Source organism: Lemur catta, chromosome 8 (assembly GCF_020740605.2).
Source record: "Lemur catta isolate mLemCat1 chromosome 8, mLemCat1.pri, whole genome shotgun sequence".
NCBI classification, from domain to species: domain Eukaryota; kingdom Metazoa; phylum Chordata; class Mammalia; order Primates; family Lemuridae; genus Lemur; species Lemur catta.
The window spans coordinates 49,941,621-50,085,799 of NC_059135.1; the positions used below are offsets into that span (position 1 = coordinate 49,941,621).

A 144,179-nucleotide genomic window follows, 5' to 3' on the forward strand; every position below is an offset into this window, starting at 1 on the left:
GGAAGGGCTAGTGAAAATCCACATGCTAGGATTTTTTTTTTTCAGTTCACTATGCCCACCCCAACTGCTCAATTAAATAAGGTTAGAATTAGGATTTATAGGAACTTATAAAGGTGAGGACACACTACCACCCACTGAATTTTGGGTCACAAAGTTTTGATGATAAAGAATGTACTCCATTATTAAGTAACCAAATTCATGTATTAGAAGAGAACATTTATTCTTTCCTCTTCATTTATTAGTTGTAGTCAGGCCAGCAAAAAATTGTCACAAATCAGAAATTTGCCTTCGTCTCCATTATTCTGAAAAAGTAAGTGCACTTTACCCTGAAGTTTTCCCTTTCTTAGGTTTTCAATAATTTCTTTGAATTCTAGCATTTAGGGACTGGAAAGAGATTTGATGGAAAAAAGCAACAAACAACATTTAAAAATCTCCCTTTACATGAACCTGCCAGGAAGTGTGTTCATTTATTGGATTATTTATTGATCTGCTTTTGTGCTAGGCTGGGGATAGAACTGTGAGACAGTTATGGCCTCTGTCCCCTTAGAATATATAGACTTGTACTTTTATTTACTTTAATAAATGGTGAAATTTCACACATTAGTAAGGAAGATATTTTGGGGGAGAAAAAAATTTTTTGTCATTTGTTTTTGAATGGATGGGGAACTTCTACCTTTCTTAAATCCCCCTCAAATCCTACCAAAGTAACAGGCACCTTTGCCCATGAAAAATTTCAAGAAACAGTGGAAGAGTGAGTTATCCTTATACCCACTCTGCACTCCCAGCATATTTTGAGACTTTTACTAAATCAACTTAATGGAGTGATTTAACACTCCCTCCTCCGCCAGCTCAAATAAATCTGAGTCTTTAGAGAAGTGGATTTGATGTTTCCACGTTTTCTTTTGCTCAGGTTTTGGTTAAAATTACATTTTCAGATTATTCACATAAAAAGATGTGCCTTTTCATGTTAATGTATTTATGCAACCTCCGGCTTTATGGAAACATTAAAATTCCATTTTTGCTGTTTCCATTACCAAGGCAAAACTATAGACTTTGCTCATAAAAATAAGACTTTAAGCATTTCTAAATCACTCCTCAAACCAGTTTTTAGTAAAAAGTTATCTTTAAGGGAATAATCTACATCCTGGATCCGGAGAATGTGGATTCAAAAACAAAGCAACCATTCTGGAGACTTGGGAGTCCCATCTTCTTAGTTTTAGCAAGCTAAGAACCATTTGTTTCCAGAGACTTCCTTATAGCCTGAGCCTGGAAAATAAGAGGCTTCCACTGGGTTAATAATCTTCACATAGACATTCATTTATAAATATGCTGATGACTCAATGAATTGACTCTGTCCACACAGGCAGCCATCCCTGTAGGCATTTATTTGCTGTAGGAAATCTATTTGTTAGCTACTTTGGAAAAAAGAGTTTAGAATATTTGACCCAAATTCATCATTAATTTTGATGCATTTTGATGGATTTTTATGAAGTGGACAAAATCTAGTTTATTATATTTCAGGGTGGATTTGATAATGCCTTTGATTGACCTAATAGCTACTCAGCACACAAAGGCACTTAAAACAAATACACACACCTTAGCCACTAGGCTAAACTCCAGTAAAAGTTTTGCATTATAATCAAATGAGAAAATTTTATTTAGGTAAGAATGGGAAAATTAGGCCTGTTGGTGAAATGAGTTAGGCAGTGAATTAAAACAAAATATAAGGTTGTATGTTTTTAGCTAATAGGAAATTAAAATATACTGTTGGTAACCCCTCAGGACTTTGAATCCATGTACAATTACATTGCTTGGAATTTTTCCCCAATACCATCTAATCCAAAGTCATTGCAAATAAAATGCAAATTAAACCATGCCAAAAATGTTTCATCTTAAATCCTTATTTTATAAGTAAGTCTAAAAATTTTAGAAGTCTGCAAAAATGTACTATTTTAGTAAGTCATTCTTTGTAGAGCTCTCAATGGTATGATGATGCTTAACAGACTGGATCAATTGCAAAAATGTGATAGTTTTGCAAATGTTGGTGTAAGAATAAATAACTAATATATGTAAAAAAGCAAATAGACCTTTTTGGTGACAATTGATTATATTGATGCCATTTTAAGTTTCAGAGAATGTCAACTTAAATCCTTAGTGAAATACATTAATTTTTCAAATGATCAGAACTCAGCAAAATATATGTGAATGTGAGATGAAGGGTGCCAAGATTTTCCCCACTCCTCTATTTTTTTTTAAAACAGCTATGTTAAAGAATTAGTACTCTTTGAGGATAAGGATATTATTTTCTTTTTCAAGGGAAACATTGTACTCTGTAGTATGACTTGTACTGTCTTTTGTGCCATTATTAATACATTTCCTGTTTAAGGAAATGACTTTTTTTTTAACATGATAGTTTAAACTTCAAAATAAGTGCTATTGACTTTTAAAATGTCTTATCTTACCAATGTCATTCTGGGCATGAAGAATAAAGTGTGGAAAATGCTTGTCATAATAATCCTATTGTCATCAGAGTCTCATTTTTGAATAAAGTAACTCAAGTTTGGTGTTTCTTTTTTGGGAATTGGGGGAAAGTAAATTTTATAGATAAAACAAACAGATCCTTCACTTTTTGATTAGTGAAGGATAATGTGATTTTTTAAAAATATAAATATATACTATATCTGTAATATAAATTAAAGATCAGACATATTTTCCAAAGATCTTGCCCTCATATTTACAAAGGTCATACAAACATCCTCATATAGTTCTATTGAATCAATTCTGTTTTCCTTTATTTCTATTTTTCTGTTCTTTTGCATTCTTCAAAACCTCCATTTAAAATTTAACAATATTTGAATTGAAATATTAAACACAGAAAATAAGAAAACCAAAAGTTAAGTTTTTGTGATATTGGATTATTCATGTTATCTATTTAAAGCATGTTTTACCAATGAATAACACATGATTAGTGTGCGTTTAATAAAAGATGTAGATTGCACCGTGAAAATGCTAGCATTTACTCAGTGAAATCTGTATTTTTATTTAATTTCTAGTTTAGATATTTTTCAATTATGAAATAAGCAAGATGGTTATACTCCATATATATTTTATATTATATATGCATATATGACATATATGCATATATAAAATAGACATATATAAACTATAAGCGTATGTTTTGGGGTTTTTTCCCTTTGGGAAAAAATATGTACCTGTATATAGTTATTGAGACCTTACTTTTAAAACCAAGGTGACCTTTAGTTTTGAAAAGCACAGAACACTACAATGAAGGATTAAAATATTACAGTCTGCAAAGTAACTGTCTTAATTGTGCATTAATAATAATAGATAATATTTATTGCATACTTATTTATGCTAGGCAATATGCTAAGTGCTTTATGTACATTAGTTCTTTTAAACTCACAAGAAAAACATTGGTTAGGTATTTTTACCCTCATTTTACTGGTAAGAAAACTGAAACGTGGGGTTGAGCAACTTAGTCAAAGTTTTATGGCTAGTAAGTGGTAGAGTTAAGATTTGAATCCACAATTGTCCAATTACACATATAGCATATTGAACAAGATCAGATAGATTTAATTTACCTGTAACGTTTTTGATGAGTTATATATGGTGTGGAAAAATGTAATAATTATGACAAGACCAAGAAATGTTAGAAGACATGGTTTAAGAGGCAAGGATACAATATACAACTCATTTCCCCTGTAGAAGATGTGGGAAAAGAAGTTACTGTAGAGGAGATGGCAGTGCTAGTTCTGTAAAACTGTGAAATGGGCATCAATTATTTGCCCTATTCATGAATTCACTAAACTAGGTTTTTTTGGCCACTGTGTTGGGTGGTGGTGTACAAAGGTGAGTAAGAAACGTGCCTGCCTTTAAGGAATTTGTGGTCTTTTGAGTATTGTAGACCATCTATGGACAAATAATGCAGTGGATCATGAATGATCATAGATTGTACTGATTACAAAGGAGGGTATGCAATCTAGAATGGAGTGGGTGGTGTGTGGGAAGGAGACTTGTCCTGAGTTTTAAAGTTTTATAAGTGTGGCAGTCAATATGGCAAAGGGTTCCAGGCAGAGAGAGCAGATAGTAAAAAGGCAAGAAGGTCTCAACGAGGGCAGGTGGGTTAGCATAGCAATAGATAAGCCTGAAGACTGACTTACAGACCAGATCTTCCAGGGCTACAGAGAATAGTGGTTCATATAAAGGCTCTGGGGAAGTGGCATTGTGAGATCTACCCGTCAGTACAAACACTCTGGCTACAGTGTGGGGAGAGGGCTGGGGAGGTGCCGAACTAGAGAAGACCAGTTAGGAAGCTGTTGCAGGACAGGAGGAAAATGACAAGGGCCTGATCACGGGTAGTGGTGGGAGTTTTAGTGAGAAGGAGACAGCTCAGAGTATGAAAGAAAACAAGAGAAGAAGAGTTTCAGTGAGGAAGAAATAGTCAACAGGATCCGATGATGTAGAAAAAAGACGTTCATTGGGTTTAATAACAAGAAGTTTCCTGGTGACTGTTGCCATAGATGCAAGAGTGAGTTTTCTCCTTTTCTCCGTGTTAATTTCCTCCTCTACTTCTAACCTCAGGGAAAAGGAAAAAAAGAAAAACTCTCTTTGGGCAGTTAAAGAAAAGTAGTACATGGTATAAATCTCAAAATGACCTCATGATGTAGGGCCTACTGTGATCTTCATTCTGTAGGTGAGGAGTGGAGGGTTTGAGAATTTTACACACCAGCCCAAGGTCCACAGTTGGTAAATGGCAGAGTTCTAGTTCAAATCTAGGTCTGTCTGATTCCCGAGCTCACAGTCTAGCCACTACCGTCTTCTGGAATTTACAGACTTCCCTCCTACTCTTTTTTCCTATCCTCCCAAGACTGCTTGCAATCATGGGGCCAATAAATTTATTTTCACCAAGCTTATTATGTTCTTTTTCCAGATACATTTTTGAAAAGACCATTGGATATGCTTCTTTAGCATTTTTATTGTGAAATATGACATATGAAGGAAAGTGAACACAGCCTGAGGGTCCAATTTGATGAAGTATCACCAGTACTCCGGAAATTACCTGTATTCCTTCTCTGCCCCATTCTCCCTCCTCTCAGAGGCAGCCACTAGCCTGCCTTTTGTGGCATCATTTTCTTACATTTCTATGTAGTTTTCCCATCTGAGTTATGCATCCCTGAACAATAGAGTTTAGTTTTGCCAGTTTTGGCACTTTATGTAAGTAGAATTATGTGTCTCTGTGTCTTGCTTCTTTTGCTCAAAATTATATTTTGAAATTCATCCATTTTGAGTGTGGCATTTTTGAATTCATTTTTAATGCTGAATAATATTTCATTGTATGACTCTACCATGTTATTTATCCATTTTGTTGTTTAGGGACTTGTGGGTTATATCTAATGTCGGGTACTTATGACCAATACTGGTCAGAAAATATTGGTCGTACAAATGACCAATACTTTTTTTTTGAAAAGTCCCCTTTTCCATTCAAGAAGCTCAAAGAATGCAATTTTAAACATCTTTAGATATTTTAGGGGCCCAGGAGCCCTTTCCAGTTCTCTTGAAATGAAACCCCACAGGTGGTTCCTGTGGGGTCCCTGATTGCTTACTCATGAGGCCAAGCTTGAGGAGCATGAGGAACATGTCTAAATTAAAATGTTTAAAGAGGTCAGGTGAACTGAAAAAACAAAGAAACAGTTATTACCAGATCTCCCATTTCCCCTAGCTCTTCCACTCCATTGTTGCAATCTTAGCCAAATGCAGTCAGCTTGCATATTTTCCTACATCAGTCCTTTGATCAGTAAAGTAATTTCTTTTCCTTCCTCTGTACAAATCTTTTGATTATAGTAAGCTCATTCTTTGAAGAACAAACATGGTAAAAAATATTAACTTGAATAATTTTACCAACCATCTAAAATAACTGATTTTGCAGGGGATAAAATTATAACTACTTTATTTTTATAAATTGAATCATCAAAATATAATACAACCAGTAATAAGATCATAATGTAGCATAGATTTAATAACAACCTATAAGTTATATATGGTATTGTATAGGGGTTCAAAGTGTAGGCTCTGGAATCAGAAAGACTGGGTTCAGATTCCAGCTCTACCTCTTATGTCTTCATCTACTGGGTGACTTTCTTAACTTTCCAGACTCAGCTTTCTTCAACTATAAAATAAGGATACTAGCAGTACTTATTCAATAGGGCTGTTGTGTGCATCCAATAAGAAAGTGTACATACTTAATATAGGGCCTGCTTTAGTAAAGCTCAATAAATGTTAGTTATTGTTGATATATTTAGCCCATCAAAAGGGCAGAATAACTAGAATATTTATTAACAGATCTTGAAACAGTCATCTACTTATGTCATACTATTTTATTCAACATTTAATAGGCTCCTCTTCTGAGCTAGAGTTTGTGAATCAAAGGTAATATTTGTGGAGACAAGACAATTAGGAAGTCATAATCAAGTGGCAATGTTAAAGTATGTTTGGAAACATAAAGTAGGAAGTGATTGCAGATCAGTCAGAGGCATAACTTTCTAGGAGTTGTATTTTGAATTTGATCTTAAACTGAGTAATAGACACAACTTTGTAAAGAAGAAAATTAAAGTTCTTTCTTCCATAACATGTGTGTATGTGCAAAGAATAGAGAAGGAAATGAGTAAGACCTCTTTTGGGATGATAGGAATGGAAAATGTTGGGGTTAAGAAGGGAAAAATAGTTGGTGGAATATTTTATTTTATTGAGACAGAGTCTTGCTCTGTTGCCCAGGCTAGAGTGCTGTGGTGTCAGCCTAGCTCACAGCAACCTCAAGCTCCTGGGCTCAAGCAATCCTTCTGCCTCAGCCTCCCGAGTAGCTGGGACTACAGGCATGCACCACCATGCCCAGCTAATTTTTTTCTATATATATTTTCAGTTGTCCAGATAATTTCTTTGTATTTTTAGTAGAGACTGGGTCTTGCTCTTGCTCAGGCTGGTCTTGAATTCCTAAGCTCAAGCGATCCTCCCGCCTCGGCCTCCCAGAGGCTAGGATTACAGGCTTGAGCCACCACGCCTGACCTGTAATATTTTATAAGCAGTGTCTTTGAGGCTCATGTATTTGTTAGATGGTAAGAGAAATAAGAATTCAATTCCATTTGGATTGGCTTACTGAATTATAAACCTATTAAAGCAAAATGTACACAGTATCCAAACTGGCAGATTATAGGAAAATGATAATATTTTGGTAAAATAAACTTTCCATATTTCCCTTTTCTTAATAAAGATATAAATAATAAAGCACTTTGACTTTAAATCAAAGATTTTTAATATTTATATTGTAAACCAGTCTTGAAATTCCTGTAAGAGTCATTTAAGTCATTTGCTTCTTTTATCATTTTCTCCCCCCCCCTTTTTTAATAGGTAAGACTGTTTCCCTATTACTTCTACTGTAATTTGAAGAAAATTTTATTTTATAGATTGGTTGTAGAGAGTGGTCCCAGAATCTTATATAACCCCAATGCCTTGACGACTCCCCCAAGGTCAATAGAATCCACTAGATGGCGCCCAGATCTACTGCCGCGTTTCGCCTCTTCTGGGCGCAGATCTAGGAACAGCTGTGGGTTTTCCAAGCGTGGGCTGGAGAGTTCAATATGCTCCATGTGGAGCAGCTTCCCTAAGCTCTGCTTCGAAATGCGGTAAGCCTGGTGTTCCTTCAAACTGTTACTGTAATGAAATCCCCAAATATGGACAATAATGGTGTGGTTTTCAGTGCGAGAAAGCCTGCAATTTTGCTCTATGAGACTTAGCGACGAGCAGGCAGTTACCCGGCTGCAGTTCACAGCCTATACACCGGGCAAGTAGAAGGCTGGCGACTTAGAAGCTCCCTAGAAGCTACTTCTTAATGCCAAAATATTAATTTAGGCAGTGACACTGCTATTTATGGGAAAAGAAAAAAGAAACAAGAGGAAGGCATCAAAAAGAGGGAGATTATTTTAATATTAGCTTTAATGCAGGCATAATTTTCTCTCATTTCTGCCAGACAATTGAGCACCCTGCTTGATATGCAAAATCGTGGATACATTCTGATGTAGATTGCAGATAGTAGGAAATGAGAATAGTTTTTATTTTAAATAGCATTAGGCAATGTTCTTTATATCTTATGTGAAACGCCGAAGGCTTTGTACAATTATTTTATACGTTATTACTATTCTTTTAAAAAGGGACAGGTCTCTTCTTTCCAATTCAAAGTAGTGGATAATGACTTTGGCAGCATTTTCCTGCCTTTTTCAAGTTTATGGAAGCCCATTTCTCATCATTAGGCTGAAGATTCAGATAAGAAAGGATGACCCTTATTCTGGAGCTTGTCACATCAATGGTGCTTCTTAGGTGATTAAAAAGAAGCAGCGAAGATCTTGGAGAAAACGTCTGACAAAAGGTAATGGAAAACCCAGTAACAGATGAAAATTCGTGATAGATTAGGCAAACTGGCCTGGAAAACCCTCTCTCCTAAGTGCATGTGTGCATTTCAGCCCAGGAACCAAAATAAGACCCTGTTCTACTGAGGCTCTTAAAAACCCTGACCTGTGCTGGCCCCACAAACTAAGGTTTATTTTGAGGCTCCCGAAGGTGATTAGATCAGGGAGGAGGCATTTTTCTGTGGGTTAGTTTAAGAACTCAGAGTCAGCCAAATGCTTAATGCAGCTGCTTGTTGGCAGGTTCAAAGGTATGGAACTTCTTTAATTAAAAATCGGCAGGCTCATTTTGATTTTGGTCAAAATAGATTTTGTTATTTTTAAACTTCCTGTGGAATAAAAACGTTTTCTTATTCCTTTTCTTTTGTTCAGTATTCTTATTCCCATTTCTATCCCCTGCTATCATAATAATGGGAGAGTTCAGTATAGAATTCTTAAAATCTTCCCAGGGTTATAATTTTGGTTCAGGGATATGCAGTAGTTCAACATAAACATTTTTAGCAAAAATATAATTTGGGGTGTATGGAAATTGTAGTCACAGAGCTATTTCTTAAAAATGTATTTCCTGATAATTTTGTTAGGCTAGAAGTAGATGAGTGGACATGATATTTGATTATGGAAGGTACTTTGCCTGGTGTTCTGTGGTTTATTGTTTTGAAAGAGAGAAATTTACCTGCAGTTAAATAAAGAAGTAAACTACTTTTTCTAAAATAAAAAATATTTTTATTTATTAAAATATGATATTTCAATATGCAACCAAGAAAAAATGATTTATGGTACGTTACTAGAGAAAAATCTGGAAGTGACCAAAAAAATGGCTGAAAAACAGATTACGGTTGACAATATAAATCTCTAGAAGTAATATACTTTTCACCTCTGGGTGCCACTGTTCAACTGCTTCTTGTTTTTATGACTGTTGGAAAGCCAGATGCTTCTTGTAGACGTATTCTTAAAAGAATTTGTTAAAGAGACATTTCCTTTATCTCTAGTTATCTGCTAAATAACTTTCTGGCACCTGGATGTGAATTCAGCATGGTTGTGATTTGCCATTTTAATTACCAAATGATGACCAAATAATATTGAAGATTGTTTATATGGGCACTTGGCAGGGTTAAAAGCCTGATTTCATCTCTTATGGAAATGAATCTTATATTTACCTTTTTGGTAGGTATTTAACCAGAAAACAACCATTAAAACACAGGGAGTTTTAGTTTAAATTTGTTGTCATTTACAGATATCATTTTAATTCTGCACAAATATTTCAATAGAAATGAATTTTATTAAAGAAGTCATGGATAGACTTTGGGAAGAATTAATTAAAATATAATTTTACAACTCTAATATTGCTAATTGAGATATTATTGTTCACTTAATTTTAAAGCTTAACTCCTTTAGTTTTTCCATTAAAGAAACCTTACAGGAATTTGTCTATATAGTTTTTGAATTCTTAATTCTCAGATATGATTATTTTAATGAAGAAAATAACACTATTTGTAATTTTGCAAAATGTATGTGATCTTTTCTTTTTTACAAAATAGGCGGTGAGTTAGTATTCTGTATCAAGAAAGAAATGCACATGTTTGGTTGGTTTTCTTAACCTCTAGTTATTTATGTTAAACTTGGGGTTCATCAGAAATGCCAGAGGAAGGAGTTTTAATGCAAAAGTTAATTTTGTTTTGTCATATACAAAGTAGTTAATCTAAAAATTATTGATTGACATTTTCCTTCTTTTAACTCTTTTAGGACTCAATATTTAAAGCAAAACTAATTTATCTAGGTGTTCTACAGCACAAAATTAATTCTCCTGGGACCGGTCCAGGCCAAGTCTCATTATGGAATGGTTCCTCTTGCTGAACTAGCCTAAGCCTGATTCTTACTGGGATACTTTTCAAAATTACTCACAGCAAAGAATTTAACCCTTGAGATACAACAGAATTGACCTTCAGTATTATACTTATTAGTCCATTTTATGGGATCAGGGAAACATTTAAATTAGAGTATGTCTTACCTTTGTGGGTACTTCCTGGAACTTTGAAGTTAGGCAATTTATTTGCATATACTGGAGGGATTTTAGCTTTGTGATTCATATACCAGAGTTGAAGTGTTGATTTAAAAAAATGTTCCCCCTTCCCTAACCTGTGTCACCATAAGTATATTACTGACCCTGTCTTTTTTCATTTATACGTAAGTGGTGAATTTACCTCTTTGCCAGGGTGGCCAAATAGTTGTTTAGATTACACAGCAAGTTTGACTGACTTTCTTTGCTTAAGTGTCTGACTGAATCAATTGGTTACTTGGTGTTTTTATTCATACGTAGAGCCCAAGAGTTTAAGTGTTAAACATTAGTTATTTGTTACAGCAATAAAAGTAGTTCAGCATCATTTACATTTCTCTTTTCTCTGTGCATGTGGTTTTATTTTAATATGTTTAAAAAATATTATTGGGGAATGGATTTTTTAGATGTCAATTTTTTTGTGTTGACTTTTTGCCTGTTGTGCAGCCCTTCATAAAGATTATCTCATTTTCCACTGGAAAATCTCTTGCATTTTAAGGTTCTTTGCTTATTGTGGGCATCTCACCAAATTTTTTCATTGAAGCTGTCTTCTTCATTCAAAATGACTTATTTTCCATTAGAATGTTACTGATTTGGCACATTATATTTTCTTTTTGTGACTGGTAAGAAATGTTTACTTGGTGGTAGTGAGAAGGTGCAGTGTACCAGTGAGATCTTTCACAGAGAACAAGATGGTGGTCTGCTTGAGGGTGGTAAGGTGTCTTTGTTATAGAAAGCGGTGGTTTAGTCTTTAGTAGCCTGCTTGATCTACAGGATAACAAACAAACACCTTTCCTGACACCCTCCTCCCCGACAGATTTCCATTAAATTAGTAATAGATTGACTGTTGTCTCAATGTCACGTAGCTGTACCACCAGAAGGTGTTGTAATTATGCTGTGAAACCTAATTCATAGATTTAAACTCATTTGATCTGAAATGCAGTGACAATTGCTGAGTTTTCCTAATGTAAAAATAGCCTTAATCAATTATTCTAGGCTATCTTTAAACCACACTAAATAATAGGAGTAGTAAGTGAACATTTAGGTAGTTCAGATAAGGAAATCCCATTGGCTTACATAAAATTAAATTTTAAAAAATTACCTATATATAGGCTAGTTGCTGTGGTTTGCACCTGTAGTCCCAGCTACTCAGGAGACTGAGGTGGGAGAATCACTTGAGTCCAGGAGTTCGAGGCGCATTGAGCTATGACTGCACCACTGCATTCCAGTCTGTTAGATAGTGAGACCTCATCTCTTAAAAAAAAATAAAGAAATAAAATGTTAAATCTAAAAAAATTACCTATATAAGTCCTATTGTTTTAAAGAAAGCAAAAGTAGGTTTAAAAAAAGCTTTATAAAAATATAGACTAGCCAGTGAATTTAATTTCTCTACAAATAATAGTTTTACTAAAAACTGCTGCCTTGTGAAACTGAATTCTCAATCTTTAATGTGGTGTGTGCTTCTGCTTTAAATCCATCATAATGGGTATTTAAATTTCATAGATTTTTTCCCCCTGTATTCTTGTCAGCCTAGATGCACTAAGAAAGAGTGAAACTCTGTATCTTGTGCACATTTAATAAACATTAATTTCTTAACAATTTAAATATAATCTCCAAAATAGATGCAGATTTCTATTAGTTTAAATCCGTTTACAATAAATAACAGGGTAGGGGGTACAGAAAACTTTAGGAAGGTTTGTAGTTCTCCATAAGCAAATGTGCTTAGAGCTTAGAGAGGAACATTTTACAATTTTTTAAAAAAGCATCTGCATCTTTCTTCTGCAGATACCAATACAATCAATCGACAGTGAAGGAATAACTAAAAGAAAAGAATGCCCCCTCCCCAGTCTTCAATTTATTTTTTATTTCAGTTGGAAAATCCCCACTGAATGAATTAAAAAAAAAATTAAACGTATCCTGGGAACATGCTGTTCAGGATTTTGGAATGGGAACTTCAAACGAAGTTGGTAAGGGAGGCAAATGCGTAAGTGGAAACTTTGAGGAAACTGGCAACGAGAGACTGGAAATCAGGCAGTCATTTACGTTTTACTCCACCACCCTCTGCTTGTGTGAGTACAAAGCAGGGAGCTGGCACGGCTGTGAGTCAGAATTCTCCTCTCAGGAACTGAGTGGAGAGAGATTCCCAGCATCTGTTTCCTCAACTATCACCCAGAGGATACTGGTGGTAAATCACAAGGAATAAAAATAGCTTCAGAAGTCTAGTTCCAAACAAATAAGACATGGTGGATATTCTATAGTGGTTTGGAGTCTCAAAATTCTTCATTAGCTAATTAATAAATATATTATTTTTACACTAATGACTTCTATTTCTTACATTGTTCACCTAAATGTTGAGCAAAATCTTGACATTTTTATTGACCTGAGTTGAACTGTTACCTAAATTGCATTGTGTTTGATATTAAAATCTGAACCATTTAGTGTATAAAGCTAGTCTATGATCAATTATCACAAAATGTTAAAGCTTTACTTCAGACACAATAAAACATGTATTTCTAAGATATTCAAAAACCCTGCAAGCTTCTTCCCATAATGTCAATTGCCAATAGGCTGATAATATCTTTCTGCATTTTGGTTGCAGGAAATTTTATGGCTAGAATCTTACAATTTAACACAACTTAGGATCCTTTAAGGTTATATTTCACATGTAGAGAAGTATTTTTTTAGGTCTGCCTAGAATTGTTTTAATTTGATATTAACTTATAGCTTCAGATTTTCAACAAAAACAGCAGCTGTAATAGATGAGATTAGCAAGTGGTGAAAAGTTCAAAGCATTTAATGGAATTGATCTACTAAATTAGCATTGACAATTTTTAGTGGCTATCTTAAATATACATTATTATCATGAAAGAATTAGTCCAATTAAGCCTTTACATTTGGAAGATGCCCAGTCTGACCTTGTTCTACTCAATGTGAAAAGTGAGAGGGTCTCTGGGTTTATTTAAATTTGGTACTAAATCAATAGGTTTGGGGAACCCTTTTTCTCCTTTTTGGAAAGGAAGAGAAACTCAAATACTCTTTATGGTGACAAATGGGTTATTAGAATGGTTATATATTGCAAATGAAAAAACAATGGTTAGAGACTAGAACAATATAATATTCAATAAATGTTAATTGATCAGACAAGTCAATTAGAGTTGAGTTTTTTCACAATTTCTTACTACAACCATACTTACTGTGTATACTGAATGTATTTTAGAACTGAAAGAATTATATTGAATTTAATATTAGGTTTTATTTAGAACAATCTGAATTAAGAAATAATGAGCTAATTTCTTAAAAATAGAAATCTATGCATAGAAGAAACAAGTATGAGACTTTCCAGAAATCTACTTCCTAAACATCCATAGTGTATTTTTATATTCTATTGATATAGACTTCTCTGATCCCTTGAACATAAATGTCATGAAAATAAAATTGAGGTTTGTATTTTCAGCTTAATTGTGCAAAATTTCAGATGATGGCTGATTACTAATATCACGAAATTGTGGAATCTTGGCTCTGGAAGGGGTTTGATTGAGAGGCCAGATCCTTATATTAATAATTCATATGTAAGCCTTCATCATTGGAGCTGAGGAGCTAGCTTTTTTGTGAAAGCGTTCAGTAAAATATATTTTAGGGTTTTTTTTTGTTGTTGTTGTTGCTGTTATTAACCATTACAATATTTAGTGGTCCCGAATCTGAGCTTCTAACCTAGACTTTTTTTTTTTTTGAGACAGAGTCTCCTCCACAGCCATTATGACTAGAACTAGTGAAAAAAAAGAAAAAAAGAAAAGAGACAGAGTCTCACTCTATCACTCAGCATAGAGTACAGTGGCATCATCATAGCTCATTGCAACCTCAAACTCCTGGGCTCAAGCAATCCTCATGCTTCAGCCTCCTGAGTAGCTGGGACTACAGTCGTGTGCCATGATGCCCAGCTAATTTTTCTATTTTTAGTAGGGACTGGGTCTCCCTCTTGCTGGTCTCGAACTCCTGAGCTCAAGCATTCCTTCCACCTCAGCCTCCCAGAGTGCTAGGATTACAGCTTGAGCCACCTTGCCTGGCCAGACATTTTTGGATATTTCTAATAGAAAAAGATATATCCTTTGTGTAAAATCTCTTCAGAAAGAACATTGTAACTAATATACCCCTAGCTTTCTCTTCTATAAACTGAGTAGTCCAATCTGTAAACTGAATAATTTCATTCTCATTTATCAACTCATCATCTTTTCTAGGTTCTCCTCTGAATACATAGCAAATTATTCATATCCATCTTTAAATATAGTGCTTTGAGGGGAGCTTAGCACTTTAGGGGGGTATCTGAGGAAGATGGGAAATGATCTCATTTATCCTTAAGGTTGTATTGAATACCGTCTCTCCACCAGACTGCTGGGTGCTAGGAATACAGCAAGGTACACAAACAAACAAACAAACCAAGAAACCGTAGGGAGAGAAAGACTTGCCAACAAATAATGGCAATACATTGTGGCAAGTGCTAATATGGGTGTGGACAACGTGCTTTTGTATGGCGTAGTCTTAATTCTGTATCCATTTTAAGAACAGTATTTTAAAGTGCTACCACAATGCCTACTGATAGTCAGATTTTTATCCAAATAATTTCTAATTCTTTATCTCCTACAATTAGGTATACTTGGAGCACATTTTTCATTCTAAGTTTAAATCTTCATTTTGTTTTTTGTTATTTGTACAGTTTCCTCTTAAATTGTTATTTTACCTTCTGAACACCTTTTTTGGCACTTCTGTCTGTTGTTCAGTCTTAATATCACAAAACACTGTTTGTGGCCTCCTAAATTTGGATGTTTTGGTTATAATTCCCCAGCCAGTCTGTAGTTAGCAAATAAACAGTTGTCTGCTCCTGGTCATATTTTCCCAGCATGCTTTATAGAACAGGATCAAAAACCTTCTTAAAGTCAAGCTAGGTTTTACCAAGTAATTTCCTGTGACCTACCAGACCTCTTTCTCTGCTATGTAAGATGACTGTATATTAGTATCATAGAACAAATTCTTTGTGAAGCCATACTGGTTATTAATGATTATATAATTAGCTATACTCTCAAGAGGTCTGGTTATTTTGGTCTTTTTTTGAGTCTTCAGACATGTACTCAGTTTTTGAAAATTACACAAAGGTATAGATAATAATTTCGTACTACTCATTCAGTGTTGTCAAATGGAAAAAAATCAAAGCTGGGGCTATCAGAAAAGAAGTAAGCAAGTCCTACATCCTGATCATAATTTACCACTGGCCAACATTAACTCTTTCATGGTGCAGCAGTAATCATGGCATGATGCAAGCTTTTATTTGGTCACCATGGGCAAGTTTCCCCTTTTTATTGCTTTGTAATACACGATTCAGGTTCATTGCAGAAACTGGGACATGATAGATAGCAAAATGATAAAAGCTACCCGTAATTCCCCTATCTAGTGACTAGAATTGTTGCCAGTTTGGTATATATGTGCATGTTGGCATATGTGTGTGTATGTGTGTAAAACATGTATGATAGATGTGCATATTGTTTTGCAACTTGCTTTTTTCACTCAGTACTACATAGAGTTCATTTTTCTAAGGTAATGCACATCATATAACCGTGCAAATTCAACTTTTTTACTTTGAGTCTCAACTGTGTTTTTTTTTATTGTTCAATAATCCTTCCTTAATTCCCTGAGTAAAAAGAAACCTCTCCTTCAAACATGCTTCACTTGTAGCATTATCTTTTTTTTACTTCAAGTAGTTTCCTTACTGTCTTAGTAACTATAGTCTCTGAGAATTGGATCTGTGCATGATTTATCCTTATGTTCCTTAAATTTTAGCCATGTAACAAATATTTATTGAATAAATGAAAAAATAAACTTCAGTAATGGGAATTGAAATTCTGGATCTTTGTGTTTTGATTTTAGTTCTGTCTCTGATTTTGCTTGGTATCTCAGCTTACCCAGGGAGGGAAGGGAAATAAAGCAATTTCTCACTTACCTGGGATCACTAAGGTATAGAAGTATGCTACGGAAGCTAATGTACCACACAGCTGAAAATAGTTTGTTAATATTAACCATTTTGAATATTGCTCTTTCTGATGCACTACATACTTTATTACTTTTTTAGTAAATGAAACGTATTAATGTAAAACATTTAGAAAATACAAACAAAAAAGCAAATCATAATTCTACCCTAGAAATGAACATTATTATTTTGATGTGTGTCTTTCCAAACTTTCTTTTCTATGTCTACCTATATATGTGAAATATAATTTTCACTGTAGATTTTTATCAAATTGGAGTCTTAAGAAATACTGCTTATAACTACTTTTTCTCATTAATATAAACATCTTTAAATGACAATAAATTTGGGCCTAATAATTAATGATGATTATATAGTATTTCATTATGGGAATATGCCATTAATTTATTCAATCTATCCTCCCCTTATTATTTTGGTTTTTATCTTCATCATACATTATACATTACAGAAAACATTGTAATAAGTACCCTGGTTCACACATCTTTGGGCATTCAAGGAAAAGTTTTAAATATCATCTGTTAAACTATCAAGGTTAGGTAAGCTTAAAGTCCCTTTTTCTTCCATCCCAAGATTAAAAAAATATAGCTTATTTTAATTTCTTCAATGTATGAGATGGCCTAAGATTTAAAAAATTATTAAATAAGGGCATGCTACCCTGATTGATGATAATGGAATTACTTTTTGTCTAAAATTGATTCTAGAATACTTGTTTGGCCTCATTTGGTCTTTTGTGGCATGAAAAATGGACTTCTTTATTAGATTTAGCCATATAACAGAAGAAATAAGATTCTAAATATTCACGTTTCCTGGAAGAAGTTGATACCTAGCTATATCTTTGTATAGTTTCATAAAACTATAGGTTGGGAGGGAGACTGGTTTCTGTGATTAACTCTGTTCCCCAGTTTCCATTTTGTAAATGAGATTGAACAAATCACTCCAAATATCTAGATATCTGCCTTTGTAAACTTTTAAATCCAGAATGCTTTACATTCTGTCCCCCCAGTTTGTGGTTGTATTGCTGCAAATCTGTTTTGACACTAATTAAGCAAGCACTCTGAAAAGAAGGATTGCAGTGTTTACCCATAGCATCTACTATGTTCTACTCTGCTACTGTCTTGAAAGTGCTTTGGGTATCTCTCATTTGGCATAGAGGAAGCACTGAAGTAACATTATGCATTTCGGGAACTGATGAAAAAGGAAAAAATTGCCACTATTTTTGCATAACATAAACCACTGTTAATTGGAAATTATGGAATTTTGCAATTGGAACTAGAGAATAAAGAGAGATCATTATTTTTATTTTAAATAAATCGATGCTATGCTGTTAACTGAGATCTGGTCCTATTCAAAAGCGAGGGAAATTGGAGATTATCACTTAATTTTATCAGGTAACACCAAATAATATTAATTAAATTTGGTTGATTAGAAAGTTTTCCCCCAAATAACTTATTAAAGAGGAAGTGGCCCATCTTGTGAAGTTTTAGAATTAAAAACAGTAAAGGAACTAACAAGATTTCATCATGGTTTTTGTTACTTTTAAAAATTATGTGTTAGCAGAAATAAATCTACAAACACATCTTAAATGGTCATATAGTAATTTGAAATATTAAAGTGAAAGTAGTGCATCTTTTTGCCCAGGAATTATATAGTCCAGCAGTCAACCAATTGTGTAGTTGTTGGTGTTATCTGTCCCAGTGCACCACGGAAGAATGATCTGCAAAGCAAATGCCAGAGGAGGAAGAGGTGGGAGGTAAAGAGGGAAGGGAAGAACCACGGTTAACCAATGCAGTCTGATGAGAAAGGTGAAAGACATCTGAGCCTTTGGCCGAAGAGTTGAGGTAGACTCAGCTCTGGCAAAAAGGCATTGTGGGATCGTAGGGCCCTGCAGAGCCGACAGGGCCTCTGCTTTATAGGTCTCATTGGGAAGACGTTCATGCAGTAAGTGATACTGGGCTTGAATTTATCTACCTTAGGAGGAAGAGGATATGTTAAGCTTGTTTGAGTCAATGAACTGATGGCTCCAGAGCGCCAGTGCATAGGAGGATGAATTATGGTGTAGAGGAAGAACCACAGGATGGGAAGTGGGTTGGCTGGAGTCCTAATGCCAGTGCTGCTGCTTGCTGGCTCTGTGGCCTCAGCAAGTTCCTTAGCCAATCGTGCTCACTTTCCTCTTACCTAAAGCAAGGAGCTTGGTATTGGACCCTGAAACAATGATCTTTGATGTCATTCCCAAATTTTGGACATCCTGGTCTCAGGCAGCCTGGCTCCATAGGGCTGAGGTTTTTGTTTGCCCTGAGTGACTGAAGCTATGGTGGTTAAGAGAGAAGTGTTGTCCTCTTTATGCCTGCTTTATGCCACTGGAGCACCCAAGGGGGTGCCTATTGACATTAATGATGAGATTTTTTTAAAGCTTATTTTGATATGTTGGTACATTTTATTCCTTCTTAAATTCTTAAACTATTCTTGTGTATGTACTAGCAGCCTGTATTCCCTGTGAACCTATTTATCTTTTGGAATTTCAGTAGAAATAAATGCTATCAGTCACTATTTGAGGTTGATAATCATTCTGATAAAAAGGAGTTACTTTTGTTCTTGATCCGATTCTTGAGTAACCAAGAAACAAGATTTCATAACATAATCATCAGGAAACTACCTAAAAATGAACTTTTTGATATTTGGTTTTATGATATGTGATTCTTAGCCAACTTTGTCCTCTACCTTTTCACCATTAGAATTAAGGTATTTACAACACCCAGAAAACAGTACCTTTCTATAACAGAATGATAAATTATTTAGTAAAACAAACCATGCTAGTGTAATATCTAACAATTCTATTAAAGAAATGCCTCTTTGAGAAATTTGGAAAACAGTGTTTATTTACTTATGCAAAAATTATCGAGTAATCATCTATTTTTGAGCTTGTATAGATCCAGAAATGCTTCTTATGAGAAATTCTAGCTTTGCCTGCCAGTTCTCCTTGATCCAACTTTGCATATAGAGGAATGGCCAGAATCTTGTTCAGACTCCTTGATGTTTCACCAAAGGTATCAATTTTACCATCACTTCATTTGGTCACTGATGCCTGTGAATACATTTCAACCACCAGTCAGGCATATTTGTGTTTCAGGTCACTGCCTAGAAGTACCTGTTGCTCAATTCTTAAAAATTTGTATCAGTTTAAAACAGGGGTTGACAAACCTTTTCTGTAAAGGGCCAGATGGTAAATATTTTGGGTTTTCCTAGTCATATGGTCTCTGTTGCAACTATTCAACTCTGCTATTGTGTAGTGCAAAAGCAGTCATAGACAATATGTAAATGAATGAGTGTGGCCGTGTTTCCATACAGTTTTGTTTATGGAGACTGAAATTTGAATTTCATATAATCTTCATGTGTCACAAAAAATTCTTCTTCTTCTATTTTTTCAATCATTAAAAGATGGAAAAACCTCATGGGCTATATGAAAACACGTGGTGAGGTAGATTTGGCCTGAAGGCCATAGTTTGCAAGACCCTGATTTAGAAAATGGAGGTTATGATGAAATGTTTGAAAGGTACAACTGATACTTTATGGCTGAGCATTAAACATTCATCTGTTTTTCATTTTTCTGGGCAAGTGATTTTCAACTATGTGCCCAGACTCCCGGATAGTTAGGACTGGCCATATGACTATGTTCTAGCGGTGGGACATGAACAGAAGCGATGTGTTGTTGGTTCCAGGCCCGGTGTAGGAAAACTTCCCATGCGTGGGTCTCTGTGTTATTTTCCTTTGTGTAGAATATGGCGGGACCTCAAGATGGAAGGAGCTTGCTTCTCATTTTGCTTTTATATGAGTGAGAAATAAGCTTTGATTTTGTGAAGCCACTGATATTTTCAGAGTTTTCTGTTAACAGCAGCTAGATTTATCTTAATTAATATGTCATTAATTGATTCTTATACTAAATTTGGCTCTCAAAGATTGCATACTTGGATGGACTTGTTTTTCTCCTCCTCTCCTCTTCGTTTCTTCCTTCTCACACTTAACTGGCAGATGATACACTGGGTTGCTTTCTGTGTTCTAACCTATATAGTTTAGTGGCCATTAGCTTTCATGGAGAAATGTTATAACAAACAAGAAACATTGTTTTTACCATAGAGATGTTGATGAGGAAACTGTCCCCCGTATGAAACCCACCTGAGAAATTCTTTTGAAACTCAGGGCCAGGAAAAGCTTATCTTTCCCTGAGAAACTTGTTATGTTTTCTTATCAACAAAAAGAATATGGTTGAATGTACCTGATTGTATTCCCTTTTCCCTTTTCCCCCTGGTTGCCAAGAAGCTCAGAGCCAAATTTTTGGCTCAACATTAATAACTTCGTAGGACCCTATGTCCTACATATCTGCCTTCTTAGTTTCCTCCTGATCTTGACCTTCTATTCTGCTGTGTTTTTTCCTTGTTCCTGATTTTAAAAATTTTATATATTTTAATTTTATTGCTTCTTTTCTGGTAAGTTTCCTCGGATCCTTTGTGGAACAAGGTGGAATAAATTAAAAATGGCTTCAGCTTATTAATAGAATACACCAAAAGCAGTCCTTAATCATCAATTTAGTGGTCTAGGAATTTGAACTTTGAATTTATTTCTCAGGCTCTCTCCTTAGTCATGTGTCTCCTAATTTGGTGAAGGGGTGGTTTTGCAATTATGAGAGCTGAAGGCCTTCACATTTTTCCAGTCCACTTTAAAGGAAAACGAATGTCATTTTACCATAAAGTCCATATTATTTGCCATAGAAAATGTAGAAAGTTCATAGAAAAACTTGATAGATGATAGATTGGGATAAGATATTTGCAATGTTTAAAAGCAACAGTGAATTAATATAAAGAATATACAAATTTATCTTTTCCTTGAAAATCAAGGAAAAAATAAGAAACCCAACAAAGAAATAGTTAAAAGACATGAATAGGCTATTTTCACAAGGGTATACTAGAAAATCTAACAAATATATATGAACAGATGCTAAAACTTAGCAGTAATCAGAGGACAGTAGATTCAAACAAGTTATCACTTCATGCTCATCCCATTGGCAAAAATTAAAAGGTGATAACAAGTATGGGCAGGATATGAACAATGGGGACCCCTGTGTGCTGTTGGTGAGTGTCTAGACTGGTATGGCACTTCTGGAAAACAATCTTTCAGTATTTAAAGTATATAAATATCTCATGACCCCACCGAGGTATAGATTCTAGATATATTCTTCCCTAAGTCCAGTAGGGGGTACACACAAAAGTTCATCACAGTCTTGTTTGTGGTAGCAAGGTGTCTGAGGTATTGTAGGTGTCCATCCCAAGAGGGGTGGATGAATAAAATGTAGTGGATGCATATTTTGCAGTAGTTAGAAGCAATATGGATTTACAGTAACATTTTATGATTTAAAAATGTATGAATGATACATTTAGCATAATACTATTTACAAAATTTAAAACAGCCCCAAAGAAAATAATACAACATGATTTAAAAGGATTCAGACAAATTGAGTTAATGTATCAATCTCATTGAAGTATCTATGTATAGAGTGGAGAGGAGCAGGAGGGACAGATACATGGTCATTTACCATGAACTCAACTATCTGTACTGAAGTGAAAAAAGAAGTGTATGTCATCCTGAAAGGAAGTGGCATTGTAGTGTTGCTTTTACAAGTCCTAGGGTATCCAAGTCTAGTATGAGAATTTACTGGTGGTGGCAATACAGGATATGAGGGTGCATTCAAACTCACCTGGCTTACATCTCAGCAACAACTTTGAATTTACCAATGTTTTGCAGCATTTTAAATATGAGAATTTGTAATTCTAGCCACTTGGGAGGCTGAGGCAGGAGAATCATTTCAGCTCAGGAGTTTGATACCAGACTGGACAATGTAGCAAGACCTTGTCTTAAAAAAAAAAAGTAAGAACTTTATAAAAATCTCTATCTCATTAAGAATTACCTCTGACTTTACTTATTCATGTGGAACATAGCATGGTGGCTGAGAGCATGAACTCTGGAGCTAACTCCTGGCTCTGCCGTTACTTACTGTTGTGACCCTGGGCAAATTACTTCCTCTGGCATGCCTCAGTTTCCTCATCTGAAAAATGGGAATAAGAATGGTTTTAACTTCGTAGGGTTATTGTAAGGATTAAGCAAATTAATATTTTAAAGCACTTAGAATGCTTTAAATATATAGTAAGTATTATATAAGTATTCATTAAATAAATAAAGCCAACTAACAAATATCTGAGTACCCAGCACGAGCAAGCACCATGCTAGGTTCTGGGAATACATCTCAGAAAAGAGGATCTTTACTACGGCTCTCATCCTGCCCTAGACCTGGTTCCAGGACAGGAGTCCTTGCTTCAGTGCTTATGTCCACGCTCTATCTGTTGCTATATCTGGGTCCTTTTCTCTTTTCCTATGCTTGAGTCTGTCTTTATTCTCTGAAAGATATCCTAATCACTGAAAGGTTGGGGACCTAAGGAGGTGCACTAGTGCTTGAGGCCCCATCCCAGGCTGCTAGAGCCTCCTAATGTTAAATGCAAACCTAGATGTCTGCTCTTGCTAGGCTCTTGGCTCCTCTAATATTCTAGTTGGTGGTTCCACTTGCCTCTTGCCCCTCGTATCGCTGGATGGTTGCCAGAACATGTCAGCAGGTCTGTCCAAAGATTCTGTCCTTTGCTAGTTGTTCCCATTACAGCAAGCGGCCCTTTTCAGAGGTTCAAGCCAGAAACGTAGGAGTCATCTTGATTTTTCCCTCGTCCTCCCACCTAATCTAACCCATCAGCAAATCCTGTTAATTCTACCTCCAAAAAAATCTCTTGAATCTGACAAGTTCTGTTGATCGCTGCTGTTATCACCCAAGTCCAGCTTCGCACCGTCTTGTGCCTGGACCCCTGCAGTAACTTCCTGACTGGTTTCCCTGCTTTCACTTTTGCCCCCTGCATTTTATTTGCTACACAGCAACCAGAAAGGTCTTTTAAAAGTGCAAATTGGATTATGTCTGATCTCTGTTCAAACCCTTCAATGACCTCCCATGACACTTAGAATTAGTGCTACTAAACTATAATTTAATTTATAAGAGGAAGTTTTAAAATCAGTGTTTTCTAACTCTCAGGTCAACCCCAGAGCATTTTGCTATGAAATTTTCAAAATTAAAGAGCACAATCACAACACTTAATTTTAATTTTCTTCCCTGGTGCTAGATATTTTGCTGCTGTAATTAGTTGAAGTGGGGAGGGGAAGATTGGGGTGTAACTACAAGGAGCTTCAACTCTGAGAAGCTGGTTCTACAGTCTTCCAGAAGGTGGATCCCTCCCATCCCTCTGCGTCTTTTGTTTTGAGGGGAAGGGTTTTTATTCTTTCTTCCTCAGGACCATGGCCCTGAGAAAGTCTCTTCTAGTTCTGACCAGGACCAAGATCAAGGACCAGTCCTGGGCCAAAAACACAGGATCTGGGTGAACAAGCAGGGGGCAGTGAGAAGTCAAGGTGGAGTCACCAGACTGTGCCTGGACCAAGGATGGCTGCAGCTGGGGGTGAAGCAGACAGAGGTGCAGTAAAGGCGAATGTACCAGGCTAGGGTCAAAGCATTTTGGTCAAGATTTAAGGAGAGGGGCAGTAAGGACTAGAGTAGAAACCACAGGTACAGACATGGAGAAGGTAAGGCATCACAGCGTGGGGGAGAACAGTGGAGGTTTTAGACACATGACAGATCTTAGTGGAACTCTTTCCTCTACCCCTAGATTAGCTTCTTTTTACTGATTCAATTTCTTTTCTTGATGAGGCTAGTCACCAAGAAGACCTTGTCAGAATTTAATGCTCTCTTTAAGCTGGTGGATCTCAATCTCATTAGAATCACCTGGAAAACTTTGTAAAAAAAAAAAAATAGGATGCTTAGGTTCCACCAACTCCAGTCAACAGAAGAGAATCTCTAGGGACTGGGGGAGAAGATGAGGGTGGTGTAGGCTTGATGAAACTGGGCCCAGCCATATGTGATTTCTTTAAAGGTTTACCACATGATTCTGATGTACAGTTAAGGGTTAAGAACCACTGCCTTAATGAGTGAACAGGATCATTCACACCTTTTGAAAATATTTTAAATCATGGAATGTTGCAACTAGACAATACTTTTTTTTGTAGATACAGGGTCTCACTGTCCTCAAGCAATCCTCCCACTTCTGTCTCCCAAAGTGCTGGGATTACAGGCATGAGTCACTGTGCCCAGCCAACTAGGCAGTACTTTACAGCAGTGTTTCTCAAACTTTAATGTGCATGTGAGTCACCTGGGGATCTTGTTAAAAAGCAGAATCTGGTTTAGGTGGCTGGAAGTGGGGCCCACGATGTGGCATTCCTCACACCTGTCCAGGTGATGTGGGAGCTGCTGAACTGAGGGTTGCCTTGAGCGCCACAAAGTTTTAGCTCTAACACTCACTGATGCTGCCTCTGCCAGGCCCTGTGCTTAGTGCTTTACATTCATGGAATTCTCACAAGTCAATTTACAGATGAGAAAACTGAGGCCTAAATAGGTTAAGCGTCTTGCCCAGGATCATAATGCTGGTAAGTAGTAGAGCCAGAATCTGAATCTAGGCGGTCTGCTTCCAGAAGTCGTGAGCTGAACCACAATGTAATACGACTTCAGTGGCAGGATGGGGCTCAGGGGACGGTCTGCAGTTGGAAGGGATGTTCAGGGACTTGTCTTGAAACTGGATTTGTATAACAAGTACGTTATTTTTACAAGGTTGTGTATTTATTGGAGATGGCTCCTGGAAGAGGGGAATAAAAATGGATATCACAGAGCAGCTAAGGCTCTCTAAGCCAGTCCTTGGCCTGTCCCTGTAGGCCATGCCTTCATGTTGCTGGGCAGGAAAAGGGGATCTAAATAGGGCAAGGGGTTCATCGAAAGGTATGTAGCAATTCATGGCAATATACCTCAAGTGTTGCTGTATATCTCATATTACATACAGCCAATTGGCTTCTTTCTTTCTTTAGACAGAGTCTTGCTCTGTTGCCCAGGCTAGAGTGCCATGACGTCAGCCTAGCTCACAGCAACCTCAAGCTCCTGGGCTCAAGCAATCCTCCTGCCTCAGCCTCCTGAGTAGCTGGGACTATAGGCATGTGCCACCATGCCCGGCTAACTTTTTTCTATATATATTTTTAGTTGTCCACCTAATTTCTTTGTATTTTTAGTAGAGATGGGGTCTTGCTCTTGCTCAGGCTGGTCTCAAACTCCTGAGCTCAAGCGATCCTCCTGCCTCAGCCTCCCAGAGTGCTAGGATTACAGGCGTGAGCCACCATGCCCTGCCAGCCAATTAGCTTTTGATCTTGTGTGACTTTGTGGCCAGACTTGAGGCCCCTAGGACTGTCATGACTTGGCCTCTGCCTGTCCTTCCCCCTCCTCTTCCCCAACTTACCTGATGGCAGGCTTGACACATTAACTGCTTTCAGTCTCCTGAAGGCCTCACATTCATATACTTCATGAATGTTCTCTTCCCTATTGAATGTCTTTGTTATCCTTTCCTTGCCAGGTTGAATGCTATCTTGCTTAAGATCCTAGACAATGTGTCTCCTCCTGAAAGAATTTTCTAACCCTCCCTCCCTGGATTAAGTAATTCCTCCTCCTTTGGTCTATCATGGTCCCCTGTTTCTTTCCATCATAGCACTTGAGTAATTTATTTTTCTCTTTAATCGGACTTTGAGCCTCTCTAGGGCTGTGTTTTATTTATCTTTGCATTCCAGGGCTTAGTATAGTGTCCAGTACATAGTGAGGTGGGTTAAAAATGTGTGAACTGCATGGATGAATGAGCCTCTTACTCCCAATCCAATATTCTTTCCAATTGATCATTTGACTCAACTAACAGTTTTCAATCCTGATTTTTAAAATTCTACATGTACTTTTAAATACTTCTGATTTAAGAAATCCTATAGGTATTTTTATTTGATTTTATTTATTTATTTTTGAGACAGAGTCTTGCTCTGTCGTCCTGGCTGTAATGCCGTGACATCAGCCTCACTCACAGCAACCTCAAACTCCTGGGCTCAAGTGATCCTCCTGCCTCAGCCTTCCGAGTAGCTGGGACTATAGGCACACACCACTGTGCAGGGCTAATTTTTTCTACTTTTAGTAGAGATGAGGTTTTGAACTCTTGACCTCAAGTGATCCTCCCACCTCGGCCTCCCAGAGTGCTAGGATTACAGGTGTGAGCCACCTCGCCCCGCCCCTACAGGTATTTTTAAATACCTGGATTTTTAAAATACCTGGACCACACCGCAAGTCAATTAAATCAGAATCTCTTGGGGGTGAGGCCCAGATATCTGTGTTTTAGCAAAATTCCCCAAGTCACTGTAATGTGCAGACGGGTTGAGAACCAATGAATTAACCTTTCAGTCACTGCTGCTGTGGTTGGAGCCTAATAGGAGAAGATAACATGGAGGAAATGTTGTCTTTTGTCTTCGAAGAGGACAAGGAGAAATAGAAGGAAATATGTGACTAAAGTAATGACTTAACTAGATTTTTTTGAAAGTTTATATGTGAAATAACTATATTTTAGGGCTGGGATGAGGGAACATCATAGAATCCAATCATTGATTGAAAAGTGTGACACTTCTAAAAAAGTTGGGAATCATTTTTCCAAATTGATATTTTAATTACTGTCAACAGCACATCTCCCCAATCTGTGCTATTTTAGCGAAAATACATCATTTGCCTTGAGTGATGGTGAACAATCTTTAAAGGCTTTCAACAAATGATTTATCTTTTTCTTACTTTAATATAGAATACTAACTGGCAGCCATCCTAGGAGTTTTAAATATGGCAACAATAATACAAAGTTAATTGTAAAGAAAGGGAGTTGGTTCTTTGTGACTATAGATCATGCCAGGTATGAACAAATCTGTAAATACATCTGTCTATTTATTTTAGTAATTATCTACTCTCAGATAATGCACTACATATTGGGGGAATAAAGGTGAGTAATGCAAGACTCTGCCTGCCAGAATTTTACTCTCATGTATGAGCAATCTACAGTCCACCATGTTGTGCAATAGTGGTCCTCTCAAATGAGCACAGCAGGGAAGAAGTGTTGGGAAAGGAAGCTTAGCTATGTGCACATAACACAGAACAATGGTGTCAGAGGGTGAGGATAGCATTTAAAATGGTACTGAAAGGACAGCTCCAGGCACTTGGGGCTATGATGTGTTTGTATATGATGAAATCTGTGGCACATCACCATGCAGTTTTATTGGAGACCCGCTTTCAGGAAAAGCTCTAAAAGAAGTAAGTAATGGCATTTCAAAAGGTGTCTAAGTGACAAACACATGGAAAAATCTGGTTTCATATCTGAAAGTAACAGTAACTATTTCTTACGCCAGCAGAGAAAGTCTATGTTGGTTATGGGTTGGCACACTAGTCAGAATAGGCTAGTTATTATGCTTGTCATAAAAATTAGCCCATATATCAGTGCCTAAAACAAGAAAGGTTTATTTCTTGCTTAGCCTTCATGTCCAAAGTGGGCTGGTTTGTAGGTGAGTGGGGAATTCTGCTCCATGTGGTCATCTTTTATAGAGATGGAAGTTTTACCATCTTAAGATAGCAACCTGCCCCTGCAATCTTGCAGAGCTCATCAAAACAGGGGAAAGGAAGAATGGAGTCAAGAACTGCCAACGGGCCCAGCACTGTGGCTGATGGCTGTAATTCCAGCGCTTTGGGAGGCTGAGGCAGGAGGATCGCTTGAGGCCAGGAGTTTGAGACCAGCAAGATTCCCCAACCCCCAATATCTACAAAAAATAAAAACATTAGCTGGGCACAGATACTCAGGAGTCTGAGGCGGGAGGATCACTTGAGCTCAGGAGTTCAAGGTTACAGCGAGCTATGATCACACCACTGCACTTCAGCCTGAGCAACAGAGTGAGATTCTGTCTTAAGAAAAAAAAAAAAAAAAAAAGAATAAAAAAAAAACCCCCTGCCAATTAATGCTTTTGCCTGTAAGCAATGTACTTCACGTCCTTTTCTCATTCATTGGTCAGAAATGATTACATGGCTATGTCTAAATTCAAGGGGATGGAGGAATTATAATCTTCATGGATCCTGAAGTGGAGAACAGCTGCATATTGGGGAATGTTACTAATGTCTGCTACAGCCAGTCTCGTCAGCTTCACCCATGTGTGCTGAAAACAAAAGGGTGTGTTTTTCAGACATGAAGAAAAAAATGACTTCATTACTATTGGTTATTATTCTTACTGTATTTTAACATATGTGGGATTGTTGCCAAGCAAATTTTTATTTAAAAGGAGATCAGTCTTCATCAATATTAAAAATATTTTAAAGCTGTGGCTGGGCAAGGTGGCTCATGTCTGTAATCTTAGTATTCTGGGAGGCTGAGGTGGGAGGATTGCTTGTGCTCAGGAGTTCGAGACCAGCCTGAGCAAGAGTGAGACTCTGTCTCTACCAAAAAGAAAGAAAGGAAAAAAAAAAAAGTCCAGCTGGATGTTTCAGCTCACACCTGTAGTTCCACCTACTCAGGAGGCTGAGGCAGAAGGATCACTTAGAGCCCAGGAGTTGGATGTTGCTGTGAGCTACAATGACGCCACTGCACTCTATCAGGGTGGTGGAGCAAGACTCTGTCTCAACAAAAACAAGGCAACTGAACACCCCTCCTCACAAGCCTCCACACCTTCATAAACAAACAAAAAAAGTGTAAAAAACTAAAAAAAAAAAAGAAAATTATAAAAATATTTTAAGGCTTTGAAATTAAATCACCAAGGCTATTACTTAAGGCAGCATAAATATGAATTCCAAATACCAACCAGTATGATGATTGGATGACAAAAATAATTTTAATTGAATAAATGTGCCCATGCTAAAACCCTAGGGATTATAAGAGCAACTTTCATTTGGACGTTACCCCATTGAACTGGTTTTCTGTGTGAACCAGCAATATCACCGCATTTTCAAGATACATGGATTTTTTTTTTAATTGCCTTTAGCATCTCTCACACATTACCACTCCCTTCCCCCTTTGTGCTCAGGAAAGAGGAAAGATTTGAGGAAGAGAAAGGATGGAATCCATTGGGGTAGATTTGGGACTAAAGGCGACTGCCCTATTTCTTCTCTTCTTTCCTTCTTGGCTGACACTTGAAGTGGCAAGGGGACTTATTCCCCTCCTTAGCCACTCTGTCCAAAAGACCCTTCTATGTCTGCACTATTGAGTGTGGTGGCCACTAGGCACAGATGGCTATTGAGCACTTGCAGTACAGCTGAGGAACCTCATGAGTTATTAATTTCTTTGAATTTAATAGATTTAAATAATAGTGTGAATCCAGGTGATAAGAGAGGGAGGTTGTTCTTATTCTTGTCTCCTTGGTGTAAGTTTTTCTGCACATCACAACTATTTTATCCCCCACACAAGGAGTTGTTAAAGATGAGTTAGGCCAGTTGGAGGGAGGGGTTGGGGTGGACCTAGGCAGAGCCTGCTGCAGTGCCTCCTCCCATACAGCCCAGGCTCCCATCATCAACAGTGGGGGCCAGGGCAGCAAATGATGCCCGACGACTTTGCAGACATAAAAATGGGGACTCCTGCATGGATTTCAGACCTGGTCCTTTTTTAAGGAAAGGCAATGCCTTTGAGTATGAGAAAAAAAGAAAGAGGCAAATGAACCTAGTGTAGTAACCTTTTGATGTAGCATCAGCATCTATTTCTTTGTAATATATTCGAATATAAAATCTTTATTGTGCTCAAAATTCTTATTAAAAATGCAGTGAACTTTAATTTGCCCACAAGCAGCCTTTCATTCCTCAAATCATTCTTTCATAAGAAACGATTTCTTTGATGGTCATTGTTTAATGAAAGACACAGGCAGTTATTGAAAGAAAACAAATGTCTGGTGGCTACAACCCCAGCTAAATAAAAAAGAAAGAAAGAAAGAAAACCAATGTCATCAAACATTTATCTGGTGACTCTGATGTGCTGGAGCTGTGCTAACACTTTGCAACCTATTTTTTAGCAAAATAGTGAAGTTCCTCATGGGCGTGTATCCTAGAAGCCTATATTCTTTTCTACGTTTGTCTACTGTGTATTTGGGAAAATATGTACTTTTAGTACAAGGTAGTAAAAATTAGTGCTCATATTAAATAATTTAATGAACTGAAGTGCCTTAGATCTCTCATAGTCTGACCGGCCTCACCAAGATCCTTATGTGGAGGTCAATATAGAGTGCTTTGGTGAGATGCTTGGATTTTAGTCTTGGGACTTAACGTGAAAGCAAGAGGGTGAAGAGAGGTAGGAAAGCAAGTATGATTCCAGGATAATTTGATTTAAAAAAAGATAGAAAATTTCACTCTCTGAATTAATATTATAATTCACCTTAAATTATCTTAACACAAAGGAAGTCCTATTCCAAACATAATATCCAATGATATCAACTTTTTTCTTTCTACCAGAGCATACCTATAAACAGGAAAAATATTTTTCAGTGGAAGGTTAATTGTTGACACCACCATATTTACACTTAAATACAAGACCATTCCTAGTTTCAGCAACTCCCCCTACATTCCAGAGCCCACCTTTATTTTACCCTGACAGTGTATCAGTATAGGATTCCAATATGCTAATTACTTCTGCAGATCATACCATAGTTCTGATGTTAAAAGACAAGTGTTAAAGGTCTAGTTTTTGAGTTCAGAATAATTGGTAATTGGCGTCATCCTGTGACAAGTTTCCCCTCTTCCTGAGGTCTTTTGACTAATGGTCCTATTGTTATTGTCGGAGTGGCTCATGCCCCATAGTGTTATGACGCAAAACTTGATCTTTGGTAAAAATGCCTTACACATTTATTCCTTCCAGGAAACCAAAGGGCAAGAAAGCAACATTCCAGGTTGAGAACCTGGCTTTTTGCACCATGACCTAACCTGTTCCAGGTGAAAAATATTAGGTCCAAAATAGTTTTATGAGAAAATGTTTACTTGGGTTCCTGCAGTGGTTCTCAGTCCTAGCTGCACATCAGTTAACTAATTAATGGGGAACTTAAAACAACCATCATCCGGGCCCCGCCTGAAACTTGCTAAAAAGGCTGACTACCGGAGGCCCCATTACATACCGATGAAATTTAGACTCTGCATTGGAGGGCCCTGGGTATCTCTCTTTTAAATAAAACTCCCAGATGGTCAGAGAAATTTGATCAACCCGATTTAGGGTATTGATCCTGAGAAAGAGCACTTCATATCACATTTTTGAAATAAATTTAGTGTCTTGTCTTCTTTTACTTACTTACATGTGAACATTACTAAAGAAGAAATATTTAAGAGAGGAGGTTTACCATTTTTATTTCCAACCAAACCAAGTCTCTGATCTCAGGGGATGATTTTATGTATTAAAAATAAAATTTGCATTTTTAAATGGCACTTTTAGCAGTAGCAGATAGTCGGTATGTGGCAGCTCAGAGCCCAGCAGAGGAGCCCTTCCCCCTGCCTATTTTAAAAGAGAGCTTAATACTAATGGAGGAGCCTCTTGGGTTCTTATGCTTTGAGACCAATTTGTCATTCCATCTCCAAATGAAATGGCAAAGCATTCACTAGTTCATCCATTCTTCTATCCAACAGATATTGTTTGAATGTTTACCATATGTCAGACTCTGTGTTAGGTGCCAGGGATGCCAGATAAAATAAATTGGGGTTCTTCTCCTCAAAGAACTGGTAGGTTAGAACAGATGTCCTTAAAGTATGATCTAGGGCCAGCAGCACTGGCATTCCTGGGAACTTGTTAGAATCGCAAATTATCTTGCCCTGCCCCAGACCTACTATTTCTGATTCACCATAAAGTTTGAGAACCACTGGCCTCTAGGAGGAGTGTTCGATTCAGTAGAAAATTACAGTACACTGTTATAGGTACAACGGAAATGGGGATGGGACTGGGGCATTAGAAATGTTTCTGGGAGAAAGATGTTTGAACTCTCTAAAATTTTAATAGTTGTTGCAGAGTTGGGGGAGGTGTTCCTAGAGAGATCAGCAGAATCCACATAAAAAGGTTTGCATTTTACTCTGAATTCAGTGTGGAACCTTTCTGACCCCCACAGTCGGTTATAATCAGTATTTTGGCCAGACTTTCAGCTGAGTGGTGCTGGGCTTGAGCTCTGGGCTTTAGGTACTCCCTCAGAGATGGCGTGTTAGAGAAATATAGGTATAAAAAATTCCTCTTGCATTAAAATCTAATACAGTAGGTGTTAAATATTTGGTGAATGAATAAACACAAATAAATGAAAGAATGGACAAAGCTAGGACTTGGGAAGGTGAGGAAAATGTGTAATGGGAACATAGCAAAGTAGGCATTGGTTTCTGAACTAATTGAAAATGCCATGACATTAAAAAGATTACAAAAGCCATCAGTGGCTTAACTAAAGAAAATAAGTATATTTCCCATTCCTCAGAGGAGCCAGAGTTCAAAGCTCTGTCCACGTGGGAGGGAGTGGGAAGAGAAGCAGTGAGTACTCTGCCAGTTCTTCCAGATTGTCTTCACGTCCTCCTGCATATTCGCCCAATACAGCTAATGAGCACTGACTGTGTTCCAGGGACTCTACACATGTTATTTTTAATGTGTTCAATAATGCTGAAAAGTAGATGTTGTGCTCCTGAGTTTTGAAAGGATCTAAAAATCACAGGGCTTGAGAGTCCAAGGAATGAAATGATTTATCCATAAATTACTGAAAGAAACATTGCTATTCACTCACAGTCAACCTGAGTTGAGGAAATCGGGGCATAGGAAGGTTAAGTGACTTGCTCAAAGCCAACATGCTGGTAACTGGGAACAGCTGGGACTCAAAGCTAGGTCTGTGTAAGAGCACGTACACTGCTCTACGTGACCAGAGGAAGTCTGAGTGTCCCACCCCAAGGAATGGCCGGGTAAATGTGCAGGCCTTTCACGATGCCTTGTTCATTCTTCAGTTGACTCCACAAGGCACTTTCCTTTCTTGGCAAAGTCAACTGTCACAAAAACCTGCCCCACTATCACACGTATATCTAAACTCATGTGAAAGACACAAACTGCTTGTTCTCAGGTACCATGAACATTTGAATTTAACCTTTTACTGTATTGTAGCTAACCTAGTGATTTATGGAACTTGTTTTCACTTTCTCTGTCCAAACAGTAAATGATTGTTTTGTATTTATAGCAACATAGGTGCAATCTTCACAGATCTCAATAGCCAAAGTTTTCATTTTATTGAAATGAAATGAAAGTATTTTGTGGTTCTTTATCTGTTCAAATGACAATGAGGTCTAGGCACAAAATGGCCTGACTTCTCATGGCTAAGCATTTTATAAATTGAATTTAATTGTCGGCTTTAACTGAGTGCATAAATGTTGAAAAAAATACATATGTATATATGTATGTATACCAAAAATCTATTTTATAGCACATTCTAACATGGATTATACACCATATATTATAGGTTTTTATAGAAACTAACAGAGAAGGGTAATAAATCACATTTACTTTAAGAAAGCCAACTCACCCATTTAATTCTGTGTTTTTTCTTCTTATACTTACAATAAACAATAAAAGAGAAAAACTTTGATTAAAAAATGAAGCTTTCTGCAGTTTTATGTCAAAGAAGTCTTGTAAAAGACATGTTTCCTAACTTCCCACTTCTGTGTTCTGGTTTATTAAAAAACATGACACAATAAAAGCTTAATAATTATTAGTCACTTTCTATATTTTCAGTTGGATTATAAGGTTTTTTTTTTCTTCTGACAATTATAAATATGTCTGTTTTTCTATATTCTTCTACTATAGGAAGTTGTGGAGAAAATGTAATGGCAAACTCAGAAGGAGGGGGAAACCAGAAAAAAATAATACCTCTTTCAAATATAGGGACAGCTGCTTCTTGGATGTATGATCGGGTGTCCTGAGAATCAAGCAGATCTGAGAAGGTCTGTGCCTGTCTCTTGTCACATGGCTCTTGTCATGATGGATACACTAAGAATGAACTCAGCACAGCTCAAGAGAAGAGTTTCCTCTTCTTTTCTTATCCTCCTTACCTTCTCTGGTTAAATTCAGCAGATAGTAACACAGATTAAAACCTACTATCTAGATATAAACAACAGTGCTGATTAAATGGATCACTTTGCCAAGGGAGATGCAGCTGGAGTGCCCATTTTTCATTCAAATGTTCCAGCCTCGTAGAAGTAGCTTCCAGCTCTAAATATATTGAATCACCATTAACCTACTGGAGAAAATAGGAACACAAACATACACTTTCTTATTAGATGAACATGGCAGGTTGTCTGATAATGCAAACAATTAAATGGAAGAATTTATTTATAGCTCTCAAAGGGTCTTGACAAAGTCCCTTCTGCCAGAGAAACACAATTCCTCTCCTTTAGAGCAGCCTAACTGTAATCTCTGGGTGAGAATCCTTCAGAGTTCAGGGGTGTGTGCCTATTTGTATTGGACATTGGTCAGGGTGCTCTATAAGGAGTAAATGTTTTAGGTCCTTGTAATCTAAAGAATGATGCAGGACCAGCGGCATCCAGCATCATGAAGGAGTTTGATAAAATTGCAGAATCTTGCGTCCCACCCCTCACCTATTGAATTAGAATCTGAATTTTAGAAGATCCCCAGGTAATTTGTATGGGCATTAAAGTTTGATGAGCATTGTTCTAGGAGTGGTTCTCAAATGTTAACATGGATCAGAATCTCTCTCTCAGAGGGCTTGTTAAAATGCAGATTGTGGGGACCTAACCCTAGAGATTCTGATTCATTAAGTCTGGGGTGGGGCCTCAGAATTTGCATTTCTCACATGTTCCAGGTGATACTGATGTTGCTAGTCCAGAGACCACACTGCGAACCGCTGCTCTAGGGCAATGCTGTCCGATGGAATCAGGATGGCAGCCACATACGCAATTAAAAATTTTCTTGTCACATTTTAAAAGTAAAAGGTGATACTATTTTAACATCTTTTATTAACCCTGTATATCCAAAATGTTATAATTTCAACATCTAATCAATATAAAAATATTAATGAATCCTTTATAAATCTGTGTATCTTATACGTACAGCACATCTCTATTTGGACTAGTCATATTTGAGGCACTCGGCAGCCACATGCGGTTGGTTAGGGCTGCTTATTCAATAACATTTCTAGATGTTAGTTGTAGGACTTGTTACTGTTTGTGAAATTTTCACTGACGGGGGAGAAGTAAGAGAAATAAAGCTAAATTTATTCAATTTAAATGATTCTCTTGTATTCTGAGATTACCTCCTCTCTTCATTTTTGCTGCTGAGATGGCCTCTCTTTAATGCAGTGATTTTCACAGTGCTACCCAGACCAGCAGCGTCAGCATCACGTGGAATTTGTTGGAAATGCAAATTCTTGGGCTGTAACTGAGACCTACTGAATCAGAAGCTCGTAGGTGGGGCCCAGCCATCTGTGGCCTAACAAACCCTCCAGGTGATTCTGATGCGTGCTAAAATTTGAGAACCACTGCTTGAATGAAATGATGGTGATAAAATAAGTGATAGACTTTAATTATTTTTTTATAACTATAATTGGCAAAATAGGAAATTGGCAACTTTATGCTAGTACCTCAGTTAAAACATTTATTTTTTTATTGGTTATGAAATCTGAAAGCCAGAAAACCAATGTACTAGAGGTTAGTTAAATAATACTTTGTGCTGCTGTGGATAAAATACAGTTTAAAAAATGGGGAAAGACCAGGAAAATGAGTGTGTGTATAAGCATACAAATGAGTCCCGGGAAGTCAATGTTTGGTTCTCATTAGTAGCACCTTTATGCAATTACTACTGGAAAATGAATACACTTACTAAGAAAATTCAGGTTTCCTATGCAAAATAATGAAAATGAGTCAGAAAAAAAATTCCATAAATATTGATGATCTCATTCTCCAGCTTCTTATAATTAGTCAGTATTTGGCTTTTGTTGCTACAACAGTTGTTCTACAGTAATTATAATATCTGGTCTTTAAAAAATAAGGAAACAAAACCTTTTGGCAATTGTGTATCTCCTTTTAGAAACTTATTAATAAGACATTAAGTCAGCATATTAAATTTGGCTCCTGCAGACAACTAACTAAGGGATGGGACAATATTGAAATGAATTTAACCATACATGATTGGACAAGTGGAACCAAAAGAAAATCTAATTCATTAAAGAAATGTGTGTGTGCTTAGGGGAGCCATGGGACTCAGAATCCCAGCTCCTGGTTCAGTTTCTGTTTCATATGTGATACTAGCCGTTCTAGTCTAAGGCTCAGTTTTTCTAAATACACATAAATTGAAATGGCCGACTATGTCAAGACTGTTGTAAAGCTGTTTAATCATGGACCAGTAGTCTTAAAATTTTTTAGATTCCTGAGGAAAATGGGCTTAAGAAGTCCAAAGCATTATTATTTCCTTTTACAAGAAGTTCCTGTTAGGCCTAATTCAGAGGAAATTCAGGGATATAAAGAGAAAAGATGCGATAAAAACGACTAGTTCTATTGTTCTGTGTGAATAAGATACCTACCTCTACTTACTGCTAAAATTAGAAATCTTCTCCTTTGTAGTTTGGAAGCCTAACAGGGCTCAGGGTTTGGTGGGTGGTTCTCTCCTTCTCATTTCTACAGCTGAAGCCCAGTGAGTCACTATTAACCTGCAGACCATAAAGCTGTGCTGGGCAGTATGGTAGTCACCAGCCACTTGTGGCTGTTGAGAACTTGAAATGTGGCTAGTCTGATCCAGATGCGCTGTAAGTGTAAAATACACACTAGATTTTGAAAATTTAGTATGAAAAAGAATGTAAAATATTGATAATTTTAAAAATATTGATCAGATGTTGAAATATGGCTACTAGAAAGTATAAAATTATATATTTGGCTTATGATATATTTCTATTGGACAGCACTGCTATCGAGTGATATTTCTTGAATCTTATGAATGCCATTAAGAATAAAAGATATAATTTTCCACTATGCTTTCAGTGACTATGAAAACCTACACTGCTTAATTAAAACCTATTGCTGGCCGGGCACGGTGGCTCACGCCTGTAATCCTAGCACTCTGGGAGGCCGAGGTGGGCGGATTGCTCGAGGTCAGGACCAGCCTGAGCAAGAGCGAGATCCCTGTCTCTACTAAAAATAGAAAGAAATTAGCTGGACAATTAAAAATATATATAGAAAAAATTAGCCGGGCATGGTGGCACATGCCTGAAATCCCAGCTACTCGGGAGCCTGAGGCAGTAGGATTGCTTGAGCCCAGGAGTCTGAGGTTGCTGTGAGCTAGGCTGACACCACAGCACTCTAGCCTGGGCAACAGAGTGAGACTCTGTCTCAAAAAAAAAAAAAAACCTATTGCTAACCTAGGGATTGTGCATAAAAATACTTCTTTAAGTTTTGTCATAGAGAGAACCCCAAGTTCTGTGACTCCTTTTTACAAGTCCTAGAAGAGGAAACTGAAAAATGATTATTTTTGTAATTCAGGAAAAAAATTCAGACAAGACAAATATTAAAAGTTTTAAATCTTATTTTTGTTATAAAATATAGCAGGTATACAAAAGAATGTATAAAAATATATGCATTCAGTCTAAAGAAAAATTAAATGGATTCCTTTGTACCTAGCACTCTGGGCTGAGAAATAGAACATTACAGGGACTGTACTCCAGAAGTCCCTATGTGTTTCTCTCCTCCCCTGAAAGGAGAAGAGGGTTCTCCATGATTTTGAACTTTTTAAATCCTTTCTTTGCTTTTCTTTATGGTCATTACTACCTGTTTATGCCCCTTAATGTTGTATTATTTAGTTTGGATTGTTTTAAACTTCACATCAATGAAAACATACTGTACATATTCTTCTTGACATGTTACTTTTAATTTAACATTTTATTTTTAAGATCCATCCATGTTAATGTTTGTAGATTTGGTTCATTAATTTTTATTGCTTGATGGTATTTCATTATGAAAATATACCACAACTTATTGATCTCGTCTGTTGAATGCATTTAGGTTGTTTTTCAGTTTTCTCTATTATAAACAATGCTGTTATACATAGTCTTCTACATGTCTCCTGGTACACATATACAATATTTCTCTAGGATATATACTTAGAAGTGGGAACATTGAATTACCGAGTACCTGTATATGTACGTTTAATTTCACCAGGTAATGTCATGCTGTTTTCCAAACGTGTTATACCAATTTACATTCTCCCCAGGAGAGTATGAGCATTCTCATTGCTCCTCACCCTCCTAAACAGTTGGTTTCATCACACTTAAGTCTGGAATTTTTGCAATAATCTTTCCGTTTTAATTTCTCTGATTTGCCATGACTTTGAACATGTTTTCTTGTGTTTATGGGCTATTTGTGCTTCAATTTTCTATTTGGTTGTTTGTCATTCCTACTTATTTGCAAAAGTTTTAAATTAGAGTTTGCATTTTGATATTTCGTTACTGCGTTGCAATCATCTTCTCTCAGTTTGCGCTTGTCTTTTCACTTTTCATAATGCTTTTTGATCAACAGAAGACATTAATTTTAAGGCAGCTAATATTTTTCTTTATAACTTGAACTTTTTATGACTGGTTTAGGAATTCCTTCCTCAGTTTGAAATCACAAAGATGTTCTACTACATTGTCTTCTAAAGTTTTATATTCTTTCCTTTCACATTTAGGTCTTTAATTTACCTGGAACTGATTTTTATTTTTTGTGTGAAGTAGGAGTAAATTTAATTTTTTTCATATTGAAACAAATTGTTCCAGCAGTATTTATTGAAAAAAAAATCCATCCTTTTCCTACTGATCTGCAATGGCACCTCTCTCATATGTTAAATGGCAAATTATGTGTGGGTTTGTTTCTAGACACCCTATGGTGTTCCATTGGTCTAAGGTTCCATACCTTAGTCCCTTAAAAAAAAATTTATCATATTGTATATCTCTTCATTAATTAAAGTCTTATTTAATATCTTTAAATAAAGTTTTGTACTTTTCTCCTTAAAGTCTTGCATATCATTTGTTAGATTTATTCCTAAGCACATCATATTTTTGATGCTATAATAAATGTCTTTTAAATTTTTTATGCTTATTGCTGATACATAGAAATACAATAGATTTTGCATAATGATTTTATATCAGCATATTTATTTTTATTTTAATAATTTATCTTTGTAGAAATTCATATCAATTTTGAATAATGGCAGGTTGTTCTTTCTTTCTGAATAGACCTTTTATTTATTTTTCTCTTGATTTCTTGTACTGTATTAGGCCTCCAGTTTAATTTTGCATAGAAGTAGGAATAGCAGCTAAGCTTATTTCTGATCTTTAAATGGAATGCTTTCAAAATTTCAACATTGGATATGATATTTGCTGTAATTTTGGGGGTAGTTATTGGGTATCAGAGTAAGGAAGTTCATTTTAATTCATATTTACTAAACATTTTTATTATGCAGGAATGTTGAATTTTATCAAATGCTTTTTATGCATTTATTGAGATAGTCATATGATTTTCTTTCAATATTTACTGTAGTCAATTATATTACTTATCTTTCTTTCTTTAATTCATTTTTATTTCTGAATAAACTCACTTTGCCATAATGTGTGTGTGTGTGTGTGTGTGTGTGTGTGTGTGTGTGTGTATTTTCAATACCTTGAGGGATTCACTTTGTTAGTATCTTATCTGGGATTTTTGTTTTGTTTTGTTTTTGTTTTTTTTAATGTTTTGATTTCAGCATATTACCGGGGTACAGATGTTTAGGTTATGTATATTGCCTTTGCCCCACCCGAGTCAGAGTTTCAAGCGTGTCCATCTCCCATTGTCTGGGATTTTTGCATTTATGTTCATGAGTAAGATTGGTCTGTAAATTCCTCCTTTTGAATTACATTGTTGAATTTTGGTATCAGTGTTATATTAGCATAGAAAATGGTTGAGTAGTGTTTTTTGTTAGTTTTGCTATAATCTCATATAGTTCCTGTAAAGTTGAAATTGTTTCTTGAATGGTGGTTGTCTACCAGTAACCCCCACCTGGGCCTGATGTTTCCTTTGGGAAGATTTTAAACTAATGAATAGATTTTTTTCCTTTATAAAATTCTTTTAGAGACAGAATCCTGTTCTGTTGTGCAGGCTTGAGTGAAGTGGTATAACTCATTGTGACTTCAAACTCCTGGGCTCAAGCGATCCTCCAGCCGTGGCCTTCCAAAGTGCAGTGACTATTGGCATGAGCCACCCCACTAACCTAAATTTCTTTAGTGGTTTTAGGACCATTCAGTTTTGGCTTTCTTCTTGAGCCAGTTTAAATAATTTCTGTTTTATAGGAATAGTTTCAGCTAAATTTTGAAGTTTATTGGCATAATGCTTATACATCTCCTAATTATTTAATGTCTGCAGCATCTGAATTTATGTGCCCCTTTTATTTCATATATTTATGTAATATTTTCATTTCATTTTTTTATTTTGAAGTTATCTCATTTCTTGTCTCTAATATTGTAAGAGGTTTGTAAATTTTCCTAGCTTTTTCAGAGAACCAACTTTTTATTATTAAATCCTTCATTTTCTACTTCATTAATTTTTGCTCCTAACTTTATTATTCCCTTCCTTCTCTTTTCTTTAGGTTTATTCTGCCTTTCCCATACTAACTTCTTAAGATGGATGTAGTTTTCACTATTTTTTAGCTTTTCTTATTTTCTAAAGTCAGCATTTAAAACTATGTATTTTTCTCTAAGTTTTCTTTAGTTTCAAAATGTAAGTTGTAATATGTAATATTTTGTTCGTTATTCAAGTCTGAATAACATGATTTATTCCTTGATCTTTAAGTAATTTAGAAGAGTGATTTTTAATTTCCAAACATATAGGGATTTTTCTCATTATGTTTGTTTTTGGTTGCAAATCCATTGTAGTCAGAGAACTTGATTGGTACGCTATCATTTTTTAAAAAATTTGTTAAAACTGCTTTATAGTTCAGCATTTGATTAAAATGTTCTGTGAATCCTTGGAGAGAATGTTCGTTTTGAGCCACTGAGTGTAATGTTTCATATATGACAATTAAGTTAAATTTATTCATTGCATTGTTTACATCTTTTATAAAACTATTGATATTTATGTCTGTTTCAGCAGTCACTTGCTGAGAAAGTATGTTGAAATCTTTCAATATAATGGAGGATTTGTCAACTTCTCCATGTAGTTCTGTCAGTTTTGCTTTATATATTTTGGGGCTGTAATTAGGCATAATTACATATATGATATGTAATTTATATCTTCCAAATGAATTGAATTTTTAATCATTATGTAATGATTGTCTCTGTGTTTAATAATATTTATTTGTCTATAAATTTATTTGTCTGTTTGAACTGGCTACACCAGGTTTCTTTTGTTTAGTAAATTGCCTAATATATTCTTCTCTACCTTTTTATTTTTATACCCTCAATCTTCCTGTATTCATAAGCTTTAGACATGTCTCTTATAAACAGCAAAAAGCAAGATTTAAAAAAACTCAGCTCTATGTCTTTGTCTTTTAACTGAAGCAGTTAGTTTGCTTATATTTATTGTAATTGCATACATATTTAGATTTATTTTTACTGTCTTGTATGTTTTATATTTCCCCACTTTTTCTATATTACTTATTTCTTCTTCCTTGCCCTCTTCTGGGTTGATTATATTTTTTCATATTCAGTTTTTTTCCTCTACTAATTTGGAAGTTATAACTTCTTTTTTCTGTATTTCAGTGATTATTTTAGAAATTTTTTCTCTTTTTTAATTTATTTGTTTAAAATTTTAATTTGCGTGTCATCCTTGCACAGGGGCCATGCTAATCTTCTCTGTATCGTTCCAATTTTAGTATATGTGCTGCCGAAGTGAGCAGCACTACTTTAGAAATTTTTAACTTGCACATTTAACTCATTAGTAGCTTTATGGTCTTCTGGATAATATAAGAGACTTAGAACACTTTAATTTCAATTACCCCTTATGTGCTATTGATGTTATATATTTTTGTTCTATCTTTTTTAACCCCACATAATTTTTTTCTTGAGACAGAATCTCTCTCCATTGCCCTGAATAGAGTGTCTTGGCATCAGCCTAGTCCACAGCAACCTCAAACTCCCGGACTCAAGGGATCCTCCTGCCTTAGGCTCCTGAGTATCTGGGACTACAGGTACACACCATGACACCCAGCTAATTTTTATATTTTTGGTAGAGACAGGATCTCGCTTTTGCTCAGGCTGGTCTTGAACTCCAGAGCTCAAGCAATCCTCCCACCTGGGCCTCCCAGAGTGCTAGGATTACAGGTGTGAGCTACTGTGCCCAGCCAATATTTTTGTTTTACATAGTCAACATTTTAAAATATTTACTGCTTTTTTGCTCTTTATCCTTTTGAAAATCTGAGTTGTCATAGGATCGTCCTCTTTCTCCCTGAAGTACATATTTTAGAAACACCTTTAGTGAGGGTGGCAGACATTGTCAGTTTTTATTTGTCTGAAAAACATCTTAATTTGTATTCATTCTTAAAAAATAAAATTTCCTCTGTATATATTTCTAAGTTAATAATTATTTAAAAAATTATTTTTTCCTCAGTATATTTTATTCTACTATCTTCTTGATTACATTGCTATTGTTGAAGTCAGCTGTCAGTCTAATTGTCTCTCTTTAAGGTAATCTATCTTTTTTCTCTGGCTGCTTTTAATATCTCTTTGTCTTCATGTTCCGTAATTTCACTATGATGTGCCTACGTGTGAATTTATTTTTATTTTTTCTATTTGGGGTTTGCAGGATACTTGAATCAATGGATTGTTGTCTTTTGTTAGTTGTGGAAAATTCTTAGTTATTATCTCTTCAAATATTGCTGCTACTTCATTCCCACTCCTTTCTTTCTTTTTGGTACTCTGTTTAGACATATGTTAGATTGTCTTACTCTAATATCACAGTCCTTTAACTGTATTTAAAACCTGCGTTTTCCAGCTTTCCTTACAGCTTAGTGTGGTCATGTGTATGACCATTTGCAGGCCACAGCTTTTAGGAAGTAGATTTGTCTCCTGATGTTCTTTCCCTTTATTTGAGCTGAATACAGATAATAAGGAGGCTCCAGGCTCAGGGGATGGCAGAGCCATCAGTTGGAGGGAGCTGCAGTCCCTGAATCACTGCAGCCAGAGGAGTACTCATGGACTAGGAACACCCAGCCTGGACTGTTATGTGAGAGAGACATAAACTTCTATTTTGTTTGAGGCATTTCATACTTTGGGTCTATTTGTTCCAGCAAGCTAGTTTACTGCCTTAATGGACACAAACTTTCTTTCAATTTTTAGCAAACATTTATTGAAGTATAAATCACATACCATACAATTTACCCATTTCAAGTATACAATTTAATATTTTTGATTACATTGTGGTAATTTCTAGGAATTATTTTAAAGTATATGTAACATAAAATTTTCCATTTTAACCATTTTAAGTGTACACTTCAGTGGCATTAATTATATTCACAATGTTGAGCAACTATCACCACGATTTCTAAAACTTTTCCCCAAACAGAGCTCTGAAACCATTATGCAATAACTTCCCATTCTCAACTCCTTCCAGCCCCCTAGTAACCTCTAATCTACTTTCTGTCTCTATAAATTTGCCTATTCTAGATATTTCATGTAAGTGGAATCATGCAATATTTGTCCTTTTGTGCCTGGCTTACTTCGCTTAGTATGTTTTCAAGGTTTATTCATTTTGCAGCATGTATTAGAAATTCATTCCTTTTTATGGTTGAATAATGTTTCTCTTTCTCTCTCTGTTTTGTTTCTGTCTCTCTCTCTCTCTCTCTCTCTATATATATATATATGAATATATGAATGTTTCAATTTTCTCTTTCTTATGTCCTTTAATGCACAAAAGTTTTTTAATTTTGATAAAGTCCAATTTATCTATTCTTCTTTCAATGTTTAAACTCTTGTCTCTTTTACCTTCATTCTTTTTTTTTTTTTCTTTTGAGACAGAGTCTCACTTTGTCACCCGGGCTAGAGTGAGTGCCGTGGCATCAGCCTAGCTCACAGCAACCTCAAACTCCTGGGCTTAAGCGATCCTCCTGCCTCAGCCTCCAGAGTAGCTGGGATTACAGGCATGTGCCACCATGCCCAGCTAATTTTTTCTATATATTTTTAGTTGTCCAGCTAATTTCTTTCTATTTTTAGTAGAGACGGGGTCTCGCTCTTGTTCAGGCTGGTCTCAAACTCCTGAGCTCAAACCATCTGCCCGCCTCGGCCTCCCAGATTGCTAGGATTACAGGCATGAGCCACCGCGCCTGGCCTTACCTCCATTCTTAATAATTTCTTTTGTTTATCTTCTAGTGACTAATTCTCTCAATTACACTATGTCTTATTTGTTGTTAAATCTGTCAATTGAGTGTTCAATTTGAACTGCTACTTTTTTTAGTTTCTAGAATTAAACATGTTAAACATGCTTTTTAATATTCTCCATCTGATAATTTGAGTATTTGGAATTTTTTGGGTCTGCTTGTGCTGTCTTTTGTTTCTGCTGGCTCTTACTTATGGCCTTGACTCCTTGTGTGTTTATTAATTTTGACCCTTGAGTTGTTTAGTTTTTCTTGAAAATTTATCCATGGAGATTCTTTGTGTCCGAAATGAAAGAGGTGTTTCCTACAAAGGATTTGTATTTGCTTTTATTGGGTACCTGAGACATTACCATTCTGGGACCAGTTTACATAATATTGACTTCAGGTTTTTTTTTTTTTTAAGACTGCTTCAAGAGTGTTGTGCATTTGTGTGCAAACTTGTGTGAGGGTCAGATTGTGGTTACAAATTCTCAGGTATAATATTCCCCCATTCTACTCACTGCCAAGTTTTGAGACTGTTAGTTTTCCAGGCAATTTCCAGGGGAGTGAAAGTGGATAGTTTATTTTAGTCCCTTCTTTCATTGAGTGTATGCTTTTGGGCCCCTGTTTTATGAGGGTTCTAATGTAGGACACTCTAACGTGGGTGGTCCCCGGGCTTTGTTTTCTGTCTCCAGAGCATGAAACTCTATGTCCAACTTCACTGGGTTCAGCCTGAGAGTAAAGCTGATTCAGTGCTGCTTTCCTAGGTATTCCTTACTCTTTTGCTCACATATGGATGCATTCTCAAGGATGTTTTTAAGTATATATATGTTTTAAAGTATATATATATTTTTATGATGTTTTTATGTTTTGTCCAGCATTTTTAGTTATTACCAGGGAGGGTTGGTCCTGATACTTAGTCTGCTATGTTGCCAGAAACTGGACTACCTTTCTTGAACTTGAATTATCCTGATAAAGCCTCACTTTCAATAAAGACTTACCTATCAATTGTAGGTTTGTGGAGGTTCCTGATGTTAGACAGAGTATACATAATCATTGACTCTCTCCAGTCGTTTAAACTCCAGGTATAGCTGGCAAGGGCAGGAAAAGCAAAGGCAATCCAGGAAGAGATGATAAGTAATTCCATGGGCTTTAAAAGCAAAGTGTGGAGAAAAAGTAAACTGTATATTAGCCCTTTGCTTAATAAATATTAAATCATCATGCTAGTACTTCACCTTTGTTATCTTATTACAATACTCCTATAAAGCAGACATAATTACAGATTATTTTTACAGATGATATAACAGCTAATATTAATATTTACTGCATGTCAGGTAATTGCCAAGTAAATTACAAATGTTTTTTCAATTAGCATCATTTTATAGATGAAGAGACAGAGGTTTAGAGAGTTCCTTGCTCAATGTTACTTGATAGCCACTGATCACATACTCAGAGAGTGCTTTAGATTTAGGGTAAGGTAATGGCATTTGGTGTCCTATTTAAAATCATGCTTGACTCCTTACATCCTCAGCAGAATAGTTTTAACTTCTTTACAGGTATTACTCATTTGATCCTAACAACAACCCTATCAGGGAGATTCTGTTATTATCATCATCCCCATTCTAACAATAAGGAAATTGGAGTTTAGAGAATTTATTAAGTGGCCCAAGGTCACACAGCTGGCAAGTGGGGAGGCTCGGATTGGAGCCTGGGTGATCCATTTCCATCAGCTTGACTGTCATGTGGTACTGCCTGTCAAAACATGAACCAACACTTTGAGACTGGAAAGAGAGGCGATTCTGCTTTCTGACGGAATCAAGATTTCTTACTAATGAGTAGCCCAAACATATTTACCAGGATCAGGGAGTGTTGAAACAAGTGAGGGGATAAAGAAAGGATTAGTATCATGTTTCAGAACGCTTGATCTTAAAATAAATTATGGAATATGTATTAGTCCATCTTATGTGGCTATAACAAAATACCCGAGACTGGGTAATTTATAAAGAACAGAGATTTATTTCTTCCAGTTCTGGAGGCTGGAAAGTCAAAGATGCCAGGAGCTGGCTTCCTGTGAGAGCCTTCTTGCTGTGCCATCCCATGGTGCAAGATGGAAGGGCAAGAGGTTTTGAGAGAGCAAAGAGGGCAGAACTCTCTTTTCTAAAAACTCACTCTTGAGATAACTAACCCACTCCCTCGATAACTACCATTAATCTATTTATGAGGGCAGAGCCCTCATGACCTAATCATCTCTTATTAGTCCCCCCCACCTCCCACCTCTTAGCATTGGGGATTAAATTTCCAACACATGAACTTTGGGGGACACAGTCACACCATAGCAGAATTGAAAGGGTACCTGCCATTGCCAAGATTGATAACCAGTTAGAAAACTGTTGTGTGTCAGGGAATAAGTGTATAGAAATAAAGAACTCAGCAGAGAAAAACAGCTCTCCTGAGACGCGCTATCAATTTCTTCCTGTGTTTGCATTTAGCCAGGTGAAAATTATCATGCGAAACACAGAGTTACTGGAACTCTTGTGTATGTCATTGATCTTAGAAAAAGTATTTCTAAGCTACTCTCCCATCCCTTATGGGTAAGGGCCTCAAAGGTTACCCATGAGTAAAAACATTTTGCAAATCATTTATGACATCATTAAATATAAGTGGTTCTGTTTGCCTGGTTTTAAATACTCATTTACTCCGTGAGAATAAACAAATGGGAATTTTAGGGTTTCATACTTTAAATTGTTTTGGTGAAATTTTATACCATCTGAAGAAATATAATGACTTGCTATAATCAAAAAAATTCTCTCTCAAAATAATAAACCCAGAATTCTAACCAAAGAGACTTTCTCTAGAGGAAACTACTATTTGTTGAATATGTGTGGGTACATCCAACAGATGCAGGGGACAACACCTAAAGGAAAATATTTGTAAAGGGAACTGAAGAGCATCCAAAGATACTGAAGAAAGGAAGAGCCAGGTACCACTGACCCAGTAATAGAGGTCTGTTTACTGTGGGGAGCAAGTGGCCTATAAAAATCAAACCACAAACAAAATCTAAAATTCCATGTGACACAGTCATCCAAACATCACTATTTTGGAACCTTAGAATGGGTTGTAATGCCAATGTTAGTCACCATTAGGCAGATGTCAGGCTATCCCCTTCCTACTGCACGTCTTTGGCACTTCTGGTGGCAGAAAGCATGCAGGTGACACAGCAGCAGTGTCTGGTGACATGGATGCTGGAGAGAGCCATAGCAGATGCCATGCAAAAGTGTGATTATTCACGAGCATATCTGAATTCTAGAAGCATCTGACTTCAGAGAGCACCTGGACTTCCAGAAGCACTTGAAAAACCTTTTTAAATAAAGTGCTGAGGCTGTGTTAGGTGGAAATAAGAGCCAGTAAAATTTGAGTTCTAATTATTAGGGTGATTCTGTTTCTATTCACAGGTTGGAGAGACCTGGGAAAATGCAGCTTACAGTCATATTTGTACAAGAAGATTTTCAGTACAACTAGAGGCCACCAAGTGCATATACACGATGCTGAACATACAGATGTCTTAGAATTTGGTATTTTTAAAGAGCTTTTTAAACATGTATTAATTGGCACATCACTGTTTTGAAGTTTAGTAGTATTGTATATATTGTTAGGTTTTGTATTTGAAAATAGAATTCATATGAGTAAATTAAAAACTTTATGTTAATCTTTTAGTTTTTAGGTGTTATTACTTTTATCTCTTATTGAGTGGAGAAGGCTTTGAGGAAGAATGTCTCATGGCTAAGAGTCAGAAAACTAATCAGTGGTTTTTAAATTTCTACTGATGAAATAATTTCAACACCTATTTATTTCATAGTGCATTTCAGAGAGTAATTGGTTAATAAATATTTGCTAAATTATAGTTTTCTGATAAGGTCAATGGGCCACAGGAAGTTTAATTTACCAGTTTCAGGTCACCTAGCAATGCAGAGGTTTAAGAACAAATTAGGAGGACTATGCTTTCTAGTGTGAGATTAAAAAAAAAAAGTAAACATATCAAAGACTGCAAAAATACCATGTGAAATTTGTTAATCTCTTTCCATATTCTTGTTATGCATCCTTTGCTAATACAGAAGCCAATACCCTATAGATTGTGGTGTAAACTTTTCTTAGTTATTGCTTTTATTACTTATTAATGAAAGTAGAACATGTCTGATTTACATTTAATTTTATTTGATACTCTATTGATTGAGCTTTGCATAATTATCCAGGGAAATTTTTGTTAGAGTTGACAGGAAGCTCTGGGTGGTCCAAAGGTGTCCATTTCTCCTGGTGAAATTTGGGACAGGGAAGAAGGGTTCCATCATTTCTGCATGATGACTGGGGGTAGCCAGGATTAGGTTATTTCTCGAAACATCAGGCACTATAAATTGTCATTTCATTACTGCTTGGATTAAAGATTGAAATAATAGAAATAGAAGTTTTATGGCAAAATGGAATTTACCTGTTGACTATTTTGACTGCAAATGGAGAATAGACTGATAATTTAGAAGACTCCATCTTAATTGTTATAAATCATTATAGTGACTTTATACTCCTATTAGCATTTATGCTATCGTGCTAAGATCTATAGAATGATGACTGAGAACTTGTGTAAGAAAAGGATGGATCTGGTCTCATTGTCTTTCGAAAGTGTCACAGCAATATTGTGTAATTTTCCTTTTTATTTGTGCTTTGCTTGTTTTGGACTAGTGATCGAAATTTTGAAATGTTCCTGTGTTGTATTACCATACCAGCAGTATCAATTGAAAGCCAATTTAGACATTTTGGGAGAAGATTTGGTAGAGAGAATGAACTATTTCACTTTTAAAAAATTTTGACTCATAAAGTAAACATTTTTGGGAAAAGCCTAAGAAAGTTACCTATTTGGGTCTCTTTCTTTCTTTTTTTGAGACAGGGTCTTGCTCTGTCACTCAGGTTGGGGTGCAGTGGCCTAGTTATAGCTTACTGCAAACTCTAACTACTAGGCTCAACTGATCCTCCCACCTCAACCTCCTGAGTGCTGGGACTACAGGTGCATGCCACTGCACCTGGCTATTTTTCTTATTTTTTGTAGAGATGGGGGTCTCACCATGTTGCTCAGGCTAGCCTTAAACTCCTGGCCTCAAGTGATCCTCCTGCCTCAGCCTCTCAAAGTGCTGGGATTATAGGCATGAGCCACCTTGCCCAACCTACTTAGGTTTCTTTTGTCTATATTTCTCTTTATTTGGAAAGTCTACGAAGTATATATACACGTAAACTATATTTTATCAAGCCTTTATATCTTTTCTGGTTTCTCTGTTCTGGCACTTCACAGTCTTAAGCACTTGCTCCTTTATTTAAACAAACAAATAAACCCAATTAAACAAACAATTCCCTAATTATCAAAGTGATATATACTTATTAGTGCAACGCTGAAACAAATTACCCATAGTGCAATTTCCCAGGGATAACCACTGCTACTACTTTGATTTCTTTCTTTCCAGATGGGTGTGAATGTATAATTTTTGGTTTTGCTTTTAAACATTGGCATTGTAGGTGGTCCATGATCTGGCGTTACTCCTCATTGGTTCAGTGTTATCACATCAGAAATGGGTCTTACGTTTTCATTGGCTTATTGGTTCCTAACACCTACTCAGAGAAGTAGAGTTCAATTATTATTAATTCACCTCCTTTGTTATGCTTAGGGAGATAAACCTGCACTGAATAATGGAATCAAAATATTCCTTTGGCCAAGTCATGCTGACACATGAAAGTTTTCTCTAATTTATTTACTCAAAGCAGAGCGTTATAAACTAAAACATGTTCATTATGACTAATGGTCTTTTCCTAAGGCAAGATAAACACAACAGTGTCCTTAGAAAATTCTCCATATAATTGAGGTCAAACTCATATAGAGTTTTGTGTCAGTGTTTCCACTAAACATTGCATTACCAGCGTTTTCCATGTCAATAAATATTTTTCAACAACATTACTTCTAATGGCTTCAAATACTATCATTTACTTAATGGCCTTTCTGGTTTTGGATATTTTGGTTGTTTTATGTTTTAAAAAACTTGTTTTTGCTTCTATAACGCTGTGGTAAAAATACTTGTATATAAACCTCTGACCTTATTTAAGATTGTTTCCTTGAGAATGTATGCCTTAAGCATCCAATAACCTCTTAATTGGCCTCTATTACTTCAGAGTTTATCTCCTGCCTATTGCTGCCAGTTGAAACTTCCTAAAACATCAATTACTTCATACCATCTCATGTTCGACAGCCCTCAACAACTCCTTATTGCCTATGGGAAAAATCTCCACATTCTTTGGCTTGGGGATTGAAGCATTTGACAGTTTTATTCCTTCCAGTTTCTATAATCTATTTTACCAGCAGTACCTGGGCTCTTTGGATGGCTCTGCTCTCATCCAGCACCCATCTTGAGGACTCTCACTGTTGTTTTTAATCCTGCCTCCCTTCCTTCCTGTCCCAAACCAAACACATAACACAACTCCAACTCCAGTGTTGATGAGTGAGTTACAATGCCTGTCACAAAAGAAAATATTTTAATTCATCATCAAACATCTCAGTTCTTTCCCCCCAGTTTCTTTCCTTCCCCTGATGCCATATCTATTTCTAATCAATCTCTCCTCCCACCTGCCAGGACTCTGTGTGTGTGTGCGTGTGTGTGTGTGTGTGTAAATGCGTTGTAAAAGGTCTGAAAGTATATGCACCAAACTTCACGTATAGAGAAGGGACCTAGGATGGAATTCACAGAGAGCATTAAGGGAAACTTTCACTTTTTACTGCATGTACTTCTGTATTGTTTGAACCTTTTACAAGTATTCATTTATTTTTAACTTAAAAACAATAAAATTATATATATTTGTTTTTAAAAAGAGCTTATAGGGTTGTAGGATATAATGGAGGTAGGGTTTTGAAACTGCTTTCTAAAATTTTAAAGGTCAAAGAAAATGCTAATTGTGGTTTCATCCATAACTTTGCTCTAAGCATCTAAAAAGCACTCTACTTTTCTAGTTCAAATGCTACCATCTTTCAAAGTTCAGTTCAATTTCTATAGCTTACAAGAGCCTACGTTGATTACTGAAACACACAGTTATCTCTACCAACTCAAAGTCATATGAAATTGACTTCCTTGGTCTTTTGCGGCATATGATGATGGATAAAGAAAAGTTCATTTGATTGATAAAGAAAGGCCCATTTAGTAGCAAGCTAAACCATTTAAAATAGTTCAGAGTAATTATTTATGTAAATCTCTTGTGCTATTTTTTGGGTATTTAATAGATATGATGTGGATTTTTTTTCTTTTTGTGTTTAGTGAGGGGCATTGATCCCACTCTCTATGTGATCTTGGGAATGTCATAAACCTTTTGGGATTTCATCATCCAGAATACGAAGGGGTTGAACTAGGCATATCTTCTTTTTTATTTTTTAATTTTTTTAAATAGATATGGGGTCTCACTATGTTGCCCAGGCTGGTCTCAAACTCCCGGCCTGAAGTGATCTCTCACCTTGGCCTTTCAATGTAGTGGGATTACAGGTGTGAGCCATATCTTCTAATGCACCTTTTGGTTCAAAAAGTTTGCGATTCTGTTAGATGCTATGATTTTGCCTGATAACTGGCTTAATTTGAAAATAGTTACTTTCTCTTTTGAAAAAAAGTTACCGGGTCTCCTCTTCCTTGTCAGCTCTGGTCTCCTCTTTGTCTGGTCTGGTCTGGTCTCATCTCCTCTTCCTCATCCAGTCTTGTCTCCTCTCCTCTTCCAGTCTGTTCTCCTCTTCCTTGTAGGGTCTGGTCTGGTCTGGTCTCATCTCCTCGTCCAGTCTAGTCTCCTCTTCCTCATCCAGTCTGGTCTCCTCTTCCTTGTCCGGTCTCCTATAGATTTGTACAGGACCAATTTTTCCTCTGCTTCCTTATTCCCCTGTGATAGTCTACTTAAGAAAAGCACCATACACAGATTACTTTCTTCTGGGCATTCTCATTTCCGTATTATTAAAGAACTATTTGTTGTTAGGGAATGGTTATTTCACTTGTTCGGAGCATTCTATCAATGTGTAAGGTTCACCCAGCAAGTTTCCTGGCCACAGACTTTATTTCAGAAATGCTATGTGAGTAATGGAGAGGGATTGATTGGATTTCATCCTCCCTCAGGGTGAGCCCATAGCACCAGTGCCACATTGTCACAGATGGAGGGGAGAACTGCCCTGCAAAGGCTTTGAGATGCCCTATTCGGTCCCAGGCAGGATTGGCTCACCATGCACAACCAGAAAAACACAAAAAATGGTAGATCAATTATTTCAAACAGCTTCTCATAATGGCAGAAAGTGCCCAAGGTGTAGCTTCAAATGGGAGAGCAGGAAACTGAAGAGCTAAGAAGACTTATAATTGAATTTTTGAAGTAAGGAGTTTCTTTATTTAAAATAACTGACACTTTTTACTCCTAGGAATTGACTGGAAAGGAGTGAGATTTATGTAAGAAACATTAAATTTAGCCTGTGATTAATCAATACTCAGTTTTGAGGTTTTATTGGGAGGACCTCACTTGGTTCAAATGCTACGATCCTTAAGAACTTGAAGCAGAGAAATGGGTGGTTAAATTACATGCCAGAGACGCTGCTTATTTCTGTTGTAAACTGAATAACTTGATTTGGAGCCACACTCATCTTCCAAGCTGACAAATCCATCTCTGAGGAATCTGCTGAGGTTCTTAATTGGCCATGCCAGCAGCATTGGGGAAGAAGTGAGAAATCAAAACCAACAACCTAAGGAGGAAAAAAGGGAGGGAGGAGGAGGAGGAGGAAGAGGATGGAGACATGAGGAGGAGGATCTGCATGAGAAGAAGGCAGGATGGCAGTCATGTGGGAAGATGGGCAGCTGTGCAGTGGCCTTGAGAAGAAAAGGAAAAGCAACACTAAAACCAAGGTCTCAAAATTGAAGTTAAGAAGGGAAATAAATTACTAACAACAACAACAAAAAAGTTACTCCAAATCTTTTTATCTAAAAATACTAAACAGGACAGCTCTATATAATGAATCTATTTGATGTAGTAGAAAGGGCATTGATTTTGAAGTCAAAAGGACCTGAATTTGAATTCTAGCTCTGCCATTACTGAATTATGTTATCTTAAACACGTTATTTAACCTCTTTTAGTATCAGTTTCCTTATGTATAAAAATGGGGGTCATAATCTTTGTTTCCTCGGACTACACACATGAAGGCACCCAAGACAGTGCCTGATGCATAGTATGCTCTCAGTAAATGTTGATTTCCTTTCTTCCTTTATCCCTAACTTTAATTTGTTAAAGACACACTTTAAAAAGCAGCAAATGGGCAGGGCGTGGGTGGCTCATGTCTGTAATCCTAGCACTCTGGGAGGCCGAGGTGGGAGGATTGCTTGAGCTCAGGAGTTTGAGACCAGCTTGAGCAAGAGTGAGACCCTGTCTCTACTAAAAATAGAAAAATTAGCCTGATGTCGTGGCTTATGCCTGTAGTCCCAGCTACTCCGGAGCCTAAGGCAATGGGATCACTTGAGCCTTGTCTCAAGCAAACAAACAAAAAAAGCAGCAAATGCTATTTTATATATCTATACATCTAAAAATGAGATTCAGAGAGAATAAAGTGATTTTTAAAAGCAGAGATGTGGTAAGTATGGATATGTGCAAAGTGTTTGTGTAATTCTTGCTCCAATCTTATGCAGAAATCCAGAGCCATGATAGGTCTTATGTTATTTTATTTCTTATAGGGCCTTAGGTTGTAGCTAGTAAAGAAGGTTATAAAAGTCAAATCCATTTTTGATGCCTTATAATTAGTTGGTTAAGGTGTCAGTAACTAGGAACCTTAGACTGGGGTCTGTGACAACCTGGGCTTATATCAAATACTATGTAGTACCTCAGATGCTTTCAGGGCTGACATTCATTAGGCATAGTAGACATAGTGTCTTGGACACAATACTTTCAGGACCCATGAAATTGTTTTACTTTATTTTAAAATCAGAATAAAAAATGAACTTTTAGGTTAAAGAAAATGTTATAATGTATATATTAATATATTCATCTTTATATCAATACAGTTGTATAATTTTATTTTATTTTGTTTTTTTATGTAGGAAGGGGCCCAAGAAAGTCATAATGTAGTCATGGATGCTTTAATGAAAGTTTAGACTTTGCTTCCAGGAAACACATCTAGTGGGTCAGGCTAAGCAGTGTTTATGTAAACTAATTACCTCCTTTTCCTGAGAGGCACCAGGGAAGGAGGCTCACCGGCGTGGTCAGCGTCCCAACCCACCGCATGACTTTCTATTTTTATTCCTGGCTCCATGAGAAGGTAGGAGATAAGCCAGACATGAAAGCAAAACAATAAAACAGGTATTTATAGCAAGACTTAGCATCTCCTAGCATAAGACTAGAATCTTGGGAGCAGAGTGTTCCCTCTTATCCCATACTTATGTAAACTTAATATATAAACTGCCTCATGCATATTAATGAATCTGTAAAGGAAGGTTTGGGAAAAAAATTCAACAACAGCCAAAAAAAAAAAAATTAGTAATCTAATTTGGGCTGAATAAAAGAGATTTTTGAATTGTTTAAAAATAGGAAATGTAGAGTAGAGGGACTTTCTAAGATGTGAAAACAGATACTGTAAGAAGGAAGGTCTGCATCATAATGTCCAGCGTAGAGGATCCTCTGTAAAGTAGGGCATTTGGTCAGTAAATGAACTGACCTAAGCTCTGCCTTTTAAGAATCTGGTGGCCGTTAAGTAATTTCTCATCCCTTAGTGTTGTCTTCAAGCTCTGAGATTCTTTCTTCTGCCTGGGCTAGTCTATTCTTAAAACTTTCCACTGTGTTTTGTATCTCCTTGAATGAATTTTTCATTTACAAAAGTTCTATTTGATTTTTGTTTAGTAATTTGATTTCTTTAGAGAGTTTTTCATTCATTTCCTATATTGCTTTTGTGGTTTCTTTGTGTTGCTTTTCAATTTCTCTTGTATTTTGTTGAGCTTCCTTATAATCCAAATTTGGAATTCTTTATCTGTCATTTTGATATTTTCATTTTGGTAGGTATCCATTGGTAAAGACTTGTTGTTTCCTTTTGGGGGTGTCCTTTTGCTCTGATTTTTCACATTTCCAGAGTTCTTTTGCTGATTCCTTCTCATCTGGCCTCTTGATTGAGTTCTGGAGGTAGTGGGTTTGCCTTGTGGGCCTGTACCCGGGACCCCAAAGATCAATCCCTGACTGTACGAGGGAGAAGAGTGCTGGTCCTGAGTTGCCCATGGGATGTTCAAGCAGGTTTGATGATCCTCTCAGTTTGCCTCTGTCCTGCTGTCTTCACCTGTTCCCAGCAGTGTGAATTGCACTGGGTCCCCCAGCTTAGTCTCTGATATGGCAGGTGGTACTTATGAGTACGAATCAGCCATGTCCTGTTTGCTTGAGTTGGAAGATGCTATGATGTGATATATAGTTGTTCTCCCTGTCATTGGTTGATGTTTGTGTGAAAGAGACAGCTGCTGAGGTGTTCTTGTGTGCACATGGTAGACTCTGGTATCCCAGATGGAGTATTTGAGTGCCGCAAGCTTTAGGAGGACCCTGTAGCTACCAGGGGGTTGCTTGATCTCTACCACCATTGAGATGGGGAGAGGAGCAAGGCAGTTTGTGGTTAGGTTACAGGAGCCGGAAAGGCTTTGCAAAGCCTCAGTGGGCCTTCAAAGTTGCTTTTCTGGCCACTAGGGGGAGCCGCTGGTATAAGGGTCAGGATGAGCTCTCCAAACCAGGAAGGCTGTTCATGGGGGAGGGGCCTAAATGCTTGAGTGCTAAGGGCCTCCGCTGGGATCTTTCCGCCCTTACCCAGTAGCACAGCTTTTCTGTGGGAAGGGGTGGGCATTCCCCCAAAGTGCTACTCCTTGGACCCCTACAACACACTCCCATCAGTTCAGCCCACATGTGCTCCCTCACCACCTGAGTCCGACTCTCAAACCTCTCCCTAGTCTGTGTGTCTGACCCACTAGTGTGCATCTCCACGAAATGCCAGCAGGCAGGGAATTCAAATATTGTGCACCCCTGTTTCAGTACAAGCCCTCAAAAGAAGAGGTGTGGGCTCCTGTATTGTGCAGATCTCAGCCAGGAGCACACACCCAGGGGAGAGAAAAGACCACTTGAGAACTTCTCAGCTCAAACAGTTCTCCCTGTTGTAATGAATGGGGGGAGGGGCTGCAGCACCCAGCCAGCCAGGGCATGTGAATGCAGGGTGTTTGGTTGCCATGGAACCAGGAGCTAGACTATGCCTTTAGGAATGCCGCCCCATTATCCAATATGGCGGTTCTCTTGGGGTGGGCATGGGCATGCTCCCAGGTCCCCGTTCCCCAGCTCCTCACCACACTCGCCAGTCGGATATGTCCGTGTGGGCTTCCTTGCCACCGGAGTCCAGCTCCCGGGCTTGTCCCTGTGTCCTCCTGCACCCCTCTCATGTCTGGGGGGCACTGGGACTGGCTTGATCATCTGAGCCACCTGCGTCCGACCCCACAAAACACCAGTGGGCAGGAAGTTCCCAAATTATACACCCCTGTTACACCACAAGTCCATAAGGGAAGAGCGGTGGGCCCCACTCTCTGTAGGGACCTCACCCTGGGATGCGTGGAGAGACACGGCCATTTGGGAACTTCTGGGCTCGGCCTATGCTCAGGATTGTGACGGGTGGGGGAGGGGCCACAGCTCCCCGTCAGCCCAAGCTCAAACTGCTTTCTTGGTTGCAATGGACAGAAGTGCAGGGGCGGAAGGATCTGGTGGAAGAAAGCTGGCACTCTGGCCTCTTGTGGCACTCTTCTGGTGCCCCTCACAGACTGCCCAAACTCCTGGGACTCTCTAGTTCACCCCACTGGTCCTTATTTGCTGCCTGGGTTGGGGAGGGTGGAAAAGCCTTCAGTAAACTTAGTGCCCCGTTGCTCACTGAATGCATGTAGGAGGGGGAGGGGAATCCACGCTTACCCTTTCACTGGCTTCCGAGCCTCTCTGGGTTTGATCCTTGCCGATATCCTCTCCTCTTTATCTTCTTCCTACTCAGCTTTGCAATTTTTCTCCATGTGGTCTCCAGCTGTCTCTGTTGTCTCTCTGTGATCCACACCTGAGCTGGGACTCTTCTCTCTCCTCCACCCGATGTCCTGCCTTCCTGCCGGGATGGTCTGACAAGCAGTCTCTAGTCCCTCGGGTTCGATTTTCAAGTGAACTTTGTTTAGGACAATCAGAGTTCTATAAATGTTTAGTAAATTGAACTGAATAAGAAAATAAGATCTAGTGGGGGCTTTTGTTTAATCATTTTTATTTTTCTGTGTTTCAGAAGAACTTGATCCGTTCCTCCTGACGTGTCATCTTGCAGCTGCCTCTGGATTGGGAAGTGTGGTGCCTATAAAGAAATAATCAACAAAGCATTGCCAGTTTCATTGATAGTAAGTGTTGTATCAGATGAAGAGAAGTCACATTACCAAAAGGCTGATTTAATAAGGGAAGGGGAATGGTGAATTATTCTGGGTGAGAAGAGAACAGTCCCTGTTGTGGGCCTGAAGCTCATTTTTCCTCAGAGACATAGGTCACTTCTAGATAAGTCACAGCCATCTTCTCTAGGTACCTCCGCAGTTAGGAAAAACTGCTACATAAATTCTGGCCTTCATTCTTCCTTGAGAAGCAAATTAAAGTATTTCTCTAATGTCTATCCAATTTCAATGGATTTGTGATGTGTATATGAGACTTGAAAGACTGAAAATGTGAGGCTGCTTTGTGAAAAGGACACAAAAGGAGAGAAGGCAATTTTAATTTATTTTTTTTTACCACTCTCTTGCCTTTAGTAGCTGAGAATTGTTAGAAACTTACATAGTAAGTAAAGGAAAATTGGCTAAGACATTAAGGATGTTAAAAAATGATACATAGCATCTGTTGTATATTTTAGTGCATGCCTGTACAAAGGGCCAAGACCTTTGTGCTCTTGGGAAGGCAGGCAGGCATTATTACTATTTTTATTGTCATCACTGTTATTAATAATAAAGAAGATGGCTACAAAAATGAAAGTACAGAGGCACCAGCTATGCCGACCTGTACGAAATCTTTTGCAATTCAATGAAAAAGACAAAAAGAGACAACATTTAGAGTATGACCTATTTTTTTGTGTGTATATGAAATTGGGTCAAGTAACTGACTATATTTGCAGGTAACTTTTAAAGAGAATTATATGTCAATTATACTGATAGTAAATGAGGAAAATTATAAATTTGTTTAATCTGAAAACTGAAAAGTATGAAAAGTGAAGCCTTGGTAGGGAGCTTTAAGTGAAAAAATAAAAACCTGAAATGTCTGCTTTTATCAAGATACATGTGGGAGAGATTTATTATAAATCAACTGATCCGATGTATGACTCATTTCAGGGACGTTACTGGAACTGGCTATTTGGATCTTACCATCACTGGAGGTAATGCTTGATCTTTTCACTGACCATAAAGATGTTTCAAAATCAGTGACATAAGCTGCACTCTGCAGTAGAGTTCACAGAGGCCAACTGCAGCGACAAACGTACTTAAGTATTTAGTCTAGCAAAGACACAATGTTCATCTGGCTTTTCCTTTTGCTATAAGGGCAGAAATGAAGAAATATTCATTTTGGCTAACACCAAGTCATTACAAATGAGGCAAGAGAGCTGTGGAACATAAAGAACAAGTTGTCAATCCATATTATTCGGAAAATTAAGAAATGGTGTTGTGCTTCATGCTGATGGAGGTGGAATGAGCAGGATCCACATGTCCATTCATTGTGGTCATTTCTAGAATGTCTGCCGGGAATCCTAGACTGACACGGCTGATCCGGGCAGGGGTGGCACCCTCAGGTTGCATCAGTGTGTTAAGCCCTAAGTGCCATATGCGGGAGAAGAAGTGTGAGTAGTAGGCAAGATTAGTAGGCTTCAGGTTTGGGTAGAGGAGAAAGAAAGAAGAGGAATAAACAATAATAGCATATAATCCAACCTAGACTTCCCCTTGGTAAAGAAATCACTTTTATTGTGTCTTGGAAAAAGTACAATCAGTAGTTTAGCCCAGGGGGACCCTAATGTCCATCTGTGGATTGGCTGCATTAGAATCTCCTAGGGAGCATTAGAATTACACCTCGCAGAGGTCCTGATTCAGTAGGTTTGAAGTGGGACCTAAGGTTCTATATATACAAAAAAATCTCTCCAGTCATGTCTGGGAATCTGATCTAAACTCTACTTAAATACCAGCAGTAACACTGAGCTCATTATCATTTGGTTGCTGGTTAGCTGAAGTGGTTATAAGGTTCCATATTATTTTAAACCAAAAATCTGTGTCTTGAGAACATTCACCCATTCTTTGGTTCTCTTTAGGCCTTTTGGAGTAATTTAAAGGTCTTAGATCAAGTTGGATGATTTGAAGTTTTGGAGACAAGTTATTATAGTTTTATAATCTTATCTGGCAGCAGGGTAGTCTGGGAGAGAGAATGGGAATGATGGAATGATGCAGAGTTGGGGATTGAAATGATGGAAGATCAATAAATTGAAGGACTATAGGATGCTAGAGAGGGTAATGTTGAAATGACCATCCATCGCTGGGGAGACGGTTGAGGCCTTCAGAGCAGGTGTGGACTATGTATGGGGCAATACTAAGTGGTCAGGGCTGTGGGCTGGGCTGAGGTGGCAAGTTCAGTGTGGCCTGGGTCGGTGTCTAGCTGGTCTTCCATCTCTTTCTCTTAGGCCCTGGTGCAGTAGGTTTTCAATTGGTATTTTTTGACTGATTATGGCAAAAGGCAGATTGAATAGACACATGGGGGTCAGAGAAGAAAGTATGGAGATTGTATCAGAAAGAAAGAACTGGCTAGACATTTTAGAGGTGAGCAGTTCCTAGTGATGAGAAAATCCAAGTAGTGGCTAACATGTAACGGAGTTGAAGGTGAGATCTGTTGAAAGATTTTGTGGTCATCAGCATGCATGATGCTGCTATTTTGTATGATGGTTAAAAGTAGGAGAGAAGAGGAACTGTGACTCAGATGCCGAAGTGTTTGAGCACAGTGTTTGGAGGTGGGATGGACACGAAATAGAAATGATAAGAGGATGTAGACAGCATAGAGTGCCTGGTCCTGGCTCTGTCTTGTGGGTGAGTTTGGGCAAGTCCCGTCTCCACTGGGGACCTCTGTATTCTTTTGAGTTAATGACATTCTCTCCATCTCCTATCCAGAGTTGTTGGAAGCTCATGTGAGATACAGTAATCAGGTATGTAAAAGCCACTTTGAAAAGATAGATAACTGATAAAGGCTGTCCTAGTTTTGAGATCACGTAATACAACTATTCTAGTTATGACATACCAATGTTACAAGATGTCATAAAAATGTATGTATGGTAAAGCTACAATTTTGCTTGAAAGAAAAATATCCAAAACTAGTGCTCTATAGCAGAAGCAGCCAAACAACCATTAAACTAAATGACTTTTATCTCTGGAATTAATAGGTCATGTTTGGGGAAGATGATTCTAATATTTCTTTTTCTTTCATCTAGCATATGTTGGTACCTTTGGAAAGATCCAGAAATCCACATGTTGAACATGAATGTGAGGCTGTTGTTGCTGCACATATACTTTCCACAACTTGATTTTCTGTGTATCAATTACTCAGGTAAAAATATGATGCCACTAAGTGGTCCTTTGATTTTGACATTTCATTTGCAAACTTTTCAGAGTTAAGTTATAATTCTGTGACTCTGACTTGTAAGTTCTAGCGACTAGACATCTTTCTGTACTGTTTCTTTACATGTCTTTTGAACCATGGCTCCTCCTCTGACTTTGGAATATGTGAAACTCAGCACCCAGTCTAAGAGGAAGATACGGTTACAAAGATTAACCTAAGCATTTCTTACATTGGCTTTACTTTGCACGTTATTGCTTCTGCTATGGAGTACAGCCTCAAAACCTTACATAAATCCAAAGTTGGATTCGAATATGGTTTATATTAATTAGTCTCTTGTCTCTCATTTCTAGTATGGTAAGTGCCACCTAGTCTTTCGGGAGGTTCAAAAGCTGAAAACATGAACTTTTGGTAAAGGGAAAAGACATTCCAAGATTCATAGTGTTCTTCCTTGAATTGTACTTGAGAGTAACCGAAAGTCTATTTCCAGGAGGCTGGTCCTTGGCAGAGGCAATATTTATGGCATAGAAACAACATAAATACTGTAGACTCTTTATTTAAACTCTTCCTGAATGGCGTTGCTTCTAAGAAGCTAAAAGCCAGAGGTGAAGAGAGGAAAAATATTCTTCTGAGAAAGATGAGATCAGTTTTCCAACATTTGGAAAATTTTTTATCAATTTATAACTCACTTATGTCTAATGATAATAACCATGTACAGCTATTTCTCTCAGCAAAGTAAGATACAGAGGAGTTGGCTGCAAGTTATTCCAAACCCTCTAGTTAAAGAAGTAACAAACAGAAAACTTAGGGGAATCTTGTACCTAACAGAAGAATCTACTTGGGAGCTAGATTTCCTAGACCAGATCTGGGGAAAAAAGTTATTAACTTGTTTCCTGTGCTTTAAATTACAGAGATTCAAAGTGACATGATATTATAATAATGGTAGCTTGCAGAAAAGGAGACTAAAAAACAGAAAGATATTAATAGTTTTGGAAGACAAGAAAGGGAATGTTTTGTGTTACTTTGGTATTTTTCCTGGGCCTGAATTGCTGTAATGTGACTGTGCCACTTCCTTGCTCTGTTCAGCTCAAAGAGTTTCGCATATTAAGTATTAGGGGTTGAATTGTACCCCCCAGAAAGATATGTTGAAGTCCTTAACTCCCAGGATCTCAGAATGTGATCTTACAGAATTTATAAAAAGTGTATTTACAGAGGCAACTGGGTTAAATCATTAGCGTGGGCCTACTCTAGTATGACTGGTAACCTTATATAAAAAGGGAATTTGTACACAGAAACAGACATGCACAGAGGGAAGATGATGTAAACACACACAGGGAGAACATAGGCATGTGAAAATGGAGACAGAGATTAGAGTTATGCTGCCATAAGGCAAGGAACGTCTGGAGCCACCAGAAGCTAGGAGAGGCGTGTGGAACAGATTCTCTTTCATAGTCCTTACAAGGAACCGACCCCGCCAACACCTTGATTTTGGACTTCTAGCCTCCAGAACTGTGACAATAAATCTTTGTGGTTTAAGCCACATGGTGTGTTATGTTATGGTAGCCCTAGGAAATTAATAGACCGTACTTAAATCAAACCTAGGAGCTTTCACTGTTTCCTCCAATCCTTCACTGCCTATTGAGAAACAAATTTTCAGTGCTTCTGAAATGCCCTTACCCCTATTCTCCACCCTGTTTCCTCTACACGGCTGTGAATGAATAGCATGTAAATATAGTCCCTGTTGGGAAAGTTCTCACTGTTGAGAAAGGTTGAACTGTGTAAGTGAAGTGAATTGCGTGGGGATTGTGATGTAGATTACTTCACGTCAGGACCAGTAAAACCTTAGACCTTAAGAATCTCCCAGATGAAGGAATATTGACAGATCTTAAATATGGGGAGTGTGTTGTGATAATAACCAATTCAAAGCAGAATATTGCTTTTCTCCAAAGAAGATTCAAAGAGGGAGTCAATAGCATTAACCTTCACATCAGCTAGTCCAAGATGAAATACTATCTTGGGCATCGACTAATCAAGATTGTCTTGTCCCTTGTGTTCTTGTGTTGGGAAATAACTTAGTTCAGTATCTTTAAGATTTATTCACCTTGTATTTGCACTGATCACATTCATTGAACTGCGGACTGGAGCCAAGAACTATATTTTTGAAGCTGAGCTGGTGATAGGCAGACTGTCTCTCAGTCCTTGGAGTCAATCCAGCCATCTTAAATATTGAAGTGTTTCTTTATGATGCTCTAGAGACATTTTCATCATGTTGTATTCTTTGTGATCAGCTGAACCTAACGATTACATTTGAATGCTTTTCTAAGAAGGGTAGATTCTTTTATAAAAATTATTTGAAATGCTGGTATGAATGACTGACAGAACGTGTCTATGTGGACATTTAAGAAATAGAAATAAAATATACCTGGTGAAAAGGGAAAATGTAAATATTTCAACTAGACATATATGTATGTATATGTGTATATCTGTATGCATACCTACATTTTTACTTAAGTCTACTTTATACAACTATGGAGAGAGTACTAGAGCTATAAAAATCCATTTGCATCTTTATCAGTACTTTACTTTATGCCATCATAGTCCTTTATTAGTTAGATATTGTCAACCACTATCACTACTACTAGCAATGCTACTACTACTATTGTTACCACTTAAGTAGGTATTTACTAAGTACCAGGCAATGTGATAATTGCTTTATCTACACAATCCCCTTTAATCCTATTGACAGCTGTATGAGGTATATATCTTTATCTCTATTTTGCAGACTACGACATTAAAGTTTAGAAATACTAAGCAGCTTGGACAACATCACACAGTAAAGGGTAGAGCTGTAAGTAGAAATGCAGATCTTTCTGATCCCAAAGCTCATATTCTTATCCACTTTGCAATTTAGGCTCAAGTATACTGTTGGGAGAAAAAACATTCTATTAGGAGAGGTAAAGACTCTACTCTGAGAGCTCAATTTTAAGTTGGCAGAGATCAGTGCAGAGCTGAGACGCTTACATACAAGGAAGCAGCAGAATGCCTCGGGGACTGAGGCAATGCGAAAGCAGCACTAGTGGAGAGAGAAGCCATTCTTGGCACTAAAGGACCAGCAACAGCACCTTTAAACAAAATTAATAGGGACTCAGTGTCTTAGTGTATATCTCATGCAGCCATAGGAGAAGACTGAGAAGCTTGTGTAATTAGGTCTAGTCTGCTGGAAAAGGAATGGGTGGTAAAAGTGGAGACTCAAACATTGGGCTAGACTTTTGTGGTCTCTAGCTTTAGTTCTGCAACTGATAACACTGTCAGAACTTGGGCAAGTCTTGCAACCTTGGTAATATCTGCCCTACCTACCACATAGGGAAGGAAACGTGGTCTTGAGGAAACATGAGTTAGTATGTGTGGAAGCAATTTTAATTTTTAAACTATGAAGCACTACATAAATGTATTACTTCTCTATTCATTCATAGAGTTGCATTTATACTGCTGCTTAGCACTTATCACATTGTATTTTAATTAGACTAATACAGTAATCTCTGCCCTACTCCTTATACCTATAATAGTGCAAAACTCATAGTAGGTACTTAATAAATATTTGTTAAAAAATAGCTTCTTAGAATTAACACTAGATAAGGAAGACAAGAAAATTTAGTTGGAGATTAGTGAAGAATTTTGAAAATAATGTTTGAAGTATAAAAGATGTTAGAGTAAATCCATTCTCATCCACCTTAATTTTCTAATGCTAATAGAATACCACTTATTTGACTGTGACAAATACTAGTAAAAATCCAGATGGGATATGTCATCCAGTGGTTGTAGTGGGTACAGTACTTACCAGTTCTGCTTTAAAATGGCAAGGAGCTTGGTAGGAAGGAAGGATGAAGGAGTGAGATGAACATGTGCCTCATTTCAATGATTAATGAAGACAGCATTGTCCAGAAAGTTTATGGCTTGGAAAATCAACTTGCTAGAAACATTGAGTGTCCTCTACTGGCTGAGAAATGCCTTGGATGCTCTGAAGAGTTACAGAGGAAGTCCAGGGGCCAGCGCTGTCTTAGTTCAACAAAACAATCACTGTGAACCTCTTCTGTGGAGGATAGGCATGTCAAAGACGCGATCCCTTCCCTTGGGGAGTTTACAGTCTAGTGGGAGGACACTGCCATGGAGTTGTTTGCAAACTTAGTTTGTGAAACTGTTTCTGATGTTCTCCTTTCTTTGCTCAATGCTTGCTTCCTTCTAGGATTTGAGAAATCTACTTGTAACAACCAAAAGCTATTGTGAAGTTATACAGATGGGGAGATTTCTACACATTCCATTTTCTTCATCTTTTTTTCCCCACTCAATTCTTTTTCTATAAAGTAGGGATACTAGTTTCTTTACTGTTTTGGGAGTAATTAAAAAAAATTCCAGAGTGCTTCTAGAACACTGCTTGGAATGACAGTTGGGCGATAAATATCCTTCCTCAGTCTCCCCTTTTTCTTCAAAAGTATAGAGGGGTTCTGTTTGTCCACACATCCTATAACTCTTGCATACTTCACAAGGGTGATGGATTATCTCTGTCGTTGGCCCAGCCGCTTACCTCTCTGCAGAAGTGGGGTGGTGGGTGTAGAGAACAGTCACTTGTATAGCAAGTTGGAAGGGGTGTCTAAAGAATCCATATCCCCAAAGAGGTCTACTTCTGATGATCCCTGAAATTCTATTAGAAATCTATTTCTTGGAAGTACTTGGTTTTTAGAAACTCGCTATTAAAATGCAAGATTTCTCCATGCCAGAAGGAGGCAGTGTAGTGTAGTGTAGTGGAAATGGGAATAAAAGATATAAGCCATGGAGACTTGAGTTTAAACCCCAAATCTTTCACTTTGTTGCCCTGGACAAGTTGTTTAACCTCTTTGAGCTTTAGTCTTTTCATTTGTAAAATGCTTGGGTGGATTGTTATAAAGTATAAAAAAAATTTATGTAAAGTGGTAGATGTTCAAGGAATGGTGTTTTTTTTTTTTTTTGAGACAGAGTCTCGCTCTGTTGCCCGGGCTAGTCAGCCTAGCTCACAGCAACTGGGCTTAAGCGATCCTACTGCCTCAGCCTCCCGAGTAGCTGGGACTACAGGCATGCACCACCATGCCTGGCTAATTTTTTCTATATATATTTTAGTTGGCCAGATAATTTCTTTCTATTTTTAGTAGAGATGGGGTCTTGCTGTTGCTCAGGCTGGTCTCGAACTCCTGACCTTGAGCGATCCATCCGCCTCGGCCTCCCAGAGTGCTAGGATTACAGGCGTGAGCCACCGCGCTGGGCCGGAATGATGATTTTTATTCATGAGCCATCATGTCAACTGACTGAGCCTACTGCAGGGTAGGTGCCTTGGGAAGGAAGAGCAAACCAGAAGAGGACAAAAAAAAGGGGGGGGGCAAAGGGAACGTGGGAAGGCCTTCAAAATATTGCCAGCACCACATTTGTCCAGAGCCAGGGATCCATGAACTTGGATGGGGAAAAGACTTAAATCTTTTTTTCACCAAACTCTAACTGAAATTTAGCATTTCTTTTATTATATATATAAGCAACAAGCCCCAGTAATATCAGCAGTATCTGTGAATTTATCATCAAATCATAGATATTTTCATATCACGTAACAGTGGTTGCAGATATTTCAAAGTATCATTTATACTAATCACTACTTTAAAATTATAGTAGTTATTCCTGCCACTGACACTTGCTATTTAATGTTAATGGAAAAGCACATACACCTGTGTCCATGACTGGATACTTTCCAGATAGCCCTCGTATATTACTATGCACAAAATTGCTTTTAAAATTATTTTGATATCAATATTTCAAGAGAATTAGCTCCTTTTGCAATCCTATTCATTTGTTTTATGTATTCTGAGAAGGAGTCCATTGACTTCACCAGACTACCAAAGGGGCCATGCACAAAAATATTTAAAACACTTTTGTCTAGAGCAAGAAGCAGTTGGGCAATGTAGCTACCAAGAGTCACTGAGGAGTTTATCTTTTTTTCTGAGGGTTGTTGGTAACGATAGACATGGTTACCACTCTGGCCTTCTATAACTCAAACAAAGGGAAGTGGACATATCTATATATCGATATCTATATCTATGTATTTTTCCCTTCTCATTTTTACGTGTAGGAGTGGTAATTTTGGACAAAAAAGTGAATTGTATTAATGGAACATAATACAAAGAGAAAGTTAAAAAGAAAGGGTGCTATTCTGTCTGATTTTTAATAATATATCTATTTCTTATGTGTGGGAAGGAAATATTAAATTGATCCACTGAGGGAACTGGGAACAAAACCAGTTTATAATTTTTTCTGAAACAGTTGAAATGTTCAGTCTGTTTGTTCTAGTCCCCTCCTCTGTAAGATAGTCAAGATGTTTGGGAGGTGGTTTGGGGACTTTATGCCTGATGTCCACAGCTTCTCCCTCTACATCTTTGGGTCTTTCGGCTGAGTTTTATTTGGGGGAGCGTAGAGTGATGTACTGGGAACAATGGCTCTTCTCCATGTGCTAGGACTGAGAAAGCAGTTGGGCAAAATTAGCAGGGCATAGGGCTGGATGCAGAGAGAGGCAGAAAGAAAAGAGAAATTTCCCAGGCAGTTTGACCTGACAAGAATTAACTAGACTAGGGACTTCAGACTTCTTTGCTCATGTATTCCATAAAAGAATTTTGAAAAACTCTTTTCAAGTTGACATCTAAAATTTATCATACATTTAAATAGTTGCAAAGTATATATTAGATGATGTACTAAATATCATTTCCATGATTAAAATATATTTTCATCTAAACTTTGGAGCTGCTGATTTAGCTCATTAAATTTATGGAGAGTGTCCATCATATAAATTAATTGGCAAAGTTAGTCCTTATTGTCAAGCCATTCTGCCAATTTGGACTTACTTTCTGTCAGAAAAAAAATCCTATTTCATTTTTTAATTCAAATAAATGTGTTAGTATGTGACCCTTCAGAACCTTCTTGCTTCTGAATTCTAATTCTAGGAAATGAAGGAAGGAAATAAGGGAGATGGGGAAGGAAGAAGGAAAGAGAGTTGGCACAGAAGGTTGCCATGAGTTTGTCACTTCCCTTCAATATTTCCTTCTGCAGTGCTCTTGCTTTTTTCTCCAAGGCTCTCCCTCTGGAGGAAGCCATGGAGGTTTTCACATTCCAGGAAAATGCACCGAATAAGACTGTGGTGAGTGAAGACTAGAGATTGGGGTGAGAATGTCTTTTTTTTTTGCAAAGTAGGAAAAGGACTACTGGGGAGAAAAAAGAATATTTGTGGCATGATCTTAGGCAGATTAATTTCAGGAAAGAGTATATGCTAAAATTGAAGACTGGCAATTGATTCTGCCCAGGTACTACTTGGAAAGTCTTTGTGCACCAGGGTACATGTACCTCTGCCCTAGTTTGAAGACCCCTGAACTAGTTCAACTCCATCATGTTTATTTCAATTTGCCCCAATTGATCTTGATTTGAGTGTCAGAGACCAGAACAATCTCTTGGTCCTGAACTCTTTCCACCACTACATCCACCACTGCCCCCAGGGAGCCACCGGCCATCAGATTGAGGTGGATGCAATGAAGCACTGTGATCACCTGGAATCAACCAAGTCCAGGGGGCCATTATTATCATTTTTCTTTGTAACCCCTACATTGTTAACTGCCCTTTTTTGTTTCACAAAACATGAATATCCCAGCTTTTGTTTTCTTTCTGCAAAAACACTGCCTTTGTTCTCGTAGTCCCACTGGGAAGGAGGGGAGCACAACTTCTCATTTCCATGCAGTCCTTGCCATTGAGCTGCAGTGTGGAGCAAACACTTTGGAAACATATGAGTCATTTGTGTTTGACGTGCTCAGAGGGAGAAAAGCTGAACAAATACATAGATCTCTTCAAGCCTTGTTTCCACACCCCACCGGAGTGGGAAGGGGGTGCCCCATCAGTACGAGATCGTTGGGCCAACTGCATGTTTCCCCACAGGCACGAATTTACATGGAAATTGCTGCTCTATGTTGTCAGGACTCTTCTAAACATTTCACCCAAAGAATTATACCCAACTTGGGAGTTTGCCCTCTGGGCTGTATCTCTATTGGACCAGGACAGTGAAATTCCTCCAAGAGAAAGGACTTGCTTGAGTCTTCAGATAAAGAAATTGTCAGCATAACACACCAGTAGATTTTATCTGTCTCCAGAGTTGTCTGTGTGAATACTGTGAACGCTGAGATGGTGGGGAAGATGGGTTAGGGTTTGATCTTGTCTTAGTGACTAGAGGAAGTATTAAAGTACTTCCCCAAATTCTCACTCTCCCACACTGCTGGGCACAGATACTGACTGCACTAGGGCAAAATAGTGTATAACTGCCTAGATTCCATCTGAGATGCCTTCTCCATGGGGTCTCCCACCTGCTTCGGGGGCCCTGTGTCTTTTTTTTCTTCTGCATTCAACCTTGCTTTCAGGAAAATGCCTGGCATCAGTCATCACTGCTCAGTATGGACTGAAGTGCACTGAAGCTTTTCCTGGGGCACAGAGTCCTGCATCTTTGTGGTGGAATGAGAAATGTGGCCTGAGTTTTCAGCCACAGTGAACAGGTGGGGATGTTTTTAGTTTTTTTCTTATTGTACTTTTTTCGGAACCTCTGAATATAGAGGCAAATGCCTACTCTCTCTAGATGTAAGATTGGCCATATTTTTGATACTAGTCCTGTGAAATGACCCCAAATTGTGATGAACCCAGGAAATGAGGGCTGCAAATGCCACAGTGCAGGTGGAGAGTTGGGTTTCTGAGGTGCTGGATAAATAGCTACAGAATTCCCTCAGAGAGCTCCCGTCACAGCAGGGTCTTTCCTCGGACAGGGGTAGAACAGCCTGGAGGCGAGGGGGCTGCAGGCACCACCGTCAGCTGACTTAGAAGAAAGGTGTGAAATGTTTCCAGTTTTAGTTTGAAGAAGGTTGTGTGGCTGAACAGGGGAAGCTGACAGGGCTCTTCACGTCAACAACTTGAAGAGAAAAGATAGTGCATGTAAATAGTGATATCAAATAGGAATAAAAAGTAAATTCAATTAAAACATGAGCTTTTGAAATATTAATACTTAAAAAGTGCCCACAGGGACAGAAGACTCTACTAGGTGCTTTTCATGCAGGGCTTGAAAGTTTTACTCATTTTGATTTTTCATAAATTCCTTTGATTTTGGGGGGGTTGGATCTTTTTACATAATAATTAGAATGGAGTTTTGACAAGAGGACAGCATTAGAGGAGGGGGTGAGGGTTTGGACTGAAGGAATTAGGAGGGTGTGAGTCAGAACAGAAGAGGAGAAGGCAGAGGATAAGCCAAGGGGGAGGGGCGGAGGCAGAGGGAAGGCACAATGGAAAGGAGTCCCTCTGGGGACAGGAAGGAAGATGCTGATGTCAACCTTACGGCTGCAGGCAGGGGTGGCACACTGGCAGTCCCTAGCGCCTATCTGCAGATCCATAGTCAAGGGCGTGTCTTACCTGACTCACACAATTTAAAAATATATTAAAATCATCCATTACATTGAAAAACTCAGAGACTTCATACAAAAATTTGGGTTTTTGAGTTCTTTGGGAAAATCAGAGAAGCGGCCACAATCGTACGTGGTAATGACTGGATTAAGCTGAGAGGTGGCTGGCCCCTCTGTTAGGGCAGTCGCTCTTCAGTTTGCACATGCATTCGGGATGGCTTGACATCCAGCCACCCCACTTGTGTACATTAGCTGCTCTGCCTGTGTGGACGCTTAGTTTGTAAGCTTTGGACTCAGCCTGTCTTGGCCTAGGGAAGGGAGGCTGGCCCATTGCCTGGCATCCCAGTCTATGCTGATGTTCTGGTTGACTCCTCAGAGTAACCCTCTGATGGCTGATGGAGCCCAGAACATGCTACCCCCAAAATGTAGCACCTTGGCATTTGAGAAAACAGCAGAAACAGGAAGCCTATTCTCACCTTCTCTTTGCCCTTTTCCCCTGAAGCAGCTCATAAAACCTTCATTCCAGATGTACCCTCCTTATATCTAGAGGGAAGGAACACCCTTATCTTCAAGGACACAGAGAAGAATCTGAACAAATGGGCCTTGTTAAGTTTCCCCCCAGTTTATTACCACTAGATCATACCCCTTTGTCTAATCATACTTCTCCACAACTATCCACTCTTCATCAAACCTAAGCATGAAAACACACAGGTTTACCTATCTCTTTGGGTCTTCATTTCCTTTTGAAGGCTCCTGTGTCACACAAAACTTATTAAATAAATAAAGTTATGTGCTTTTCTCTTGTTAATCTGTCTTTTATTTATTTATTTATTTATTTTTGAAACAGAGTCTCACTCTGTTGCCCAGGCTATAGTGCCATGGCATCAGCCTAGCTCACAGCAACTTCAAACTCCTGGGCTCAAGCGATCCTCCTGCCTTAGCCTCCCCAGTAGCCGGGACTACAGGCATGCACCACCATGCCCGGCTAATTTTTTCTATGTATATTTTTAGTTGTCCATATAATTTCTTTCTATTTTTAATAGAGACGGGGTCTCACTCTTGCTCAGGCTGGTCTCAAACTCCTGAGCTAAAACCATCCACCCACCTTGGCCTCCCAGAGGGCTAGGATTACAGGCATGAGCCACCATGCCCGGCCTGTTAATCTGTTTTGTGCTATGGATACCTCAGTCATGAGCCTAGTGATGGGGGACGAAAGAAATCTTTCCTGTCCTATGAGTACATGTCACAGTGGGATGTAAGGAAAATTAGAAAAATGTGTTGTGGCATCAGAGAGGGCCCATGTAGATGACAGTAACAGGCTCGGATGAACATGCTCAAGATCAGACATTGGAAATGGTGCTTAAGGGAAAAGAGTCTGCCAACCTTAAACACAAACCACTGAAACAGTGATTTTTTAAAATAATTAAATGTATTAAAGCTGTGGGAAGAGTAATTGTCCTGTAGTTGAAATAGTTCCAGAAGTGCTAGAAAAATAAATATGTCAATTAAGCAGTATTCTAGGAAAACAGTCCATCTAAGAAATGCATCTAAGAATACACAGATGTGATGAGGTGAAAACTCAGACCCACATGTCTTGTTTACTGAGATATTTTATTCTCGTGTCCATGGTGCTTTGAATTCCATGTTTTGGCATTGTTATTGCTTTAATTGGACGTATTCCTATACCTCTGCATAACAAGGTGATTTAGTCTCACCTTATGGCAGAGTCAAGGAAGGCATGTTTTCCTCTAGGATAGTAGGCATTGTGGGCACTAAGATTAGCCTGTCTGGGATCTGAATTCAAATCCTGTCTTTGCAATTTACTAGCTATTAATCTTGGTTATGTTACCTAAATTCTCTAAGCTAATTCTAAAATAAAGATAATAATATACAATGCATTGGGTTGCTGTGGGGATTAAAAGATAAATGTATAAGGCACACAATTTAAGGTACAGGACCTAGTTAGTCTCAATAAACGGTAGCTTTTATTATAATAGTGATGATTTGTATTGCTCTTCCTGAAACCACTTTGGAAGGCCCCAGATTATCTGGGTCAAACTAATTATGAACCTATCAAACTGTGTAGCACCCGGATAAACTGTGGGCAAAATACACAAGTACATGGTTGCTATCACCATTTCATTCTTTCAAACCATCTCAGCTTTGTAAAACATCCACAAAACTTGTGTTTACTGAGGCATCCCAGTGGGTAAAAATAGTGAAGGGAAAGGGGAGAATAGATGGTTAGCACTATGTCTGAAATAAAAAAAAGGGAAAGAGGCCGGGCGCAGTGGCTCACGCCTGTAATCCTAGCTCTGGGAGGCCGAGGCGGGTGGATCGCTCGAGGTCAGGAGTTCGAGACCAGCCTGAGCAAGAGTGAGACCCCGTCTCTACTAAAAATAGAAAGAAATTATCTGGCCAACTAAAAATATATATACAAAAAAATTAGCCGGGCATGGTGGCTCATGCCTGTAGTCCCAGCTACACGGGAGGCTGAGGCAGTAGGATCGCTTAAGCCCAGGAGTCTGAGGTTGCTGTGAGCTAGGCTGATGCCACGGCACTCACTCTAGCCCGGGCAACAAAGTGAGACTCTGTCTCAAAAAAAAAAAAAAAAAAAAAAGGGAAAGGCTCTTTACTATCTTCAGGGAGTACCTGGTGGAGAAGGAATTTACCTCTGGGCAGGAGAGAGTTGAGATGCTTAGATTTCATGCTAGCCGGTTGTCCTAGGGGAAGGGGGGCTTGAATGCCTTACTGTGTTTGACCTTCTGCCGCAGCCTAGAGCCTAAAGGAACTTAATTACACAAACAAGCAGGCAAGCAAACAACACTCCAACCTGGGAAGGGCACTGACTGGTTTGGGAGCTTTAGAAAGTTGGGGTGAGGGAGCTGCTTAGTGACCAGGGACATAGCATTGGCCTTGGCCTTGGCCTTGGCCAGCAGTGGCTGTTCGTAGGTTCTTCAGCATCAGCAGTGACTGGGAAAGAGCAGCAAGGGGGCGGCACACTCTAAGCCAGTGACACCTGGTGGAGTCAGCAGCCTTGCCCCTGTGACGGCAGCTCTGGTGTGGAGTGTGGCAGGTGGGCTCTGTGCTGGCGAAGAGAGCCTTTCTTGGGCTCCTTGAAACTCTGAACAGAAATTTCTTTTACTGTAGTTAATTTTCTTTTAATAAAACATCTTTGTAATTCATGTACCCAATATGCTTGCAAGTGAGGGAGTTGGTTCCAACTTACTGGGCTGTCTAAATTTCCTCTGGTTTCTGAATGGGACTAAAACATTAAAATGCTGACCTGACCTGCTAGAAGGTGCCCCGAGAACCCAGTGCAAGCATTCGAGGAGACATGCTTCTGAGATCTGTATACATGCAGGGATGACTCCTGCCTGAGAGTTCAGATGAGCTCCAGTGCCTGGGCCAAACTGAAAGAAAAGAATATAAACTAGTATGTTAAGAACCTCCTCCCACGTCCCGGTCTTAGAAGCAACTAAACTAAACTATTTTTTATTCATTTGTAGAAATGAATAAAAAATATGTAGTAAATATGAATTTATAAATATGTGTATATAAAAATTCATGATAGTAGATAATGTGTACATTTTCTCCTTATTCCAAGTGTGATTGTGCACTCGGCCAATGACAGCTAAGGGGACAGACTGTACTATACCCTCTCAGCTGAGGAGCATTAGCTCACCATGCTGTAAATACAGTTAGCAACTCCTCTTCCCTGAGTGGAGTGTGTTCTGCAATATGTGTTTACTTTCTGTCATTTAATCTAAAGGATGCTTTTCATATCCTGACATAGAACTGACATAAAGCCCCTAAGGGATGGTTCTGGAGTTGCTACAAAGAAATACAAGAAAAATAGTACCCTGTGTGTTTGTGATTGGAGGAAATTTCAAGGACGTGGTAGGAGAAAGAGTGGGTAGAGAAGAACAGTCAATTAGGGATGGATAGGAGAACTTTGACATCTTGAAGAGCCTCACAAACTTCCCTGCAGCTTGGGAGAGTTGTAGAAAATGGTAGGCATGGTAGCTGGAAGAAACAAGCCAGGAGACCTGTCATGATTTGAGAGGAGTTGAAGAGGACCAAGGAGGGTCTCTCTGTAGATAATGGCCTTGGTGCTAACGTGGGGATGTCATGGGTCTGCAAAGAGGCTATAAACACCCAGTTCAGCGGCTTGCCCATTTTCAGCACTGTACCCAACCTCTGCGCTAAAAGGCTCCAGGAGCCATTTCTTTTCTCCATAGCAGTTACCCTGAATATGCCATGATAAACAAAACAAAGGGAATAAACAGAATTTCTATCCAAAGCTTTCATAACAATGCTGGCTATAGCTTTGCAAAAGAGGCCAAAATAAGCAGCTGTCATGCGTTCATCACATTCAGGACTCTCCCAAGTATTAAATCAATCCCTTCAAAGCAGTTTTATCGCTGATGGATAAGTGGATTGAAGGAGGTGCATAGCTTTAAAAAGGATTGCCATTTGGAGTAGAAAACATGCTGTGAGGCCCAGTGGCTTGGTGTCATTCTTTCAGGAGCCAACAGTATTTACTGGGCAGGTTCCAGTTCTGTTGCTCTTGGGCTTACTTTGTTGAATTGTGCTATTTTAAGAGTATTCTACTTTCCATGAACTTAAGATCAGATTCAGAATATATCCATGATGCTGGTGGATTGTAAAGAGACAGCCATTCACTCAAAATCATTATTCAGTCCAGGGTTTGCCCCTAGCTTGGTCTTTTGGTGACTAGCAGAAGGAATAGTATCTGGGTCTGATTTTATTATAATAAATTATCTTATTGATTCTCTAATTAGCAATTTGTCTCTTTAAACATGGTGACACATTGGACTTCCATCTTTGTCCATTATGGAGATGTTTCTTAAATTAGTTCTGAAGCTGCTCAAAGAAGCCAAAATATCTAACTCCATACACGTTAACCACAGTAGCATATATTACTCAGATTTGAGAATACTAGAAGGTACTTACTTGACCACTTGCTGAAGATAGCTAGAAGTAACTGAGTTTAAATGGAAATAGACAAGACAGAGGGTTTTCTTATTGGGGAAATTAGTAGGCACTAAAATCAGCTACTTTGGAAAACTATGGTCTCTCCTTCTAAAGATCTTTAAAAATAAGAATAGACCCCCATTGTTCTGCAGAGTATTTCATATGCAGGCATAAAGGAATGGACTAGGGCAGGACTTTTCAATGTGTGCCCAGTGAGGGGCTTCTCTGGGTGGGGTGGAAGAGGGCCAGGTGCAGGGAGGAGTGATCTGGTGGCACAGTGTTGGCTCTAGGGTGTGTGCTGCTAAACCTAGAGAAGAGATACAACCCTCATCCATTTACTTAGTTCCAAATTTTAAGTGCAGATGAAATGATCAGGAAGCAAACATTAATGGCTGAAAAAGATTGAAAAATTCCCTTTGAAATTAGAGCATTGCCTCTTTAGATATTGTGCCTAAGAGAACTCTCATTCAATTTTAGTATATGTATGTTAGAGGTCTCATATAAAAAGGCTACTATATGTGGCTCATAGTAGGTACAAAATAAATAGTTGTTGAATGAATGGGTTTAGAGGGGGGTAGTTATAGCAAAACACAGTTGGCTTACTTATATTATCAATGTCACAACTAATTGAACTCTGTCATTGTATCATGAAGGCAGCCATAGATAATACTTAAGTGATTGGATGTGGTGGTGTTCCAATAAAACTTTATTTACAAAAATAGGCAGTCTGCTGGATTTGGCCCCAGGGTCATAGTTTGTTGACCACTGGTGTAGAGCACAGGTGTGGTCAAGCCTCTCAACTTCAAGGTATACAGAAATTAACCAATAAGAATATTAGATGGAGAATCATCACTTAATAGTGACTTATTGTTGGATCAAAATTTTGTGTAGCAGGTTCTACACTTTTATTTCAGAATAGCTGAATAGAAAGGAACTGTATGTATGTGCTGGCATATACATGTTCATTTCACTTTGCTGTCATTTCAGCAAACTCTTCTACTCTTTAAATTCCTGTAAGGTATTTTACATAATAAAATATTGGAAGAATATAATTTCTCTTTCAGAATGAGAAGTCATTTGTGAAAATCTTTCTGTGTCATGGATGCAGGATTTTTAATCCATAGAATTAATTCTCTCTTCTTAACGCATATATAGTCTCCTTTTTTAGGAAACAGCCAGCAATGATGGAACCAGATGAAGTCAGTGTGTTAACACTAGGCAATCCACTATGACCAAATTCAGGATATTGAACACATTTCTGGCAGAAGCCAAAATGACTGACTCATAAATCAGCAAGGATTTTGTAAATGTCTCATGTACTACAAAGCTACTCTTTTATATTTACATTATTTATTCTCATTCTGTCTCTGTCTCTATCTCTGTCACTGTCTCTCTCTTTCACTCTCTCTCTCTCTCACACACACATACACACACTTACATGCATACATACAGAGTTCTGAATAATTACTGGTGCATTTTTTTTAATTTAGCTTACATTTTGTTTTATTATTATGGCATCCCAATTCTTCTATTGACTGTGATAACTGCATTAGTTCAAACCCTTCCAAATTTGATCTACTTTCTAACAAAATTAGAACATTAATTGTTTTTAAATTGGAACAGCAAAAGGCAACAATCCTTATCTGAGTGAATTTACAATATAAAATTATTTCATTAACCTTACCTATAGAACCATTAGCATGGTCAAAAAAAAAAAATCCTGGGGAGTATAGCATTTCAGTGTGTAATATCTTTTAAAGCAATATATAGCTAACCGGAACAAATTTCACTTATGCAAATTCCTTTTTTAAAAAGCTTCTGATAAGTAGCAAGTAGCTAATTATTACAAACTTTCATTATTGTATCTAAAAAGTGCCTAGAAAGTTTGCAAATTTGGTCTCGGGATTTTATTTTGTCCTAAAGCAAGTATTTTAGTTTTTATCTCAGTTTTTCCATTTGCAATATAGGGTATCATTTTTAGAATCACAAATTTAAGATAATAAAAAATGGCAAGAAATCAACTTATCTGAGCATATGCCTTTGTTTTTATTTTGTTATTTTATTTTTTCCAACAAAGTACCTGAAACTCAGATAAAATGACTAGTCCATGGTCTGACAGCCCATTGGAGCTTTGGGGGGTTCTTTCTCTATATCAGCCTGGCCTCAGCTTTCACAAGAACACAGATCCCTTGGGAGAGGTAGGTATTCTGGGCAGGAGTACTGGGATTGAGTAGTCAGTTGGTCTCGTCAGCCGTCCAGTGGTTCCACTGTCCCGGCTGTGCTTTCTAACTTTAGCCCTCTCCTGGCAGAGCTATAGTGACAGTGGGGAGGTTCTGTCATGGCTTGTACATTGGGGGCTGGTACCCTGAATTTCCTTGGTAGTCCTTCTCACCATCTCAGTCACCTCAATAAAACAGAAGCCATTTCTAGCTTATGTTTTGTAAAACAAGATGATTGTAAATAGGACATTCTGGGTAACTGAAAATTCTGAGATTCTAGTATGTGCTAGGCACTGTGCTAGTCCTCTGTTTATGTTTGCATTACACACTTTTGAATGGTTAGACAAGAGTACAGCAAAGTATATTTTTCTCTAAGATAACATGCTATATAATTTTTCTTCAATGATGTTGCTGTGGTTTGAATGTTTGTGTCCCCTTCAAAATTCATTTTGAAACTTAATCTCCAATGATCCATGTTAAGAGGTGAGCCTTCAAGAGGGATTAGGCCATGAGAGCTCCACCCTCGTGAATGGATTAGTGTCTTATATAAGGGCTTAAGGAGGCAAGTGTACCCCTTTCATCGTGGAGACATAATGTTTGTTTCTTCTGGAGGATGCACCAACAAGGCGCCATCTTGGAAGCCAAAAGCAGCCCTCACTAGACACTGACCTGCTGGTTTCTTGATCCTGGACCTTCTGGCCTCCAGAACTGTGAGAAATAAATTTCTATTATTTATAAATTACCCAGTCTCAGGTATTTAGTTGTAGCAGCACAAACAGACTGAGACAGATGTAAAAGACCTTTTGGATCTTACAGTGTCTAAAGGGACACTAACATACAGCAATGTAGAGATAGACGATGGAGATGTAGAACACTGAACAATATCTATACTGACTTGAACCTCGAGGACATAGACACTAATCATCTCTAGAACTAAGGCTGGAAGTAGGTTTTAACTTGCTTACCAGTTGCTTTTGATTGGTAAGGGCTGCTGGGAGTATGGTGCTGAGAGAGATTCTTAAGTCCTGCCCAAGGTCAGAAGGAAAGAGCTTGTGAGCAATTTTCATCTGCCACAGGCACAAGAGGAGGGTGGTGACAACTAGTTGTGTGTTGGCTATCATTGATTTGGAAGAATCTTTCAAATCTGCTCTTCATTTAATACAATTAAAAGTGTAGCAAAAGTAGTAATATAGCAGATATTGTAGAAAGTACAGGGATGAAATTTGGTTTGAAGACAAATTTATTTTATCAGTGTCTTTCCTTGTCATTTATGTCTTGTAATGATAGTGTGTAAACAAAACTTTTTATGGGTTGTGATTTTAGTTGTTTGAATTCTTTATAAATGTATATTAGTATTTCTGAGCCTTGTGAGATATTTATCAGATCAAGTTGGCTGAGAAATATATTCCAGAGTTAAGTTATTCCAAGTAGATCTCTCGTCACTGTTTGCTATTAATTTATTTTTTTTTAGTAACTCTGTTAAGATACCTCTGGAGAAATAATTCATGGTATGAGAGATGGCCATGGTCCCACTTTCTATAAGTAAACCCATCAGATTTGTGGTCTCAATCCTGGTTCTTCTATTACTAGATCTGCCATTATTTGTAGCCTTGGGCTGGTCACATGGCCTCTGTGAACCTCACCTATAAGCAGGGATACTCCTGTCCACATTAAGGGTATTGTGAAAACAAAATAGTGAATCCCAGATCTACTGTTTCCTAGTGGTATGGGACCTGGGGAAAGTTACTTAATCTCACAGTGCCTCAGTTTTCTCATCTATAAAATGAGAATAATGAAATAGTACATACCTTATAGGGTTGTTGTGAAGGATGAGTTAATACATATCAAACAGAGCAATACCTGGCACATAGCAAGAATTAAATACATGTTAGCTATTTATTCTTCTTCTTAATATTACTATTATTATCATCATACAAAACTTTTGAAAGGAAGGAGTATATTAAAGCAAAGAATTATTTGTTAGTACCTAAATTACACATTATTAGTAGAATTGGGTTTAAACACATTTCTAACAGTGTAGGAATCATTAATACTTGGTAGAAAGGACTTGTTCCAAATATTCTACCCTCTCTGTTTTCCTTTTTCCCCTTTCTTTTTATTAAAGTTTTCCTCCTTTTCCTTATCTTCTATTTCTCATCCATTCCTGGAAAATGAAAAGTGATTGTGAAGTGGAAAAGGTTATATTCCTTCAATTCCTCAAAAAGAAGAGGCTATAAAACTGCAATATAATAATGCTGACAATAAAAATAATAAGTTGTCAAATCTGAAAGCTATAAAAACAAATTTGGCTCAGCTGTTTTTGGCGTGGCCAGTGGAAGCCTACGAGTTTTTCAGTGATTTGCAGGATGCAGAGGGCAATTCAGGTGGTGAAGCATCCCCTCGGTTTGGTAAAATTCTTGGGGGTGGGGAAGGACTTTTTAAAATGTTTCTATCCCATGTATTTGTAAGTGTGAAATGATACAGATTTTTTAGGTAAATAGATTAAAAGTGTGTTCAACTGTGAATGTTATATTGGCTGAGACTAATCCTATACATACAGACTATTGGGATAACCACCGTAAGAGTGGGTGTTGTAAAGGCAGACAGTGCTAAGGCTGTGGGTTATGTGTTTCTGAGACTACTGGGCAGTGACTAGGAGGCATTTGGATAGATGCCCCACCAGTTTCTGGTGCATGGCTTCTGTATAATTTACATAGCTGGCTTTTTGGAGGAGGACTCTTCAAGGCACTTTGTGAGCTTTCTCTTAATAATGAATGGTTCTACATAGAGAAGAGGACTCTGAGACCACCAGGCAGCGATTGGTACCCACCACCACCTCCACATCAACCTATGTATCTATCTATGTATCTATCTATCCATCCATGATCTCAGAGTCAGTTGAAGTCAAAAAGGCTGTTGCAGGAATTGTCAAGAATCTACCCTGAGTGAGGGTGTGCCAAATGTCCTTAATCCGCATTAAGGATAAACTGTGAAATGAGTTTGAACACAATTAATCCCAGTGGATTGTTATATCCACAGTTTGGTGAAGAAGTCACTCATTTGCAAATTGAGAATGTCCCTGCCAAAGATATACAGCATAACTAAAAAGAGCAATCCCCCAAATTACACTGGGTTTGGGCATTGGTGTACATATTTAAATCCCCCACAAATGTGTTTATGCAAAAGAGAGCAGCAATGGCCTATTGAACCTATAATCTGTGCATTAAAGAGGCCCATAGTGCACATTTACACATCAGACCATGGCCTGACTTCAGTGGCAATGAGCTGTGCACTGAATCTCATTGAGAGCTACCAGGCACTTCCCCTCACTTGGTAGTAATAGCTCCAGTGGAACCCTTATATACTTAGGATCTTAGCATAACAAGCAGAATGAAATGAATGCATTTCTGCCTTTACTTCTAAAAATTTGTTTTTTTCTTTTTAAGGCTCATTCTATTGGCATTAGATAAATATAAAGATTCACCCTCTTCCAGAAATCTAAATTCAAAATGAGAGTTTAAATCTGTACTAACAATGCTATTCAGAATTGAGTCATGTTATAATATACCATATATCATATGTTGTCAAATATTGCTTTGGTTTGCAGACATAATTAATATAACCTAGCCATTAATAGTATGATATATGATCCAGGAGCCTTTACTATAACAGAAGCCAACTAATATTTATCTCTAATGTGCTATAATCTTTACTCACATCACAAAGCATTAACAAAGGGTATATTCTTTAATGTTACACTCCCATGGGTTTATTTGAACTTTTTTTCTAGTTTAATTAGCTTATTCATTTTAATTAAAGTACAGTGCAACATTTACATGGTGTTTAATCTGAAAGTTAATCCTGTTTTCTTAAAAGATTAAGTACAGTAATAAATATAAAATAATGGTGGCTGTATCTCATAGGACTGGTACTTTGGCTACACGAACAACTTCTGGAAATAGCAGACACATAGATTTTTCTGTAGTATTCTTTCATTAAGACACGAATGCCACAAAAATAGCTCTCTAAGCAATTAAGAGGTTCCACAAAAGCCAGACTCCCCACCCTCCCACCCATGGCTGTTTGCATCGTTTGAATATCTGAGGCTGAACTCCAAAACCTGCTGTAGTGGCCCCAAAGCCTGTATTTGAACCCTCCCCTGCCCAGTTTATCTTGACCAGAGAGTCCGACCTTTTCCTAGAGACAAGGATGCTTGTGGTCAGTATTCTTCTCTAGTCCAACTCTTGCCTTTGCCCTTGGCAACTTCAATGCTTATGTGGACAACTTGCATAGCCAGGCACCCCGTCTCTCAGTTTCTTGACCTCCACAGTGAAGATGACTTTCTTCTTCACTCAGACTTAGCCACAGACTTCTAGAGTCACACTCCAGACTTACTGCCCGAGACTGCATTGCTCTGAAGTCACTTCCTCAAACTTACCATTCTTTAACCACTACTCCCTTTCCTTCCTGCTTCCACTATAGCAGAACTTTTAATAGACTGACTGTCCATCCATCCATTTCTCCATCTCCTCCTATCTGTAATTCCCAATTCACTTATATTTCATGGTCATTTCAACCTTTCTTGCAAAGACCCTCAGTTCCCTTGCATTCCATGATCAAATTTCTAGGGGGATGAATATAGGACACCACCACCATGTCCATCCCTAAATTGAGGTTGTCCACATAGACATTAAAGTTGCCAAGGGCAAAGGCAAGAGTTGAATTAGAGAAGAATGCTGGCCACAAGCATGCTTGTCTCTAGGAAAAGGTCAGATTCGCTGGTCAGGGTATGGGAGGGAAGAGCCGGGGGTTGAGGGTGTTTATAGTAAACAAATACAGTCCGTGGGGCTACTGCAGCAGGTTTTGGAGTTCAGCCTCAGATATTCAGAAGATGCTAACAAATTGAGTTTTTCCCATCATCATTCAAACATGCTTTTGTATCTTTTATTTTAAAAAATTTTCCCTAACTCTACCTTCCCCTCAATTGCCTCTTTCATAGTCAATTTTCTAAGAAAATTTGTATACACATATTTACTTCACTTCCTCATTTATTTGCTTTTTGACCAGTTCCAGTTTGGTTTTCACCATCACCTCTCTGCTTAAATTCATCTTGCTAAGGTTGTCAATCACTTGCATGTTATCAAATTTAATGGAGAGTTTTCAGTCTGCATCCTGTCTTGCTTCACAGCAGCATTTGTCAGAGCTGTTGGTTCTTGCTGTTTTGAAATACTTTTATTCTTGGCTTCAGTGACACCGCAATTAACTGGCTTTATTCTGCTTCTCTGGACTTTCTTTCCAACTCCGCCTTGGAGATGGCTTCAATTCAAACTCTGAATAGAATGCCTCAGAGCTTGGTCCTGTGCTCTCTTATTTTCTCAAATTCCTGAGAATTTTGAATCTTTGTGTGAGTCCACACAAAGACTTGTGTGAATGAATGTTGATAGAAGCTTCATTCACAATAGTCCCAAACTGGAAATGACCCAAGAGTCCATCAATAGGTAAATGAATAAACAATGCAAAAAAGTGTTATCTATGTAATGGGATACTATTAACAGTTGGCAATAAAAAAGAATGAATGATTCATACATACAACACCATGAATGAACCTCAAATGCATTATGCTAAGTAGAAAAAGACTGACATAAGGGAGCATGTGCATACTATGTGATTCAATTTATTAAAAATTCTAGAAAATCTCAGCTAATCTAGAGTGACAAAAAGCTGATCAGCATGGCCAAGGAGTACAAGGAAACCTTTCAGGGCTATGGGAGTGTTCTGTGTCTTTACTGTGAGGTGGTTTCATAGGTGTATACATCAGTCAAAACTCATGAAATTGAACACTTTAAATGGATGCAATTTATTGTAAGTTATATCTCAATAAAGTTGATTAAAATCTGTATGCTGACAATTCTCGCTTTTATGTCTTTAACATAGATCTCTCTTATGAGCTTTATACTGTGGATCCAACTATTCACTTGACATAGCCATTTTGAAATTTCATGGGAATTTCAAACTTAATAAGTTTTAAACTGAACCCTGGATTTATTCTCCACAGGCTTTTTTTTTCTTACCTCAGTAAATTTCTGTCTCAAAGAGACCTCAAAATACAGTGGTTTAAATAAAACAGAAGTTTATTCTGTATCACAGGACAGTCTAGAGATAGGCAGGTCAGGTCTGGTAGGGTGACTTTATCATCTTAACCCCTGAATTTCATGTCTGGGTTCCAGAATGCTTCAGTTCCCATCATATCCCAGCCAGCAGAGCAGGGAAAGGGCCAAAGAAGTGCATGAATGTTTCTTTTCAGGGGCATAACCCGGAAACATTAAATGGCCACACTTCATAAAAAGGAGGGCTGGGAACTATTGTCTTTATGCACCATGTACAGTATTCAGCTAAAACTTTATTTTTGTGGTAGAAGGGGGGAACTGATATTGAGAGACAGTACTGGCTTTCTCTAAGGCAGTGGTCCCCAACCTTTTTGGCACCAGGGACCAGTTTCATGGAAGAATATTTTTCCACGGACCAGGGCTGGAGGGGGAATGGTAAGAGATGGGAAATGGCTATAAATACAGATGAAGCTTTGCTCACCCACCCACCACTCACCTCCTGCTGTGTGGCCTGGTTCCTAACAGGCCATGGACTGGTACCAGTCCACAGCCTGGGGGTTGGGGACCATAGCTCTAGGATATGTGGGGACTTGGGCAAATATGTTTTTGTAGAACCCATATCTGTACAATTTTATTAAAAATGTATTATAAAATCCATGGCCTATGTGAAGTAAGGTGATTTGTCAATGAAGATTTAGAATAATGGGTATAGAATAGGTACTCACATATTTATATATTGTCTAATCAGTGCATGTGTCCAGGCATCTGTCATGTTCTGTATGTCAATGTCATTGTTTCTGTTAATTTTATATCTCCCATGGAAAAAAACTGCAGCAACACTGTTATTACTCATAATGACATGACTCTTCAGAACTTTTTGTATTGAAACAGTATAGATCTTCTTGCTGCTGCAGTCCCCTACTACCATTTATTTTAATGCTGGTTGTATCAGTATTCCTGATGCTGCATCATTTATCTATCTTGCCATCAGTGAATACTGACTCCCAGTGACTCTCTTGAAGACTGTTACTGTGCTTCCTTGACCATGACTATGAATGCTAGTCTCATGCAGAGTATGTAGAAACGTGCAAATGATCATTTTCTTGTAGTTTAAAATTTCCTATTCTTAAATTTATGGTATAAATGTAGAACAACACATCTTCTAAACATGTCTTTTCTTGAAACTCTTCAGGTTGGAATCACTGAATTTGCAGAATGTAATCTCTTACGATGCTGACTGCACCTCTGCAGGGTACAGGGGTGAGGGACCCATGGGCAGAGTGAGACGAGCAGTCGATTTGCACAAGGAATGTCTGTCCTTTATCCAGCACTGACCTGGGAGAGTGTAACATTATCACATCCGCTGGGGGCAAGAGAAAGCATCCACTGGAAGAACATGTTGTCATTGGGGAGCATGGTCTCTAAAGCCCTCAGAGGAGATAGTCATGCCTCTAACCTGGATGGGCTCATGATACATTTCTTTTCCTCCTTAGTGCAGGCCCAGGGATGCAAGCTGCTTTCCTCTACTTGAAGAAGGAGGAACCAGACACCTCTTACCCTCCTGTTCTTTTCTCTAGAAGACAGCCTATGGAGTTGGAAGTGGTGTCCTCAACCTCCTTACTCCAGCTGCTTTTGAAGATAAGCATTCAATCCCTTTATGCTGAAGGCATGGGATTACAAGGCAGACAAATGAGGGGACACTGCAAGCTTCCAGAAAAAAATTGCTAAGTTCCCATAGTCATGATTCCTGGACTGGATACTATTCCTTTAAAGTATGGTAATCCTTAAAGTACTTCCTTTAAGGTACAGGACATCTCTTTGGACTCTTATTCTTAGTTTTAATTTCTAATGGTGGAGTTTATCAACTCACTCTAAGCACAGAAGCTTCTTTATCTCTTTCAGGAAGTACTGTCCAGGCTTGGCCAGCCAGCCTTGGCAGAATCATGATTGTCATCTTATCTCTAATGAACTATTTGTAGTTGTGAGGAACACCTCACTAAATCTCACCATTTTCCGTTAGATGATAGCCTCACACAGTTTTGAGTGTAAAAGAATCTGTGGATGTCAATGCAACAAGGCTAATGAAATCCATCATATGTTACATTTTACAGTAATTGTGTCATGATAACTCACAGCAGCATCATGGAGGAATAATTTTTTTCCTCCATTTTAAAGATGAACAAAATGAGATGCAGAAAGATAAATAATTTTCCAAGTCTGTCTAACTTCAAAGACCTCAATGTTTCTATCTCATCTGTTCTCTCAAAGGGAAGGAACAAAACACAGTTTATGCATCTTACCCTGGTGCCATTAGAGAAACCAGTTTGAAGACACTTGGACCAGCCAGTGCCAAACTCCTGTCTCATAGGCCACTTGTTCTTGGAAGTTGTGAGATGCAAAAGGAAATTTACCTCCTTAGGAAATTAAGCTGGACACAGCCTGGCCATCTGCTTTGTTGGCAGGAGCACACACAGGCTGCCTTTATGGATACAGGAGATGGAGCAGGGCATGTCACTGGCCAACAGTGCTGCTGGCAGTAAGGCATGGAGACAGACGGACTCCTAGGCAGACTGACTGCTGTCAACATCTTAGAGTCCATGGAACAGACATAATGAAGACTGTACGTGTTGAAGAAAAGGATGCTTTGGGTCTTGGTATCAGTATAGCTGCAGTGGTTGGAAGGAGGCCCTGTTTTGGCCAGCTCCCTGCTAGGTATCATGCTAGGTGTGGATGTTAGGGCAATATTAATATAAATATTAATGCACACAACTATTTAATTATGATTGTGATAAACTTCATGAAGAATGTAAGGTGTTATTTGATAGCATATCATGCAGAGATCTGAGTCATGTGTGGGGTGGGTTTCAGGAAGGCCTCTCCTGAGAAGGTGGCATCTGTAACCTGTAACAAACCCTGTGGATTGTTTGTAACAGGTCCTATGGATTACTCGCCAAATGCTCATTTCCCTTCCCTCTTCCTTCCTTGGAGGACTCTCCGTTGCCCCACTTTGCTTTTGCTTTTCAGGTATCTACCTTCCTCTGTCTAGCCATGTGCTTCAAGGGGGGTGGCCCAGGAAATCGGTCCTGATTGATCTGAGTCAATCATCATAGCCTCAGACCCTTGCCATTGATTGATTTAGGTGTGTGTTAGTTTAGAGCATGTGATTGGTTAGGGCATGTGTTACAATTTTGGCCATGGAGACAAAAGGAAAGTCTACCAGAAGGCTTTTGGGAAAGGTTTCTTCACTCTTTATAAGGAAGATGTGGCCCTTTCTGCCACTGAATGTTGTCATGTGTGGTACCCTTGAGTAGAGCTCACTGGAGGACAAATTCCACTCACCAAAGGCAGAGCAGAAAAATGGAAGGAATTTGGGTTTCAGTTAACTTCCTTAACTGTGTATGTTGACTGCGGAGCATCCCTAGCTTTAAATTTTTACATGTTCTCCTTATCATGTGAGCCAGTTGAGTTTGGGTTTCTGCTATCAGCACCTGAAAGCACGCCAAGAGTTATCCAGGCAATGAGCGTGGATGGGGAGGGCCACTCCAGACAGAACAACATATGCACAGCCCTGCAATGGAAATAGGAAGTGGTCCCACATGGCCGGAAAGCAGTGGGTCAGGAGGAGTGAGGAAGAGCAAGCTGAGGCTAGAGAGTTGGTAGGGGTCAATTGATGCCACTGTCATCTTTGGACATTAACTAGTCATTTGGGCTCTTTACAGACATATTCAAACTTACAATTCCTCACTTATTGTAGATAGCTCCAACAGAGCACTACACCAGCGGTTCCCAACCTTTTTGGCACCATGGAAGACAATTTTTCCACTGACCGGGGAAGGGGGCAGGGATAGTTTTAGGATGATTCAAACACATTAAATTTATTGTGTACTTTATTTCTATTATTATTACATTGTAATCATATAATGAAATAATTATACAATTCACCATAGGTTGGGGACCCCTGTGCTAGACAATTCTTACTTTCACATCTCTATGGTGGAGACTGGGAATAATTATGGACTTTGATGGTCTACAATATCAATTAAATTCACTAATAATCACTCAGTTCTTCAATATCCTTGACTTATGTAACTATAGCCTGGTTTCTGTATTATTGGTTTCTATATCATTGCTCCTGAGCTTGCTGTCCAATGGAATTGCCTGAGAGTTACCCAGTCTCAATGGCATTGAATTGGGTCCTCAGCACTTGAGCATTTTGGGTGGTATATTAGAGACTGGTTGTGCTAGTCGTGTTTGTTATGATAAAGCTGGTGATCTCCAAATTCTTTGGTCAAGGGATCTGAGGGAAAATCTGAGAATTCTATAAAGTAATGAGGACCAAGGTCCAATGGCTCTTGCGGAAGAGTTCCCATACAGTCCCTACAGCTGGGAGAGGCTCAGAGGAATGGTACGTCCAAAATACAGCTGCTAGGGGTGTGGACTCTAATAAACTCAATTAACATAGGAGACTGGCCTGCTCAGCTCAACCTTGCCCATTGTCATTAGCTCTTTGGCACATGTAGGGTCTTTGCTCATTTCCTACCAGGCTCCCCTGGCTGTCTGTGTCTTCTGGCAGGGCAGCCTGCCCTGGACGATTGCCTACAAGACTTGGACCTTGACTTCCCTATGAAGTAGAGTGGTTAGGAGTTCAGGCTTTGGAACCAGACGCCACTTAGCAGCTACATCAATTTGAGCACATTATTTAACTTCTTCAGGCTATAGTTTATTTATGTGTAAGATGTTATAATAATAATAGTACCTAACTCATAGAAATGTTATGAGGAGTAAATGAAGTGATCCACGATAAGTGTTCAGTACAGCACAGACGTTCAACCTCTGATAGCTATTATTTAAAATCATTATTGCCATCATCACTGTTATCGGTATTTGTGGGTTGGGTCCTGATTCTCCTAAATGCAGTATGGGGGATCCTATCATCCTTTGTCATTGTCACAATTAACATAATGCCATAACACAACTATTTATTGAGCCATGTACCAGGTACTAACTTAAGAAAGCACAAAAACAAAACAAAACCAAAAACAAAATAACCCCCGACCCCCAAAACCCAGTTTTCAAAATTCTTAAGCCAGAATGAATAGCTTGGCTTTAGCATGAGTATTCATTTCTTACAATAAGATCTATTAAATAATTTGACACTACGTGATAGTCTGAAATTTTAAAACTGTGACTGCAGAAATCTCTTTAAAAGTTGTCTTGCAAAAATATTTAATAATTTGATTTGTGCTCTTTGATAGGTATGTTAAACCACTTAATCTACAGATTCATTATAAGTGCCTCATATTCAGAAAGAATGATTTTTTTTTTTTTTTTAGTGTGTGTGGAACCTTCTGGGATGTCTCCAGCATAAGCACAGCTCTGAGCAAACTATGCTTTGCAAAGCCAGTTATTTGTTTTATTTCTGCCAGAATATTGAAAGTTTGCCTGGTGAACATTCCCTGAAATCAAAATGACTTATTATCAGGCTTCCTTTGCTTTTGATCCTGCTGCAGGATGGTGTGTTTTCCTAATGATGCAGAATCTCTCGTTAAGTTCAGGAAACAGGATATAAGGATAAGTCAATTGACTCAATTTATGGACATAATAAAACGGTCCCTATTACCTTCAGCAGTCAAGGCAAGACAAGGTGAAACACAGTGTTGTAAAGTTATTATGACAAAATAGTTTAGTATTTACCTGACCAAATAAAGTGAAAATACTGCATTTATTTTTGAAGCGGCATTTCAGACATTATGACCTAAAATTAATAGTGGTAGACGATCATTTATCCTGTCGCACAGGGATATTGCAGAGTTCACTCAAAGCCAGGAATATCTGCTATTAAATCATGGCAAACTAAAAAAAATTTTTGAAGTATTTCCTTGTGTCTGCTCTATGTCTACTGTTGGCCCCACCGAGCCAGTGTTAACAGCTAAGGCATTTCTTTTTCCATCTTGTAATATAATTAAAAACAAATTTAGAAGCAGAATAGATGTTTTGTATGTAGAGCCCTGTTAGTTTTGGGGAAGGCATTGGCAATGCACACAGCTGTTCCTGACAATTATAAACTCAGAAAAGGAAAAAAAAGGGAGGAAAGAAACCAAATTGACCAAATATGGTTGCTTTTGTCTTCCAGTGGAAAGCGAATCTTTGGGGTGGCCATAGGAAAAACGATGTAAATCAAATGTTTTTAACCGGCTGCATTTCAAAAGAAATGGACAAGAAGCTACAGGGGTAGAAAGGTTTCAAGTAGTTAAAAGGCTACCAATGAAGACATATGGTATTAGTAGCTTACGATAACACCGAATGTTAGAGCTGAATTTCAGTTTATTTCTGGCTTTTGGTTGTTCACTAGACTCTAGAATTTAGAATCTAAAGTGTAAAGTATTTTTGTGTTCCTGAATTGAAATAAGAGTCCAAGTTAGATGAGCAAGACTTTGTGGGCATAAATCACATGTGAAGACATTTCCCTTTGAATATCTGATCATCCGTTTCCGTCTGTTGATTGTGAGTAGCCGAGTGACCAACAGTAAGAACCGTCAGGTCTTTGCTGTCGCCGTCTGCATAAAGCCTGCCCCTGACAATTCATTTAAAATTGCGTTTGGCCACGCTCACCTCACCCACCTTCATTCCCAATCCACTTCACCCTACACTGCTTTTTCTTTTATAAAATTCTATCACCTAACATTCTACCTAAAAATCTAATATAATTTGCTTTTTATATTTAATGTTAATTGTTTCCCCTCTCCACTCCCCATGTGAAGCCAGGATTGTTGATTTGTTCATTGATTTATTCCAAGCATTCAGAGCAGTGCCTGGCACATAGTAGGTGCTCAATAAATGTTTATGGACTGACTGAGTGAATCCTCTTTTGCATAAACTCTATAATGATTTTCATTGACCTCATAATAACGTCTGACTTCTTCATGTGGCATATATGAGCCACACCAGCTTACCTATCCAAATATATTTATTTTTCATTTCTCTCCTGAATGGTTCTGGCTCTACCAAACTATGGTCTATCTTGCTTGTGGGTCTTTGCACATGCTGGTTCTTTTGCCTGGAATTCTCTTTGTGCTCCTTCCTCCTGGCTAACTCTGATTAAGTTTTTAGGACTCAGTTTTTTCTTTTCTTTTTTTTTCCAGGAAGCCTTGCCTGGCCTTCCAAGTGTGTGTGTTCCTAAAACACGCTGTACTTTATCATAGCAAGTTTATATTATATTGGCATTGACTTCTCATGTCTCTTTCTTCTTTAGGCTGTAAGCTCTATGGGAGCAAGAGCCAGGCCTGCCTTGTTCATAGTTTTCTTCATGCCAAATGCAGTGCCAGGCACCTTGTAGGAGATTCATTAAGTATGTGTTGAATCAATGAATCATGAAAGGAAGTGTGTGTAACTCAAAGCTAGGATCATTCTACCCAGTAAGATCTGGGGAAGACTGGATCATTGCCTTTTCTAAGTTGTTTTGACTATCTCTAGGGGTTTATTACTTCTGCCACCAAATCTCCCTTTTGCATTGTTTTGCTCTTGCTCCTTAATTTAGTACAGTGCAGTACACTGCAGTAGTTTAGCATATGGCCCTGGTTTTCTACCATCTAAATTCAAATCCCACCCCTGCCATTTACTGGCTTGCTAACCTCTCTCTGCCTCAGTTCCCTCATTTATATAATGGGGATGAATGTGATGATAATAGTGCCTACCTCATGGTACCTTACAAGATTTAATTAGTTTGTGCATATAAAGTACAAAGAGTTTAAGATACACTAGGTCTCAATACATTTTAGCTTTCCCAATCAGCTACAGTATTACAGCATATAAACAAGGCTATTGCATTTAGCAGAATTTGCTCTGAATGTTTGCAGGTTCCAAGCATGTATTACAGCAAATAAGCAAAGACACCTCTGTTGGGAAATGCCCTCTTGTCCATCCACCAGAAATTTTTCTCTAGCACTTGTCTTATCCTGTGCCTTTGCTCTTCCATAGTCTACACCTTGGTACCTCTCCCCACAATGGTGACTTGAAATGCTAACTTGTCTCCTCTGTCTGTTACGTAGTGCACGTAAGCTCTACTGCTCCGTGTCTCCTTCCAAACTGGACTCCACACCCATTTTCATGTATATAAAGTTCAGCCTAGGTGGGCCACCTCCGGGTTTCACTGATGCTCATCTTCCCTTTAATGGGGGCCATTTTCCTTAGGAGGCAGCTTTAGTTTTACACTGCAAATTTCTCTTCTTCATTACAGGTGAAAGAAAAAAATGATAAGTACCTTAACAGGTGTGTGTGTGTGTTTGTGTGTATGTATGAAAAAGGTGTTCTTTGTGAAGCTGAAAATATTAGGGGAATAAGCCAATTCTCAGCTTTTGCTTTGCTTTTGGGACAATGCAGCTCCCTTTGGCATGAACAAGACTGGCGGAAGTCCCCAACCCCAGGGAAGCATCCTTTTGCCTTCCCCCCAAAGAAGTCCTTGCATAAGTACTGTGTTGGAAGCAGCCACGTTAGCAGGACTCAGCTGCTGCAACCTTGTAAATGCCAGCAAATAAAAGTGTCAGCAGCCTGGGCTGTGGATGGCTGGCAGGGCCTGGAGTTTAGTGCTGTTCTGTTGAGATCGGCCTTTGTAGGGGGCTGGTTCATATCCAGCCCACATGAGTAGTGATTCAAAGTTATTTCCTACTGATGGCTCGTTCTGACCCCAGGAAAAGGCCTTTGGAGGTCTCCAGCAGGGAGGAATACCCACTCAACTTGAACTGCCCTCTCCCTCCAACAGATGGCCCCATCCTAGGTAATGACGGCATTTTGAATGGTTGGTAGATGCTTCCCTACCACTGCCTAGACTGATAATAGAATTTTTGTATTACTTCTCATGGGACCCATAATCACATGAAAAAAATATAAGAAGACTCATTTTCTTTTCACCACTGGATATATTTATTTACAAAGAGGGACTTTAAATGGCCAGAGGCATATACACTTACTGGTAGTAAAACTCCACCGTGTGATTCACTGATTTCTCCAGCCATGCTTCCTGCAGCACTGAGGCTTTGTAATGTCACAGCGCTCAGAGAAGAGGTTCAGCCATTTCTGCCTTGTGCCACTGGACAGATGATTCCTGCGTTTGGTGAGTTTGGCAAAAGCAAACAGTGTACTAGGCCTGAGGGTAACTTTTACATTTCAATTTGAGAGAAAAATGCAGCTTTGGCCCTTGATATTGATGGTGTAGGAGAAAATGCTTGTTTCTGGGTTGTGGATACGCAACAGTCTGGCTTCCAAAGCCTGTCCACCGACAGCAGGATCCTAGCTACGCGGCCAGGAAGGTTTCACCAGGGTGAGGTCTCAGGAGGGAAGGAAAACAGAGCCACATGTTGCTAAATACTCACGGTCATGGGCATGTTAATGGCTTGGACATCATACAGAGGCATTTCAAATGGTGTTTTCAAAGAATTTAAGACATGAGAAAATGGGATCATTAGTAAGTGAAGGAAACAAGTAGGATGTAAAATATACATAGTATGATCTTAACTCTGTAAAACAATAGATATTAAAAGGGACACACACCCGGATGCCCATAGTGGGTGGCACACTTATTACTGTGCTTTAGTCTTGTGTCTATTAATAATGTCTTATGATTTCCAGGCTTCCTATAGTGTAGTGAGCATATATTACATTAAAAAGCTCTACAAAATAAATTTTGATTTGAAAAATAAAAGGGGAACAGTCTACTTCTATCAGTGACAATTTAAAAGGGTTTGATCTTTTACAATGAAGGAAAACAACTGTTATTATTCCCTTTTATCATTCTCTGTGAGTGGGTAATATAGCCCTAGCCTACTTAAACCCATTCTTGTGATTTGCTGTGTATTTTCTTATGTCAAAAATAATGATGTATCACGACCTGGGTTTGTTCATTTGTGACAGATGCTAACTTTTGGGGGTAAGTCAGGACCACTTGGTTTTAGCTTTGATGCTGGAGGGCTTTATCTTTTCATCTTAGAGCAATGTGACAAAATTACAAGATACATGCATATAGTGATTATATTTACATATAAAAACTTGCCAGTGTAGTTACTGTTACAATAAAATCTTGTTTAAAAAAGTAATCAAATAATTACATATTCTAAGTTGCTGAGCTTTTATTTTTGGTGTTTGATTATATAAGGAAAAAAAGGCAAATTGCTTTATTTAATAACTCCAATCTCTTTTCTCTCACCACAACACGATACTGGTATGTAAGTTTCTAATGGGTATGTAAGTTTACAAGATATATCGTTAGGTCATATCTATTGAGTGTAATCTCATGCACATTTCACGTATGTGTTTATGTTCTAACATAGGATTCTAGAAGTATATCTTGTGGAATAATTGTTCCATGACATGTTTGTGAAAAAAGGGTTCTGTGCTCAAAAAATTTGGGAAACACTATGTACTGTACCACCTCCCAACTCTATTATCAGTCCACCTACTCATATTAAAGGCTCCGAAATGTTCTGCAGTAAAGAAATCCTTTAAACTCTGTTTAAACCGGTATTCTCCAAACATATCCAATCAGGATATTCAGAAGCACCACCTCCAAAGCACTGCAAGAGCCTACATCATCAAAGAAACATTAAATGACTTTCTTTTGCTGTAATTAAAAAGAAACAGGAAAGTAGACAAATGGAATAAGCAAGATTTTTTATAAAAATAACTCATAAAGGGTTTTATGCTTAAATCATAACCTTCTGCCCCAAGTCCTTTGATTAACTACAGGATTCCTGAGATTCTTAAGTGACGGTAACAACCATTGCTTTAATTCCGGTCACAAAAGCACTAGAAGCCAGTGTACAGTTCTCCTTGGCCATCTCTAATAGTTTTGATTTGTTCCCTAACTTAAGGGTAATGACTGCAGTATCTGCAGAGTTATCTGTTTGGTGTAGAATGTTAGCACCCACTCTTTACCCCTGACTCTAGAAATACCCTCCTTCTGCTTCTTTTAGCTTCTTCTCTTTCTCCTTCTGTCTCAGACCCCACAGTGACTATGTGAGTATAACAAGCTCTCCCTGTAACACCATTTGGCCTCCCAACTCTATCAGTTATCGGGTAGGGCAATGGATCCCCATTCTGATAGGTACATGCTTGCCTCATTTAAAGGACGGTTTTTAGGCTTTCTTGGCAGCAAAACTTTGAGGATATTATGTCTTTGAGAAGTCTATGAAGTCTTCTGGGCCTACTTTGTGACATTTATATTTTTTTCAAGGATGGTGGCTGTACTTGTGTAGTGCCTAATGTATTGGAATCCTCCATTATTATCTTGTGCTTTTGAAATCAGCCTTGCACTTACTGAAGTGTGGGCAAATCTGTAAACAAAGAGAAGTGTTTGGGGATGTCAAAGCTGTTTTACAAAAGGTATCCATGACAAGGCTAATTGATTCAAGGGACTTTGTTTTCAATAAAGGAACAGAGATTAGTTTACTGTCGATCTTAATTATTCCATCCATCAACCATTTGTTGCCCTGGGCAACTGGCATCATCTTTGCCACTTGCTAATTTTAGCTCATTTTACTCAGTGAGGCTTGTTTCTTTTGTTTCATTTTTGTGGATCTGGATGAGGAAAAAAGGAACTGACATATTTATGGATGAAATTTTAAACTGTGCAATACTGAATGTACCAACAGAAGACATTTGCTCTTTTTTTTTCCCTTTTCTTTTTATTTTACTGCAGATTGAAATTTATGAGCTATATGTGTTTGTGGGTGTATGTATACAGGTGAACCAGATATGAATCTGTAAATGAATATAAGCTGGCCTACTTGCAAACAAACCAAAATGAGTGAGGAGAAAATAGAATTACCTTTGGCAGAGGGTATTTGGTCACAGTCTCAAGAGAGTATGGAAGTTCTGGCTCTTGGAATTTAAATGTGCCCGGTTGCCCAGTGTCCTTTTTCTTATATTACTTTTAAATTAGTTTGGATTTTGTTTTGCTAGCTCCCAAATCCCAACCCACCTTTCTGCACATCTCCCTTTTTCATTCCTGTGCTTTTATGTGTCTTTGCCCTGTCTGCCTCTGCATACCACTGTCTTCCTGGACCACTTTGAATATATGCATTGTGCATAGAGGGGTCTTCTAATTGCAGCCACAGAGAAGATGCAAAAGGCAGGGATTTGCACAGATAAAACACAATAAAATACTTCCAGAAAAGAACAACTACATGGCTAAAAACACTGTGAACCTATTTTGTGATTTGATCAAGGAGTGTAACATAATGCAACTTGTTTAAATATTGTGTTTAGATGTTCACTTGTCTGGACAGGTAAACTCAACTTCTTTGGAGGCAGCCTTGTTTATGTTGAGGCACAAAAATCACAACTGCTTGGCACCTGCTGGTTCCTTCTAATTGCTTCACATTATTGGCATAGGACTAAACTGTGTAAGTCTCATCATATATAAGTAGAGTTTTCTAGTATAATCAGATGGAATTCATCCCAAGCTAATCCAACAGATTTAATTTCTATCTCTTCCCTTTTTGGCTATGTGACAGTTCTGATAATAGTTCCAAGGTTACATAAATGACTCCTGTCTTTTTCAGAGATCATATTTGTTACAAGGCAAAGAAATTAATTTAGGGTAGCTCAAGTCAAAATAGGGCTGATTAAAAGGGTGTGGGGTCAGTCTTATGGAACCCAGTTATGGGAAATGCACCTGGGCTTCCCTGGAACTAGAATGCCGCTAGGAAGCTACTCTCTCTCTCTCTGTGCCTGCATATTTTCTCATCTCTGCTTTTTTCTATAACTATACTTCATTATCCTCTGTGACAGATCAGCTTTCTTTCTAAGGCTCTTGTTTTTATGCCCATGTAGGGCCACCATGTTACATGATGTTACAGCTCCATGCCTATCACCGTCTGATGAACTTTCACTGACCCTTTTTCTTAGTTCAAATGAGAAATTATTATTGGTCTCCCCCACCAGACTATAAACTCCGTGAAGGTAGGAGCCTTAGCTGTTTTGTTCATCACCATATTCTCATTGTCTAGTTTATGAGCTACAGTAGGTATGCAATACATTGGCAAGTAAATGATAACTTCAATATCTGGACATCCTAAGGTTTATTTCTGTTGACTGATATATTTTCTTCTTTTAGTTTTGGTTAAATGGCCTCTTATTAAATGCTGAGCATTGCATATGAGAAATTGAAGAGGTCATTTGAGGTTCTGGATGATGTTCTCATTACCCAGAGAGTATATACTTTCGCTTCTGACACTTAGACATACCTGCATTAGAATAAAAGCTAATTACCTTAATCCAATCTGAGATTGAGCTAATATAAATTTATGTTTAAGTCTTTACAGAGATTGTTTATTTCTAATTAGCCCTTATTCTTAGGGTGTAGACCTACAGTGATTCCAACAGAAAGTTTGGGGTGTTTTCAGGGCCCTTGGTCTTGGTGGGCCCTGAACTCTGATTTTTTTGTCTCAACAGCAGAAAACTCTTCACAACTTTTTAGCCTCTTAGCTGGTACTTAAAATGCCTCAAGAAGAAAGATGTTGCCAAATGTCAGGCTAATTGCTTTCCTTTCCTTCTCTCCAGGATCATGGCCCTCAGGTGTTTTGATCTTGGTAGTTGTTTCATTGCATTTTAATTTTTTTTTTTTGGTAGTTTAGCCCATCTGATGGCTCTGAGTGAAGAGCTTGGTTTGGTGCCAGTCTAGTCTACCATATCCAAAAGTGGAAACTAATTGTTGAGTTAATGAACAATATATTCTAGGGAAAGAATCTGATGGGCCTATTCTAGATTACAGGTCTAATCATCTCCGGCCAGGGAATGGGATAATGTAGTACTCGGACGAGCTGCTCTGCTACGAATAAGAGAGGCTACGTAAGGGGAGAAACTGGGCACTGTAGGCACTGTCACAGTGTCTGCTTCAACTGTCATCATCATTATCATTGTTGTCCTTTTTAATCCCTCATCTTTGGAATTTTATGATTTATATAATAAAACTATACAATTTGGGTTTTCTTGTCTGGTTTCAGTATTCTAGGATCTGTAATAGGTATCTTAAATTTTTATTTATTTATTTTAATTGACAAAAATTGTATATACTTATAGTGTAAAATATGATTTTTTGCATTAGATAAATTCTTCCTTTTTTTTATTTCAGCATAATTCGGGGGTACAAATGTTTAGGTTACATATATTGCCTTTGCCCCACCTGGGTCGGAGCTTCAGGCATATCCATTCCCCAGACAGTGCACACCACACCCACAGCATCATGTTTTGAAATATGGATATATTATGGGATGGCTAAACTGAGCTAATTAACATATGCATTACCTCACATATTTATCTTTTTTCTTATTGTGAGAACACTTAAAAAATCTACTTTCTTCACAATTTTCAAGAATACATAACATTATTATCAGCTATAGTCACTATGTTGTACAACATATGTCTTGAACTTATTCCTCCTATCTAACTGAAATTTTATATCTTCTAACCACCTTGTCCCCAATCCATCCCTCATCCCCACCCCAGCCATTGGTAACCACCATTCTACTTTCTGCTTCTGTGAGTTCAACATTTTTAGATTGCACGTATAAATGAGATCTGTATTTGTCTTTCTGTGCCTGGCTTATTTCACTTAATATAGTGTCCTCCAGGTTCATCCATGTTGTCACAAATGACAGGATTTCCTGTAATAGGTATTTATGTTAACAGTTACTCTAATACACTACGATGTTTAATCATCCCTCATTTTTGCCGTTGCCGTCATCAACAGCCCATACACCCAAAATACGTGTCCTAGATCTTATACCAGCTTGCCAGCTTTCCACTGTTCCCAACACTGTCTCTTTCCTCCTGCCCTCCCCATCCCCGAGGTTGCAAGGCCAGAATTTGGCCATTATATTTCTTCTCTCTATCCTCTTCAACACTCTCCACTCCTCAGACATGCAGTTCCTGAACAGCTGACATTTGTTCTGTGCCTCAAGCCAAGTGTCCAGGGGCTGGCAAATTTGAGGGCAAAGCATGATGCCAGAGGAGCAGGGCAGAATGAAGGACCAGGGACACACTGTGGCAAACTGAGCTTCAATGTGAATTTAGTAAGCGGCACCTCCAAATCCTCTCTCACCTGACATACACTGCGTAGTAGTCCTTGAACAGAGGCTCAAAATGGAAATACCGAGGTGAATGCTTGAGTTGATGACAACACATCCATTCTTGCTTGGCTGGTAGTTTAGAAATTAGGAAATAAAAATAAGGAAGAGACGCTTCATTGGGGAAAAAAGGAGCAAGATGGTCAGTTAAGAAATGAAATTTTTCAATTTGCAGGATTAAAATTTTGCTTCAGCTTATCTTTATCAGAATGTGGACAAATCAAAGCTATGCCTCATAGCACTTTATGTCTTACATGGCTACCTAAACTTGCCACTTAGACATAGCAATAATGTCATCATTGTCATAACAGCTAACACCTACTGAGAACTTACCATGTTCTCAATGTGCATTATCATTTAATTTTCACCACAATGCCATAGGGAGGCATTGTCATGATTACATTTATGGACGGTGAAATTGAGGTAAGTAATTTTCTGAAAGTCACATAAAGCTTGGTAAGTGGCAATGCCAATACTTGAGTTCTGGGGCTGACATCGGAGCCCTCACTTTTAGATACTACACTATACTGCCTCCATATGTGCATATAATACATATTAAAACATTCATTTCATGACTATCAATACAGTAAGAAAAATTCCTGGGAAAGTATGATTTTCTGTAGGAAAAGGAGCTCAACAATATAAGCTTGAATTAAAATTTCTGTATTACAGTATTTACCAAACTGCTGCAACAAAATGCAGTGGTTCAGTCAAGATAGATGTCCATTTCTCTTTCATACAATAAGCTGTGGTCCCCAACCCCCAGGCTGCAGCCTGGTGCCAGTCTGTGGCCTGTTAGGAAACAGGGTGTGCATCAATGCCTGAGCTCCATACCCCCTGCCCCCCATGCCACCCCCTCACCCACCCCCAGTCAGTGGAAAAATTGTCTTCCCTGAAACTGGTCCCTGATGCCAATAAGGTTGGAGACCACTGGTCTAGAGGAAAGGAGGGGGGTCCAGTCATCTAGGAATTGATGTTCCTTCCCTCTTATTGCTCTGCCAGTCCCAAGGGTGTTGCCCACATCTGCCTGGTTTAAGCTGACATTATTCTACATTCCAGCCCATGGGAAGGGGGAAAGAGAGAAAAAAATCAAGAGCTGGAACTTGCACACATCGTTTCTGCTCACATTGTATTTATAAGAACTTAGTCACATTGCCATCCTAGCCGCACAGGAGGCTGAGAGATGTATCTGGTCTTTATCTGGTGGCTTTTTGCCTTGCTAAAAATTGGGAGGGGGTTCTATTTCTAAAAGGCAGAAGGAACAGTTAACTGGGGAACACCTAGCCTCTGTCTAACTTTCAAATTAGTAACACCAATAATAATATACTTATGAGTTTGAAATTTTTGAAGTTATCTGGCATTGGTTATAAATGATTCTTTTCCTTATTTATAATAAAACTATCTTGCCTTGGATATAATCCAAATAATCAGAATAATACTCTAACTCAAAGCAATTTCTATAGTCTAAATTATATTAAAACCAGAAGAAATTAGAGGGCATTGTAGTACTGCAAAAGGTATTATAAACAGTGTTGAGATAAACTTCACTATATAATTAAAGGATATTTATGGGTACACATGGTATAGGGCATATGACTAGATATTTGGAAACAGTTTACAGAGATGCATTATAAACATGCTATCCCTTCTTTATTTGATTTGTGAGATAAGATTGATGGGTGTACACATAGAACAAAAGGGGATTTAATAACAGGGTTCAGCCTCACACCAAATAGATATTCTGATTTAAAACAAACAAGCACATCAGCATGAAAGCTCATGACACTAAGCTGCTAGGCTTGATTAGCATCTTTGGACAAATTAAGATTCTTTAAATCCCTTGTGAGGGACCGTACAGAATGCAGTCATCCAAGCAGCTTGCAGCCCAGGCAAATGAGGATATCTAGGACTGCATTTTTATTTCCAAAGAACGTTTGCTCTGGAAATTTCTGTGCATGAGTATTGATGAAAATTCACAATAGTCCCTGCTTCATGTAAAGCAAAATACCCTTTTGGGTGCAGCCAGGCTCTGAGTTACTGCCATTTGCCATTATTCAGCATGGCCTGGCTCCTGAAGTCAGGGCTTGTTTGTTCTGGTGATTGCACAGTCTCTTTGTCTTGCATACTTTTGCAGTCCTGCTTGCCTGAAGCAATCTAGTTTTAGTTCGTGGACCAGGAGGAGCTTCTCCAGGGATGGGCACTTGACTCACAGAACATGAAGCTGCAAGCATCTCACAGAGTGCAGTCCAGCAGCCTTGAAAGATGAGGGAATCGAGGCCCTGGGAAGTTGAGGGGCTTCATCATGGCTTCCTGGCTAGTTTAGGGTAGGGTCTAGAACCTACATCTCTGGACTCCTAGTCCAGTGCTCTTTCCCAGTGCCAATTGCCTTTATTAATTGCAAATATTAGGCAATTTGGGAATTTACTTAAAGTTTTTTAAAATTCTATCTTTTTGTATAAAAACCATTTTAGAATTAAAAATGTTTGGATTCTCCCATGAATTAGGCATTCCTGGCACAGGTAGGGTCTGTCCCAAGGGCCAGGAAGGTCTCACCTTGACTAAGAGCTCTTATTTAGACTGGGAGATTATTTCCAAGTGAGTTATCTGTATCCAATCATTGTAATTGTGTGTATGTGTGTTCAGAACATTAATTTACTAACTATAAACATTTAAAAAGTCACAATTTTAAAAACTGTTTTAGCACAGTGTATTTTGTTTTCATGAAATCAGAGACTTGACAATTGAAAGCCATGAGGGCCTTGTGATCTTTGAGAGATGCTGGAGTAATGCCAGGTGGAGGTACAGGGTTGAGGCTGAACAAACATTTGTTGAACTGAGTTTGAGTCCTGATCATAGAATTAAGCTTCTGTTTGATTACTTTGCTGTTGAGTTCAGTCCTGGTGAAAATTGGTGAAGTACAGTAAAAGGAGCACAGGCCTGATGTGAAGACATATACCTAGGACAGTAACTGCATTTGAGAGTTATGTAGCCTTTGTCCAGTCACTTATGCTTCCAGAGCCTCAGTTTTCTCATCTATGATATGTGAATAAGATCGCTTGCTTCACAGGAAGTTTGTTGGGAGGATCGAGTAAGCTGATGTCTGTGAGGGTCTTTTAAACTGGGAAGCAGCATTCCCATGTGCAGCATATTGGTTTCTGTTATTATTGTAGTAGCTTTATTATTATTTCAATTGTAGTTGATTTTCAGTTTAGTGGTACATGTTCTAGTAAATTAAGCTGTTGTAAGCGAGATGGAAAAATATGCCAAGCTGGTCATAGGCACTATGGTCTAAATGTTTGTGTTTCCTCAAAATTCACATGTTAAATCCTAACCCTCAAGGTAACGGTATTAGGAGATAGGGCCTTAGGAAGGTGGTTAGATCATGAGGGCACAGGCTTCATGAATGGGCTAACTGCCTTTAGAAAAGAGGCCCCAGAGAGCTGCCTTGGCCCTACCATCACATAAGGACACAGTGAGACGGTCCCATCTATGAACCAGAAAATGAGCACACACCAGACACTGAATTTGCTGGCACCTTGATCTTGAACTTCCCAGCCTCTAGAACTGTGAGAAATAAATTTCTGTTGTTTATAAGCAACCCAGTTTATGGTATTTTGTTATAGCAGCCCAAATGGACTAAGACAATAGGGAAGTATGTTTGGCTCACGCATTCATGCAATGATCTGAGAACCTGACAACAAGCAGTGCACCATCAAATCCAGAATATCTTTGTTGACTGGTGGATACCTTCTTTGGGTATCATCCAACCTGCTAGGAGAGGCCATCTCAGCAGCTTTAGGTGCCTCTGGGAAATAAGCAAGAATGGGCAGTCTTTGACCACTAGCATGCTCCTTCGGTATCTAGGATATCTATTCTCTACTAACCTCCGTTATTTCCCTAGGACCATAGGGAAGTAGTCATAGTAAGGTGGCCAGGAGGGCAAACATAATCCCTGAGCAGTCACAGGAACATCCCTGTCCTCTGGGCATACATAATATTGACAATCTGAACCCCTGATCCTGTTTTGATTTGATTTTGTCTTTTCTTCTTCTTCTTTTTTTTTTTTTGGTAATGAAATCCCACAAATATAAAAATCTGGGGGCATTTGTTCCAGACATAAAATGCTCCCTCCAACAGTTATCCCACTTCCTTCTTAAGGCTCTACCTTCATTGAGATTTTTATGTTAATCTTGCTGATGAAGATGGGGAAAAATTCTTAGTAGAGGCTTGGTGAGGAATGTCATTAATTCCCTGGAAGTCCAAGTACTCGAGGGATTTATTAATATTATGTGAGGCACTAAAGCAGGAGAGGGCAAAGGAACCAAGCAGGCTGGCCTCAAAAGCCTATGGGTCTGCAGCTGCCCCTGTTGGCAATAGGAAGTTACGGAAGTGTTTTAAGCTGGGAATGACAAGACCAGGTTTGCTTTTGATCCCTCTGCTCCCTCTTTGAACCTTTGCTTTGAGGCCCACAGAGCTCCTAGACCTCTGCTTGTGGGAGCCAGAGAAGTGAGGTCTGAAGGCACATGTCCCAGAAGGATAGCTTGGGTGGGGTGGAAGGGCCAGCAGTTTCCTCACAGGGGAGAAATGATAGAGGCAGGTTATTTTTGGCTTTATGGCAGCAGAGAGGATGATGTACTATGAAGTCAGAAGATGGTCAGTGCTGCCAGGGCTGAGTGAGAGGCTGTGCTCAGAGGTCTTCCCAGAGCCTGGCTGTGGTCACATGCTGCTGTCACTGCCAGAGCAAGTTCAATTCCAATTAGCCCTATCAGCCCTGACCAGTCCATCTACAGCCAGCTTGTGCTTTTTTTTTTTTCTTTTTTTAACTTTAGAAGGAATGGAGCACAGCAAATAAACTTTCCATTGTAGTGAAGCTAGCCCCCAAATCACAGGACACCTGTATCCAAGCCAGATGCTTCACGCAGAGATCCATTGTGTGATCTCCAGTTGTCCCACATCGCAGGAATATTCTTAGTCTCTCAAGGCAAGCACAACTTTGGCACTGAAACAATTTCCTGGTTTACATAAAGGCATGTTGATAGTGCTTTTTAAAAATCATTATCTAATTTCTTTTTTAAATTTCAACATATTGAGAGGGTACAAATTTTTTGTTACATGGATACCTTTTATAATGCTTAAATCTGCCAATGCTTTGAGACCACTGGCAGCATCTGTGAGGGATGCTGAGGAGAGCATTCTGATATTGACGGGAAATTGGCTTTGAAGAATCTTTAACTCTAGGACTGTGCATTCTGCGCACAAAGAGAGAGAAAGAGAGAGAGAGAGAGAGAGACAGACAGACAGACATGAGAAAAGGAGAAGAAAGGAGGGGAAAAGAGTTGGGAAGGAAAATGGGTACAGGTTGAGTATCCCTTCTCTGAAATGCTTGGACCCAGGAGTGTTTTGGATTTTGGATTTTTTCACATTTTGGAATATTTGCATACACATAATGAGTTATCTTATGTTCATGAAACCCATGTCTAAACACAAAATTCATTTATATTTCTCTTATAAATAGCCTGAAGGTAATTTTATACAATATTTTTAATAATTTTGAACATGAAACAAAATTTTGACTGGGTTTTGATTGCCACCTGTAACATGAGATCAGGTGTGGAATTTTCCACTGTGGCATGACGTCAGCTCTCAAAAAGTTTTGGATTTTGGCTTTTCAGATTAGGAATGCTCAACCTGTACAATGACTGCCTCTCCTAATTGTAAATATGCAAGCTGAAGTTTAGAGAGATCATCATTCCAACTCCTATGTGAAACCCAATTTAATTTCTCTTGATTTCTTTCTCTTTTTTCCTCTCTTTTTCATCCTCTTCTCTCAGTTTGCTGCTGCTTTTGCTTCTCATTCTCTTTTTAAAAGGAACTGGTAAATAGAAAATTTTCTTACTCTAGTACAAAGTTGCTGGAAAAAAAAATCAAGAGTTCATTTTATCTGGGGATTTTAGAAACCTAGCATCTCAGAGAAACCTATGAGAATGTGTGATGGAACAATTGCAAAACATGCAGACAGTTACACAGGTATTTTAAAGCTGGTGCTTCTGAGGGGTGATTGGATTAGGCAATTATCCTTGTAAAGGAGTAACTTAATCTGTGAGATACTTCCCCAGCAGAAAACTCATCATACTTGACTGGTTTAAAATAATTTCTTCACAAATTGCACTTAAAAATAATTGGAAATTTTAAAAAAGAAAATCTAATTTTTTCAATTAAAAAAATCAACTTTTAAAATTCCTCCCTGGTGGTCTAGTATTATTAAATATTCTTCTGGATTTTTTTTTAATCTTGCTTTATTGGAAGGAGAAAAACAATTATCTGTAAACGTAATTTTTAATGCATGGTAATAAAAATAAATGGCACAGTTCTGCCGCAGTTCACCTAAATCTTCTTCCCTGGTGGTCTAGTGGTATTAAATAATCGGTACCACATGTATTCATCATTTGCTGACAGCAAAAGAAAAACTTTGGCATTTTATTGTCTAAAGAAACATGCATGATGTTATTTAGGTTTCTGGGGGTGACTTTGCTGATGGTCTGTGAAGAAATGTTCATTTTCCATGCTGGTGGGGTTGTGCTTTGTGTTAATTTACATGGCAGTTAGTATAAAACCAGAGACAGGCACTGTTTTCAAGGTTGATTTGAGTTCCTCTTGCAGGTTGCACTAAGAATGCTTTTTTCCTGTATTCATTGGGGAATGAAAATGTGTTATATATGGTTAACTCTGTGTTTGGTGGGAAACAATTGCAATTGAGTAGCATGAGAAAACGGTAATATTACAGAATAAGTGCTATTATTTATTTATTTAGTTTTACAATTGTGTAGGGGTGAGCTGTTAGCAACTTCAGGAGAACTTTTCCACTTTGGTTCCTTGTGCCTATCCCCTTACCTGGATGTGGCCAAATTATTATGACTTATATAAACAGAAAATTCCAAACATGAAAGTTGATTCACAGTTCTGCTTATGTGTATTAGAACAATGTCTTGTTTCCTTTTGTGAAAAAAGATAGACTTATAAAAACTTCAGTGAGAAAGTTGGAGTTGGTGCCCTTACTGGAGCATGAGAAAGCACACGGGCTGGCTGGACCATGCAGATGTGATCTGTGTGTCAGGTTTTTAAAAGGTAAAATGAAAGGCAAACCATCTCATTTGCATAGGTATTTTCATCCTTTTCTTTATATAAATAAGAAAAACAGTTCTAATTAAAAAAATCACAAATGAACAGATTCTTTCTAGATTGTCTATTATGGGTCTTTTGTGCAAGTAAATGTGTCTGCAATTTTTAAAGAGTTTAGAAACTCACCTTTGTAAGCATTAGTTAAGATTTGCGTAGAGTGGTAATGCCAGAACAGAAGGAGCTCCCATTGCTAAGAGTGAAAGCAATGAAGTCCCTTTTCCCGAGAAATCCATGCCTTACATAATTGAAGTGATTTGTGAAAGAGTAGAGGAATGATGGTTATGACCATTTATGTATTTAATGGAGTGGTTTTGTCTCGACTTTTAGACAGTAGAGGGAAAGCAGAAGCACCATGCCAATGTGTTTCCTTTTGTTATTTCTAAAGGGGTGGCACCGTGTCATAGCCATAAACTCCCAGACAGCATTGAATTCAACTTCTACCACCATCACTTATTAGCTGTGTGACATCAAACAACTTAATTAAACTGTCTGAACCTCAATTTCTTCACTTGTAAAATGGCGGACAAGAACACTTACCGTGAGGATTGAGCAATCTCTTAGCACAATGGCTGGTACGTGTGATAAGTGTTCAATATATGCTAACTTAAAAAAAAAAGAAATTTATAGACAAAATTACTACTTTTCATGTTCTGGGGGAATTTGTTGTTTTGAATTTTAAAAATTCTTCTCTAAAATTGCTCTAGTCTTGGATCATAAAATCCCTAAAAATGAGATTTTTAAAAAAGGGAGATAATAACCTTGTAAACTCCTAAGTTTATATGGCTCCAAATCAACAAGAAAGAGCAGTACTCCCTGATCCCATTTTCCTTAGAAGCTCTTCAAACTGCCTTCAGAGCTACCTTATTTATCACTTTAAGTTCTGGAAAGAGCAGAATGTGGACGTTCAGTGTTGTCTCAAATGTCCAGCACCTGCTATGTTCCCAAGAGTTCATAAGTAAGAAGTACCCATTAGATTGTTGTGAGATGCACTTTTGATTTCACTATTTAAACAAGTTGCAATAACTCAAGGAATTCAAGCCAAAGGAGCAAAACAGATTTTATTTTACCAGGGTCTTAACACTTTCCCACCACCTTGATGAGGGTGGTCCCTCTTTCTCCCTAAGAAGTCCAGCCATGTGAGCCATAGGTATTTTCCTCCTCAAAGAGTTTCTCCTACGCTAGCAGTATAAAATAATTAACTTTAGCTCTGATAGAAATCTTCAGTTTGTAATTGGGAACATGTGTGCTGGGATTGAGTCGGTTGCTGCTGCCAAGCTGTGTGTGGCAGAAGTGAATCTCTGCTGAGCTCCAAAGCATTCCGGGTTTTAGGGCAAGTCAGTCCCTCTGCTGGAGTCCTTATTAATAGGTTTTATTTAGGTGGCTTTAGCAATCGACTAGAAAGAGAAAAGCTTTTTGTAAAAGGTTTGAAAAACAGCCTTGAAGCCCTGGTGGGAACAGGTTTTAATTTTGTGGTGCTTTGATTTTAAAAGATATTTGATGCTGTGGCTTTTTCTTTAAACTTCTCCCCCAGTTGATGCTAGCGGTATCCCTTGACTTGTGGGGGAACCTCCCTCACAATGTAGCAATTACTGATTTATGTTCCAGTGATAAGAATGTGTTTTATTGTGGTCATAATATTTGTTCAACTTAACTACTATGTACTGTAAAGTATCATAAAAACTTCTCCTCTGATCAAATGTTATGAGACAAAGGATCATAAACTCTCTTAATCCATGCACTCCACTCCTGTGCTCTCTGTGGGCATGCCACCATGGAGAGAGGACGGACTGTGGCCCCAGGATAAATTCCTGTGTCCTCCGCCTCAGATTTTAAATCCAGTCCCCAATATAGGTCGTTTAAGCGTTTCTGATGCTTTCTTGTCATCAGCTGGACTCCCTTTCAGGACTATTACCCATCCGTTTGTAAAAAAGTTTAGAAAGACTGTTCATTTCTCATGGCTCCATCTCAATTTCTCATCAGTCTTTCCCCAGGCTATTTTGGAAATTATTAATTCCAGAGTTTTGCTGTCAATGTTTAAACACAGCTTAGGTTCGTGTATATTCTCTGATCATAGCTAAAGAAAAGGAAAAAGACCGTTTCCCCCTCTTATCTTTTATTTATTTATTTATTTATTTGAGAGAGGGTCTTGCTCTGTTGCCCAGGCTAGAGCGCAGTGGCGTCATCATATCTCACTGTAGCCTCCAACTCCTAGGCTCAAGTGATCCTCCTGCCACCTCAGCCTCCTGAGCAGCTGGAACTACAGGTGCACGCCACCACGCCACCTACTTCTTATCTTTTATTCTGATCTATTATTATTAGGGGCAATGGAGCAGCTTTTCTTAAACCATTACTCAGTTCCCCTTCCACCTGAAGCTGACTGAGCTGAGGAAACCATGTTTCTCAGTGTATACTGCTGAAGAAAACCCAGGATTGGCGGGGAAGTGTAGAAACTAGTTTAGTGTTTTTGTGTAAGTTGTTGGATACCCTTCTGTCACTTTTCCCTTGAGAAATGTGGTGACTTGAGGAATGGGTAATGGAGAGTTATGCCATCGTCCAGCCCTCGGTAAAGGGAGAAGCAAAGATGCAAACAGGATGGCACATGGTCAGAGGTGGAAGTTCCTTCTGGGTAATAATGTATGTTAATCTTTAGAGAATATATAGGCATTTATATTGACAAATGATGTAGTTTACAAATTTGATCCCTCTATAGATTTTAAATACCAGTTTTATTAAAATGCTAATAATTCATTATATTTTAAAAATTAATCATTGAACCTTTAATAACTTAATTTGTAATCATTTGGCCTAATAGTCACGGAGGGATCATGGAAGGGAACAGGGAGATAGGCTGAGGCAGGGTAGCACTGTTGTTAAGCAGCGAGTGCTGAAGACCTGCTGTGTGGCCTTGGACAAGTTGCTTAACCTCTCTGTGGCTCAGCTTTCTCATCTGTGACAACGGGGAATAATAAACGTAGCTACCTTACTGAGTTGCTATGAGGAATAAATGTGTTCATTCACATAAAGTGCTTACATTAGTGCCTGACACTTAGCTAATATTTACTGAGCACTTCCTATGATATTTTGGTCAATTACTTGGTTGTTTTTTTAAATAGCAACTGCCTCTTAAAAAATACCAAGTCTATTTACTTGCCTTTCTCCCCACTACAATCTGAGTCTTTTTAGTCATGTTTGTGTCCCTAGCACTACCCTGCAGGAAACATCGTAATTATTTCTTGAACGAATTGAAGCAGGAATGGCAGTGAACTACTGCCTCCTCCTGCTTTCTCCTTCACCACGAAAGAAAGAAAAAGGAGCATGAATTCTGCCACGGTGTATGATTACTCTCCGGGGGTTGTCTGACCACAGCAATTAAGAATTCACAAAGATGATTAATCTTACGTGGCTATGCTAGTAAAATAACTTTGATAGGCTCATTGAACTGGAATTTCCCTAAAGGGTCATAGAAGCCATCTCCCTGCTTTTGGGCAGGTGGTTCTAATATAATGTAGAAATGTTAGCTGTGCACTATTTCTAATAAATCTCCAAAAGAAATAATTCCTTATCTTCCTGGCTGCTAATATATAATAATTTAGTGGCCTATATTTCTTAAATAAGAACTTCATTGAGTAGTTTTAAAGGCATTAAAGATTTAGGTGAGGGACAATGAAATGAATGTCAGACTTAGGAATGAATGTTCCTTTAGGAAGCTGTTTTTCCAACTTTACGTATTCTTTAAAAATAAGCTGGGTAAGTATCAATCCTGTGCAGCTTAATTAGCATCCTGTCTAAGAAGAGGTTCTGTGTACCAGGCACCATGCTCCAGGCTGGGACACAGTATAGCAGTGCACGCTGCACACGTGGTGCCTGCCCTCTTAGAGCTTCTCGTCTAATAGTAAGGCTAGACTTTGATCAAGCAATTAAAAGTACACTGAGTATTTTAGAGAAGATTTTGCTCAAGGAATTCTTTCTGGGGGAGTCACCTTTAAAGAATGGAAAAGGGGGGAAGTTCACTCAGATGAGGTTGCAGAAGCAGGCAGAGGTCTTCTGGGCCATGTGTGGTGGCTTTGGACTTTGTCTGCTTAGCTGAGCTGTGCCATATTTCCCAGAATTCTCTTTCTTGTATAGTTCTGGGTTAATGTAGACCACAAGAGACATTTTATGGGCGATTTGGAAGGCATAAGTGCAGCAACAGCCATCCTTTTCCTGCTCTGGGCACTGGTGCTATGGCAGCTCATGACGCTGTCTGAGAGCTCCTCGTTCACCTCATTGGCAGGGCCAGCGCCTGCAGCTGCTGCGCTTTTGCCTCCTGCCAGATCTTCTCCTTTAGCTTCTTCAAGTTCTCGGCCAAGTGCATGGGCAGCTCCATGGCTAAGATTGAGGTTAAAGTTCGTGAGAGACAGACACACGTTTTAGTTTGTCCTTAGTTTCCAGTTGTCCTTGTGGATCCCGTTCATCTTTGTGACTTCCAATTTGTTCTTGCTCTTGTCCACATGCAGCTTGCTGATGGAGCACCACTCTGATTGATCTCTGATAACTTTAGGCTCAGAACTAGTTACAGAGGCAATGGCCAACATAGACTGCTCCATCAGCTCTCACAACTGTGTGCCGTCTACCCTATTTAATAAGCCCTTTATTCTTTAGCGTGGTGGTTCTTCTAGTCTGATCAAACCCTGACTGACACACCCTGAAAAGGATTTTGGTGTTTATCCTAAGAGCTATGGCAGTCGTTGAAGTGTTCTAAACCAGAGAGTGATGTGATCAGAATTTTTTCCCATTCTGTTTGCAATGTGAAGAATGGCTTGAAGTGGGGTTGTGAGGATAAGAACAAATGTGAGGTCTGTGGGCAGAGAATAATAACTAATAACCATGCTTCTTTTTTTCTGGCCTAGAGTTGGATCACTTCTTCAGCCTTTCCACAATTTGGTGAGGCCGCATGATGGAGTCCTGGCCAATGGAATGAGAGTGGGTGTGATGTCTGCCACTCCCATGCTCAGCATCACTCCATCCTCTCTCCCCTCATCTGCTGGACAGAAGCAGTGGACCCGGTAGAGGACCCAAAAGCCCTAGAAGATAACAAAGCCACAGGATAGAAAGAGCCTGGGTCCCTGAACAACTGTTTGCAATAAGAGTCCTACCACCAACTTCTATTGAACTCTGCTGGGTGGAGGAATAAATTTTTATTGTGTTAAATTGCCTAGATTTTGAGCTTGTTTGTTAAAGTAACAAATGATTAACCTAAGTAATATAGAATGTGGGCAATAGATAATGCTGGAACAAGGTACTGGCAATGGAAATGAAGAGAGCTATTGAGAAAGTAGAATCAGCAGTTCCTGGTGGTCAATTAGATGGAAGGATGATAGAGAAGGATAAGTTAATAATGGGGCAGAGGGAGTCTCAATTTCTAGTTTGGGTAACAGATTGAATACTAGTGCCGTTGATTAAGATAATGAACATTGGAAGAAAAGCAGATTTTGAAAGGAAGGAGTAAGAATTCAGCTTAGTACGTGGGGAGTTTGAGATGCCGTTGAGACCTCCAAGTGGGTATGTTTTTGTTTCTCTCTCTTCGCTTCTCCTCCTGGGAACTTGATATTGGCTATGACAAGTAACTTGTAATATATTGTGATCTGTGTGACATTGTGTGTTGTTTTTTCCTTCTATTTCTTGAAACCTTTCCAAGATTATGTTACACAGTCTCATTTCTATCAATTTCTAATTTATAAATAGAAGGGCCTGCCCTGCATAGGAGGAAGGAGGAAGAATGATTGACTTTGCTAGGTCGTCTTCCTCATCTTTGCCCTTACCTGGCCCTCTTATGGAAGATAAAAGGCAATGCAAGATCGGCATACTCAGAGACATCTTTTTATTTAGGTTTACATGGATTGTAATTGCCAAGAGGTGCTTGGGCTACCTTTACAGGGAAGATGATTATTAGCCTCTATGGTCCAACCGGTCCTTCATGTCTAGAGATAATTAAAATGGACAACAGTGATTTTTCATTTCTTCTGGCTTTGGATGTTGGCCTGTAATGCCCATGACCAAACAGGCATTTATTGATTTCAGTTTTCGTGATCTGCCTATCAAGTTTGGATGCAAACCAGTAACCCAGATGTGGGAGACGTAATATTCCATTGCTAGTGCCTAGATCCATAGTCTTCATTTCCTCTGCTCGCTTCTGCCTCCCTCCTCTAGACCATGATCCAGACTGGCCTAAGTGTACTCATTCATGCAACCAGTAGCTTGTTCCTATTATGTGCCGGGTGATGAGCAGAGAGTATTGGGGTTGCAAAACCCAACAAGTTGGAGTTTCTATGCTACAGGAGCTCATATTTTAGTGAAATTATAGACAAATTTTTAGGAAGTTTTAATCCAGAGTGGTAATTGCTATGGGAGCATGCACAGAGGAGACCAAGCCCAATCTTAAGGAATCAGAAAGGTTTGCATAGACTTGACAGGAGTGAGCAGGAGAAGGGGCTGGGAGGTAAGGGGAGCAGGGGAAGCACTTTTGCCAAGGAAAGACATGAGTAAAGGGGATAATTTTCTGCTTTTAACCCTGGGTGATCTTTGCATGGCACTGTCCACCACACATGGGAGAGAGGGCTGTTCACAGAGAGCTTTCTTGCAAGGGAACTAGGAAACAGGGGACGTTTGCTTCTCCTTGGAGGTTTGTATGGGATGCAGTTCCTTCAATATTTTGAGTCTATCAAAACATCATGTTGTACATCTTAAATATATACAATAAAAATAAATTAAAAATATTTTGAGTCTAAGTTTCTGTGTGTGTGTGTGTGTGTAACCATCTCCCTACTTCTTTTTAAATATTGCCCCCACTAAAGTCTCCAGACTACAGAACATGGCCCTGATGAATGAGATGAGGTAAGATGCTGGTGCTGGATTCAAACATACATTGTTGTCATTCTTCTGCAAGTGTCTGAATCTGACATATGGGAGACAATGATTAAAAACACGAGGGGATCTACATTTGTAGCCACAAACACACAAGGGCAAAGGTGCTTGACAATGATAGTTCAGAAACCGTGGCTCCAGAGGGCTGTATGTAGTTGTGATTGGCAAGAACATGATGGGGATTTTGTGTCAATGTAGGAAAAAGCAGAAGTAACCAGAAATAGACAATATGTGAAACTTCCTTGGGATTTCCAAGGAATGCTCAGGTGATTCAGATGCAGAGGTCCACGGAGCACAATTTTAAGAAACAAGGCTCTAAAAAAATCAACTTAAAATGAGAGGTTTAATTTCCTTTTTTCCCGCAGCTCCATGGAATTGTTTTCCATTCATTTTTGGCTCTTCTGAAGACATTTCCACATGAGGACATAGGGAGAGCACATTTGCAAATCACATTCAGGGTGGTGAGAGAATGAAATTGAAGTGTCAGCAGTTTGCAAGAGGAAGGCTTTTTTTTTTTTCTGCACTCTGTTATTACCTTATTCAATTTTCACTTTATTTTGAAGCACATGTATAGAAATAAGCAAATTATTAATTCAGGCTTGTCTTCAATTTTGTGCTTGGCCTGCAAACCTCTAACATCTCTCCCAGTTCCCCAGGCGGACTGCTGAAGGCTTGGTGATAGGCTGAGGCCAGCATATTCATTATTCAATATGAGCTGCAAGCAATTTGATATTTCATGTGAGCATGTGGCAGAGCTGAGAAGGAGGGGGACATGTCATTCAGGGGAATACAGTCTCGCCTGCTACCATTTTCACGTTTAGCTGAAGGCTTAACATTAGCTATGCTCACATGTTTCAAGGATAAGGATAATTCCATTGAGAATCCTGGTTACAGCCAGGTATTTTTGTCTTTGTAACACGTCCTATTTCTCTGTGCAGAAGAGCACTTCTTGAGCCCAGGCCATATGCTCATCCTCACAGGGGGATGGCGGGGGATGGGTGTGCTTTGTGTGTTCTGTCTGGGGCCTGGGAATGATGAGGTCCTGAACAGCAGAGGGCACAGTCCCTGGGAAGCAACTATAGTTGGTGCAGGTGAGGATGTGCACAGCCCTGCTCCGGAGGCTCTGGAAGCATTTCTAGATAGTGTCTGCAGCGTGTCTCAACACCTTGATTCTACTGGTGGGCACCCACTCTCTTTGAAAGAGGGCTGTTATTAGAGAAATTGGTCCTACTTTCTTCCTTCCTCACATATCTACAAATGTCTTTTCCTCTGCTTACGTACTTATAGGCTACCCCAGGCTTTAGAATTTTAAAATGGAAAGGTCATTAGAGTTCATTTGTTTTAATGTCCCCATTTTTCCCTCTGCAGAAACTTGGGATTGGAGTGGTTAGGTTATTTGTCCAGGGACACACAGCTGGACAAACTAGATGCAGCCCGGGGAGCAGATCTTGGTTATCTAGAGTTACCCAATTGTGTGCTCTTTCTACTAAGCTAGCAAATACCTAAAACTGCCTGAAACAGAGGAAGAGCTCAATTTATAAGTGCTGAATGATAGTTTTTCACGTAAACTATAGTCTTTTCCACAAATGTTTGGTCCAAGATGTATACATTTTCAATACTTTTTCCAGCATGTCAGCAAAAGGTCTGAGAAATGCCTTCTTGGCTATCTGAGAGAATATGTTTCACATTTGCAATGTTTGGAGGCCTGGAGGCTGAACCACCCCTACCCCACCAAACTGCTCTTTCCTGATGTTTTGCAGAGGATAGCTCAGGCCTTCCCTGGCTGATCTGTTAACTGAGCAATATCAGTGGTCACTTTGGGATGAGAACAGTCTCTGTGTTTGAAATAACAACGAACAAACTGATATTGAACTATCAGGCAAAACCAAAAAGATCTGGGATGTCCTCACCCCCAGCCATTCTAAATGGTTTCCTTAAGCAACAGCAGCTGATCATCTGGGCTGCTGCTCTGGCGCATTTTGCTTGCAGTGGACTGAAGTGCCTAGTTAATTGGCAGACAAGGACATGGAGGGCACAGAGAGCAGCTGAGTCCAGGAGATAACGGTGGTTTAGCTGAGCTGCTGGGGCAAGTTAGCATAGCACCCCATCTGGGTGGAAGGTGAAGTTAGAATCATGAAGACTTAAAATATACTTTCCTTGGAACAATCTTAGGGAGCTTCCAACCCCCCATTCTGTTATTTGTTTTGGCTCTCGGTTTTTAGACATATGCACACACGCTTTACACATGCTTACACACACGGTTATGTTTATTGTCACACTCCAGGTGTGACTCTAAAGCAGTGTGGTCTAAGGAATTCCGGGGATCCCCAACATGTTTCAGGGAGTCTGTAAGCTCAGAACTGTTTTCATTATAACAGTTAAGACATTACCTGTCTTTCTCACTGTCATTCTCTCAAGGTGTACGGTGGAGTTTTCCAGTTTACACGACATGTGTTATGCAACAGACCGAACGGAGGAGCAGGTACGAGAATCTGACTGTCTTCTAATAAGCCGCACATTAAAGGGATTTGCAAAGGTGAAAACAATACTGTTATTCTTGCTAAATTTTGTTTTGTTTTGTTTTGGAAAATGTAGTAATTTTACACAGAAATATGTTGTTTATAGTAACGTGGTGGATTTATTATTGCTATTTTAAAGTAAATCAACAAACATTTTACACATTTCTTCATTTTAATTTTTAATATGGTAAATATCAATAGCTATAACTAACATAAATAAAAGTTCTTCGAGGCCCTCCATATTTTAAAAGTGTAAAGGAGTCCTGAGGCCAAACGTGTAAAAATCATTGCTCTAGAGCATTGAGATTTCTCTCTGTCTCTGTTTCTCTCTCTCAAACAGATGCTATAGCACATGTCAAGTGAGGGTTTTCCCTTTCAAAATAATCACTTTGAAGTCCTATATTCACTCTTAGGATAGTGATGTCATTATGGTCCCCTTTAAATCTCCCCTTTGGAGCTGTCTGTGGGCCAGGTTTGAGCTTTCCAGAAAACCCAGTTTTATGATTTTATCTTCAAGCCTTGTTTTTGATCCATATTGCATGATCTCCATCGATAACCTACATTACTCATCAAACCAGGCTTCAGATAACTTTGAACTCTTTGCAACACTAAAATCTATCACTCAAGGGACCAACATCTGCAACCAATAAGGTCATATCAGCTGAGGCATGCAGCCAGTCCTAAGCCACCAAGCTGGGTGGCAGTCAATAAAATAAGTATTTTCTCTCATTCTTCTCCTTCTGTTTGATCTGCTGATATTCCTGCTGGCTGAACACACCTGGAAGCCCACTGATTCAGCTCACATAGGTCACCCCGAATAGTGAGAAGTATGGCTAGTGGGACCAGAAGAGGCAAACAGAAGCATGAGGTCACCAAGCTGTGCATAACATCTGGCTGTGGATAGCTGTGTTCTTTGGGAGCACTGTTCATTCTGAAGACATTCTGCACCTACTCGCTGACCTTGTGGTTTTTATTGACTGTCTCTGCCAGCTGACGGCAACCAGGCAGAACCGTGTGAGATTGCAGATCTGGTGCTTTAGCAATAACAATTATGTTGTTTGATCCTATAGTTTTTGTGATAGGTTAAAGGCAATGCCAACTTGGAAATGATGCATTGAAGATGAGAAGGGAATCTATTGTCTTATTCATGATTATTAAGGAAATTCCATGGGCTGAGTCATAGTACCTGGTGGAGGGGAGGGAAGCTCCTTTCTTCAACTTCCACAATTCATAATTTTATACTCTTGTAGAAGTCTAAAATCTCTATTCACAAATCAAGGGTGTGCTGCCTAAAAAAGATTCAAATGGGTCCAAAAAATCTAGGTTTTAAAAATAGGCAAATGATGGGGTTATTTACACCAATAAATGTTCTGTGCTTCTCAAAGTGATTAAGGACATATTCCCTTGGCATGGCAGAATCACAGGAATGGAACATGAAATAGGACTTGATTTGCCAGAATGTAATTTTCAAGGATGCATCTTTGAGTAAAGAAAAGTAGACTGATTTTTAATAATGCTTGTATTATAATAATGCAAAGTATTTGGGATTAGCAATAACTTCATAGACTGTGGTTGACACAGTCCTTGAGGGTATGTGGTACAACTACTCAACTAGGGCTTGAAAATCCTTATCTACACCCCACACTCCAGTGGGTCATCCAAGCTATGCCTAACCACCTTTGGCTCCCTAGAAGTCCACTGATGTTATGTCCTCAAAAAATAGCAGTTGTCATGGTTCTGATAAACATTTATCATAATGTGATTAATTGCACTAGAATAATCTATTATTGAGATAGGAGCTTACTAGTGGTATGAAAAAAATGCCTCCTTAATCAATCAAATTTAAACTGTAAGAGTCCTCATTTGCATCAAATAGTTTTAATTGGGGGACCGGAGAGGACAGGGTAGAGTCCTGGCTGAATTGAGATGAAACTGTCGAAAGAGACTTCAAGAGAGTGAGGGAGCTAACGTGTCACTTTAGGCAGATGAGTAAGGTACCTTGATGCTCATTGTATAGACGCTAGGAGAGGACCCCCAAAGGATAAGTATGATGCCCAGAATCATGGGGTTCAAGCAGGAACTTGAACTCAGGGCACCCCTTCTCTAGGTCAGGGTTCCTAAGATGAATTTCTAAAGGGCAGGAAGTGTGAAGAGAGAGGCTTCCCCTGGACTAGGGTGGGAGTGTACCCTGCAGAGTGTCCTGCTGCTACGTGGCATTATTATGAGACCTCTACTGAAGAAAGGGGAAATGGAGCTCAGTATTGGTCTGGATTTAAAAATATGCTAGATTGGGTTTAGGAGACGACCAGGGTTCAATCTCATTCCTGGGGGAGGAAAGGAAAGGCCTTTATGCACACCTGTAAATCCTGCCTTTTATAATAGACTAATGGAATGAAGAAATAAAAAATATGCCATCTTCTTACTTGATACAATTAGCTGATCGAATATCTCAATTTGGTAGATTCAGCTGACTGAGTTGAAGCTAGCATCCTGTTTAGCAAAAATATAACCACGGTTAATATAATTGATTCTTTTTCTCCATTCTGCACATATCATTGTGGCTGCCACCTTTTTTGGTAAATGAACCCTTTCAATATTCCATTCTGACTTGTCCAAGGCAGGCAGTTTGAGGGAAAGAGCTTGGGCAGCAGATCATGTGATGTTCCTGGAGTCAGTCTGTTGGCCGTCCTGGCCTGACTGTGTAAATCCCCAGAGCTGATTCCCAGGCTCCTCCGTGGAGGTTCTGGCCCTGGGGAACAGATCCTAGAATCTATATTTTTAACAAGCTCCCAGATAATTCTGAAACTGCTCTAGGTTTGGGGATTAATAATCAAAGATTTTTCCAGGGACTTGAAATTCCACCCATAATTTTCTCCCCAGCCTTTAAGAGTCCTGTGAAAACATGTAAGTGTTCTGGATAAGGTAATACCTAAGGCCTTTCATCTTGCAGGGGGCGCAGCGGGTCTGGGCAGGGGGGTGGGGAGGGCAGCAGAGAGATAGATAGTGGGGGAAGGGCGGGGAGGAAGATGGTGGTGCTGAGGCCTGAAGCTGAGCCCTGCTCCACAAGCAAAATGCTGGTGAGAGAATCAAAGAGAAATGTGGCCTGTTTGACCAATGTGCTCAGGGTCAGCTCTGCATGAGTGAGCAGGTCTTGTAAGCTTTGCCATCTTACTTCCTTTGAGATGAAGGTGATAATGGTAAATGGGTGGAAGGTTGTTAGGTTTCAAGAGTTTTTATGGTGTTGTGATTTTTATCCTTTTTCCAACCTAAGAAGCAAAACACAATTGAGCTGTTATGTAAACTAACCAGCAAGTCTGAGAACTGAACGCAGTGTTTGAGAACTTTTATTAGAGTTTATTAGATGTGAAAATATCTGACTTCAATGGGAGGAGGCCACTTTTGTAACCTGCTGGTGGGGGGTCAGATGTTCCAGGTTGTGAGTATTGTGTTGTTCTGAATGTTGAAGAAAGTAAATACACCATCATTGAGCATGTTCAACAGTCCTAAAGGGAACGAGGTCTTCACGTTGCATGGTAGGAAAGGTGGAAGTTAGTGTATTCACTGAGTTTCTCTGGGCCAGCCCCGGGTGCTGGGCTTTGGGCTGAGGCTGCAGAGATGAAGGAAATGCCAGCACTGCTGCCTCCCAGGTGTGTGGCCAACAGCCAGAAAGCCAAAAAAACAGTTTAGTTAATTGAAAAATATTGTCATTTTAAAAGTTACTGACACTTCTTGCTCAAGAATTAGAAAGAAAAAGACCCCCTTTTCTCAAGTATTTCAACAATTCTTAGGTTATGTTAGATTTCTTCCCAAGCTTAAGGCATTAGCTTCTCCTTGAATTGTGCCTTGAACTTTTTTTTTTTGTAAGATTATGACATGTTAAACTGTGATTTACTCATTTCTGTAATTAGATGTAGTGATTAGAATCCCTTTATCTTACTCTGCAGTTTTCCTTTATGGGAAATTATGAAAGAATAATAGGTAAAAAGTTCAGAATGGGGGAAAGAATAAACAGAATGCTGAATGGTAAAAGGAGACAGCATGCTGAATGGATAATAAAATATTTAGTGCTTTTCAATTAACTGTTCTCACGATTAGTACACTAGTATATTATATCATAAAAATCATGTCTATTAATTTTTTGCAGCCATTATCTTGACTGTGATTTACTCCCCTCAAATCATTAACAATGCCATTAAAAAGGTGGATGGAGATGAACGTCCTGGATAGAGTTCAGGGATATAATAGGATTATTGTTCAGGGTCACAGAGAGATTGAAGACCATTGCACAGAGGGAAGGGGGTTTCAGAGAGCAGTGCTAGGTAAGGGAGAAAAGAGAAGAGGGAGGCACACAGCCCGGGGTGGAGGGACAGGTCGGTGGCTCAGCCTGAGAGAGGGGAAGAGTCCCCTTAGACGAGGCAACGTGTTCCCTTAATCCGAGGAAGATGCAGGTTGTGAAAAGCCCAGTGACTTGGAGCGCATGGGCTTTCCTCATGGTGGAATTTCCTATGCACAAGGAGGAGAAGATAAATATGTGTGTGTATAAGAGTCCCCCGGGTCCTATCGGAGGCAATGAAGCATTCTTGTTCCAGGTTATGCTGGCGGCTTGAGGGCAGCGTTTGCATCCAGCCAAAGAAAGGGCCGTGACTCCTCATAAATAGTTCTCTTCTTGGGAAAATGAGATAAGCTGTTTAACCAGAAAAGTGTTAATCAAGCAGACCGGTGAAAGCTGAGCTGTGCAGAGCGGTACTGCCGCCGGGCATTCTGCAAAGTTTACTCGATGAAACTTCATTTCTTCACTTTATCTACCTGTCTGGGTGTCATTCGTGAAGTCATCAGCTAATCAATATTCAATTCATCAAGCTATTATTGGTTATGCATCATGAGTATCTTGAAATATCTTTTGGCTACACATAAACAAACGTAGAATTGTTCTTACTATAAAAAATGTTTGGAAATTTTTTACTTTTTTAGTTTTCTTCTCTTCTCAGTAGTACTTGGGACAGCCACCAGGCCTTAGTGAGCACAGAACGTATTTGAAATCTGCTCAGAGCGCGCGTCTCCCAAGTCAGTGGTAGAGGCCAGAGTCACAGCCTCTGGTTTTTAAGTTTCAAATGGTTCTTTTCCGGGCAAGGTTTGGCCACAAGACACATCTTCATAAAGCAAATTATCTGTCACAATTTCATAAGCAGGAAATAGGAAATTGGAACTGGCTAATAAGAAAGCATTTTTAGCAGCTTAGTATTATCATGAGTTAGTGTCATTTTGAAGTTGCTCCTTATAACTGGGAAACACGTTTCCCTTTACTGTTAATACCAGCTGTGGAAGTTAGGCAGCACTGACACTGCCTCCTCTTGAAAGACTGGACTGAAATCTTAAGAAATCTTTTAAAGAAGTTCCAATGATATCTTATAAACTAGAGTTCAGGTGTTACATTTTTCTAAATTACTATCTTCCTAATTTCCACTATAAAATTTTATATATGACATAATTACTGTCTAGTGACAGTATATATAATCTATATACAGTGATATATGTATATGTATGTATATATAAAAAATTACTCTGAAATTAGCCATGTAAATGGATAAACGGATAATGGTCCAAACCACACATTGCCATCACTTTCATGAGCACTTTTGATCACTCCAGCTGAGGTGAATTATGGCCATTTTTAGTCTTTAGTGAATGGCTTAGCTGTGTTAAGTTCCCATTACTGGGGTAAATTTTGAGTCACAAGTAACAGTGGAATGAAGGTCCCTCTTATTTTGTGGTCCCCATTCTTATAATGGTTAGAGCTCCCTCTAGAAATGTGGGGAAATCTCCTTTAACGCAGAGCCCAGCAGGCTGGCACCAGCTGTCCAAATTGTTACAAGAAATCTGTTCCCAAGAATCTTTCAGGAAAATCATAGAGTTCCACGATGTCCAGTGAGGGGTAGCCCACAGCAGGACTTCTCCAAAGCCCTGAGCGAAGACTCTTTTTGTACCAGGGCCATCTGTGGTTATACACTCCTCCACAAAGTCAGCAGCAACCCTCGTCCCCATCCCAGTTCTCAGTGGACACGCCAGGCCAGTGGTTCTCCACCTTGGCTGTGCATCAGGGTTTTCGAAGCATGTGTTCTTGAGCCCTGGAGATTCTGATCCAGTTTCTCTGCAGTGGGACTTAGGCATTAGTATTTTTTTAAGAGCTTCACAAGTGGTGATTCTTATTCTTAGACAAAGAGTGATTGCCCTAGGTAGTTTGAAGACAAGCCTAATATATCTTATTTGCATACGAAGTAGGTGACTTTTCAAATTCTGGAGACTCACTGAGGAGTAGTCTCTCCTCATGGGCATCACACACTCTGCAGCCTTACCATTTACAGCATGGGGAATGAGCCTTCTCCTCCAGCTTGGGTGTCCTGCCTACTACTCAACAATGGAGACTGATGTCCCCTCCCTAAGGGACCACCCTCTTCCCATCCGGAGGTGTGCAGAGCATCTGATTGTTCACTGGTTGAACTCTTACTAGTCAGTGAGTGGCCACTGTCAGAAGGACTCCTTGTGACTAAACCCTGGTCTCTGTCCCAGCTCTCTGGCACATTGATCCTGCCTTCCCTGTGGCTGGCTCTTGCACAGCACAGTCACGTTTCTTTGGACCACATGTCTAGCCTGGGAGTAGTTGTAGACATTACATATCCTGACTGCAAGACAGGTAATAACTCACTCGAAGGATATACCAAGTGCTACTTGGTACCCCTAGGGAAGTGTTTCTTAACAGCAACACCACTAACGTTCTGGACCAGACAATTCTTTGTCCTGTCCTGTGCAGTCTAGGATGTTGAGCAGCATCCCTGGCCTCTACTCACTAGATGCCAGTGGCAATCCCTCACCCTTCCAGTCATGACAATCAAAACTGTCTCCAGACATTTCCAAATGTCCCCTGGGAGCAAAATTACTGCCCCTCCCCGCCTCTGCAAATTGAGAATCACTGCTCAGGGGGGGACTTTGCAAATTAATCATTAAGAATCATAACAGAGGTCAGTGTGAGCTCTTCTTATGTTACATTCCATCTTCTTTGTTACTGCAATTAGGGAGAATGATACACATTTTTCCTGATTTACTGTGGTTTCTGCTCGGATGCTATCCTAAGTTTGGTTACCGGAGATACAGGCTCCGAGTGCAGGAGGTTTGTTGGAGACTCCCCCTGGGGACACTGGCAGGGAGTAGGGGAAGAGGTTTGGGCACAGGGAGACAGTGAACTGCAGGACAATTGAAACGGGGCCTCAGCTAATCCTAAGGGCAGCTCTGGAGCTGGGATGACCTTTAAGAGTTGTCCCAACTCTGGCGGACAGATGAGGGGACCACAGCTTTGTATCCACTCCAGCAGCCAGCTGGCTCCAGGGATGGGGGAACAACCTCAGCAAGGCAGCCACCTTCAGTCAAGGGCAATTCCTGGTGAGGGACTTAGCTGCGATCTGGTCAGGGACCGACAGTCTGGGCCACAGAGGAGGATGAGAGACCCTACTACAAAGGGTGGTCTGGTGATCATGGAGCAGTGTACCATGGTTTAAAAGAAAACACATTTATTTACATCATTTTACTGATGCTGTGAAGCTAAGAGCATGAGAATATAGGTGGGATTGTAGCTCCAGATGCAAATGGGACCACAATGGGGACTTAGGTTGGGTGACATGTGGTCAGAAACTGGCATCTAACTAAGGCCTCCATATTAGGGTTTTGCTAATGCAAAATATACCCTTCTGGCTTCGCTTAGTGAATGAGCTCGTAGTCTTTGTCCTCCCTCATCTATTTCAGAGCCAGAAATTACATTAGCTAAAGCACTTTTTGAAAGGTGTTGAAAAAACACGATCTCCGCAGAAAGGCAGCTAGTCCTAAGGGGTGACCTATGATGGATTGTCCCTGACACTGGTTAGGCAAAATGTCACCTGTCACCAAGAGTATGTAATAAGAAGACTGCTTATCACAGCAGAATACTGGCAGTATTGCTGGGCATGTTCCCACGGCTACCGAAGCCACGAGTGTGGCATGTTTGATGTTTTGAAGTAGCGTGCTAATGGCAGCTCAACATTGCTTTGGAGCATGTAGCTGCACGCTCACAAAGTTATGTGGGTTGAAACGATGGGTTAAACTTTTGTGTGTGGCGTGCATCATTCTGTGATGCCAGGAAGGCTCAGAGGTGCGCAGTTAGTTCTTGAGATTCATTTTGATTGTACCAGGGAGAAAAAGAAGCAGGGGGAGGAGAGGAAAGAGAAGCGGATGAGAACAGAAAGAGGAGGGAGGAGAGCCTACGGGAGGAGGCGCTGAAGACGATGCTGAGTGCCTGGTTCTCCTGTGGGCGCTTGCTCACACTGGCATCGCGCGTACATGTCCGAAGGCGTTTTATGTTGTTTCATCTGACACAGGTTCTTATCGGAGGGTTTGTTCATGGCATTTACTCTTCTTTACACACACACACACACACACACACACACACACACACACACACACACAAACACACACACACGCACACACTTTGCTTTTTTAATGACAGTAATGACAAAACCCACAATATATTTTCCTTTCTTTTGCTATTCCGTGATGTTCCTCATTAGTGATTTTACTGTTCTGGGTAATTTCTAATTTGCTGCCTGGAACAACCCTGGGCTTAGTGGTGGCTGCGTAGTGATTACGCAGAAGGGTCTAGGAGTGTCTGATTGGACAGGGGGGAAACGGGGACCGTGTCTTGAGGCACCACACTACGGGGTGCTTAATGGGGTGGCGAGGGAGGAAGCTTACGGAGCCCCATCACACCCTTGCCCCCACCCCGAGCCATCCTTGGAATGAGCCATGCCCATGATATGGGAATAATGGTGGTGTTCCTTTGTTTCACAAAAATCGGGATCTGAACAACCGAGTTTCTTGTTACCAAGACATCTGCGGGTTGTCCTTTATCAGAAGCCACCAGTCCCTTCCCTGACCCCCTGCAAACACTGATCTGGAGCCCATCATCATGGCATAACTGGTTCCTGGTGATGGAGTCATTCCTACGGCCTCCCCATCATTCCCTCCCAATTCCGCCACCCCTGGGGACAGAGCCCCAGATTAACTGCGCTAGCCCTTTTCCTGAGAGGTGCACACTTTCTTCGGCAGCTTGCCTTGCGTGTGACACGAGGGCTTTCAGCGCGGTGAGGAAGCGGAGGGCAGAGACTGGGGGTGGTGGGGACAGATGGGCAGTCTGTGGGGAGCAGAGATCAGCGCTTTAGACAGACAGCCTGGCTTTGCCGTGCGGGCCTGGGCGAGTGTGTCGCATTTTATCAAACAGCACTCCGCCTCCATTTCCACAACCCCCCACCGTCATCCTCCGGAGCAGCGTGGGAAGACAAAACCAGCTGTGCACGTTAGCAGCTTCAGATGTTCCCGCAGCAGTGCTACACTGCAGTAGCCCGGGGGTCATCAAATATTTAGGAGGATGTTGTAGACCTTTGTATCGTGGCCAGAAATGCCATGTGCTCAGGTCTGGATTCCGCTGGGTTTTTGTTCACGCTAGCAGAAAATTGCGAAAAAAGGGAAATGGCTCTTTCACCAAATCGTATAGTGATATCAGATCAACGGTATCCTTATGCTCACTATACAATCACAGCTTTTCAGTTTCCTATTCAAGACAATAACTAAACAAGAATAATACTGGAATGAGAGCCTTTTAATCTCAGATGAAAAACACTTTAGAATATTTATTTCTCATTATAATCTATTCATTAAATGTCATAGCCTGGCCCTCTGGGGAGAGTCGCACTCTACAACCCATACTGGAGGCAAGACTGTGCATTTACAAGCTGCCTGAAAACTCCCTGGTGACGGTGAATGCTGGATAACACAGCCAGAGATGCTGAGAAAAGCACGTGGTGTTACAGCAAAGTGTGGTCTAAATTTCCACTAAGTATTTCCTTTTGGATATGTGACTCCTTTCAGGAAGAGATATATATATTAATAGCTTTTGCAATCGGGGGCTAGAATACCCACTTTAGGTGAAATTTGTTTTCAACTTAAAGCTTCCTCCTAAAAACAGCTAAAATAACTTTATGGCCTTGGAGTTTTGTCTTTTCTGGATGACTGGAAAGACAATTTTTAGAGCTCTGCATTGTAGCTTCAAATGATGTCATTGGTTTGATGTGAGCCAATGGGAAGATTTAGTGGATTTCCATGATGGCCATCCTTGGTCCAGTCCTATCCAACATTTCCTTAATGACGGGGATGGTGGAATAGGAATTTGCCAATAAAAACAACTGAGTGAAGTGGCTTAGAGAGCCAGTCTTAAACTGCATTAAAAAAAGGAGAAGAAGAAATGAGTGATTGACAACTAAAGAAGTTTAGAAGGGTGGTTACCAGGTAATATTAGGGAAACCATCAAACCAAATGGCACAAGAGGGTTGAACTGAAGGTTGTAACAGACCAAAACTATAGCAAATGGAAAATCAAGATTTATGTCTTGGAATAACTAAGTCAATGTCTACATTTCCAACACTAGGTCATTCTCTGCCTCGTTATGAAACATTCGCTCTACACTGAGGGTAGTGAAAATAGTAACCCTCTGCTGCTAAACACTTGTATCTCCTTGGGTGAGTCATTATCTTTCTGAATCATAATTTCCTCATGGTAATATTCCTGTCCTATTACACACAGAATTATTGAAAAAACATGGAATAACATATCTGCAAGTGCTTGGGAACCTAGAAGGCAATGCAAATGTGGAAGAATGAAGGATGACATCCTGCCTCAATGGAGCTGCTCCGTAGTGACATCAGCAATTGGTTTAACAGACATTCATCGTGGTGTGTTCACCACGTGTGAGCAGAAAGAAATTAAGATCATAGGGTGACCCTTATGTCCTATGTGGCTAGTGGCTCTGTTGCTCGATTCTTTGCTCAGATATTCTTGATATAAAGCAATATCTTTGGGTGACAGTGTCCCAGTTTGCTTTACCCTGTGTCTCCACCATTAGTTCATCATCTTAATTGGCAAGAGCCTCCATTTTCTTGCTTCTGCCCCCTGCCTCTCAATGGTGCTTGTTGTCATTGTGGCCCAGTCTCTAAGATCCTTTTGTGATCTGATCCTAGGACATTACTCCATTCTTACATCTCATCCTTCCTCTCCAGGAAACGAGGGCTGACCATTATCAAGACCAGCAAAAAGGTCTTGATGTCCCTTTTGGGAGGTAGGGTGAACAGAGACACTTAACATGTGCAGTTTCCTGTTTGTGTAGAACCATGGGACAGGTGCAGAGAGGCACACATTTATCTTCATAGTTGGATGTTGTTTCTGGTTGTGTGATAAGAGAGGGATAGGACGGAAGGCGAACAGTTTCTCATTCTTACATACTGAGAACATGGTCTTGTTTCAAATGAAATGCCCTCAGCTTTCTGCTGTGATAAATTATATCCATATAATACCCAACCTCTCAGGTCATAGGTGATATACTAATTAATGCCATCTCAGTATTGAAAACTCTATATTGAGCTTGGGAATCCTGAAGTCCCCTGCTTGAAATATAAAATCTCATTAGGGCTCTTTTTCTACACCAGACCACAAATGACTGACATTACACCAGGCCAGCACATCCAAGCTCAGCTGCAGTGGGAGCCGAGGAGATGCTGGGATATAAGGACAGAGTACATGGATTACACGAGGACAAAAAGGTTTAGTTTTAAAAAGGAGAAGTCAAAATAGAAACCACAAAGACCTAGTGACTCAGAACACAGGTGCTTTTAAAAATGAATGTAAATGTTAAAAGGAAAGAATTTAAAACATACACACACACATACCGCCCCCCCCCCACACCCATTGGGTGGTTTAAAAAGAGTGCACTATGACTAGGTGGGCTGAGAGGGAGATTGAAACACATAATGTGAGTGTTTCTTATATTCTAACCTTTATGTTCATGACAGCATCTTATGATTTTCTTTTAGATACACATTTTGTTGCAGATCTTAAGGCCCTGACTCTTCTTTCTTTGCTATTGCCTGTTAGTGTCTATGGACTTTAGAGAAACATTCTATGTTCTCTATCCCCTTTGAATATCTATAGCATCATCTTATGAAATTTAAAAAATTTGTAATTATTCCCATACTTGTCATGTGAGAAAACTTATCTTTATGACAAGTTCAAGGGTTTCAGATCTATAGAGAGACCCACCTTTGAATCTTGGTTCTGGCACTTGTGAAATGTGGGTTTTGGGGCAAGTTACTTTATCTCTCTAAGCTTCTGTTTTTGCTGATATAAAATGAGTAATAATATGTATCTCCACTACTTGTGAGAAATAAATAATATAGTATACATAAAAGTACCTGGTACTTCAGGTCATGGATATTGCTTCTCTTTGCATCTGTGTTTCTTAGCTTCTTGAGGTCTGGTGTCAAGTCTTGTGTTTCCTGTAACTCAGCATATAATATTTATGGGGCATTCAAAATATACTGTCGAGTGAGTGAATCCATACTATGTTAATACCAAAGACATAAAAATATTACCTTCTTGCCCTTGACTCACCTTTATTCTGGGCAGTTGATTATTTTATTCACTCTTGATAATTCTGTTGTACAGTTTACATTCCTCCTCTATTGCACAAAAGTAATGTGTGATTAGTATTGTTGTAACTGATGATTAGTTGCCCATCCAGTTATAAACTTCGTTTAACTTTACACTGACTTGTTACTTTGGCTCAAGCCAACTTCAAATCTGTAGAGAATGAGTAATGCTACATACGTATTCTTCAGAAAAACTGTTCTTTATAGCAATTATATTCTTGATGGAAAAACTTAGGCAAAAATGTCTGTGCAATGAATGCCGAAGATTACATAGTAAATTCCTGTGAGAGCCTAGTTCATTTTCCTAAGCTTTCTTGTTCTCAGCAACCATTGTCTCTTGCCATTAGCAGTCTCCTTAAATGATATGGAGAGTGGGAGAAAGAAGGAACAGAGCGTGGCTCACGTCTGTAATCCTAGCACTCTGGGAGGCTGAGGTGGGTGGATCGCTCAAGGTCAGGAGTTCAAGACCAGCCTGAGCAAGAGCGAGACCCAGTCTCTACTAAAAATACAAAGAAATTATCTGGCCAACTAAAAATATATATAGAAAAAATTAGCCGGGCATAGTGGCACATGCCTGTAGTTCCAGCTACTCGGGAGGCTGAGGCAGTAGGATCGCTTGAGCCCAGGAGTTTGAGGTTGCTGTGAGCTAGACTGATCCCACGGCACTCTAGCCTGGGCAACAAAGGGAGACTCTGTCTCAAAAAAAAAAAAGAAGAAGGAACAAGGTATGAAAAGATTCCAAAGAATTTTCTAGAAAGAATTAGGGCCAATAGGGAGAACATATGGTGTAAGTTGGACTCTTTAAAGTTCTGAAGAAGATACGCACACCAGTGATGGCCATGGACGAAAGATTATCATAAGGCTACATGGGAATGTTGGGTTGCTTTAAGAACCTTCTGGGTCCCTGTGCTAACACGGTCAGAACACAGAGGGACACACACCCCTGAGGACCCGCCTCCTTCTTGGTTACCTCGCATTTATCCCACCCAGGAAGGAGACTCTTATTGGGTGGGTTTGCCATTACACAATAGACAGGTCCCCAAAGGGTACAAATTTTCTGTAAGTTTCCCTGAGTAGTTTGGCCTCTCCAGTGTCTGATATACCTCCCCTTTGGCTTGGGAACCAGCATTCCAAAAACGGGGACAGGGATTTGGGGGTTTTGCAGGTGGTTGAAGGCAGGGATGAGAGCTGCATAGAGCATGTATAGGGGAACAGGGGAACCTCAAATGATTTGTGTTAGTTAAACAGAGAAGTGTTTCTCAAATTAGGGGTCTGAGACCCTCTAAGGGTCCATGAAGGTGTTATTAGGCAGCTGGGAATTCTCTTTCTACATCATTATAATTTTATTTTTACTTCAATAATAACCCCAAGACAATGAAAATAAGCATATTTTGGGCCATATGTATGGCCATTTTTTATTAACATATGCATCAACTCACATAATTATTCACTTTTTAGTGTGTATGGCAAAAGCAGCTAAAATATATTCATGTAGCATGAATCCCAGTATGATTTTATTAATATGGTCCTCATGTTATACATTAACTCTCTAGACTTGTTCATCCTACATATGTGCTATTTCATAGCCTCTGATCTATGTCTCTCCATTTCATTCTTCCCCTCACCCCTGGTAACCATTGTTTTACTCTCTGTCTCTATATATTTGAAATTTTTCCCTTTTCTTTCTTTAGATTTTACACCTAAGTGAGATCATGCAATATTTTTCTTTCTGTGTCTGTCTTATTTCACTTAGCATGATGTTATCCATGTTGTGACAAATCTGGTTTGCTTTTAGGGCTAGGTAGTATTGCATTGTATGCATAGGCACACAATGGGTTCCAGATCACTGTAATAAAGCAAATATTACAACAAAGCAAGTCATATGAATTTTTTGGTTTTCTAGCACATTATAAAAGTTATGTTTACACTATACTATAGTCCATTAAGTGTGCAATAGCATCATGTCTAAAAAACAATGTACATACCTTAATTTAAAAACACTTCATTGCTAAAAAATGCTAGCAATCATGTGAGCATTCAGTGAATCATAATCTTTTTGCTGGTGGAAGATCTTGCCCTGATGTTGGTCGCTGCTGACTGATCAGAGTGGTGGCTGCTGAAGGTTGGGATGGCTGTGGAAATTTCTTAAAATAAGACAACAATGAAATTTGCCTCATCAATTTATTCTTCCTTTCATCAAAGATTTCTTTGCATATGTGATGCTGTTTGATAGCATTTTGAGCCACAGTAGAACTTCATTCAAAATTGGAGTCAATCCTCTCAAACTCTGCTACTATTAATACTTTATCAACTGAAGTTGATATAATATTCTAAGTCCATTGCTGCCATTTCTGCAGTGTTCACAGCATCTCTGTCAGGAGTAGTTTCCATCTCAAGAAAGCATTTTCTTTGCTCAACAAGCAGCAACTCCTCATCCATTCAAGTTTGATCAAGAAGATTGCAGCAAGTCAGTCCCAACTTTAGGCTCCACTTGAAATGCTAGTTCTCTTGCTGTTTCCACCACATCTACAGTTATTTCCTCCGGTGAAGTCTTGACTCCCTCAAAGTCATCCATGTGGGTTGGAATCTTCTTTCAAACTCCTGTTAATATTGATGTTTTCACCTCCTCCTATGAATCACAAATATTCTTAATGGCATCTGGAATGATGAATCCGTTCTAGAAGATTTTCTAAATTACTTTGCCCAGATTCGTCACAGAAATCACTATCTATGGCAGCTATAGCCTAACAAACTGTATCTCTTAAATAATAAGACTTGAAAGTCAAAGTTACTCCTTGATCTATGGGATTCAGAATGGATGCTGTGTTAGAAGTCATGCAAACAACATTAATCTCCTCGTACATTGCCATCAGAGCTCTTGGGTGACCAGATGCATTGTTAATGAGCAGTAATATTTTAAAAGGAATCTTTTATTCTCAGCCGTAGGTTTTGATAGTAAGCTTAAAAATATTCAGTAAACTATGCTGTCAACTGATGTGCTGTCATCCAAGCTTTGTTGTTCCATTTCTAGAGCACAGGCAGAGTAGATTTAGCATAATTCTTAAGGGCCCTAAGATTTTCAGAATGGTAAATGAGCATTGGCTTCAACTTAAAGTCACTAGCTGCATTGGCCCTTAACGAGAGAGTCAGCGTGTCCTTTAAAACTTTGAAGCCAGGCATTGACTTCTCCTCTCTAGCCATGAAGGTCCTAGAGGACATCTTTTCCCAATATGAGGCTGTTTTGACAACATTGAAAATCTGTTGTTTAGTGTAGCCACCTTCATCAATGATCTTAGCTACATCTTCTGGATAACTTGCTGCAGCTTCTACATTTGCAGCTTCACCTTGCACTCTTACATTATGAAAATGGCTTCTTCCCTTAAACCCCATGAACAAACTTCTACTAGCTTCCAACTTTTCTTCTGCAGCTTTCTCATTTATCTCAGTTTTCACAGAATTAAAGAGCGTTAGGGCCTTACTCTGGATTAGGCTTTGACTTACGGAAATGCTATAACTGGTTTGATCTTCTATCGAGACCACTAAAACTTTCTCCCTAATAGCAATAAGGCTGTTTTGCTTTCTTATCATTTGTGAGATTATGGTAGTAGCACTTCTCATTTCCTTCAAGAACTTTTCCTTTGCATTCACAACTCAGCTAACTGTTTGGCACAAGAGGCCTAACTTTCAGCCTGTCTCAGTATTCAACCTGTCTCAGTTTTCAACATGCCTTCCTCACTAAGCTTAATTGTTTCTGGCTTTTGATTTCAAGTGAGATATGTGTAACTGTACATTTCACTTGAACACTTAGAGGCCATTGTAGGGTTATGAACTGAATTAAATTCAATACTGCGTCTCAGGGAATAGGGAGGTCTTAGGGAGAGGGAGAGAGATGGGAGAACGGCCAGTTGGTGGAACAGTCAGAACTCAGACAACATTTATCAATTAAATTTACCATCTTACAGACACACAGTTTGCTGTGGCCCAAAGGAATTACAATAGTAATATCAAAAATCACCATAACAGATATGATAATAATGAAAAAGTTTGAAATATTGTGTGAATTACAAAAATGTGACACAGAGACATGAAGTGAGCACATGCTGTTGGAAGAATGATGCCGATAGACTTGCTTGAAGCAGGGTTACTATAAACCTTCAATTTGCAAAAAATACAGTATCTGTGAAGTGCAATAAAGTTAAATGCAGTAAAACGGGGTATGCTTGTATACCACAGTTTCTTTATTCATTCATCTGTTGACAGACACTTAGGTTGTTTCTGTATCTTGGCTATTGTGAACAATACTGCAATGAACCTGGGAGTGCAGATATCTGTAAGAGCTGGTGATTTCATTTCTTTTGGGTATATGACCAGAAGAGGGATTGCTGGGTCGTATGGTCATTCCATTTTTTATTTCTTTAGAAATCTCCATGCTGTTTTCCATAATGACTGTACCAATCTACATTCTTACCAATAGTGTACAAGAATTCCCTTTTCTCCACGCCCTCTCCAGCATTTGTTATCTTTTGACTTTTTGATAATAGCAGTTTTAACGGCTGTGAGGTGGTATCTCGTAATGGTTTTGATTTGCATTTCCCTGATGATTAATGATGTCAAACACCTTTTCATATTCCAGTTGTATAAGGACATCTTATAATCTGTGCTGAGCAGTGTAAATCACATTCACAGTGCTGTGAGTTGAATTAGAACATCATGATTGAATACACCATATTGATGTTACTTGAATTTTATTGCTTTTGTAAGCTTATTTGTATTTAATTCACAAATAATTTTTGACTTGTAGTTGTTTAAGAGCTATAAACATATGGAGTTTTTTTGCTTATATTTAATAACATGTTTGATCATATTTAACAATATTAAAATGATATGATTTAATTCAATACTGGGCATCTGAAAGAACATATTTCCTTTAGAAGGAGTCCATATTTTACTCAAATTTGAGAAATATTTGGCTAGAGTGGGAGTTGGCAATCTTTTTCTGTAAAAAGTCAGATAGTAAATATCTTAGGATTTGTAGAAAGAGGCAAAATTGAAAATATCATGTGGGTGCTTATATAATAAAAGAGAAAGCAAATGTCCACAAACTTGTTGTTGATGAAATACAAATTATAGTAATATTTGAGTACAATTTTTTTGTAATACAGGTCTACTGAGAAGTATGAATTTCTTTTTTGATGGGGATAACATTTCACTTAATTGGAGTTCCAAGTTAGGGTTCCTTGGAATCAAATAGATTGCAAACATTCATCTGTAAAGCCATACTTAGCTTACATTTTCTGCAGAAACCATGGCCCAGATTTAGCCTGTGGGCCATTTGTTAACATTTGCATTAGAGTATGAGGCATTATTGAGAGCAGGGCAGCTTACCAGGCCTTTCTGAACCCTGTTTTTACCTTCTGTAAGCTCTCCTATAAACTGGGGACAGTGACAGGAGCAACCTCTTTGGGCTGCTGTGAAGTTTACAGTTTGATAATTTATGAGAGATACATAGATGACTATCTTATCATCATTACCTTTCAGAGAATATTTCATACTTACTTTGGAAAGTCATATAGGTCACTGGAGGATTTTGAGCAGGAAATAGCAAAACCAGATCTGTGCTTTAGAAGAGTCATCTGGCAACAGCACAAGGGATGGATTAGAGTAGGGGAGGGCCAGGGAGACAGGAGTCCAGTAGGAGGTTGTTAAAATAGCTCTCAATCCTATCATGGCTCCTTGGTAATTTTATCCACATTGGTTATCTTCATTCCAAGCAAGTGGGAAGAACCAATTGTGGCAGGCAGAATAATGGCCCCTGAAAATGTCTACACCCTAATCTCCAGAACTTGTGAATGTGTTACCTAACATGGCAAAAGGGACTTTGCAGATGTCATGAAGGTTTAAGGACCTTGTGAAGCAGGAGGTTATCCTGGGTTGTGCAATGGGCCTGATCACATGAGTTCCCCAAAGTGGAGAACCATTTCCTGCTGCAGAGAACCAGGGAGGTGGCATTGGGAGAAAGACTCAGCCCACCATTGCCAGCTTTGAAGATGGAGGAGGGGGCGGCAAGCCAAGGAATGTAAGTGGCCCCTAGCAGCTGGAAAGGTGAGAAAATAGATGCTCCCCTTGAGCCTCAAGGAAGGAATACAGTTCTGTCAGTGCCTTGGGTGTTAGCCTAGGGAGATTTGTGTCGGATCTATGAACTCCAGAACTATAGGATAACACATGTTGAAGGATGAGAGGGAGGGGCCAGGGGGGAAAAGCCCAGGCAGAGGGACCCAGAGCACAAAGGATGAACATGAGGATTCCTAGCAGTCCTGGAGAGCTCAGACACTGACTTGTTCAGGCTGGGAGTCTCCTCTACCTGCCGTTGCTGTCCTAGTTCTGTGGAGTTTGTGGAGTGGGGAAGAGATGTCTTGGCCTAAGGTCCTGTTCTCTGAGTACTGCATCTTGCCATGATGTGCTGCTTAGCCTGTCCCAGACTCTCTTCCATCCACATCGGTCCATTCAGCATTTGGAAAAGTTGAAAAAAACAAAACTATTACCTGTAGATTACCAACAAGTGTTTTCTTCTGTTCTATAAAGGGAAGGAATATTTAATTAGTCCACATGTGGGCCTCATTACTAACAGGAAGTTACTTCAGTGTAGGGGAGAGCTGGGGATAGAGTAAATTGAATGAGCTTCATAAATATTCCATAAATTGATCATTTCTGTCTTACCAATTTGTGCTTAGGAGAGTGAGAGAATGAGGTCAGAGATTCAAGGAAAGGTAACCCTGGATGAAGGATGGAAAGGGCCTTTGGTTAACCTTGAAATGTTTTGCAGGGGACATCATGGTCTGGAGGTGCCTTTCCCAAGGCTGTGAATCCCAGACTTTGAGCTGTGGAGAAATTGCTAAACATTATAACTCATTCATTATCACATTTCTTAGCTGGATCTGGATAGTAAGTCATAAAGCTGCTCCATAGCTGTTTACACTGAAGTTAGACACATAGCTCACGATGTACTGCATGGTTTCTATAGAGTCTGAATGGAGTCCACTTGGTTCTTGAGCAAGTCCTGCTATAATAATAAAAACCAACAAATCACCATCACTATCATCATCATCACCACCACCATTATCATTGTTATCAGCAATAATAACACCTAACATTCCTAAAACAAAGTGCAGATTATTTATAACTATATTCGCAAGTGTTATCCCATCAGCTCTCTTCACTCTGCCTTTTAGCTAGGTGGAATGTTAAGAACGTTAGCAGGACACCTGGTCACCACGTGGTGTGGGTCAACCAAAACTGTGATGTTGAGTCAACTACAACCTTAAATGGGATCTCTTTCCGAGGCTTCCTTTCTTGAACTTGCTTCACATATTATGGAAATAAGAGAAAGTCTACTGGTCCAAGGAAGGAAAACAGTAAGAATTAAAATATAGACATGAAGAAAAGAATTTTGCATGTTTGTATTAAGTTCATGGGGGACTCTCTAGGGACAAGAGTGATTCAGTATATAAATAGGAATGAGATCCCACGTGCTGAACAAGGATCTAAAATACTCCCTGGGACAATTCTTTGAAGGAAAGTTACTCTGTGATGTTAGCAATTAAATGTGGGAAGATAATGTCATTGTCTCCCTATGTATCAATAACAGCAAAGTGCAGGGCAGCATGAACATGTCTGTCCTCATGAATCACTATGGCAACCTGGGGAAATGTGGCTGCTAAGAACCGGCCTCTAGTACGCATAAGGGTGGTTATTTCATGAGAACTATCAGAAGATTAAAAAAAATTTACAGACAAAATGGTAAGAAAGCTGTGTTAAACTAAACTAACTAAATCTCAGAGGCCTCTGGATGGTTGTCCTGAGTTTCTGCTGCAAAGTACTTGTCTGCAATATTTTAAGGACTTAATAGAATTTTATTTTAAAGCCATGACATTAGCACAGTTAAGCCAATCAATGTTTTTTAATAGCCTTTTAAAGGTGCCTTTTTAATTGTGCTCTGTGGGAGGGAAAGGCACATGAAGGCTGGAAAACATCTAAAAATGGCTTAGTCAGATCTTTCAAAAATATTTGCAAGTGCAAATTTCTGCCTTGGTTTGATTGCTATAGAAATGAGGTTAGTGTGTAAGATCTAAAGTGCTTATTCCCCAGTGAAAAAACAAAGATTTAACACTTGTATAGGTTCATTCAGCTCAGCACCATAGCTAAATGTTTGGGCTCTGCACCTGTTTCCTTTTTGGGTACTAAGAGAGCTATGGCTTCTCTTACAGGAGAAGCAACCTTACACAGAACTTTCCCTGCCCTCTTTGGGGCCCCGGAGACTCAGAGAACACTCATGTTGCTCCTTCTAGCAGTCCTTTGACTGTTTGAATGTTTGCCAGCGACCACTTTGGTTTTTATAGGTAGAATGTGCCCGAACACCTGGATGAATTGCAGAAAGTGCTATTAACTTTTCAACTTGCCTGTTGGCACAATGCCTACATTATTAGAACAATCATTACAAAGTCCATCTCCCTTTCCTGATAACTTGTTTTGTGTGATACTTTTTTTGTTGTTTAAAAAATGCTTTCATATATACTATCCTTTTGGGAGCCCCACAATAGCCATATGAGATAAGGAAGTTATTAGTTTCTGTTTTATAGATGTAGAAGCTGAAGCTTGGAAATGTGGAGAGGTTTACCCAAGGTCGGTTTAACACATTCAACCGATATTTCACAAGTGCTGTAGAATGCTTTATATATCCCAGGGGGCTTTAAAAATGATTATTTTATAGTCCCTACTAACAAACTAGTGAGCCAAATATCTACCAAATCTTCTGACTTCTTCTTCATTACTATTGCCATGAAATTATGTTACCTTTTGGATGGCGTGTAGAATATATCTGAAGAATTTATTTCTTTAGAATTTTTTAACTCAAATATTCATTGGTTTGAAGTTTCAACATAAAGACAGAGGAATGTACAGACAATTTAAGGGGAATGAACTAATAGAGAAAGGTATTTGGTCTTTCTTTTTGTTTTGATTGTTTTCTCAAAGAGGAGTCATTTAGGAATTTTTTTTTACCAAGCATTTCATTGCAGTGTTTCATCAAACCACTGTGTACTGCTGTATTGATCTGATACACTCTGTTCTGACCAGAGGCCATCAGTGTACACATGCAATGACACAAACTGAGCTAGGTGGAGAGAGAGATTAGAGATGAGGCCTGGAAACTGGGCTGCCATGGGCGTCTGTGGCCAGGCTGTAAAAGGACTAGCATGTCACATGTTGTTTTTCTAACTTTCCTAGAGAAAAGAACCTCTTGACAACTCCAAACTTTTCTAAGTTAAACTATGAGGAACAGGTTCCCCTCACCCCCACATCTCAGTTAGTTTTGATTGGGGGTCCTGCACGAGAAGTACAGAGGAAACAGAAGGCGGGTGACTGTCAGGCATGGTTCAGTATTGAAGTCAAGGAAAGAATCTGTGTTAGGGCAGAAGAGTGGGGTGCAGTCTCACAGAGCTGAAGTAGCACCCCAGCTGTGTGAGCCGTACACTTTAACCTTTCTGGGACTCAGTTTCCTTATAGCACAATTGAGCTAATAACGCTATTTTAATGAGCTGTTTTAAGGGTTACATGAAATAACATTATGGGAAGGGTTAAGCAGAGTACATGGTATATGGCAGGTACTCAATAATGGTGGCAGCTACTACTACCATGACTGTCACTCTCACCACCACTGGTGCAATTAGGGTTGAGAGAGCAGGAAACCAGATTAGCTCTGGTCTGCCCCATTTCCATCTTCTTGCAGCCTGTTTTTATGGATAGAAAGGGCAAGACCTTGACCAACCAAATCGCAGTTAGAAACCCATCCTCAAGCATTTTAGTTGAAGATGCAGGAACTGGTTGCTGGGTACCACAGGGACTTCACTAATGGTATTTTTAGCTTGGTTTGCTCCAGAGGGTACACTGGGCATTAGAATTATAGATTTCAGATATATTTTCAGCTGTAATTCAACTGTTTGGCCACTGTGGTGAAATATCTTAGTTTTCTGAACTTTTGTTTGTCTGTGCTAAATGAGAGTGGAACTATATGTACCAATCAAATCAAAGTGGTAGAAGCATTTGAATGGCACAGGCCATGTAACCAGTGCCTGATTTCTCATGTGTCTCCTCTGTTCCCTCGTCCCTATCTCCAACACAAGCATGCACACTCCCTCGCTTTTGTTGTTTTTGTAATGAATGCTTTGATATAGTTAAGCCACACTGGGCAGTCCTTGTTTTTATTCATTCATTTATTCAAAGAACTTTTCTGAGCACCTATTACATGTCAGGCACTGACCTATTTATGGAAGTGCTCTGCTCCCCCGGCATTGCAATGGACAGCAAATGAATCATGGGTTCATGTATGATCTGGCAGCATAAGAACTTTGTAAGTGGAAACAGTAGGTCAGGAAGCTAAAGGCAAAGTCCACCTCTGCACAGTGAGAGAGACTGAGCTTGGAAAGATGCACTGTTATCTGGGAACCTCATTATTAGCAAGTTGGAGACATACTGGACAGTGTTCAGAGAAAAGCAACAAGGATGATAAACGGGCGGAAAGACTGATTTATGAAGACTTACACAACAAAATAGGTATTCTTGGATCAACAAAGACTTCAGAAGAAATGTGATCAGTATCAGCAACTCTCTGAAGGTTGTGAATACTCCAGAGGAATACATGGTGTTGAGCCTGATATTTGAAATGGTGACAAGGAATCAGAGGATGGCAAATTTAACCTGTGGATCAGAGAACTATGAGGCTAGCAAATCTATCCATGTCTTATTGACAGAAAGTGGCTTTGAAGGGCAACATCCTTAATCTATTTTACTTCCTATCTATATTCCTGCAATTGTAATTATATATAATCATTTGTTTTCTGTTTATGTTCAGGGATTTTATGAGTGTTTCCTATTTACATATACCTTCCCTGAAGATGTCAAGAATGAAATATTTGATTTTTTTTTTTTTTTTGCCTTCTACTTCAAAGGCCTGAAGATAAAAGCAGTTGAGTTAAGGACAATTTGTCTTTTTTTAACCAAAGTTTGAGTGCTTAACCTTTGTTGAAGGTCATTGCCAGAATGAAGGATTTTATTTCTATGAAAAGCCAAAGGAGTAAGGTGACTATAAAACTATCCTTTAGTTTCTTATGTAATCAAAAGTTTTACACACACACAAACACACACACACACGGTATAGTACAAAGCTTTCAAAGGGTATAAAATCAGTTTAGGGGTAGAATGCAATCCCTTGCAGTTTTATGTATTCTAGATTCTTGCAAGAGGGGTCATTTTAGCTATGGTGTAGAAGTGTGATACTTCAAGAAAATAACCTATGTGGGGTATGCCCTAGGATTTGGGCCACAGAAGCCCTCAGAAAAGCTGGGTCCTGTGGACTGACAAGGCTGCTCACACTCAGCATTGCTCACTGTAAGTTCTGGGAGAGAAAACTGGGTCCAGTGGAAGGCTGCCACTACAATTATTTAAAATTTGTGGGCTCCACAGCCCTGATTTTTCTGTTGGTATTCAAGTGGTTCCTGGGCAGTGACTCCATGTCTGGACTGGGGCTGGGGTTGGGGTTGGGGTAGGGGTTAAAGGCACAACCCAGGCTAAAACCATGAGCTTAGTCCATCCCTTGGCCACAGTGAGTGGCTCAGCTGTGGGCATGTGACCTGAGCTGGGACTTGCAGGATGTTTTCTAGGAATGCTGAGACACAGATCTTCTTGTCTGCTGGTCAATGTAGCAACTTTCCAAGCCTCTAGTAACCATAATTTTACTCTCTACTATGAGCTCAATTTTTTAAGTTTCCACATATGAAAACATATGGTATTTATCTTTCTGTACCTCATTTATTTCACTTAATATAATGTCCTTCAGGCTCATACATGTTGCTGCAAATGACAGGATTTACAATATTTTCTTCATCCATTTATTGGTTGATAGACACTTAGGTTGATTCTGTTATCTTGGCTATTGTGAATAGTGCTGCAATAAACACAGGGGTGCAGATGTCTCTTTGATATATTGATTTCCTTTCCTTTGGAGAAATACCCAGTAGTGGGATTACTGGATCATATGATAGTTCTATTTGTAGTTTTTTGAGGAAACTCCATACTGGTTTCCATCATGGTTGTACTAATTTACACTCCTACCAACAGTGTATGAGAGTTTGCTTTTCTCCACATTCTTGCCAGTGTTTGTTATTTTTTGTCTTTTTCATAATAGCCATTCTAACTGGGGTAAGATGTTACATTATTGTGGTTTTGATTTCCCTGATGATTACTGATGTTGAGCATTTTTTTATATGTTGGCCATTTACATGTCTTCTTTTGAGAAATGTCTATTCAGATCATTATTGGATTATTTGTTTTTTGTTGTTGGATTGTTTGAGTTCCATGTATATTCCAGATATTAATCCCCTATTGAATGAATAGTTTGCAAATATTTTCTCCCATTCTGCAGGCTGTCTCTTCACTCAGTTGATTGTTTCCTTTGGTGTGCAGAAGCTTTTTAGTTTGATATAATCCCATTTATCTATTTTTTGCTTTTGTTGCCTGTGAGTTGAAGTCTTATTCATAAAATCTTTGCACAGACCATTGTCCTGAATGTTTTCTCCATGTTTTCTTGTAGTAGTTTTATAGTTTAGATCTTACATTTAACTTCTTAATCTATTTTGAGTTGATTTTTATATATGGTAGAGATAGAGATGTAGTTTCATTCTTCTGTATAGTTTCCCCAGCACCATTAATTGAAGAGGGTGTCCTTTCCCCAATGTATGTTCTTGGTGCGTTTGCCAAAAATCAGTTGGCTGTAAATAAATGGATTTCTTTTTGGGTTCTCTATTGTATTCCATTGGTCTATGTGTCTGTTTTTATACAAGTAACATGTTGCTTTGGTTATTATAGGTTTGTAGTATATTTTGATATCAGGTAGTGTGATGCCTCAACTTTGGTCTTTTGGCTCAGGATTGCCATGGCTATTCAATGCCTTTGTTGTTCCATATAAAATTTAAGATTGACTCTTTTTTTATTCCTGTGAAGAATACTATTGCTATTTTGATAGGGATTTTATTGAATCTGTAGATTGCTTTGTGTAGTATGGTCATTTTGACAATATTAATTCTTCCAATCCATGAATATGGGATGTCTTTCCATTTTTTTGTGTGTCCTCTTCAATTTCTTTCATCAGTGTCTTATAGTTCTCCTTGTAGAGATTTTTCACCTCCTGGGTTAAATTTGTTACTAGTTATTTTATTATTTTTTTAGCTATTGTAAATGGGCTTGCTTTCTTGATTTCTTTTCAACTAGTTTGTTATTGGTGTATAGAAATACTACTGATTTTTGTGTGTTGATTTTGTATCCTGCAACTTCACTGTAGTTGTTTGTCAGTTCTAAGAGTTTTGGGTAAAGTCTTTAGGTTTTTATACATAAGATCATGTTGTCTGTAACAGGGACAATTTGACTTCCTTTTTTTCCAATTTGTATGCCCCCAATTTTTTTTCTTTTGCTCATTGCTCTGGCTAAGACTTTCAGTACTATGTTGAATAAGAGTGGTGAGAGTGGACATCCTGTCTTATTCTAGTTCTTAGAGGAAAAGTTTCCAACTTTTCCCCACTCAGTATGATATTGGATGTGGGTTTGTCATCTATGGCCTTTATTGTTTTGAGGTTTGTTCTTCTATACCTAATTTGTTGAGAGTTTTAATGAAGGGATGTTGAAATTTATCAAATGCTATTTCTACATCTATTGAGATGATCATATGGTTTTCGTCCTTCATTCTGTTGGTGTGATGTATCACATTTATTGATATGCATATATTGAACCATGCTTGCATCCCTGGGATAAATCTCACTTGATCATGATATATAATCTTTTGATGTGCTGTTGGATTCAGTTTGCTAGTATTTTGTTGAGGATTTTTGTGTTTATGTTAGTCAGGGATATTGGAATACTGGCTTGTAGTTTTCTTTTCTTTCTTTGTTTTTTTTTTGGTGTGTCCTTGTCTAGCTTAGGTATTAATGTAATGCTGGCCTTATATAATGAGTTTGGAAGGATCACCTCCTTTTCAGTTTTTTGAAATAGTTTGAGAAGAACTGGTATTAGTTCTTTAAAAGTTTGGTAGGATACAGCATTGAAATCTTTTTTTTTTATTGGGTGCTAACATTTCTTATACTAGGAAAAACTTAGTTAATTTCAACTACTTATTTTCACTAGGTGACCTATGTATTCAAATCAAATCATTTTTAATTAAAATATTTATTGTGAGTAAATGGAACCATAAAATCAAGAAGGTGGTTTTAGTCAAAGGATAGCTGAAAATAATCAAATTAGTAAGGCAGCAGACTCTAAGTATTCTACCACATTCATTTATTTTAATCCCTCAAAATTCTAAGTGGAAATTTCAAAGAATCACAGATGGACAAATACTACCAGGTCTCAATATCTTTTTTTTTGCCAAGATTCTTCCTTTGCAGCACTTGTATTGATGCTTTTTCTGTTCTGGATATACATTTAGCAGATAGCGCCTGTGAGGCTCTCTTGCTGAGGTCTTTTGTATAGGGGTGGAATGCACCCACCTCTACAGCATTCCCTTGGGTCAAAGAGAGCCCCCATGTCAGGCTCTGGCCAGGAATAAACCACCCTGTGATAAACAAGGATGATGCAATTACTCTATTCACTTCTTGGTGCTGTCAAGCCTGGGGCAAATCTCATCAGCACAGGTTTCCTGGAAGGCTTTTAGTGTTTCCGACTTCTGGCTGGAAACCTGGAAGATGCTAACAGTGAAAAATAACAGGGTGAGGGAAGTGGTCTTTTAACATGTGCTGGTGGTGTTTAGGGAAAATGATTTTGTTTGGAGGTTGATTTTAGTTATAAATTAACCATTAATCTTGCTTTATGACTTTTAGGAAAGAAGGCATTTTTTGATTATATTTTTATTCAATGTGTGCTCATGCCATAGTATTAATTGCCAGGTGAAAACGTTTTTTCAAGGACATCCTTTCTTTCCTACTTGCCAAGCAGTGCAGTATTAATTCTTAAACTCCAGGAATAAATGTGTGCAAAAACCGAAGACTGGACTCAGATGGGAAGTGGATCTTTGAAGATCAACTAGAGTACAGAGTTTAAAATGCTTATTTAATTATTATTATTATTTGTATTTCAGGAGAATCAAATGCCAACTAGTGAAGGTCAAGAAGGCTAAGGTGACATATACACAAGCTCAAAAAGCAGGTGGCTATGATGATGGTGGGGCCTGGAGATTTTACGCAGAGAGATACCGACCAGCCAGCTTTTCATGACTGATGTCTGACAGTCTCATCAACCTGCATCTCTGAGCATACTTTGACTTTGACTGTTAGCAATATTACATGTAGTGTTATGAAAAGATCTTTCAATTCCAGGAACAAATGATTCCACTGAATATTAGGATTTTTCCAATTAGGCAGTAATTCATAAGGAGAGAGGGTCTAGAAACCATATGTTTTATTTAGAAAGGTTGAGGAAATCCAACTCTAGATGGATGTGACTGGGAAAGAATGATTGGTTACTTTGTGTAACTCTAAAGC

The 144,179-nt window shown here is 38.9% G+C and overlaps 1 long non-coding RNA gene and 1 other non-coding gene across 5 annotated transcripts; one reads left to right on the forward strand and one right to left on the reverse strand.

Moving 5' to 3' along the window:
• Window positions 1-8,377: 8,377 nt before the first annotated feature.
• On the forward strand, window positions 8,378-111,920 carry LOC123643322. 4 transcript variants are annotated; one of them, XR_006736761.1, is made up of 5 exons: window positions 8,378-8,437; window positions 58,181-58,289; window positions 59,259-59,302; window positions 61,388-61,503; window positions 111,512-111,920. It is a non-coding gene; the product is annotated as an uncharacterized LOC123643322 (long non-coding RNA). The 4 variants fall into 4 exon arrangements; XR_006736762.1 differs by lacking the exon at window positions 8,378-8,437 and adding an exon at window positions 48,363-48,407; XR_006736760.1 differs by lacking the exons at window positions 8,378-8,437; window positions 58,181-58,289; window positions 59,259-59,302 and adding exons at window positions 60,038-60,989; window positions 61,071-61,105; window positions 107,008-107,194.
• Window positions 42,278-42,387, reverse strand: LOC123644191. Its single transcript, XR_006737018.1, has one exon. It is a non-coding gene; the product is annotated as a U6 spliceosomal RNA (small nuclear RNA).
• Window positions 111,921-144,179: the final 32,259 nt, after the last annotated feature.